The sequence below is a fragment of the Amborella trichopoda genome, chromosome 10, assembly GCF_054954075.1.
Source record: "Amborella trichopoda isolate Santa Cruz 75 chromosome 10, AtrichopodaSantaCruz75HAP2 v2.0, whole genome shotgun sequence".
NCBI classification, from domain to species: domain Eukaryota; kingdom Viridiplantae; phylum Streptophyta; class Magnoliopsida; order Amborellales; family Amborellaceae; genus Amborella; species Amborella trichopoda.
In genome coordinates, this window is record NC_142345.1 from 44,834,131 (window position 1) to 44,950,548 (window position 116,418).

Consider the following 116,418-nt stretch of genomic DNA (forward strand, 5'->3'; position numbering starts at 1 on the left):
ATACAAATTTAGTTACTTTATTTTTAAAAACTTTCCTCAATAAAACTGGGATTATACACAATTAGGCTAGTATCTTCCATGCACAAAGGTCACAAAAACCTCAAGTTGTCGTATGTAAAATCCAAGGGCTAGGGTGATTAGATGGCTTGGGTGTAGCATTTCTCCGCACAAAATCCGAGAAAAATTTTGATATTAAAGAATCCAATATCGGATTTTGAGTGTGATGAAGGCCAGCTACCTAATTTTGTGTATCTTTTTGTGGTGATTGTGATCTTTTTGTACTGCATATAAACAATTTCAAATAAACTTTCCCTAGATGATAACGGAAAAAAAAAAAAAATATTCTTCCAAAATGCTTTCCATATCAGCTAGAGAAAATTGCATATTTACCAATGGGGCACACCATGAAAGTTTTGTAACCCAAGGAAATTAGCATATGAAACCTCCTTAGGCTGTAGATATTATAGTAATTTTTTTGTATTGTTTCCCCGGCAAAGGGCATTATAGTTATTTCTCTTATTGTCAGGGGACTTTTCCTCCTCTGATCTCAACGGTCTGATGTCTAGGAAGAAGGGCGCCGCTCATTTCAAATCCAAGAGCCATTATAATATGAGACCCATTCCATCAGTAAAATACCATTATGTTTGGATTAATTTACAGAGATGTCCTTACCTTTCAGCTTGTCCATCGGATTCAGTACCGGCCTCAGCTGCGTAACTCGGCTAAATCTTATACAAGACTCAAAAAATGGTAAAAATTCAGAAAATAAGTAAAAAAATTTGTTAAAAATATTTAAAAATTAGCAAAAAGTAAATCAAGTAATAAAAATCCTATAAAAGTCCCAAGAAGTACGTAAAAGCTGATTATTGACAATTTGGTTTGTGCCTTAAATATTTTAAAAATAAAAAATAAAAAATTGGAACATGTAATAAAAAAGTTCCCAAATTATCATAAAAACCATATAAATTATATAAAAATGTATTTATAAATCATATCTGGAGATCAAAATTTGTGCTTAAATAAATTTTAACTGGATGATTTGGCCGTTGGAACTCGCATTGGCGGTAGACTGAGGCCGAGTATGAGTGGACTTGGCAGAGTCCTTGAACACTGCTTTTCACATTTCCTTGTACAACCAGATAAGCCACTGAATCAAGTATTTATTTTTTGGCTAAACAATAAACCAAGTATCTGAAAAGGTGGTTTCACTAATTTGGGCTGAGCATGCCAGGAAGATTAGATAAAAATGTTTGCCTGTTGCTCCTTGCATAGGTACATGGATCAATTTTACCATTTGCTACTTCATTTTGAACTTCCTAAAAAAAAGAGTAAGATATGGAAGATGGGGAATAGAAATTTCACCTGTATTATACAAAGGGTTGTTGAGGAAAGTGTATATAACATGGCTAATTATAGAAAGTCTCTTCAAAGAAACATAAGACTCTTCATAAAAGTGAAGTGTCCGCACAAACCCATGCTTGCAGAGTGGAAATGGAAAAAAAAATTGAACTCTAAGACCTTTAGATTTTCATCAGTTTGCGTTGGAACAGCTACCCCGAGATTTGAGAGACATGAGTCTTCTAAGGTACCTGCACATAGGACTTGTAGTTAAGGAAGAGAGCAATATGGAGATGAATCACCTTCATTTGTTAGTAATAACCAAAGCGACATTGACATAGAGCTTCTTAGTTCTAGTTCTCTATCAAGAAAGCCATAGGCATAGCCGAGCTGCATGCAGGTGACGCAGAGTTTGGGGAGTCTATTGCTTCTAAATGCAGCCGTTTCAGGCCCTCGAAACCGGGGCACTTGAAAAACTTCCAAATTCTGACAGGAATACAATCTGGTGATTGGATACAACAAGTCTCGGGCAAGTTGACACAACTCAAGATTTGGAAACAGTTCCAAGTGATAACTGATGAGTATATACATTTGTTCAGCCTACCTCAAATAGTTGAAAAAAAGCTCTGACGATGATGATATATTTGTTCAGTTTCATTTGCAAACTGAATTACCTCCATACCTTCTATTTCAAGTTCATTGCGATATGAGTTCGATGCATCAGAATGTCTAGACTGGGTATTTCTGGAATCTCCTCCAAAGCTCCTATAGAAATTGCAAATGAGTTATGCCTTTGGAAAAATTAATCCATATTGAATCTCCAAAACTTGGACAAGTCAATTTTATCAAGATGTCATCCCATTTCAAGTGCTTAAAAAACCACCAAAATCTACAGATTCTAGTGTCAGAATTTTATGGACAAGTGATGAAGGTAACAGGATATGTCCAAGGGTTTCCCAAGTTACAAATCTTGGGCCTTAATGATCTATGAGAAGCATTGTTCAAATGTTTCTAACATTGGATGGCATTTTGAACCTCTTTTTTTTTACAAGGTTTAAGGTGGTCCAATATTTCATACGTCGGACGAGTGTTTGATTGCTCAAGCGAGCCAAATCGGACTCGCCCTTAACTTGGATTCGCCAGTATCCCCAAATTGGGTAGTCCAACTCGAGGATCTTAAAAAGATTTAAAAAAAAAAAAAAACTAAAAAATAAAAAGTTTATTTGTAATATATCTTTTTTATGTTTCCTATCATTTAGGTAAATATTGGAATGTGTTTTAGCCATGAATATTTATTTTTATATTTTCCCTTCTTTTCAGATTATTTCTAAAATGCCTCCAACACAAATTGATTTTTTAAAATCCATACACTCCTTTTTTAACCTCATTTGGTTTTACTCTAAATGTACTTTTTCTTCTTCTGTTTTGTTCTAAATGCATTTTTCCATTTTTTGGGTTTTTTTATTTTTTAACATTTTTGGGTTTGCCAAAACTCACCACTCAAGCCAAGTACCCGGCCCAAGTTTATCTTTCTAACATTGCTTTGGATGGCCCCAAGATAGGCCCCAGCATAGTGGACACTCCTAAAACTCAAAAAATTAAAAATAAAATAAAAAACCGATTCGATGTTTGGAACATGGGACTGGGGTTGGAAAAAAAAAACGTGTGGTTTTACCTCAGCATAAAATTTACATAAAGTTTGGACCTTTGTGTAATAATTTTATATGTAGTAGGGGCATAATTTTTCCTTTTATCGTTTATGAAGTTATACACACAGAAAACTTTGGTGATTCATGTCCTTGTTTTTGGCTCCCAAGGATTGTTTTGAGAGAAATAGCCAAGCTTTAAAAATGAGCCCGTAGTGGTACTCCCACACGAGAGCACATTGTACAATTAATCTATAGGGTAAAAGAACTGCCTAAGAGTACTGTCTCAAGTCTCATCGTCCACTTTAGAATCACGAGATGGATATTTTTACAAAGAAAGAATAGATTTAGAGTTCATAGATACTTGGATCTGATTCAACAAAATTGGACCCTCTGTTCAGTATTAGGATGTTACTTTTTCAAGGCATGTACAGAGTGTGCATCACTTTATGAAAATCTTATTATCTAATATTGGTCCATAAGTAATAAGTTGTTGAGCTTATGTCCCCAAAATTTGTGGTTCTAAAAATAATTGTAAATAAGGTTTGGAGTAAATGAGTAATATGCTCCTACAAGAGCTCACAATATTTTGGCTTTAATTGAGACATTGAAAAAATAGTAAGTATTAGCATGAATTTCTATCCTAGTGTCAATACCTCATACTCAATTTTTTTTTAAATGGTTATAAATAAGAGATGGTTACAATTTATCTTTTGTATATAGAGGTCACCATCATTTTCACTCATTAGATGTAAAATTGGATGGCTTGGGGGGAATCACGAAGTCTGAGAACTTTTTTTTGGATCTTATTGTCTATTCGATGACACTCTCACAACTATGCATTTGAAACTTAAGGGAGAAGAATAATTGTGACCTCCATATACAAAACACATGGGTGCGGTTTGTATAGAGTTTAGGCTTTAAACAATCAAATTAGAGCATACATTCAAATAGTATCGAGAAATGTGGTTTCAATATTAGAAATCTTTGTGATGGTTTTAAAATATATTTTCATATTTATTTATGAAGTTTAAGGCTTAAAAAATGGTGTAGATCGACATATCTATGATATCTTGAAAATTTTGAAAATTGACGGTTACAAAATACACTATTTTCAAGACTTGCTATCCATTTTTTCTCACGTCCATGCATCTTGATGTCCAGATGATCAATTTGAAGATATTTGGGTATCCAAACAACCTCTTCTAATGAAATTTTTGAGGTAAGCTCAAATTTGATTGTTTAGAGACTCAGCTCTGTATGAACTTTTCACAAACATAAATGGTCTCTTTGTAGACAATCCCTATAAATAAACTAGTGCGGTATTTGTTGGTGTGTCCTCAAGTACACCAAAGAAGCATGTGGCCGCACCTGAAACTTCATTTTATTTATAGCCTGAGGAACAAAAAATACTTAAACATATCTAAGAAAATGGGCCTCCTAAAAAGGTTCAAATCTGAACAATCCTCCATTCATAAAAATATAGGCAATTAGATAAGGTTTTCAAATGGCAGTGATGATTACAGAATTTTTAGAGCTCCGAATCTTTCGTATTTTTCTGTCTTTTCTGTACATTGATCTTGGAGGGTGACAAAATGATTAGCAAGAGATAATTGATTTAGAAGGTTGAATGAAACATTTCATTTTTTTTGTTTCAAGAGCAAATTCATATCCAAATTTGTAATTATTTTCACATATTGATAAATAATCGAGAAAGTTCTGTTAGCTAGTGCCGCGTTTGGACGGACCTAATTCTAGGAACATGGTTGTTTCCTTTCCTTCACACAAAAAACAGACAACCTTGGTCTGCTTAAGTATTCATGGATAACACATTTATAATCCTGCTTATAAAGAAAAACACCTGCGAAAACATCTGTGACTCTTTAAAATTAATAGGAGAAAAGAAAATTTGTTTTTCCACATTATGAATAACTTCCTTATTGTGAGTTATTCTGCCATCCATTCAACTGGGCTGAAGTTTCGGTTCATAGAAGAAAAGTGCAAACCTAAATTTATACTCTTTCATTTAAGGTAAAATGTTCTTAAGACTATCTCAAAATCAATTTTTATATCTAATTATAAATATTTAAATTTAAAAAATGGTTAAAATCGAGTAGATCTATAAACATATGAAAATCTTGAAAATAGACGGTGTAGATAATATGTTGTAAAATGCACTATTTCTGAGACTTAAAATCTTTTTATGTTTCATGATCATACATCTCGATGTCGAGATGATTAATCAAAGAGTTTTTCAACATTAAAACTACCTTTTCTTATGGATTTTTTAGGTGCATCCGTAGTTCTACATAATAAGGTTGCATCCTTATACAAACGTTTTCCTTCATTTGAATGCCAAGGCTCTTTAAGGAAAGCCTAACCGCTTACCACACCTAGGGCATGTTAGAATAAACTTGTGTTATCAGGATCAGATGGGTTATTGGTTTGGTGATGGGTTTGGTCCAATTAAAACTGGTCCAACCACTGATTCAATTGGTTGGACAATCTTTAGACAAAAGAAAGAAAACAGATATACTAGTTAAAACATATAAAATGTATTAAAAAAATTTGCCCAACTTCATTTAGCGAGTTGAATCGGTAAAACAGACTAGTCTGACCAACTAAAACAAGTCAAATATTGGTTTTGAACGATTTTTAACAAAACTTGGTTTTTACCTTAGCCCAAATTGGCCAAAGCGTCGGTTGACGATCGGACCACTTGTTTGATTCATCTTATTAACTATGACCATAAATTGTAATAAAAGTATTTATTTTAGTATAATAGTTATTGGACAATTTTGTAAGATGTTCGTCCATTTCAGCCTATCCATGGTTAGGCCATGTTTATTAGCCCTTTCCATCGAGTAAATGCTGCAATTCGTTTATGAAAGCACTAAACAACACTTATTTTTACTTAGTTCTTGATTAGAAGTAATCAAGAAGATCAATTTATACAAGAATAAGTGATCCATCCAAACTTGCCCTTAGAAGCCTAACCTACAAGGCAACGAAGTTCCGCATTAAGATTTAGGGGTTTGGTGCAATTTATTAGAAAGGTTAGGATAATGTTTAGAAAATCGATTCGGCCAAGGTGCTCGGAGATGATGACAACAATTTATCCTAAAATTATAAGAAAAACTGCATGAATTTTGCCAAATTGGCTTTGACACACATCTCTCAAAACTCACCGAAATTTTAAACTATTTTTCTTACTCAAAGGAAAGGATAAAGTTAACCCCTTCTTGCCCATGGTGCCCCCATGGGGTTGCTCAATGGTTTATATTGGATAGTTTTTTTACCACGTATTAAGTACAAATAATTTAATATAAACTAAATATATATATACACAATAAAATTATTTATTTTTTGTTTTAAAAGTCACAATCACTTGTAGCTATCAAACATACAATCAGGTAATCTCTTTGCATCATCGACCACAACTAAAACATTTTTTTGTGCTCTATGCAAAGACATGACATGTCCCCAACCGTCTGATTTCACATTCATTGACTAAGCATAATTGTGATTTTTTTATACCGCACGGTTGTACAATATACAATCCCATAAATTATGCAATCCCATAAATTAGTGGGTAAAGTACCTGTTTTTGGTGGTTTATTATCTCTGTCATCATCGCTGATCATATAGTAATTGATCACAAAGACATGATTATTTTAGTTTGATATTGTTGTCTCTTTTATAGATTTGAAGGTGCCACCTAATTTATTCTCTCACTGAGGCTGTCCCAATAATTGGACCTCACATGCTAATTAAGCTTGAAAACACTCATTCACACATTCAAATTCAAATTTAAAGAGCCACATGGGTTAGTCATATAAAAATGGATACGGTTTCCATGAGTCCATGTAGGAATGAGCCCTCTCTTAAAAATCTATTTTTGAGATGGATTTTTGGACCCAATTTTTAAGGACATATGATTTCTAACATGGAGATCATGAATACAAAAAAATAAATAAATACTAAAAATTAAAGATGATAGTTTTATAAAGAGAATATTTGAACCGTTAGTTTCCACTGTCTTTAGATGGATTGGCCATTTACATCCGTCTTTAAAATGGTACTTTATACCTCTTGGGACGCAAGTGTAGAATGCGTTGTAGGAGATGTCATTTATCTAGAATTTAGAGAACCATGAATCAAAATAATTGTATCAAATTTATGGTCTTTAAGGAATCTAAGACATTAGTGCATTATCATGCTGATCATACTTAATGCAATGCCAAGCTGCCTATTGGGTACCATGGAGAGACCAATTCTTTGAACATCTGAGGTAAATTTGAAAAGAAAACAAAAAAATTCTAATTTGTTTCTGAAATATAAATTTATAACTAGAATAAATAAAATTAGGTGCTATAGATCATTTTTTAAATGCGAACACATCTTTATATTCAAGGGAATACTTATTGCAAAAAATAAATTAATAATCTGTAATAGGAAGTGCTAGTATTGGGAAAGTATTTTGTAGGGCAGCGGCTTTATAACACGACACCCGAAACTTTGACAGAAAAATACAATTTTTAGTGTCCAATAATTTATATATCAATTTTTCAACATTGTCATTCATAGATATTAGAAAAACGGATTTTAAGCCCTAAAATAGTTTATCTCACAGCACATTTTGTATTATGTCCATTCATTTCAAGTCTTCACAAATTTATCAAATCTGCTTCATTTCAAGTCTTTACAAATTTGTCAAATCTGCATCATTTCAAAGCTTCAAATTCTTAATATCATCAGCTTTACTTAATATATTTTGTGTATTGTCTATCCTTTTAAAATTTTTACTTATTTGTCAAATCCACATGATTTTGTTGAGAACTGCATTTCTTGTAGTGTTTCAATGTAGAGCTTCACTAAATAGTGTAAAGCCGCGGCTCCATAAAACCCACACTCTTAAGTATTTGGTAATATAAAAGGGGCAAATATAGGAAGAACTAGAAGAAAAAGTTCAAAGCTCTCTATTAGTTTATTGAGTTATTAATTCCTTAACCCCTTGTTTTTTTGGGTAAACAATGTTCCATTAAAACAAAAATGTGGGACATTACATCGTCACCCTTAGTAAGTACACCAACCCATCCATAATATTTATCCATAAAGCCAAAGAGAAGGGAAATCTGTAGGGTTAAAATTAGGGGTGGCAACGGGTGGGTACCGCCGGATCCGAATAAAGAATATGGGACTCGGACCTAACAAGACTTGAAGTTATGGGACTTGGACCCAAACCTGTTTAGATTTGGTTGGACCCGACCTAAAAATAAATAAATACATATATATTTAAAATATATTTAAATACTATATTAAATATATATATGTTTAAATATTATAATTAAAATAATAATTATATTTATTTAAATATTAATTAAATATATAAAAATATTAATTAAATAATAACACTATCCGAGTCGAGTCTATATTAGGTCTACAGGGATCCGAACCTAAATAGTATTCATGTCCAATATTTTGACCCAAACCCTAACCGTCAGGTCTGGTTGTGCGGTCCCAAGTCGGATATGAGTCCATTGCCACCCCTAGTTAAAATTGGTTAGGGCTTGAGAAATCTCATGGAGAATTGAAAAAGGGAAAGAATGAATTTTGTGAGTGAGGTGGCTCATGCACTTACCGCAGTTTTTCATGACTTCAGGACTGAAACGCATCTTAAATACTGTAAATTGACTTCGGCATTAGATCCATGAATTTGGAGTTCCAAAACCTAATGATCTTTGAATAATTAAATTGAACGATACCGAAAAATAAAATTAAATTTTTAATGCTCAAAGTTCTTTTTTTTTTTTTTTTTTTTTAAAAAAAAATCATGATTGATGGTACATTTGCAATCTTAAATCTAAAAATCGCATACGGGCCTTTGGGGAGTGGACTCAATGTAATATGTGTGTCCCGATGCACATAAACTATGCATCTAAAAAGATTGTTGTGGTTTCTAAGACTAAGGATTGTCATTAACTTTAGTTGACAGCATTACACTCTAGGAAATGTTGAAAATGAGGGTCGAGAGGGGAATAGAAAGATATTAGAAAAGGAAAATAATTTTCTAAAGCGACGGCCCAATACAACCGTATCTGAAATATCTTCGAAAAACACAGTTTTAATGCCATAAAACTTCCAAATTGATCATCTCCACTTTGACAATAGTGGACATGACAAAAGGATGGATTTAAAAACCACAAAAATGATCCATCTAGTAGCATTTTTTGTTAATTATGCCTCTCAAGTATTTACGGATCTGCCAAATTTACATCATTTTTGGAGTTTCAAATTCCATATTGAATGAAAAAATTTGATTTCTACGCCATTACAAAGTTTTCCAAAACATATTACTTTTTCTTGTGAGATTTTAAGATGGGAAAAAGTTTATATAAGGTTGCAACCTTAAAGTGTAGAAACAAAGATGCACATCAAAAATCCATTGCAAAATGTTGTTTTAATGTTGACAAACCCTCCAATCGATCATCTCGAAATCAAGATGTATGAATATGAAAAAAAAAAAAAAAAGATTTTGAATCCCAAAAATAGTATCTTGCAACACATTATCTAGATCGTCCATTTCCAAAGTTTTTATATGTTTATAGATCTACTTGATTTTAACCAATTTTAAAGTTTAAAATGTTCTAATGAGATATAAAAATAGATTTTCAGATAACCCTAATACTTTTTTTTTTACACCAAAATTACGATAAAATTTGGAGGTACGCCTTAATTCGATTGTTTAAAGTTGCAACCATACTGGCATTAATCTTTGGTGACCCACGTCCAACTTATTGATATCTTAGAAATTCGGCCTTATTAAAATACATCTAAGAGGTTGAATTGGTTTAAGAAGGGTGAAGACGTCAAACTTTTTCTTAACCTATCCATGCTAAGGTAAAAGAGTTGGGTTGTATTAAGTAGCCAACCAACGTAAAACTTTGTCAAAACTTATCATAAATATTGAACCTACAATAGTTATTTATGCTAGGGTATTTCTCTGAAGTGAACATAATTGAAAATAGCGAGAAACGATAATAGGAACTTATGACCTCACTGAAAGTTATGGCCTTCAATAGAGTAGAATGACGGATCAAGATTCATATAGCCAACCTCAACTAGTTGGAAAAAAGCTTTGACAATAATAATGATGACGGAGATAAAATATTTAGCTTTTTACCCATAAATTTTGAATAATTTCAAAATACCCATTAAAATTCACGTGATTTTGACTTGAAATAATAGGTAGAAGATAAAATGTTAAATAATTAAAATGTCAGGTGTATTTTGATAACTTTTTCAAGATAAAATGCAGTGTCAATTCTGAATTAGCCCACAAAGACCGAAGTTTCATAAAGTTGGCCTTAGTTCTACGTTGAATTTGGAGATATGATTAACACCATATTTGGCCTTAATTTGACCCGTTGTTCCCACCCCAAACCATAATTAAGCATCGAGGGTCCAATATTACAAAACCGATGGATGTGAGTTACTTTTGAAAAAGCAGTTCTTTCTCCTCGTTTGAACTCAGTTTTCCAACTTGATACAGAGGGTCATTGTTCCGATCGGTGTTCAAAAAGTCCAACCGCCCATCGTCGGTTCCAAGTAACCGATAATTCTACCGGTTCAATCAACCTAATTGGGCAAGTCTTGTCCGAACAAAAAAATATTAAAAAAAAAATTTATATGAAAATGATACTTAAAACATGATTAAACAAAGCACATCCAAATAAAATTGAAAATCTAAAAATAAGTATTCCTAGTCAAAAAAAAATTTCGAATCTTTGTCAAATTGACAAAAAAAATCTAAAAATGCTTTACAAACAAATCTTTTGTTTTCTAGGATTTTATATAAATTTTTTTAAAATAATCGATCGGATCACCAAAACTGGAATTGGCTAACCGGCCGATTCCGGCCGATATTGCAAACATTGGTTCCAGCTCCCTCCCCCCAATGCCATGTGAATTTATATTGGGTGTGCTTAGAATAAGACTGAGGCCTCACGATAAAAAGCAAAGCCGCAGCCAAAAATCTCTATATTGGTATGAGAATCTATTTTTTTCATTGATTGTAATTTTTTTTTTTTTTAACAATCATATGCCCAACGACATTTAAAGTATTGTACAACATTTATTAATACTAGATATAGCCATGCTTCTTAGTAATAATTGGAAAGTTTTTAGAAACAACATATTGGCAACATTTATGAATATCCACATATACCTATATTATTCAAGTTAGATCCGGTTGGACCCAAATATTCAGATCCAAGTTGTAGACCCGGACCTGACCTTCCGGATCCAAAATTTAGATCTACCGCACCCCTACTTGCCATGTCTTGATGAAACTTTGGGGCGTTTTGGTTGAGGGCATTATAGTAATTTTAGAAAATCCGGGCACGTCCTTTTAAGCAATGGGCTTCTTCTAGAAAGTGTGCGAGAACCAATCATAAAAAGGAAAAAGAAAAAGATAAAATTTTACTCAGAAAAGAGATATTGGAGGACCACACACTGCTCTCTGGTTGACTGCACCAGCCAAAAGGACCGACATTTGACCAATCATATTTGAAATTAGGCAAACTAATAAAGCCCTAGAAATCACCAAAATGACATGTACATCCTTATGCAAATTGCAATTGCAAGAAAGTTTTGTTTTCAAAGGATAACGAAATAAAAATATTTATTGTTATTACATAAATACTTTTTAGTTTCCGTTATTTTATATATATATATATCCATTTTTTCAACTTCATAACATTTTTTAAAATAAAGATCGAACTACCCATTTTCAGCTTTTCAAAAACTGAAATCTTTAAAAAAATTTATTTTTCAAAAACTTAAATTTTTATAATTTTCAGTTTTTCAAACACCAAAAATTAAAAATTTTTAAGTTTTTGAAAATCTAAATGTTTATGGCGCTTCCAAATAGTCCTTAAAAAATTTTCAGTTTTTGAAAATCTAAATGTTTATAGTGCTTCCAAATAATCCTTTTCCGAAAAATAGGACGTTGTTTACTTTAGTTATTCTCATATACGCTAAAATGTTTTTTTGGTTAACACGCTTACATTAAGTTTTGCCTTGTTAGGGGTTCAAATCCCACATTGGACAACTTTTTACATTATTAATTTTTAAATAGTCAATTTTTAGGGGTATTGTTTTTCGGAGAAACCCTACCACCACACCAACCCAAAACTTTTGAACAAAAGGTTTTTCTTGTATTATAAATATTTGGTTTATCAAAAATCAAAAAAAATTTATTTTTGGTTTTTAAAAAATTGAAAATTTTAAAAATTTTGGTTTTTTAAAAACCGAAAATTGGCAATTTCGTCTTTTTTTTAAAAAAAAAACTGTTATGAAGTTAAAAAAACGGATATATATGTAATAACGAAAACTTAAAAATATTTTTATAATAATGGTACCTCAAAAAGCTAATAAAAAGAGTGATATGAAGTGAGAAAGCTTTCCAATTCATCATCTCGACCTTGAGATGTATGGATATTAAAAAAAAAAAAGATTCAAATTCTAAACTAATGCATCTTGTTGAACATGGATTTTCAAGCCCTCATGAGGTTTCCCACACCCAAACTACATATTGGGCAAAATTTAGATGTACACCTTACTTGTACAATATAAAGTGGCCACCTTATATAAACCTTACCCATTTTTTTTTATATTTTACTTATTTTTAACTATTCCAACTCATCAAATGTATTTTTAATAGGATTTTTCAAAGATAATAAAAAGATGGTAAAATATTAAATAACTTATCTTAGCTCATTTTGATAAATCTCTAAAAAATTCATTTATGGATAAAAAATTTTGAGCCGTGCATCCTAGGAGATAGCATAGGCCCGACAGCCTAGATTGACAGCTAGGAGGTGATATGGATTTTATATATTTATTGAAAATGGGGGATATATTTTGCCCCGGACCTTTTGTGTATATCATTTCTCTTATTTTTATTCATTTTGAGGAGGAGGCATAGATATGTACAAATTTTGATATCCATTGAATTTCTATTTCATCAAAAGAAATCTTACATAGAATCCTAGCTATTGACTTGTGTGAAGTTGAATCTAATCCATCGGGCCTGTATAGCAATACAGGCCCGGCATATGTGATTCCAAAAAAAGTATATTCCTTGAGAAAGTATATTATGATCCATATGACCACATGAAATATGTGGTCACTTTCTCATCAATGGGTGGGAAGGTGGAGAGAGGACGGGACCCACCAACACACGAGATGGTTGTTCCTCCCCATTACCGTCCACCTCATTGATAGAAGGTGATGATACTCAGGACTTCACATGTCATGGGGTCATATGGAGCATAGTAAATTATTGGCAAATTGCCATTGAATTTCATCGAAAATGGAATGGTATTTTGTGCTTGCGTCCACTCATATGCTTTTTTCCTTTGTTTAAGAAGGCTCATGGCCCGCTAATAACATTGACTTGAGCCCCTATTTAAATGAAAATAAATCAATTCATTTTTCTGAGAAAAATAAATAATCTACATAGCTTGTAAAGTAAAATTTTCATTTGAAAACATTTAAAAAATATCCAAATTTTTTTGTTGTACCTTATACTCTCTCTCTATGTGTGTGTGTTTTTTTAGTATGTTAACATATATTTTAGATTACCTAGTATAATACACAAAATTTAAAGGGAAAATTATGTAAATATCCATTTTAGTTTCAATTATTACTAAAATATCGAATACTTTATATTATTACTGATATGTTCATTTTTTTGGACTTCATAACAATTTTTTGAAAATTATTAGGTATTTGCGTAATAACATAAAATAAAATGGATATTTACATAATTTTTCAAATTTAAATTTAATGCTTCTTTGTTAATTTTATTTAAATACGCCTAAAATTTGTAAACTTTTTCCCTTTTTAAATTTTGAAAATTAGCTTATGGTTCATCCTCTTTCTTTGCATAGCACCGTTCATGATACTTGAGTTTAATAGAAACAAAATTCAATAAGATAGAAAAGAGTATTAATGCAATTGTGTAATATACACTTTCCTATCTTGTTACATTCTCCTCTAAAAAAAAGAAGAATAATACACTTTCCTATCCTATTGACTTTTGCTTCTATTAGAGTCCAATTTGACTCGCCCATGGGTGAACCGAATAGGGGCAAGTTCAACTCCCCTAAGCATTATTTTGGACCAAAAATGTAAAAAAAGGGAACATAGAAAAAATAGAAAATGACGCCATATCACTTAGAAGTAAATTTTGGATTATTTTGATAGTTTTTAAGGTGATTTGGGAACTTTCCTATTTTCCCTTTTTTAAAAAGTTTTAAATCTAAGTCAAAATTTTCAATAAACATCTTTTATAGAGTTTTTTTTTTTATCTTTTTAGGCTTCTAATAATTTCTATTACCTCTTCTATGTTCTTTCTACAACTTCTTTTATGTTCCTTTTTATTTTATTTTATTTTTTATTTGGATTATATGTTATGATAATTTTTTTTTATACTTTGAGTCTAGTCAATAACACTCTTACGATCATACGATTTGCAATATTGTGACCTCTTTATATAAAAGATAAATGTTCTCTTATATACTTTTCCCCCTTTTTTTTTAATTGTACAAGACTCCAAAGTCACTCGACTCAGCCAAGGGAAAAGTCCCTTAGCCGAGCTTCTGAACACTACTGCCTATAAACAAGTCTCTCTCTCTCTCTCTCTCTCAAAACAACCTCAATATCTCCATCTATACTTTTCAAAAAGCACAAAAATGGCTTATCTTGCTTGCATTGGAAGAGAAACTACAACTTGCTTTTACTTTCTTTTAGTGGAGAACATGCAAGCCTCAAACTATTCTCCTTTTCTTTTCTATTTACTGAGAGATCTCCTTCAACCTTTTTACTATTTACTTTCAACGTCCTCTTCTTTGAAGATTATATACGAAAAGGTAAAATGCATAGTTGAGAATTTATTTCTATTTTTCATGCAAATTGATCTTCTTTATTTTGAGTGGCTAGATGAAACCTACATATGTGTAAATATTGTGATTTAATAGACTCTTGTAAAAAAAAATCAAATTTTATTAAGTAAAAGTATATAAAAAGACTATTTACTTTTGTATAAGGAGGTTAGAAACACTCAAGTCCATTAAATTTCAAATTGGAGAGTATTAAGAGCATCATTTATTAAATTCAAAAGTTAAAAAAAAAAATTTCTCGAACTCTGTGATATACCCCAAGCCCCTTAGTTCGATATCTAATGGCTAGGAGTGCCTGTAAGCTCTTTATAATTAGATAAATGGTCTCATGGTATACAATCCCTTTTGTTAATACACAGATTTGGATCGATGAAATTGAGTGTAAATAGATTTTGAGTTTTCAGCTATATGTTTTGTGCTGTAGTTGTATCTTAATGTCAAGTTCATCATCATCATCATCAAAGCCTTTTTAACAACTAATTGAGATCCGCTACATAATTTTTTGTCAGCCATTCTGCTATATGTCAAGTTATATTATATTATTTGATTAGTACCATGTTATGACCATTATCATCATCTGAGCCTTATCCAAGTTATTTGGAGTCGGCAACACAAATCACATTCTATCATTCTGCTATATCAAGAGCCATGCCTTAACCAGACCACAAAAAAAATAATTTTCCTTGATGTATTACCACACATACTTAAAACCCTTGTCCTAAGATTCTTTTTTGGAAATAAATATTTAATAAGCTAAAATAAGCTGATGAATAATTAGAATCACACTACTCAAACCTGGTGGTTTTAAAGTATAGATTTATAGGCAAGATAAAAATTAAAAATCCTCATCATCATTATCCAAGCCTTATCCCATCTATTTCGGATAAGACAAAAATTAAAAATAAAATAAATAAATAAATCGAAAGAGCCAAGTTTTTTGCTTTGGCATTTCGAAACACTTTCCAGATATCTGTTTTCCAAAAATCCGAACCATGCCTCAACTTGTCAAGGTTTGATTTGAATCGACCCATCCAACTCGAGCGCTTCCTGTGTAAGAGCAGGCACATTTAATGGAAAAATTTAAGAAAAAAAAGCTACAAAATAGGATCTTAGAGCGACTCTAGGGTGGCTAGAACGAGGTTGTTCCTGATCAAATTCAAGCAATTTTGATTCAGATTGGTAATTTTTAAATTATTACCATAAATTACGTGACAAAGACAAATAAAAAAAAAAGTTCATATAATAATCCGGGCATTTAACTAAGGGTGAGGTTTGTATAAAGTGTCAACCTTATACTATTGAAGTAAGGTGCACCTCAAAATTATGTCGAAAATGCGATTCCAGTGCCACAAAGCCTTGAGATGAAATGAAAAATTATTGTTTCCTTCAGTCTTGAAATTTATAATTTCAAAAATGGTGATGATCCAGCAGATCTATGCATACTTGAAAGTCTTAGAAATAGACGGTCTAGATAATGTGTTAGAAGATGAACTATTTTTAAGATTAGAAACAACTTTTTTTGTCATGTCTATGAATCTCAAGGTCGATTGATTTGAGGGTTTTCCAGCGAATGAACAATTTTCTCTAGTGGGTTTGTTAAGTGCACCTTACATGTACACATGGGGTTAGACACCTTATATAAACGTTTTTCTTTCACAAAAGAGTGACGTTTGTATAAGGTGATAACCTTATACTATTGAAGTATGACACTCCAAAATCATGCCGAATGATGTAGTTTCAATACTGGAAAACCTTGTGTTGATATGTAAATTTATTCTCACCCCTAATTATAAGAATTAAAGCTCTAAAACTTATGCAAATCAGAGTAAATTTATAAACAATTTAACTAATTATAAGAATTACAGCTCTAAAAATTATGCAAATCAAAGTAAATTTATAAACAATTTAAATATTTGAAAATGGATGGTTCAGATAATATGTTACATGATTCACTATTTCAATGGGTTGAAATCTTTTTTCTTTTTTCTCCTGTTCATGCATTTGAAGTTCTGATGATCAATTTGAGGGTCTTTCAAAATCGGAACAACCATTTCCAATGGTTTTTGAGGTGCATCTTACTTCAATAATATATAGTCGATACTAATGTCTAAAAAAGCATATTGGTGGTGCAGATCGTCCACCTTCAATTCCGTTTCAGATCGGCCAGATAAAAAATTTGGATTATTCTCGAATCATATGGATCGGTGATCAAAAAAAAATTTAAATATAAAAGAAATAAAATTAAAATTAAAATGGATATTTATATGGTGGGGATTTAGGGGAGGGACATAGAAAACATTAGATAAATTTAAAAAAAATAAAAAAAATAAAAAAAATAAAAATAAAAGTAGGGTGTTAGGGGGGAACTGGGCCTGACCCATACCATTACAGAACCAACTCGAGCCCGACCGATTCATCATCCAAATAGAGGACCCGATCGAAAGTTGCCGAGTTTTAAAACATTGGCTGACATCTTCTATAAATTTTTCCTTCCTTGCATAAAGTTCCCAAAATCAATTAAGCTTACCAACTAATTTATAAAAGGAAACAGTCCATATAAAGATGCAAACTTATAATGTAGAACTACGGATGCACCTAAAAAATCCATCGGAAAAAGTAGTTTTAATGTTGAAAAACCTTTCGATTGATCATCTCGACATCGAGATATATGACTATGAAAAATAAAAGATTTTAAATTTAAGAAATAGTACATTTTACAACATATTATCTACACCGTCTATTTTCAAGATTTTCCTATATTTATAGATCTACTAAATTTTAATTATTTTTTAAATTTAAAATTTTATAATTAGATATAAAAATAGATTTTGAGATAATCCTAAAAACATTTTACATCAAAATTATATACAATTTGAAGGTCCACCTTACCTCTACACCTACGGATGCATCCGTATGCGACCTGCACCTTGTACAAAATAATAATGAAAAAAAAGTTTATTTGCCTTATGAAAGGTTCCAGGGGCATTATGGGTAATTCAGGCCCGTTGAAACATCGGTGGTAAAGGGCAAAACAGGAATTTTAGTCAAACAAAATTTTTTGGAGGGTAATCTCCGAAAAAGATTGGGGTACTCTAGAAAATACTATAAAATATGAGAACATTTCAGTCATTGTTTCATAATTACCCCTGTGCACCTGTGTCTATAACGGATGAATGTGCCGACGAGAATAAAGTTGCAGAAGAGAGGGAAAACAGAGATTAGAGAGAGAGAGATAATATATATCGAGAGAGAGAAAATAAGAGAGGTGAAAGTTGAGGATCAGAGAGAAGAAGAAAATGGCCGGAATTTCGAAATTTAGAAAGGCAGCGAAGAAATTAGGCCTTCCTTGTACTTCTTTCACTGTTGAAAACACGCCGGAAAAGAGAAAATCGGGGGAAAAGGTGCGATTTTTTTGGTTTATTGTTTCTCTATCTACTTGTTCTTCCATTTCTTGAGAAACCCATTTTTGCTTCTTTTTTTTTTTTTGCATGTAAAATTGTGGGGTTTTTGTGGTTTGGACATGCAGATCTTGAGCTTGCATAACGAGGCAACAGATAATGGAGTGATTAAGGTAAATTTAAGAACAAAATTGGTTTCTTTGAATAAATTTTTTGAATGCATGTCGTTTTGATTCTCAGTGCTGGAAAAGGTGAAGCAATCAAAATTAGTTCTCATTTGCATTTTTCTGTTTTTTTTTTTTAATTTATTTATTTTTCTTCACTTCCTTCCTTCTGATAAAATGAGAAAAATGTTAAGATTTTCCCTTCTTTTGATAAAATAGTTATTTTCCTGCAATTTTTATTAGTTTTTAGTATTAATTTGACCAGACATGGGGAGCTACCATTTTCTTTAAAATTTGAAAGTGAATACTTATATTCAGTGAATATAAATACTAAGTTTTCACTTTTCCATGAAAAAATAGCGTTTTTCTGTAATTCTGGGAATTGGGTGCGAGTTTTTCTTACCACTAGAATGAGTACAATGACTATCTGTAATTCTGATAAATTTCCAGAAACGGCTGAACACTAATTTTGTATATGAGAAATTTTTATTCTCTCTCTACATTTTTTATGGGATTTTGCATATGAGAAAATTTACTCTCTCTCTCTACATTTTCAATGGGCAAAGTCCCAACTGACCCTTGTGTATCTAATCTGTACATGAGTTGCATGCCTTTTTGTTTGCTCTCTCTCTCTCTCTAATCTGCAAATGATTCGCATGGCTTTTTGTTCTCTCTCTCCAATTGGTTTGTTTTCTCAATGCATTTTCTCCCGTCTCCTGACTCCCATGGGTTATTCTTTTTTCATCTTTAGCAAACGTATGCTGTATTGATACTGTCCTGCAATTGCCCCCCCTCTCTCTCTCTACTCGAATGGTGTCAATATCTCTTTGATTAATTGCTTTTTGCCCTCTCTCTCTCTCTCTCTCCACCACGCACCCTCCTAAAATGGTGTCAATAGCTCTTTGCTTTATTAGCAGAGCCATCCTGTACCTAGTTCCTCACTGTTGGATTCCAGTGTGTGGTGGTCTGCTATTGACATCAGTGCTTTTTGCTCTCTCTCTCTCTCTCTCTCTCTCTCTCTCTCCCACACACACCACTGTGGGCCATTTCCCCTCTCTCTACAATGGACCATAGTCTCTCTGTCCAGTTTCTCTCTCTGTACTATGGGCCAGTCTCTCTGTCCAGTTTCTCTCTCTATACTCTGGGCCAATCTCTCTTTCGCTCTCTACAATGTGGCCTCTCTCTACAATGTGGCTATTTCCCATCTCTACAATGGGCCAATCTCTCAGTCCAGTTTCTCTCTCTATACAATGGGGCAAATCCCTCATTCTCTCTGTACAATGGTGCCTCTGTCTGCCTACAATGGGGCCATTTCCTCTCATACACCATGTAACCCATGCTCTCCTGCCCACTGGTTTCTGATTTGGCATTTTCCTCATCAATGCTTTTTCTTGTAAATAGGGGTGCCTTTATTCCTCCCTCACTAGTAATTTTCCAAGTTTTAGAGGCCTATACTTGAACGAAAAAACATTGTATTGCTCCATGCGGACTGGACAGCATTTCTACAGTAGACGGTCCAGAGGTATTAAGCATCCATCTTAAAGATGGGATGCAAATTAAAAACAATGGTAACTAAGGGTCCAAATGTTTTTTTAACATAATTATTATTTTTAATTTTCAAATTTTATTTTATTTTTCATATTCATGATCTCCATATTAAATATTATATATTTTCTAAAAATAAAGATCAAATTAAATTTTTAAAAATATATTTATTTCCAAGCCCGCATTTCTACAATATGCGGGCTGGCCGCATAGATACTGTGTCCAAACTCCAAAGTATCTACGTATGAGGCTCTAAACAATCAAATTAAGGCCGAGTGCAAAACTTTTACTAGAAGAATTTGTTTTGATACCCAAATATCCTCAAATTGATCATCTCGATCTGAAGATACATGGACATGAGCAAAAAAATAGATTTCAAGTTTTAGAAATAGTACCTCTTATAATGCATTTTTGGACCATCAATTTCAAGATTCTTAAGTTTCAATTCAATCTACACTATTTTTAAAGCTTTAAATTTTACCATTAGAGATGAAAATATATTTTAAGACTATCACAAGATATTTCTAATATTGAAACCACATTTTTTAACACCATTTGAAGGTGCGCTTTACTTTGATTGTTAGAACCTCGGTTTTATACAAACCGCACCAATGCTTGAATGAAGACCCTTCCTCTTCAAGGAATCCAAAGTTTTCACAAAAATATTTTTTTTCAAGAGCTACAATTTCGGCATTTATAGCCATCACTCACTGCATATTTCTATTTTTTGTGTAATGGCCGGCTTTTTCGTGAGCACGGGAAGAATTTTGGCCGAAATATTCAGTCTTTTCAAACACCGGAATTTCGGCTATATTTTCTGAAATTTGAAATTTAATGGTATATGGTTTCTATGAATTTTATAAGGAGCAAATAATTATATTCTTTTTAGTGATTTAAATGACGAAAATGCCCTTTTCCAAAAGGATAACTGTCACTCTCTCAACGACCAGTACCTCTTCTGGCAAAGTTCAGAATTGGGAGTACAATTATCAAAGAGAGTATACCAAAATTCGTATATGACCATAACAAATATGTGGTCATAGGGTTCATCACCATCTAATCAATAAGGTGGACGGTAATATATATGGAATTGGACCTAGAGATCAACTTAATATTTGCCCTCACTCTCCCTAAAAGTCCACTACAAATCCTTAGGATCATATAATGGCCCCCTTTTTTTTTTACATATCTTTGGTAAAATAAAAAAGTTCCACAATCACTCCTAGCCACTGAAATCAGGTCAGGTAGTTAGGAGTGTGTCAATGCTATGCACAAAAACTTCAAAAGAATTTTGTTAAATTTGAACTTGGTTGGCGGTATGGCCTCGGCCACCTGCTTTCACATTTGAAAGCTAGAGGTCCTATTGACCTTTAATACCAAAGATAAACAATTGCATTGTATACTTTCTGAATTCCATTTATCAAGAGAGAATTCCCCACCCAATTGGATCCTGAACAACATTTAGAGGCGATGGTACTGTACTAATTATACCTCACACACACATAAACGTATACATGGTTGGATAGGATCCAAAGTAAGTTTTCAGATGGGCAATGGAGATGAGCAGTTGTTACCACCTAAATGTCTATGTCCGTACAAGGGTTCATATCTACCATTCATCTTGAGAACATGAGGTGGATACCTCACCTATATACTGCATAGCATGCACATCACATGTATCCCCTTCCTTTCCTCAGAATAAGGGGAAGTAGGATTTTCAACCAAAGATGGTAGTGATGTCTTGCACCCCAACCACTGAACCAAGAGACCCGCCATAGATAATATGCCAATCAAAATGCTTTGATTAGTTCATGAATAATTGTTCACATAAAATATCTTGATAAACTATAGAATTTTGCAATAATTGTTCCTAATTCTGTCTTAGCAGATTCCCTGTCCCATCTGTCTAGAGCCACTAAATTCCGGCAACGATGACGATCCCAACATAGACACCAACTCGAGCCAAGCTGTCTTCACAGCAGAATGCTCGCATGCCTTCCATTTCCTCTGCATCTCATCTAATGTGCGCCATGGAAACACCACGTGTCCAATCTGTAGGGCCCAATGGGCAGAGCTCCCCCGCCGCCTCACCCGGCCCCAGCAAGGCCCAACCAGACAACCCCCCGATCCTGCCCTCGTCATCCTCGAGGACTCAATTGCCACCTCTAGGACCCACCGTAGGTCGATTCGACACAATGGCGATGACCCTGTGGATCCAACCCCCTCATCAGCAACCCATCCCCGACTCTGTTTTGCTCTGGTTCCAATTGCTCGAGGGCTTTATCCAAGAGGGTGTAGGCCTATGGCCTTACTTTTACAACCGCTAACTACTGTAGCGAGTGGACAGAAGCCATTTTCAGACAGACAGAATACTTCACATAGGGGGCCAAAACAGTATCCAGAAACACAAAGTACTTCCCCAAGAGGGCCAAGGCTCCATCCAAAAACACTGACTACTTCACCAAGAGGCCTTAAGATATGCTTAGAAACAGAAAATACTTCACCAAGTAGGCATGTGATCTATTCAGAGACACAAATTAGTGCCCAAAGTATGCTGAATATGTACCCAGAAAGCGTAAGTTCTTTGAGAAGCAAGCAAGAGCTCTGCCCACCGACCACAGCTTACCTCTACGTGAAACTCGAGGGACCCCCAGCAACAGACTTAGTAATGGTTGTTAACCCAACCGGTCAGAATCTCCGCCTCTTCAAGGAGTTGATGGCAGTTGTGGTTTTCTCTCTGAGGCCTGTTGATCGACTCGCTATAGTAGCCTCCTCGTCAGGCCCAAGCCGCACCTTCCCCTTACGGCGCATGTTCTCACAAGGGAAGAGAGCTGCCCTACAAGCCATCGATCGCCTCATATTCCCATCAGATGGGGACCCAACAGAGTCATTAAGCAGAGGGATTGTGATATTGGAAGAGCGAGCCCACCGAAACCCTAATGCTTGCATCTTGTTCCTCTCAGATGGCCAAATTGGAGGCTACCATCCCCTCCTAGATGAGCAACTCTCAATTCCAATCCATAGGTTTGATTTCGGGCCAAGTTTTAGAGTTCCTGATGAGTTTGTTAGGCATGGATTTGAGGAGTTCTTGGTTGGCTTGCTTGGGGGTGTTATTAGGGAGACAGAGTTGAGACTTAGGGTTGATGGGGCAAGGGGAGAGGTCCTTGTGGAATTAGGAGATATGGGTGTTGGAGAAGAGAGAATGATCTTGGTTGAAATAGGAGAGTCTAAGTTAGTAAGTGTTGGGTATAGTTATGAGGAGGGTGGGGTTGAAGGGGGCTCGAGAACAGGGGAGATGATCTTGGGTTTTAGAGAGACAAGAGGGAGATATAATGGTGGTCATGAGAGAGGGATGACAGATTCAAGGGAGAGATGCCATAATGGTGTAGAGAGAGGAGTAAGCGAGGCAAGTTCGGGTGGGAGAAGGAGCTGTGCAGAGAGATGGGAGTACTATGATCCTTGCATGGCCAGAAGGTGGGCCAAGCATTTGCATGGGCTGATATAGGTCATGCATATCTTATCTGTACTTTGCCCTCCATGGATATTCAGTTTTTGTTGGGATTTTCAGGTCCAGTAGGTCTTTTCCGATACATATTTCTAATAAAAAAGATACATATTTCTAATAAAAAAGAATTGATCAAAAGAAGAACAAAAACTTAAAAAAAGAAAAAAAGAAGAAGAAAAGAACGGGTAACATAGAGCACAAAAACTACAAACGAGGACAGATGCCACATTCTCCGTGGTTCAGAAAGAGCCAAGGTAATCAATTTAAAAATAAATAAGACTGTCGCAGCTTTGAAAATGTTGTATCATCCAAGAAATATTTAAAAGGTCACCTCTCTCTCTCTATCTCTCTCTCTCTCTCCAATTGAAGGTCGCCATTTCTTTGGCTTTTCTTCACTAAAATTCTGTCAACACAATACATACCATGGACATAATTTACCAAACTGGCACGCTTTTGGATCTCTAAATTTCTGCCATATAGAGGGGGAACAGCTCCTTATACCTTTCCTTTGAACTCAAGAATCTGAGAAAGATGATGACAATCAGGAAATAAGCCTCTGTTCCTTTTATTCCAATCATGTCAAGCACTCTCGAAACCAAATATTCTGAAGACACCTGCATTGAAAGAAAATATATTAAGAGTTGTATGAAAAATGAATTGATCAAGGAACTACAAGTCAGAAATCTATTGAAACTAACCTCTAATAAAAGTTACCTCAAAGAAAAAACCACATTCTCTCTCTCACACACACCCCCCGCTCCCCAAATTACAGCAGAAGGGAAAAAAGGCAAATGCCATTGTCTAGATATTTCAGGTTCTTCACTGAAGCCTCACGGTTTGCAGCAACTTGTCTAACACCCCCCCCTCTATCTCTCTCTCTCTCTCTCTCTCTCTCTCATACATGACAAAATTTGAAAGGAAAAAACAATAAGAAAAACAATTACCTTCATCTTGCTGGTATTTGTTCTTGTCATCACCAGCATATGCCAGGAGGTTGTACTTTGGGTTCCATTCTACACTGTTCATGGCGGCTCTGCAAGGAATTTGATGGACTGTTCTTCCACTGTGAACATCGGACTGTGACACACCAACACCTCAAGCATTAGTTAATGTTATGGAAAATTTTCAAAAAGACAGGTTGGGAAGACTACTTAAGTGCCATTGATTTCCAAAGAGTGCTCATAAGTCAAACTTAGTGACTGGCTCGGTCACTGCCAAAACCGTGGCAACTCGCCAAGTCAAACAGTAACCCAGAAAAACTCAGGTTCTCACAGTTGAGTGAAAAAAAAAGTGCCAGTTGTGTGAATCCAACCCAACTTGCCATTTCAATGGTTTGCAACAAAGTGCCAAGGAAACTCACAATGTCAATGAACAAATCTTCACTGGCTGAGGCAATGTATTGTCCCGTGTGATTGAAACTCACCGTTCTGACTGGCCATCTTGTAATATCACATATGGGTCAGTCATAAAATCACAAGCACAGTATACACTTTGTTTCTTTGATCAAAAGCAATTTAGTGAATAAAAATCAAATGTTGGGCTTAGTCACTATGAACTTACTCAAGTTTCGTAAACGTACGGACACAGAGCATCTCTGAGAGGTCCCAAAGGCTAACCAGTGCATCAGCACTTCCAACAGCAAAGAATCTGGCGAGGATAGAAAAATGGAAAAAGGATTTCAAGTTTACCGTGCACCAAAAAAAAAAGTTAAAAAAATAAAAAATAAGCCCTTCGGAGAATAAAAGGGAAAATTCTCGCCATGATGCAAATACAAAAATGGGTAAAGTATTCAGAAATTCAAACAACTGAGGCTGTGAAAACTAAAGATCCTTGGGATATTTGCATTGGAAAAATCACAAATTGGCAAATCACTTTGGATGTGATGTTCCAACAAACTGAAATAAGGCTTAAGGATGAGAAATTCAGTATCACCTTCCTGTGGGATCAATTGCGATGCAATAGCAACCTGCCGTATGAGCATTAAGTGTGTGAAGTGCTTTAAGAGATGGATATGCCAGTACCTCAAGAGTACCTAAATACCAATGGTTTAATCCATTAATGTCTCCAACTCAAAAACTTCTTATTTAACCACCCACTACCCGAAAATAAAAAGAAATCATTCACACATGATTACAATTATGTCTAACATCTACATGCATGCTAGAAAACACTCTAAAACCCAATTGGAGATCTTCAGAACATAAACCATCTTTTAGTGAACTACATTCTCTGGGGCGAACTTATGTAATATGATCTTTTCACATATCCATGTAAAAGCTGAAATTATGGAAACAACCCTTAATGTTGTCATGTTGCACTTATTGCACAGTTTTAGTTCTTCATGATCCCAGAATGACATTGGATAACAATATACAAAATGTTGTACTACTTCACTGCTAATTATGCCTACTGGGCCACCATTTAAAGTCAAGTTTGAACTAGATACTGAATCCACATCAACTATTCCATTGGCATTCCTTTGTAAGAGTGCAGAAGCTTAACATTAGAAATTCTGTATTAGGGGAATCCAAATTTGAAAATTGGAAAAAAAAAATTGAATTTGATAAAAGTTACCATTTCCAGTTGTAAGAAAGAATATCTCTCCAGTGGTGTTCCAAGCTATCTCATTCACCTGAACATCAGTTTCTATGTCAAAAGGAGCGAAAGCTTTTACAAAGGGGTAAAAAAAAGTGCTCTACTTTTGTCGTCCAGAACATTAAAAAGGAAAGAAAATACCCAATTTCTGCTCTGCAATAAAAATGTAGCTATAGCATGTAACAAGATAATACCATAAGAGGAGAAGATGTCACAGATGCTCGGCAGCTTAAATCAACCAATGCACCACACTTATAAACAACAGAGATGGCACTTATTACAAGTGACCAGCTACACATGCATTTTTTTCTTAGAAAATATCATTAAAATGGTCACACCACCCCAAAAAATCACTGCGGTGGTTACATCAACCAATTTGTCAACAAAGTGGTTGCTTTAAAAAGATCATTTTCGCTCAAATACCAGTCAACTATTTATTCATAAAAACCCAAAATTCCTCTTTATTGGGTTGGAATCGTGATCTAGCAGAGGTATTTTCAATTTTGGCAATTTGGCATGACACGAATGGGGTCAAATTACTAAATTTCCCCAGAACAAGAGATTTTAGTGAAAATGGGTTGGAATCGTGATCTAGAAGGGGTATTTTCAATTTTGGCAATTTGGCTATGACACGAATGGGGTCAAATTACTAAAATTTCCTCATAACAAGAGATTTTAGTGAAAAATCCACGTGTTCCAATTTTTAACCCAAGGTTAGTTTCATCACTTTGCTCAGGATGCTAATTGATGACATAAATAACACTGCCTGTTCCCGTGTCCAAATCCAAAGCAGATTTGGAACAAAGAACAAGCATGGCGCTTACATTGTTTGGCTCATGCCACTTGAGTAGGGTCAAACGCACCTGCATGTTCTGGATTCCAAACCCAAAATAGGGGCATCTTGGTCATTTTTAATAGAGAGGAACTTGAGTAAAATGACCTTTTTAAAATTATCACTTTGTTGTATATTGGTTCATCTAACCACCTTACTGATTTTTTTCGAGGTGGATTTGACCATTTTAATGTTGTCTTTGAAAGTCCATTCTAAGGATTTTTTTCTTTGTTTTTTTCCTTTTCCTTTATTACACCAAAATCTGCTATTATGGATGAAAAAGATGGGGGACAAGTGATAATATAGTTTAACTCCCAACTTGTTCAATGTGAAAGAAATTAATCAACCAAGGCAAATATTAGTTTTGCTTTGGCCAATTTGACAAATGCCACTATGGCCACAAACTGAGAGACAGAACCCATCGAATCAATTAAGTGAAGAAACCATCCAAGACAAGGGATGATAAACATCCCGGAGAATGGGAAACCTAATGAAATGACATACATGATGGCCATAAAGATCCAAGTAAACACCCACCTCATAATTAAACTTCCGCTTGAGAATTGGTTTAAACTTGCGAACGTCCAATATTGTCAATTCATCATCCTACAATCAAAACAAGCAACTTACATACAAACTCACTTCACTCATACCTTAATTCAGAAACAGTGCAGACACCTTTCACTATATTCTTCATCAGACAGAGAATCATGAAAAAATATATCATGCAAAATCCAGTTTTTGTAGAATTTAGAAAGCGGACATGTGTGGAGAGACCAAATAATTGGTTGATATGACGACTACAAATTGGCTATCCAAGACAGGCTTAAGTTTATGGGTGTCCTAAAAGTTGCAGGATCTCTCATATATTGAATAGTTGTACCATTTCCTACAACAATAATAGCTAATCATTGTCTATTTTGTATCAATTAAAGTTCAGGAATAAGAAGAGAAGACAGATTATCACAAGGAATGATATCATTAATCTCTCTATATTTTCTAAAATCTATTATTTCTAAAAATACCAGACTAAACATGTTGATATCTTAGTTAATGACATGAGGAAGCTGATAGTCTAGATATTCCAACTAATCCTTTGTTGTTTTTTTTGTTATAATTGTCTTTTTGTTCGAGGTTTGAGGTTCATGGTCCTTGATTTTAATCAAATGTATCAAATTAAAAATCACACTAATATACAAGGTAGAACTGGGAGGACAAATACACCCCAGTTATGAGCATCACATTTGAACCTTTATGTTTGAAAAGATTTCATGGAATCTAGTCAAAGTAGAACCACAAAAAAGTCAACCTTTCAATGAACACAAAATCCAAATAATGAGGTTGGAGAAATCCAGACCATTTCAAGGACCCCAAGGTTTGGAGTTCCTATACCACTTCAATTAGTGCTTCATTTTGCTCCACCATATCACATTATTATATGATGCAAGTGGAGCACAAAACACCTCATTAAAGGAATAAAAGTGTGTACCCTATTTCCCACAGCAATGTGAGTGCCATCAGGTTTATACGTGATATTGATGTTTTCACCACTAAGTTCTACTTGTTGAGAGCATTTTCCACCTGAAACAATCAGGTAATGAAATCATTAATAGCAACAACACATAAGTCAAGAGCTACAAAAGAGAGGGTCAAGTGCAAGTAAATAACATACAAGTGGAGACAATCTAGGAGTGGTATCAATCCAACAGAAATCCTTGGGAACACTTTTTCCTGAGCTGCACAACCCTTATACGTTTGGTACGTATGAAAACATTTCCTGGGAAATTTTGTCATGTGAAAAAAGTCCCTTATGTGATTGGGTGTGGGAGTATTTTCACACTAACTGGATGGTAATTGATGTAAAAAAATGCACCGGGACCAATTGGTTTGAAAAGACTCCCACACCTAATCATATGAGGGAGTTTTTTCACATGAAAATACCTCCCATGCATACCAAACGTGCCCAAGTGTACCATAGAAACAAGAAAAACAAGATGATACTTTTCATATGTTACCAGAGATAATTATTTATTTAGTTCTTACTTCAAAAATATATTTTTGATGGCTAGCTAAAACAAATATGCTCAGAAAAAACAAAGCATCAATGATCAGAAATTTTCTCAGAAGTGCCAAAAACTAAAGTCCTAAATTGATACAAGAAGCCCATTGAAATAAGTGTGCACATGGAACCACCATAACCAAATAATCTACTGGTACAACCACAAAGTATAAACAATGTGCATTCATATTATTATTACAGTATTTATGAACGTTTATCTACATTATTATTTTCCTTATTCCTTGACAGGTAACAAGCATGCATATCACTGAGTATGAAAAAAGTTATATCATGCAACATAAGATGGGCCCCACAAGGTCCAAGCAGAGCAAGTGGAGATCCTCTTCAGAGCACCAAAAAAAGATTGCAGCAAACTGGCAACCTCAACGGAACTATCTCTTCTATCGTATTACAAATTCGCCTAACCAGTTCTGTGAAAATGGTTTCCCTCCTTATGTCCTCGATAGATAAAAGACCTATAAACAAAATCACAGATATCCAACATTTGAAAGAAATGCCACCCATCATCACAGAGAATATCATTAAACCATCCCACTATGCAAGCATTCTCCATGACCATCCCAATATAAAATGAGATAGATAAAGCTTAGGACTATAAGACAGGCCATCATCCCAGTAGAGGATTATTAATCACCTACAATCTCTCAAAACCAAAAATGACCCATCACAATCACAAAGAACATGCTTAAACACAAAACTTGAGTTGCCTAATGCAACCATCAAAATCACGCTGGGCATATATTGATATTGGAAAAATCAATAGTCTTTACATCGTCCTGCACACAGGTTCTAAGTTCTAACCAGCAAACTACATCCTTTCCTTTCAGTCTCCAATCATAGCCAGAAACATAAATTCCAAAATCTACAACTTCTTACTCAATACAAAAGTAAACAGTTTCCAAAACAAAAAAATCCAATCATTGTACTCTACTGATCAAGTACCCCTCCAGCCAGCATTACTCCCCATAAGTAGCCAGCACCCAAGAAATTTTACACCTCAATATCAAATCTGAAAAGTATGAGAAAATCATCCCTCCTTGATTCACACTCCACTCACTCAAAAACTGAAATCCCTGATTCGTTGAATGCTTTCCAAGAGCTTGATCAGAACAGGTAAACATTGAAAACACCGAATGATGAAACTGTTTTCAGATGTATTGTACTCGAAGCAAAGTCTTATGGCTAAGGTGAAGGCACAACCATTTCACCTCTAAGTAATCCATGCAAGAAAGACATTCATGTTGTTCTAACTCCTATACATCAACAAGATTCTGAGCATTGACATAAATTTCCCATATCAACTACAGTACAATGTAAGGAAAGAAAAATATTATATGAACTGTGAGAATTAAAGCAAGAAACTGTAACAAATGGAGACATGAGAAGATTACTCCATATCTAACATATTGAAACTGTAATAAATTGAGACATGAGAAGATTAATTCATAATTTAAAATGTTATGGTTCACTAGATGGGACAACCAAAATAGGAAAATACAAGATATTCACATTAACTTCACTTACTACGAGCATCCCAAAGGCGAACAGTCTTATCTCCTGATGCAGTTGCGACTAAATCAGCATGCTTTGGATCCCAGCATAGCTGATCAACACTATCAGTATGCCCTTTCAGTTCCAGATCCTTGACTTTTCCCTGGGAAGAAATACCAAAACCTAAAATGAATAATTTTCAAAGAATCTCAAAATTAATCAACATAAAAAGAAGCAAAATGGAAATAGATTTGGGTGCCCATATGTATGTTGCAGGAAAATTAGCAGAGATAGATCCAACTACAGTAAAACAGTAATTGGTTGTAGTATGACATGGTAGAACAAGAACATTGCCAAGGGGAAGAACTGCATGTTTTTCATTAAATATATTCGGACGTTACTCAATCTGTGCTCAACAACCTTAGAACCTTATATAAGAACAAGAGATGTATCCAATGGAAACCAAATACTTATGAACCATCAATGCTAGAAACATGATTTTACGCATCAAAGAAGCAATAGGAAAACAATAAATAAGAAAAGTGAGAAACACGAAAATATTCTTTTGTTAATTGCTTTTAGGTTTTATAAGTACATTGAGTCAAATAAACATTCCCACTCTAACTTTCCGTGATCAGCATCATTCCACCCGAGAATATCAAATGCAGTTGGACTTCATAATAAAAAAATTCAACAACTATCTGATCAATAATCAGCAATGCAAATCCAACTACATCAAACACATACCAGTCATTGCTGCTAACTCTGAACTCGAATCTTAAAAGCTGGGGATAAAATTACCAGTTCGTGGGGATCATCATCGTCAAAACCTTTTCCCAACTAATTGGAGTCGGCTACACGAATCCTAGTCCGCCATTCTACTCTATTAAGGGTCATACCCTCAGCGAGGCCATAAATCCCCATATCTTTTCTCATTACTTCCAACCATATCCTTTTGGGCCTACCCCTTGCCCTTTTTGAGCCTTCCACTTGAACTAACTGGCATCTCCTAACAACTGTTGTACTAGATCTGCGCCACAATGGCCAGCCCATCTGAGTCTACTCTCTCTCATCTTATCGCCTATTGATGCCACCTAAATTTTCCCAAATGTACTGATTTCAAATCTATCTCTTCTTGTTTCGCCACTTATCCATCTCACATTCCTCACCTCCGCTACACTTATTCTATTGATATATTGTTTTTTAACCGTCCAACATATCGTCCCATGAGCAAAGCTAGTCTCACAACTTTCCTATAGAACTTGCCCTTCAACTTCATTGGTATGCGGCGATCACATAAAAATCTGGTTGCACATCTCCACTTTGTAATTTTATGTGCGACAACTTCCTCAATCTCTCCATTTTCCTAGATAATCGATCCAAGATATCGAAAGTGCAATCTTTTTGGTATTTCCTGGCCATCTATCTTAACTACTTTCTCATCTCTACTCTTATTATTACTAAATTGCATTCTAGATACTATGTATTAGTCATGCTAATTTTAAAACCTTTAGATTCTAGAGCATCCCTCCAAAGTTCTAACTTTTTATTGACACCATTTCGAGTCTCATTGATTAGTTCGTGGAGATATTAAGCTAAATAATTTTGCCTCTAAAAAACTCAATATTTTAAACAAGCAATAATATATTTCAATGAATTGAAATAATGTTTGTAAAACATGTAATATGATATCCGACAAAGGAATTAAACATGCCTCTACAAGTAGGGGTGGCAATGGACCCAGACTCGGACCCGACCCATACCCGCCAGGTATACCTGACACAGGTCCGGGTATGGGACCAATAAAGGATACCCGAACCCGAGACCATCTGGGTACTGGTCCTGCTCTACCTGTCCCAATGAGTATCCAGACCTGAATTTTTAGTTTACCCAAGGCCAAAGCCCCAACTCTAAAATTGTTTCAATACTTTTGGTCTTCCCTTGGTTCCCCAAATGGCCAAACCCCATAGCCATCTGCCCTATCAGCAATTCTCCCTCTCACAATTTCTTGGAGACATAGCTCTCTTTGGATCTCGAATATCTCTCTCTCACTCTCTCTCTAATTGCCCACCCCTCAAAAATCAGTTCTCTGTTTTCACCATTTGTAGGCTACCAAAAAGGAAGCTCATAGTGAGGGCGACGATGGACCTAAACAGACCAGGGACATGAGGGGATAGACCCAAGACCCGACAAGTACGGGTATGGGTCCAACTTTTGGACCTGACAAGTCGGGTCTGGGTCCAAAACCTGAATCCGAATATATTCGGGTCCGGGTCCGGGTCCAGCAAGACCCAATCCATACCCGACCCCTTGCCACCCCTATCTACAAGTACATTTTTTATTATGTGCTCAATCACACATGATTCTGAAATAATTTCAAGATTGCTTAAATAATGGCAAAAAGTTTAAGCCCTTACATTTAAAAGTCTGAGACATGAATTCACACAAAATATGCATAAATATAGTCTTCCCAATAATCTTGATAAAATCATTTTCTAATGATATTGTGTTAATGGCAATGGTTATTGAATCTCTTATCACTTCAAACTTCTCCAATTGATCTATTCACATGCCAAAGGTTCTTATCCCATTGCTTACCAACTCCCACCCCCCCAACCCAAAAATGTTTGAAAGGTGGTTTGTAATTTTCTATTTGATGGAGGTGAAGATAAATTAAAGAGAGATCTTCCTGTTTTCAAGCACGTCAATGAGCTAAGTCAAGACAATATTTACCCCCTACTGAAATTAATCAGTGTGCATAAGATTCACCGGGCAAATTTGCCATTAGGATTTCTGAAAACAGGAAATCGAATACTTATCTTACTTGTTCAATGCACAGTAACAACAAGTCAGAAATACCTTTCAGTTAGAGAGAAAATAATTCTGAAAGGAGGAGATATTATATAAAAAGGCTGCATCTTGGGCGTAAACCGAGTCCCATTTATAGAGAGAGAAAAATCGTTTTTTCAAGTAATTGGTTCTGACTTTCAATGCCTAGTGACTAGTCATTTTGAAAAGCTAAATTCATCCCTCTTCACAGATTAAAGGGTTGTTGGCCATTCATTTGTTACAACTGTCAATCTAAAATAGTTTCTTAACAGTTACAATAGTTCAAATTGAACCATCACGCAACCAACACTAGTGCCGTCCACCACACGTGTGCCTCTCCGGACATCGCCAAGTGACATGATGCTCAATAAATATCCAACCGTCAATAAAATGAACACCAAAATTTCAATGATCATAAACTCGCAAACCAATACATAAAAAAAATCCCATAAATTTTGGGCGAAACTTACATGGCCGTGAGGCTCGATATGCCAAACACGGGCAGTTTGATCCACTGAACCTGAAGCAAGCTTAGTTCCTGTAAAATTCCAGGCAACTGAATGAACCTGTGAACGAAATGGAGAAAATTAGGGCAAATTACAGCAAAAATGGGGCGAAATCCACGATTCTGAAAAACAAAAGGGAAACAATTCACCTTCTTTTTGTGGCCCTGGTACTCTCTACTATGAAGATTCTTGAAAGAAATAGACTGCGTTTCTTCCATGAAGAAAGCCCTAGAATCTCCCTTCCTGCGAATTTTTTTGGGTTTATTGAGTTGCAGATAGGGAGTGAAGAAATGGCGGGATGCCCTCCGTCGTTAAATGAAAGGTGGTCTTTATACTCCCGCAGGATTAACTGTCCATTTAATTTTCGTATCTTAGATTTTAGAATTTAACCCCTTCAATCATACATTAACTTACCTCAATAAAAACAGGTTTATGAACTCGACTCTCTATGTACTCAAAATTGAATAGAGACCGCCCAATTTTTAATGGCTAAATTTAAGGGTTGAAAACTTAAAATTTAAATATTTTTATGAAAATAATTATATGGTGATTTTTAAGTGCTTTTTGAAATTTTAGATGACCTTTTGACAGTGGGGAGTACGTATACAATAATGCTCCCATGAGAACATGGTATACACACCCTTTTTAGAATCTGTTAAATACTTGAAGTAACGCGACTTTGAGATCTAGAAATGTGAAAAAGATCAAAGATAAATAAAAATTAAAAAATTCAAGCTCTAAATATAGTGCATTTGGACAAAGTTTACGATAGGGGGAAAATAAATTTTCAGATAGTACTAAGTTTACAATAGGGGGAAAATAAATTTTCAGATAGTAGTATGGTTCTTTTTTTTTTTTTGTTGAGGATTGATATCTTCTATTATGAAGAAATAGACATGTTCAGGTAGCGTCCAAAAGTGGACCCGTTAAAAGCATATAGGAAAATTTCAAATATCCGTATATAGGATTCGATATATCTGATATTCGATATATCTGGGATTCGATATATATCTATATTTGGAGTATTTCGGTAATTTATACCATCTATATGGGATAGATATATATTGTTATGACTCGATATACATTGTTGCCATTCAATATATATTGTTGCGATGGGGTTCATTTAGGGTTAAGAAAAAAAGCATATCTCTTTCTAATCAGATAGAACTATTTCGGTAATTTGTACCATCCAATGGTTTAAAAAACGGATCGGTGACCCGGATCGGGCTTTCAAAAAACCGATCCGGATCGGCGAATCGGCGATCCTGATCAGGAATCGGGTGAATCGGTCAGAATAAAGCTTCAAAAAAATCCGAAAAATTTATTAAAATTCATTATAAATATTATTTTTTAGGAATTCAATAAGAAATGAGGTTACTCCATTAAGAATTTTCATGTTTTTGAATGAATATGCGAATATTGATATGTTCTTTCCCTGCATGAACCGCCATTCAACATTTAATTTACATCACACAAAAGGATAAACATAGAATTATCATGGAATAAGTATATCAACATATATGAACTACAATAAAACATAAAATTAGTAACATACGATCTAAAAATAAAATGATAGACGACGTTATTGTTAAAAAAGAAAAATAATCACCATATGTAAAAAGTTTAAATTAACCTGACAGTTCAAAAAGAAAAATAATCGCCATATGTAGTGATAATATGTTGCGGTAGTTCATGTAGTCATATTCGTTGTTATTTGTTATTGCAAAATACCTTTTTTGACAATAATATTTTCGTATATATCAATTACAAACATTTAGAATAATACAAAATGCAAGCTCCAAACATGGCTACAACTCAATTATCAAGAACATACATTTTTTGCATTAAAAAATTAATAATAAAAACAATTCTTCAAAGAGCCGGCTAACATCAGTCATTCCAACTAAAAAATCCATGAACAACAGATAAAAAAAATACAGTTTTGTATTAAAAATATAATAACATGCATTTTTTTGCATAAATAATCCATCAACATACAATTTATCACGATTTTCACATCTTTTCGGAAAATCATCATTTTTCAAAAAACTCGATCATGGATAAAAAGAAATAAAAAAAAAAAAGTACAGCAAATTTTCAAAAAATTCGATCATGGATTAAAAAAAAAAATTAACAAATTTTCAAAAAGTTCAATCATGGATTAAAAAAAAAAATTCACAAATTTCTAAAAATTCGATCATGGATTACAAAAAAAAATTCGATCATGGATTAAAAAAAAAAATTACAAATTTTCAAAAAATTCAATCATGGATTACAAAAAATTCGATCATGGATTACAAAAAATTCGATCATGGATTACAAAAAATTCGATCATGGATTACATAAAATTCGATCATGGATTACAAAAAAAAAAAAAACATAAAAAAACATAAAATTCGATCGTGGATTACAAGAACAGAAAAAAACAATTCGATCATGGATTACAAAAAATTCAATCATGGGTTACAAAAAAAAAAAAAAAAACAAAAAATTCGATCATGGATTACAAGTAAAAAAAACAAACATTTCGATCATGGATTACAAAAAAGTCGATCATGGATTACAGAAAATTCTATCATGGATTACAAAAAATTCGATCATGGATTACATAAAATTCGATCATGGATTACAAAAAATAAAACAAAAAAAACCAAAAAATTCGATCGTGGATTACAAAAAAAGAAAAAAACAATTACATCATGGATAACAAAAAATTCAATCATGGATTACAAAAAACTCTATCATGGGTTACATAAAAAACAAAAAACAAAAAATTCGATCATGGATTACAAAAAAAAACAAACATTTCGATCATGGATTACAAAACATTCGATCATGGATTACAAAAAATTCTATCATGGGTTACAAAAATAAAAAATAAAAAATAAAATTCGATCATGGATTACAAGAAAAAAAAACAAACATTTCGATCATGGATTACAAAAAATTCGATCATGGATTACAAAAAATTCTATCATGGGTTACAAAAAAAAAATTCTGTTCTCCACAGAGTCGTTTTACATAAGCGATTTTAACTCAAAAATTCACCTCTAAGTGAATAAATTACATCCAATTGAGTATATTTTCTGATAAACAACAATATAAGGAATCAAAACCCTAAATTTTTAACACATTATTTCTAATATATCATGAAAACAAAATCAAAAGGCGGAAAAAAAAAAAAAAAAACAGCGGAATTTGGTTCTGCAGACATCTCAGTGTTCATATCAATTTTCTTGCTGTAATTGACCAGATTACGTAAAATTGAAAATTTTAAATCATACTAGACACAATAAAGATTAAAAACCCTAATTATTGAACTCATTATGTTCAAAATATGCCGTAAAATAAATCAAATGGCGGAAAAAAAAAAAAAACCCAAAGTTCTTACCTGATTTTGTGAACCGAAGCCTTCCATCTCCAAAAAACTCTGTTTTTCTCAACGATTATCACAAATTAGTAACAAAAGGTTTTGATTCACAGATTTAAGATCACAATGCCTACAAATTTTGAAAGATTCATGCCCTATTTGGCATGAAACTTTCAGAAAAGGCGGAAACCCTAAACACCGAATTTTTCGTGATCCAAAAACAACAAATTTTTCCACCATTTAATCCTTGAAAAAGCTGAATAAAGCTGTTTACAGCCTGCAAATCAGATCACATGCCAAAAAAAACAAGAAAAATGATCAAAAAATGACAAATTTCAAAGAATCCCGTGAAGAACACTGTGCAACCCGTGTTCTTCACGGACTCGCCGATTCCGCAAAGTGAATCGGCGAGTCACTGTGCGGAATCGTCCGGTTCTCTCTAGAACCGGACGATTTTCGATTTTTTAACCGATCCGGTCCCTTTTCGCGATTTCCGAGTCGAACCGGGCGAGTCCGGTTCGACTCGACGTTTTTTAAAACGCTGGTACCATCTATATGTGACTCGATATATATTATTGCGACTCGATATATATTGTTGCGACTCGATATATATTGTTGCGATGGGTTCATTTAGAGTTAAGGAAAAAACACATATCTCTTTGTAATCAAAGAGAACATATAGGGGTGAGAGAAAAAAAGTTATTGTAACCTTATTCTTCAAAGAAGCTCTCGTCTATTGTGGATGTAAGCACGTTGCCGCACATGTATATCTTTACGTTGTGGTTGATTGTCTTTTTCTTTCTGTTATGTTGTTTCTTCTTTTTTGTTTTCATTAATTGTTTTTCGTTTGTACACCCTTACCATAATTGCATCTTCAAGTAGAGTTTAGGTGCATGTTTACTTCAAAGTTTATGCCTTGTATAAACTACACTCATTTGATAATGGTGATTTCTTTCATGAAAACGTATATAACCATCATGTTTATGGTCATTTCTTAATTGGTCACTCTCTCACTCCAATTGCATAGCAAGCCACCAACTAATGGCACTATGAAAGTCGATTTATCTTATTCTTTTATGTCTTAATTGTGAATTTTTTCATTTCATATTTCGCTTGGGATTTCATGATGAAGTAATTTGACTTTTATTATTTTAAAAAATAATTACTCTTGAGGAGGCACAGTAAATTGCATACATATTCTATCGAAGTTGAAGGAGACTAACTAGAGCTACGAAAGAAGTAAGAAATATTTATTGTGAAGATATTTAAAAAAAAAATTGATAAAATTCAAAATGAGTGGATTAAAATAAATTTAAGGGTGGCAGCGGTAGGTGATAAAATGAGAGAGAATAGACTTAAGTGGGTTGGCTATGAGTAACGCAGATCCAGTACAACACCTATTAGGATGAGAGAGTTAGTTCAAGTATAAAGCTAAAAAAGACACAGAATAAACCCGAAAGAACATCGTTAAAAGCAGTGATAAAATATATGATGACTTACAACCTCACTGAGGGTATGACCTTTAATAGAGCATAATAGCTTACCAGGATTCATGTAGGTGACCCCAATTAGTTAAAAAAAAGTTTTGACGATGATGATATTTCTTTAAAGAAAATTATACAATGTTGCAACCTTATAAGTTAAAAGTAATGTGCACTTTCAAAATCTAGTAGAAACTAGTGGTTCAAAGTTAAAAATATTCCAATTTATCATCTCAACATCGAGATTTATGAATATAAAGGCAAAAAAGAATTTTAATGCCTACAAATAATCCATCTTGTTATAAGTTACCTTTACCGTCCATTTTTTAGTTTTTCAAGTGTTTATATATTTGCTCGATCTGCATTATCTTTTGAAATTCTGAATTTCATAACTAGGGTTGAACATTGTTTTTCAAATGGTCACAAGGCTTTCGAAACTAAAACTACATTTGGGGGCAAAATTTAGAGGTGTGTCTTACTTGTAAAGTATAACGTGGGTACCTTATATAAATCTCGCCCTTCTTTTAAATTAATCTAAGCAACTACCTTTCTTTTCCTTAACCTTTTAAGTATATTATGAGCAAAGAACATTCCCAACTTACGTTACTATAAATTCTCACAGTCAGTTGGATCTAGGTAAGCTTTTATTTCTTATAAGTTATTTGTCATTCTTTTGATGCCATGTGCGGCTTTTCTTATGAGTTCTTTCTCACATTTAGCAAAGTGGCAGAAACTACATGACACTAGGGCTCCCCACCTTGAACAATGTTCAACCGACTTGTTTAGATCAGTGTGTGTGTTTGTGTGTGCGTGTCTATATCTAAAGTTGGAGAAGATTCTATGGATGCACACCCCAATGCGGAAAAAGTTAGCCAATCCTAGGCTTCATATGTTTTTTTGGGTAATTCTACTAGGCTTCAAAAGTTGCTTTGCATCGAATATAGTCAGAAACATCCAAAAGCCAGTTGAAGAGGAAGTCTGCAAACTATGACTCAATCAACTTGGAACTGGCTTGAGCATCAATGGAAGTTGAGGAGCCACTTCTTAATAGCATTGCATTGGAAGAAAGAGAGGCTCAACAAGCGACCAGGAAGAAAAAGAAAGTGGGTATTGGGGAATTTTTGAACCATTTTTAAATTGGATTGTCTATAAAGAGATTTTTTGTATAAGGAGGTCACAATCATTATTGTCCCTTAAATTTTAAAATCATTATTGTCTTTTAAATTTTAAAATGGTTAGTTGTAAGAGTATCACTAAATAGATATAAAGAATCTAGATTTTGTGACTCACCCTAAGCCATTCAATTTGACATTTAATGAGTGAGAATGATTATGACATCCATGTAGAAAAATTAAATCGTCTCTTTACATACAACCTTTTTTAAATTTTTTTTTTTTTAAAGTAGATCCATATGTTAATTTCCCTAAAAATTAAATGGTTATTCCTTTAACTTCTCTCTTCCTTGCTGATTACCCCTACATATGGGTCTGCCCCCTGTCATATTTTGCCATTTTAAGGGGTTTTACAAGAAGGTCCTATTTTTGGAAAAACAGGTGCAACTAGGGCACTATCATAAGTGGTTTGTGTTTTTATTGAAAAGAGGGGCCACTCGGTTATGCTTTTCTAAAAAGGGTAGAAGAGAAAGAAAGGCTAAAAGCAATTGATTAAAAAGTTCAGGAAACCGAGTCAGTGAGTAAGAGAGTATAAGACTTGGGGAGTTTGTTCAAATGTATTTACGATATTAATTATTCAACTGTTATCTATATGTTTTGATTTTATTTAAAAAACTCATTAAAGTATGTATGATTTTGAGTTTGAATTCTAGAAAAACGTATAATTTTTAATAGTTGAGAGCTATGGTGTATTTTGATAGATTTCTTTATTACAAAAAGGTAACGTTTGTATCAGGTGCCCAACTTATTATAGTATTCAAGTAAGGCGTACCTCAAAAATTAAGAAAACTAAACTTAAATCTTGAAGATCCATAAATACTTGAACATCTTGAAAGTCCAAATACTTGTTACAAGATGCATTTTTTTAGGACTTTAATTATTTATTTTCTTTATATACATAAATCTCGAGGTTGAGATGATCAGTTGCGAGGTTTTTCAATTTTGTATCACTCTTTTTTACTGAATTTTTTTGGTGCACCATACTTCGAATATATAAGGTTGCAACCTTACATAAACCTTTTAGTTGTAACAGGAGAGAGAAATCATATCAATGGTATTGCAACTTGGGGAGTGATACATTTGGTAGAGAGAGTGGAGAGTAGCAAAATTCCACTATTGCTAGAGATTCATGAAATAGTCCAGGGAGAGATTAACTTATTATTTTTTGTTTGAAAATGTTGTTTTGGTGTTGAAAAATCGTATAGCTGATGGTTCCAACCGTAATTATGGAATGAAATCCAAGTTAAAAAAAAATCATATTATGTAACATAAAAAAATCTGCGGGACTTTCACCATCTCTGGAGTTTCAATTTTCACGATCGCGAGCCAAAATAAATTTTCAAGTCATCACAAGAATCTCAAACGTCAGAACTACAAGCTATATTTTTTGGTCAAATCTTGGTGTGTGCGTTGTACCATTTTTCTTTTCTATGGCCTTGGGTTTTGTCTCACCCAAAAGTTAAATAGTCACTTTGGAAGGAAAGGTGGGGAGGTGCTATGGCATTGGTTAAAGAGCGACGACAATAAGAGATATTACAAGAGGAAAATAATCATGTAGGTTTGTTGAACAATAGAATAGTATAAGTCTAATAGCTCATATTGAATGATATAGAAATAAAAGGTAGTATTGTACATTGATTTTTTATTATATTTAAAAATATAAGAGTTTGACATATCCTAAATTTTACAGATTCACGTGCCTCCTCCAAGTGCTCAAAATAAAATTGAAGAAATAAACGCACTCGAAAAATATCGAGCAAATGTGTCCACCATTCTCATATAGTCCCCTCTCTTTAGTCTGGGGTGTTTGGTTTATGCTACAATATAAACTGACACTTGTAAAATCTTACTCTTATTTATTTATTTTTTGAAGGTAAATAAGAAGTTGGCCAGAGAGTTAAATAAAAATAAAAAACACAACTATTTTAAACGTAATATGAAATATCTTTTTAATTTTAAAACTTATCACCAGGTCACTTAAATTTTCCATATTTTATAGAGAGGGAGGGAAAGAAATGGTGAATGCCTTATTGCACATTGACAATATAGTTAGGAGATATAATTTTAGTGTGAAAATATGATTAGAAATAGAAGAAAAGAATATTTTGAAAGCAGTATTGCATTGGTTAGAGAGCGACGATTAGAGAGAGAAAGAGAGAGGCAAAAGGTGAGGAGGCACTATTGCGTTGGTTGGGTCCAGACGGGATTGTTAAAGAAAAACACCAGAGAGAGAGAGAGGGAAAATGCTAATATTCGATGGATGTGGCATCGGACCCGACCCGGACCTGACGGAAAGACCCGATCTAAGTCCGGGTATGGGGTTCAAAATTTTGATCCAGCAGGTTAAGCCGGGGTTCATATTTTACACCTGAATATTAGTCATGGTTAAGTTCGACTCTGAGTCTCACATTACATTTTTAGGTCTTAATTCATAAAATATATTTAAATACATAGATTTTTTAATTTTTGGGTCAAGTTCGGTCGGGTCAGGGTCTGAGTCCCACTTTATTTTTTTGGGTTTAAGTCCGAGTCTAGTGACTTTGGGTCGGGTCAACACCGAATCCCATAATATTTTTTCGGTTCTGGATCTGGGACTTGACCCGATCCATCGTAACCCCTAAAATTGACCCGACCCGAGAGTTGCCACATCTAATATTAGAGAGTAAAAAAGGCAATTTATTTTTATGAATTGAGGGAGAGAGAGAGGGAGAGCTTTTAGAAGACGCAAAAGTGAAACCACTCCATTGCGTTGGTTGGGACTTGAGAGAGGAAGTTAGAGAGAGAGAGAGAGTGAGCGACGTTGCGTGGGCACGACGAACCTGGACGTACGGATAGAGAGAGAAAGTGTAATAAAGTCTATGTTTGTACGTAGGGATAGAGAGAGAAAAGTATAAACCCGTGGGTTTTACGTAGAGAGAGAAAGTGGAAAACCCGTGGGTTTTCGAACACGGTGCTCCGATACGTGTACTACGTAAGCAGTAGAGTTGCAGTAAATAGTAGAGAGAGAGAGAGAGAGAGAGCAGCAGGTCTATTCCTCTTTCTTTAACTTACCGGCATCACATGCTAGAGAGAGAGAGAGAGAGAGAGAGTGTTTTATTACACAGGCCTTGCTGTGAGTAATTATTAAATACCTTTCTCGCCTTCCCCGTCCTCACATCCACCGCCATCAGCGCAGAGATAGAGAGGGAGGTGAGTTTTAGAGAGAGAGAGAGAGAGAGAAAGATTGAGAGATGTCTTCAGGCAGATACATGGCGTATTCTCCATCACCATCAACCGCCCCTCACTCTCCCTTTCGCTCTGCTGCCACTGCTCTCGTGGAGCAGGACAAGTGAGATAATCACTTTCTCTCTCTGAATCCTCATATTCTCTCTCTTCACCACTCTTTTGTGCATTTTTTCGCACTATGTTTCGAGTTTTTTTGTTTTTTGTTTTCCTTCATCTGTTTTCTTATTGTAAAGTAAAACGAAGAAACCCTACCCTATAATTTTTCTATATGTTAACCATTGATTTTCCATTATTTTTGTATTTTCTCCCCAAATATTCTGTGTTTTATGCACTTCTTACGAGAGGATTCTGGAAAGTACAATTCAAACGAATGCTATTTATGGTGTATTTGTGAATTTTTGGGTAATTATGGGAAAACTTGGATCAATACCATGGGCAGAGAATGATCTAAAGAGGTATTAGGCATAAGATTGTTGTTGAATATTCATAGAGGCTAGGGTCTAACGCTTTCCATTGAGTCTGGGTAGGTGCAAAAAAATGCACTTTTTTTTTTTTTTCTTATTTTTGTTTTACCTATCTGTTTTTACATTTTTATTAATGTATATAGGTCCTGTATAATCTTTTAAAAAGAGGGTTGATTGGATATGCTTGAGGAAAAATGTTATTGTGGATGTGCTTATTTCCAATTCATAAACAAGCTTGCATGTTGTGCTTGCAATATTGGGTGGGTAATCGGGGTTATCAATTTTCATTATTTTGCCATTTCTGAATTTTCTATTACTTTTTTTGAATATTTTTTGAGATGGTTTTTATTCTTAGCTCAGAGGAGCTCATTGCTCCAGGTGATTACAACATCAACTTTTAGAAACATTTTTGTTGATCTGTGCAGTTCAACATATAAGCATTTCATTGCTTAGAAAGTCTCTCTTTTATTGATAGTTGAAATGGCTCTGCAAACTCTTAAGAGTCATACAAACAAATGAAAAGTGTTAAGAACTTAGAAATCTCCAGAGTTTGTTATTTAAAATTTAGTTTGCTTTATGCCATCTGTTACGATGCCCATGAGATGCAATCAGCTAGACTGTGCTTTGAGAACAACAGAATTGTATGGAGATTGGAGAATAAATAGATAAATGATCACTCCGTGATGTAGTTGTGTGGACAATGCATGCAGTTTTATTTCTGAAATTTGTAATGCACAGTTATTATATTGTCAAATAGATAGTTTTAGTGATTTATTTCTCTCTATGTGGACTAATTGACACTACGTGCCTCAAATCTACAAATATTTATTGTTGGAAATCTTGGTTGATCTGCCACTTTGCCGTTATTGACTTACCTTTGGAAAACTATGCATGTTACATGGTTGGATTCTTAGAAACTCTACAAATGGGTGTTGTCTCTGAGGTACCCATGTGCTGATTTGTCTAGGTTTCCTTGGTTATAACCATGGAGATAGCAATTAATTAAAAAACAATAATAATTGTGGAAATAGCATGTAGTTTTCCTTTTGAAACCTGCAGGGTGTATTAATAATTTAATACATAAAATCCAGAGTTACAAAACCTGGAAATATTGAAATGGTCTCTTAACCAAAAACATAAAATAGAAAATAGGAAATCATTATGGTTATAATGAAATGAAAGATTTGGGATTTATTCATACTTCATTCGTAGATTTAATCGCCATTAACTTGCAGTGGTCATTTTCCCAAAGTTCACTGTGATCTGAAACTATGCTCATATAGTGCACTCATTTTTTGGCAGGTATCTTTCTGAGCTATTGGCTGAACGGCAAAAGCTTGGTCCTTTTATGCAAGTGCTTCCACATAGCTATCGGGTTCTGAACCAGGGTGAGTCCCAGGATGGAGAATAAATATGGATCAGAATAATCAGACATAAAAGTTCATAAGCTAACCCAAAATCTCCTTTTTTGGTGCTCTGAAACAACCTTCTCCCATTCACATGCTTTTGTGACAAATGTTTTAGATGTAGGCTTTCCTACATGGGCATAATCAGATCTATTATATATCCATTAGGTGTAATTTGTAATGCATTCTGAAGGATTTTAATAAAATGAATATCTACGAATCAGTTTTTGTCAGCTGTTCTTTATCTAAGGATCCATTTGTTTCTAATTTGGGATTGTTTTCTTCAACGGGTAACCACTTGAGTTTCAATGCTATCAGATCGTTTGTCCACATGGGTAGGAGAGATGCTCATTGATGCTGACGAATTGTTCTCAAACTTAAGTTTTAGAGTCACATCCTCATGGAAGAAGACCTGTGAGGCAAGAATCTTCAAAATGATAACCTTCAGCTACATTTTAGGAAGATTAAGAAGTCCTGATAATTGCACTCAACCACCAATTAGCCGATTGAAATTCTCAATTTGTAGCCTTTATCAGGTGCTACGAGTTTTCCTCCTACTTGTTGTTGTCTAGCCCATTTATTCTTTAGTCATAAACTAAAGAACTTATAATTTATTTATCTCTGATCAAAGAATTTTGAGAAGTTTGTAGTGACTACTTGGAGATTTCTGTGCTACTGTTGAATTTAAGCCTTTGGGTCAATGCTCTTTTAATTACTGACTACTGAGAATGTGCTACAGAAAATTTTACTGATGAATTATCAACACAGCACCTAAAGGAGTACTGATGAGTATCTTTTACCTGGTTATGAGTGGGAGACATTAGTAAGACCATGAAAAAATCTTAATACTTAATTTTCAATTAACATGGAAAGACGATTTCATCACTGGTGATGTTTTCTAGAGGAGATCTTATAATAGAGACAGACAAAGGGCATCTTGCAGCCATTTGAACTTCAACTGAATGACAGTGGTCTCCTTGAACTGCAACTGACATGACTGATGACTAGTTTATGAAATACATGTTTTTATTTAGTGTAGGTTAGCTCATGTTTTCGTCTTTGGAGGGAGTAGAATTCGTGAAATATTTGAAAAATCCATGCTACAAAGTTCTTATGTGAATTTATAGATTCAGTTGAGGCGCATAGCCTTCTAAGGATTAGCTGTTTGCTTTGATGTCAACTCCAAGAATTTCTCATGTGAATTCAATTCTTGGATAAAAAAAATCTCTTCATTTAATCAGATCATTGGAAGACTATTCTACATTTGATTTTCTTGGCCCAAGAAGGGCATGAGGATGCTTTTGGTACTCATGGAATATTCATGCACTGGTGCCTGCTGCTGTTGTATTTTTGTTCCTCACAGGGGATTCCTTGAGGGTTTTGTCTTTAATTCAGGCCTGCTTGCCTCTTGTGAACATTGGAGGCATTTGGTGACATTAGAGTCAGCTTTTATTGAACCGTAGGGAAATGGTAAAGGAGTAATGACTGACTACTAGATATCCAATGCCATTGATTTTTGTTGAAACTCATTTATAAAAAGGTATTTATCACATATTGTTATCTATAATGAACTGTAGTGTTCGTTCTGTGACATAAAAATCAATGTCGGCATGGATTAATTTTTCAATTTACTTAATTTGAAGAAATATAGATAAGCATGTAGTATATTTATGCTTCACCTGTGTGTGTTCAAGATCAGCTAGCGAATCAAATCAACATTAACAGTTAATTTGCTTGATTTTATCAATAATTGAGACTGTCTAAATTGGCATTGGTAATTGGGGAAGGCCTTTTGGATTTACAGGTAGAAAATAAAGAGCTTTCACTGGGAAGGCTGGCATGTTCTTCGAGTAATGTAAAGGGTTGGTTTCAACTACTCATGTAAGCATTATGCAAGAAGTCTGTCATAAGAAAAAGGCATTTGTGACTGTGTTTACATTTCGTTTTTTATTTTCCACCCAAATTATCTGGGAGGCTCAAATTTTGCTTCAAAGCATGCAAGTTAGGAACAAATGAATAAATATAGGAAGGTGTTAGGGAATACTAGTAGGTGGCTGTTGTGGGGTATATTCCATATACAAAGTTGGAGAGATGCTTGGAAGTGATGGGCTTGGTTGTTTTTAAACATATTATGTGTGAAAGGTTTTAGTTTCTAGAGCAAAAAGAGAGAGAACGTATGAAATCTTAAAGGGGGCATAAAATTTGATGATCAGGCCCACTCGCCAATTTTAGTTAGAAAACCTTAGGGTATACACTTGATGGATGAGGGTTACCATGTGTATCCGTGGCATCGCAAATGATTAGAGGGCGATCTTGGTTGTTGTGACCTACTGAAGTCCACACTCTAGATTTTGATCACCATTTCCTTGTTTGAGGTTTAGGACCCCTGTAGTGATTGCTGCTTAAGCACAGCATATAGCTCTTACGTTTTTGGTACTTGGTCTAGATAAGCATGGGATTCTTGTTCTAGATAAGTACAGGATTATTATTCAAAAAAGCAAAGAATTGTCCACAGAATGTAATAGATAATATACGCTTGCATGTTTCTAGCTTCTTGCAAGCAGCAACTATTTAGTCCACTATAAGGAAATTTAACAAAACAATTTAATGGAACAAAACACTAAGACAAGCATTTTCTGGTGTTCCTATCATCTGCAATAATTTATAATATATTCAATCAAATTTTTTTTTCCTTCATTCTTTTCAAAGTGCCTCCTTACTAAGGCTTACAGGGGACAATACTAGTGTAAATTCCTATTGATTTCCTTAGAACCATCAATGTAGTGGCCATTTCTAATCCATGCAGAACCATGGTGCTTTCTTTCTCTTTCCTTTTCTTTCTTTCTTTCTTTTTTCTTTTTAAAAATCTTCAACTGGAGAAAACACTTGGAGAGAAAACAGGCCTGCATCAAATGACAGAACCAAACAACTCTCAAGACTTCATGGAAAATATTTTGACAATTCCTATGGTGAAATATTAGGATTGATTCCTACAAATCTGAGCAGCCGCTTAACTTGCCTCCTTTTGTCTGGGAACAAATAGTTGCGAAAGGTCTAGTTTATGTAATCCAAAGTGTTGGTAGGGAATTTTATGGGAACAAGAGGTCCTGTCATCTATATTATCAAAAAAAAGAAAAAGAAAAAGAAGAAGAAAGAGTTCACATCATCTTCAATCAGATGTGGTTACATAATGCCACGCATACCATCTCAGACTTGTCTTTAAACTTTTAACACAAAGGATTCCTGAGCACTGTTTACTTGATCATTCTCCAAGGGTCTGCGAAGCCAAGAATGGTAATGAGTCACTCGCACATGGAAATACCAAGTTTCCATTATGGCATGGATTGCCTTCTGTACAATCATGAAAGTACCTTTCATGTAACCCTTAGGTGGGGGAATTCTCGCTCATTACTCAGACATTTTGCATGATAACTAGTTCTGAGAGATCCTCAATATGTTCACTGGTCCCTAGCACCATCTTTATAGAACTGGCCACCTTCTTCTTCTTCCACATCTATCCTGTATGTCTTATGTCTGCATAGGCTTGGAGGAAAGCAAAAGGTCCACATGACCTTTTTTTTATTGTAGTCCAAATAACCTTCTTCGTATTGTTCGTGATCGCTTAGTCCTGCTATATATAGCATTGACATGGTTGCCTGGTTGACGGTGTATTATAAGTAAGGATGCAAACTATTTTTTATATGAATTTTTTAATAATGCAGTTCCTAGACGGTGGTAATAATTAGTCTTTTGCACTTGTTAGTTTTATTCTTGTGCTTATATGTTTTACCCTTTTTATAGAAGTATTTGACTTTTGTTTTCCTTTAAATCTAACCTGACACCCAGAAATTTTAGGTAAGTTAAGAAATGCCTGGTATGTGAACTAATTGTCCTCATATTGTTGCTAATTTTTAACAACTCCGGGGGGTGCTAGTTTTGATTAAGCATATGCAGTTAATCCATTTTATCTGTCCATTTTCTACTAACTAATTTCTTGTGCTTGATGGGACATCTGATTTAAGTAGCCCTCTTCTTATTCTTGCAATTCAAATTGTGAAGCAGAAATAGTGCGTGTAACTACTCTGTTGGGGAATGCATCACTTTTAGATCAGAGTGGGCTTGAACATGCTAGCCCGTTGAATTCTGGAGGATTATATTCAAATGGAGGAGCTGATATGAATGGATGGGCGACACCTTTCCAATCTGAAGTACGGATACTAACCATTAACATAACTCCTCTTTTAATCTAATTTTACTTCTATTCACAAATTGCTGACTTAGTTTGCAGATTCTAACTTCAGGTAAGAAAAACTCTTATGGGAGTGCTGGCATGTTAATTCTCCTTTTGTTGGATTTGATGGCTATGATAAATCTCTATGGAAACACTATAGAATATGCTTGCGCATTGTCATTTCTAGCTTCATATAGTAATTCATACAGGAATTACTGTATTCTACAGATGTTGATGACAGTTCATAGAACCCCATCGAGAGGATTGTGGAGAACACTCTAAAAAGAAATGGAAAATTGAGGCATTGGGATTGCTTATGACTAGTTTCAAGGTTGGCAAAGGGATCTGCGGCAACTGATTCTGTCTTCATGCTCACTCCTATATCAAGGGTGGTGTAATTTATTGGGAGTCCCAATGAACATGGTTAGGAGCCACCTGAACGTTTTGTATAGTGGCATTTGGCAGTTCATGGAGTAACTGTGCTTGAATTTTTGGGATTGATTTTAGTAGTGGCAGACGTAATCTGAATTTAGTCCTGCATCTTGTAGCCTATCATAACTGAACTATCACCAGGTGGTGCATGCGTAATTTCTAAGATTGCCAAGCCATGGGTCTTTGGCTATTGCCCAATTGGCATTGCAAATTACCACGTTATGGTGCTCTTGTAGTTTTGTGGTCAATTTACCTTTTCAATACTGGATAAGCTTCAGAGTGAATCTTGACTTCATTTTTGGAGTCTATGTAAATCTCGGCATATTGTGGTTGACATTTTCCGATGCCCTTGTTGCCATATGTCATTATTCAAATTTAGAGAGATTTTCATAAAATTTAATGAGGTTTTCTGCTAATTGGAGTGGTTGGAGAGGTTTGGTTGCCATGGCCGAAGGCAATGACATTTGAAAATTCAAGGGGAATAGGGACCGATGATGAGGCTTCACAATCATGAAGCCTAGTGGTTTTGGAGACCTGGATATGAAAATTCAAGGTGAAATATTATATTGGTTATACACATAGTGGATGGATGGATTATGGTAATGAGCAAGATTGGGGCATGTGAGGGATGATGCCATGATCAGTACGGATAGTGGAGAGAGTTATTTTGTATTGCCAAGGTATGACATTGAGTCATTGACATGGGGCATCTCCATAGTGAAGACTCAAAATCAAATAAGACAGAGACAAATATCAATAGAGGCTATTTGCTTCTTATTTCTTCAAAATCCAGCATTTATGCTACAGTCTACGTTTTGGATGCTCAGAAATAGACTGGAAAGGTGTAAGAGATATAGCACCTATGCCATACTATGTATAGCTAGAACAGTGTCTGGGATCCATTATAAGATGAGCTGTTCTTAAAATCTTGATTGCGTTAAGTGCTTCAATGATGTGGATGCTTATTTGGGTTAGCAAAATTCTTAAATGTCAAGGAATTTGATCTACGTTGACTAAATAATGAGTAGAAGTTGTTCTACCCAAATAGGACTGCTTTAACCTTCACTGTGGGAGTGCTGCACAAAGTAATCCCCTTGTCCTGGATGCCAAGGACTTTATTATTAGAAATGAAACAGTTTTCTTTGATGAATGATGCATATAAAAGTGTTGGCCATTTGTAGAGTTGAATTGTAGTTTAATTTTATAGATTTGAGTAATTTGATTTACTTGTGTGGAACTGTGCTATCTTATTGACTTTCATTTCAATATATAGATTTGAGTCTTTGAAATTGATTTCATGCAATTATTTAACTGGTGGAATCTGCACAAACCCAGCTTGCTTAGCACGGAAATCATTCATGAATTGAAGTGTTAAGAACCGGCAAATTGGTTCTATGGAGAGTTGGGTTGGATTCCTCTGCAGAGGAGTTTATCCCAGATATTATCATGAAACTATGGGATTGTCAGTCTTAGAGCATTAGAGTGCGGTTTGTGAGAAATTTATCGTTGGCAATGAGCAAGGGTTCTTCTAGTTCTGGAAAGTTGTGGGATGGTAACATCTAGTTGGTGGGATTGCAAAGACTATTTCCTGAAGACGCTTTTGAATTAGAAAAAGGTGGCAAATTGGGTGTTTTGAAGTTGGTAGATGCATGATTGGGGATCTCTTTGCTTGTTCATGTCTTAGGAACTTGTGGAATGTCCGAATGGACCAGTTGAAGGTGAGGATCCCTGGATAAAACATAATGCAAGCTTACAGAGGACTAAAAGTCCTCAGTTGTAAGGATTAGACTGAGTAGTCATTGTAGCAGCCGGTGGACAACAAGGTGCCTAACATTATCAAGAGACGGAAGGTCTTTGGAAGCAGGCACTTTAACTTAGAAAAGGTCTTTGGCAAGCAAGGTCTCTTGGAACTATAGGACATTAGGATACAGGACAATGGCTGCTTCAACTTCATTTGGTTCTTAGGATGAACATGTGTGGTTCCCTTTTATGGGCATTCGTTCTAATGGCTAATAAACACATTTCTTTAAGCAAACCGTTAAAAACGAAAATTATTTAATAGTGAAGCTTGAGCTACCCAAGTGCCAGTCTTTTTCTTTCATTGGAGAAAGTGGATCCTCTAAACCCAAGAAGCACAAAACTTAGTGTTTATGTCTGATTTAACTGGATAAGATTGGTAGATGTGGGGACTCGGCACACTCCTAGGTTTTGGGACACTCCGGTTTGATGCAATCATGTTGATTGCTGGCACTGCTATTCCATCATGCAGTTTTGGTATGTGCTTGAAACTGTCAGTGTGGGTGAGATACTTGGTAAGATGAATTCTAATATCGGTGTCTGTATGGTATACAGAGAAGCTCCAATGTTGAAGATAGGCTTGTTTCTCCAGGTTGTTTGATTCGGAACCTTGTTAAATCTCTCTCTCTCTCTCTCTCTCTCTCTCTCTCACGCACACACACATACACACATGTGCACGCATGCTCTCACACTTGCAAGAAAAACAATTTATTGCCTAATAGAATTCAGAAATGGATATTAAAACAAAGGAGGTTTTGTTTGATCATGTCTGCTCGAGGCATTTGCAACTGTTATATGCCCAATTTTCTACCTCCTATATATTTTCTCCTTTGATAATGTAGCTGCATAACATATTTGTGCAATATTGTGTTGTACTTTTGTGTTTCACCTGTTTCTCATTGTTTCCCATGAAGTATCATTTTTACTGAATTGAGTCTTGAGTCTTATAGCAATCAATTTTCCATGTCATTGTTCTGTCTCACATCCTGAGCTTTTGATCTGGCAGCGTCTTGGTATATTGCAGCAAACAGGCCATGGCTGGCTTGGATCACAAGGTGGCTCTTCTGGTCTCATAGTCAAAAGAACAATCAGGGTGGATATTCCTGTAGATAAGTACCCCAATGTATGTAAATGAGCCCCCTCTCTCTCATTACTAATTTGACCATGAATCTCTCATTTATGTAAATGAAACTCTCTCATTTGGGTGCCCTCCCATGTATATGTATCTCTGAACATCTCATATAACTCTTTTGGCTCCTTCTGGTAAATTGCATCATAATTAATTTGTTTGGTTCAATGGGCATATGCCGTGTTTTAATGCAGTATAATTTTGTTGGGCGCCTCCTTGGCCCAAGAGGAAACTCTTTGAAGCGAGTGGAGGCAAATACCGAGTGTCGTGTGTTGATCCGAGGGCGTGGCAGCATTAAAGATCCTGCTCGGGTAATTCTTTTCTCCAGTTTATGTAATTGTTCTTGTAATTGCACAAAGTTACTCATGCATGGGGTTGGAACTGAGTAGGAGGGTAATCTCCTATTCTCCATCATCCGTAATCATGACCAGATGGTGGATGCCCCCATACACAATTGGTGTATGGTTTCATCATCATCATCATCCGAGCCTTATCCCAACTATTTAGGGTCTGCTACATGAATTTTTTTCCACCATTCCGCTCTATCAAGGGTCATACCCTCAGTCAGATCATAAGCCATTACATCTTTTCTCACTACTTCCATCGATGTCCTTTAAGGTCTTCCCTTTGCCTTTTTAGAGACTTCCACTTGAACCAAATCACCTCTCCTAATTGGTGTTGTTCTAGGTCTATGCTGCACATGACCAAATCACCTAAGTCTACTTCCCTCATTTTATCCCCTATTAGAGCTAACCCCGAAGGTCACAATTGGTGTATGGTTTGCTGTCCCAAAATCTTTTACTTCAATGCCATAGCCTCCTTGTGTGAGGCTCTTCTATCATCCTTGGTGTTAAAATTTTGGTGGAAATTTGCTGTGAATCATAATATCAAGTCTGTGATGAAATAAGCCCATCTCTTTTTTTATTTTTTTATTTAAATTTTACTTGACAGATTGTATATTATTTTCTTTATTTAAAAACCCCTCTATTTTTAATCTTTATTCTTATTTCTGAAAGTATTTGCTTTTTTCTAACATAAAGTATATGTTTCTCAAGAAAATCTGGCACCTTTTGCATGGGCCCAACACTTCTCATGCCCTTTTGGTATTGAATTTAATTTTCTTTTTGGTTGCAGGAAGAACTGATGAGGGGAAAGCCAGGTTACGAGCATCTCAATGAACCCCTTCACATACTTGTGGAGGCAGAGTTGCCTATGGAAATTATAGATGCTCGCCTGATGCAAGCTCGCGAGATTCTTGACGACTTGTTAAAGCCTGTGGTAAGTCTTCCTATGGCTCCATTTTTCCCTTATTAAATTTTTGGTATGAAAATCATACTGTCATTGATCAAGAAGAGGAAAATCCTTTTATATGCTTTCAATTATTGATGAACGTTACTGGCTGAGTGATGAAGCTGGAATGTTACTGGGCACTTGAAAATATAGAGATGTGTTTAAAGAAATTCTGTTGACACTTGTTTTGGGCAGATCTCACGTCCAGTGAGCCACGCAAACATACATGTGTGTGCAACTCGAGTGAGAGAGATTTGGGAAGTGCCATTTTGGGGGTGCACCATGAGAGAGTGAGAGTTGGGGCACACTATTTGGGAGAGAGAGAGAGGAGGAAGGAGAAAAAGGGGGGGAGGGGCTGGGTTGAGAATCAATGGCATTTTCATATGTAACTTTTTCAGCAAGCTATCATAGTATTACCTTGGTAGTTTAGCCCTTGAGTTTTCTTCTTGCAATTTGTTCGGCAACTTACCCCTCTGCCATTCTCATGCAGGATGAGTCGCAGGACTTCTTCAAGAAGCACCAGCTCCGAGAGCTTGCAATTCTGAATGGTACACTCAGAGACGAAGGCTCTCACATGTCTGGTTCTGTTTCTCCCTTCCAAAATAACAGCCTTGGAATGAAAAGAGCCAAAACACGGGGGTAAAGAAAGGCTACTACTGCATGTGGCGACCAACCTCACAATACATATTCCCCACTTAATACCTTATGTTATGCACGTGCCCGTGAATGTGGAGGAGCCAACTGCTCGGTTCTGTCGCAAAGTGATGATGCCATTTTGGGTTTTGTTGGGTGTGCCTTGTTTTTGGATCAGGTAAGTTGGGAACATGAAATCAAGTGTCCTATATTATTTCTTTCTTTGGTGAATATTCTCATTGTTGGTGAGAGTGGGGGGTGCTTTTGATCAGATATACGTACTTGTGGAGAGAGAGAGAGGGAGAGAGAAAGGCCCCCCATGCGACCCGGTTGAGTTGTTATATTATTAAGTCCCCAAATAGCCAAAGGGACCCTGTTGTTTATGTAGTTTGATTTGTTATATGATATGAATGTAGGTCTAGTTGGGGTTGATAATCTTACAAAAATATGTATCTTCTAATGTTAATGGGTTGATTGAGCTTCATGAAAATGGACAATGGCTTCTTTTACCTTTCTTTTTCTCGATGGGATTGGATCTGAAAAACATTCGAGTCACCAAAAATGGTGCTCCTGCTAGATGCGAAGCCACATCGCGAGTGTGGAAGGGACCTGAAATTTTTTTCAGAATATGTTCTCACACTGAGTTCATGAAAAGTAAATGATGGACATGGGACACGTAGAAATTCATATTTTTGATGGATCGAGGACACGAGCCTGTTGTAAATCTTTCCAAATCCATTTTCGCCGTATAAAACTAGCTTTGAAACTTCTAAAGTAATGCAAATCTGACTGATCTAATGTCCATGAAAATCAGTGATACAGATTGCATAATGGGATGTCGTTGCATGCATTTCCATGGCTCCAAATTCTTGGTTTTTTAGAGCTTTAGAAGATAAGCTCTTCTCTTCTTATTCTGTCTTCCTTTTATGTTTATTCTACTGCAGTCTCATATTTCAAGCAATTAAGTAGGTTTTTATGAAATGGAAGGTTATCCATTTTCCTACGTGGCCCAAATGCAAAAATATTGAATGTTGGTTCACAAATACATGATTATTGGTCAAGTACCTCTTTTTTCTTCTTTTTTTTGATATGCTAATAACCAAAGTTCAAATCGTCCCAAAAAAGAAGGGAAAATTATGGATAAAAATATGCTGACCCCAAATGGACAAGGCTAGGATAATGATGATTGAAAAAATATATTCAACAGGATCACGCTATTAAACTCGCTCAATCCTCAAGTTCTAGTATACCTATTCTTGTCGATCAAGTTTTTACCCAATGAAATTAAAATTAATGATTAGAAAACAAAAAAGGTTGAAGTATCTTGTTTGCACGGGGTCTTTTATCCTCCCTCTTACCAGGGTTGCTTTCACGTTATTGTGGAAACCTTTTTATGGGTATAGATAAACATAGATTGTGTTCTGGCAAGTATGAATTAGCTGATAACAATGTTACATTTGTTAATAAAATATGTTATGAGAATCATCAATAAGCTACCCAAAACCAACAAAACCAACAATAATGACATTTGTTAATAAAGAAAAGGGCTAAAATTCATTAAAATCACAAATTAAACTAGAGGATATGTTTTTAAATTTCTATATCAGTCCCCAAAAAAATATTTATGTTTTTTTCAAATTGCTCCTATTCAGTGTTAAGAAGCCCGAACAATTAGGCATGTTTTGACAATCTTACCCCACAAAAAAGCCTTAACTCAATAATTAGGGTAAAATTGTTAAATTATGCCTAACTATCGTGGCTTCATAACACCAAATAAGGGCAATTTAAAAAATTTTAACAATTTTTGTTTGAGGATATTATAAAAATTTAAAAGTATATACCAAGCATAATTTGTAATCTTTTTTACTCTTTCAATGATTTTTAAAAGATTTCAACTCATTTTTTGATATATTTCCTTGTTAATAAAATGTGTTTTAGCAACCATTTATAAGTTCTCAACAAATGGACAACAATATCATATTTATTAATGAACTGACAATAACGTCAAATTCTAAAAAGCTCACCAAATAATTATCAAATACAAAATGGCATGTAGAACCCGCTAAAAGCAAATTATTTCTTAAATTTCATGGTATGTTTGGTTTTTGAGAAAGCTATTTTACTGGAAATTCTGTTAAAAACCATAAGCCTGAAAAAAAGATACGAGCAAAATACTTCGGCTAGAAACCGAGTGTAACATGCTTGTAACAATCGAAGAAAGCTTGGATAAAGAGATGGAGAGGATAGAGATTGCGAGGTTAGAGAAATAAAAAAGGAATGACGGCATCTTTCGTTTCCCCATTTTCCTGAGAATTAGCAGCGCACCTTGGGGGTGCACATTAGTTTTCCCCAATAATGGAGAAAAACATAGAACCATAGAAATGTCATCCTTTTCCCTGTTCTCAAACATGGGAAAATATGGTAATTGAGAAAATATGTTTTTTTTCCTACTTTCACAGTTACCAAATAGGCCTTTAACGTGTTTTTTTTTTTCTTTTTTTCTTTTAATGTTTTAATGGTGTGCACTCCTTTCACTGTTCGATTTGACTCTCCACCATCAAATTTAGTTTCTCAGATCGTGTTTTGCTATCCTCTAAGCTCTCTAGCGTTAAACCACACACCCGTGAAAAAGAACACAAAATAGCCATAGAATAAATAAAAGAAATTAAGCATACCATAATTCAGATAACAACATCCTCAAGGAAAATCAAAATTATTATTCTCACTTCAATTTTTAATAAACAAACGATTATTACAGCATAGAACACACTGAAACCATTTTCTTCACTACATGCTGGGAGTATAAATCCTCCCCCTTCTCTCTCTCTCTCTCTCTCTCTCTCTCTCTCTCTCTCTCTCTCTCCATATTCAACAATAGCTGCAATCATAAACAGTAAAATCATTATACAATAGAGACCCATCCTTTGAGTAGTGGAGTAGGTAGTAGCAATTCTCGCAGAAATATGAAGGATTCGTCGGGGCCCACTTGTCATCATATGTAACCTTCACCGCTCGAAAGATGCCACAAATGGAGCATTTGTGATCAAATGTTTGGTGCTCAAATACGAGGAGCGGGTATGCTGCCTTGTTCTGCACATCCTCCGGATGAAACAATCTCATGTCCCTTATCACCATAGTATGCTTGCAATCCCCCTGCCAAAGAAACTAATCAACCAATCAATTAAATGGTCGTAATAGTAAAAGAAAGCATCGAGGCCCATCAAAGGCTTCACTGAAAGAGACAATAATTGAGAGGATTTAGGGCAAGGAAACATGAACTACTTGAAGTACGAGCCGCAATTGTTCAAAGGTTCGGTTTCTATAAAGTTTGCAACCTTAAAAAAATCCAATTAAAGCACACCTCCAAATTTTTATCGTAACATGCAATTTTGGTATAAAAATTTCTTAGGATTATCTGAAAATCTATTTTCATATCTAATTATAAAATTTTAAACTCTAAAAATATTTAAAATCAAATAGATCCATAAAAATGTGAAAATCTTAAAAATGGATGATCTAGATAATGTGTTGCAAGATGCATCATTTATGGGTCTCAAAATTATTATTTCTTCCATATTCATACATCTCGATGTCAAGATGATCAATTATAAGGCTTTTCAACATTAAAACAACCTTTTCCGATAGATTTTTGAGGTGCATCTTTAATTCTACATTTTAAGGTTGCAACCTTATATAAACTTTTTCCATTGTTAAGGGTAAACCCAATAATTTATCTCATTGGAAAGTATGCTACAATGCAATGCATTATCTAAACCATAGTACACGGGGGTGATCAGCTGTACAATGGAATCATGGATGGTCATGGGTAGAGGGATAGCTGTCATTACAGCCATCCCAAACTGGAGGCTCGCACTCTCTCCATCACCATCCATCATTTCATTGGATGGTGACAATCCTGATGATCTACTGTTCTACCCAGTCCATTAGATAATATCATCATAGTATATTCTTCCTTATTTCGTATATCTATTAATAAAATGATGAAAAAAGGCGAGAGATGCATAACTTGGTGGCAATACAAATATCCTGCCCCCAACCGAAATTTCAAGTCACAGAAGAGCGTATTATGCATGTCAACAGCTTTGAAAGATGGCAAACTTGTGGCTAGAGTGGAGTCTGGAAGAAATGCTTTAAACTTCTTCAATCCTTTGGAGAGAATAGAGCTCCACTTTTGTAATGCATCATCTTTATTATTCCTCATCCAATCAAATATAGGTTCACTGTAATCTATAGCTGATGGATCCCTCATATCTTTGCAGAAAACATCCTGCAGGAGTACATAAATGACAATAGATCTTAGCAAAACCGCTCATCAATTCACATAGGGAGAGGAGAGTATACCACAGACCATTCAGTCATCATCGTCCAAGAACATCTTGTGCATTTGCATACAATTCGGAGAGAGACAATCCACCATTGGACCTCACTCTCGATCAACATTAATTGTTTCATAAAACAGTGATGACCTGATGATTTGAAGTAAATAATAATGCATTGAATCAAAGTTTACTTTCCCATTTGCATATTTAGAAACTATAAGGGCCTGTTTGGAGAATAAACTCTAGGGCTTTTCAAGAAAAGAAACATTTAAGATATATTTTTTAGGAGAATATACCTTCAAACTTCTTATTTTTTAGTTTAGCCCTCCCTTCTCCATGTGCCCCTCTTTAGATTAGAAAATGATGAAATTACCCTCAACAGCTCCCACTTGATTTTGGCCAGGATTTGAATTTCCAGTGACACGAACACTGCTTTCAGGAGATCCAAGGGGGAAAGAGGAGTATGAAGTCGTTCTCTCTAGATTTGTTCCAAAAGGGATTTCTGAGATATTTGCTCCTAAAAGAGATTCATCTGGTCTTATCTCTCTCTAGATTCATTTGAGACATGCCATCTTTCTTTTTTGGAGAGAAACACAATGACAACCATCTCCTCTCAAGTTTCAACTAATACAATATTGCTATGTTCTGCCTCATCTTTATCAGCCGCCGTTCAATATGTCATCTACTCTCACTAGAAACATCTCCATTCCATACCATGTATGTCCCAGCCATACGAAATCAATTATCCTAATTGAAAGAAGACAATAGTTTGGGAAGGCTACCATCTGCAATTGCTGTCCATATTTGATGGAGAACTTTTGCATAAAAAGCTCTAATTTTTGTACCTTAATTCTCTGAAAATATTTTTGAACTTCAGTATTTCGAGATCTTCAATCCCATGAAATTTGGGAGCTTTTGCTCTCATTCCAGTGATCATACAGCTTGACTGTACGATTATTTCATTGGACATTACAGAAATTGGTGGTCAAGAGGTCATGAGGTTCGTCATTGCCATTAATAAAAGAGAAGAAACAGAGATTATTCTGAATGTGTCACAGACTAACAAGTCGCAAAGAGATTCAATAGAAAAGTTTAGCTTCAGAGTTCAAGCCAATGAGCTCTTTGGTAAATTTAGCTAAAGCTTTCACCATTGGGGACGCATTTTCCTGCAGGTCCCTGTTTTCTCCAGCCACTTTTTCCCTAACTTGCAATTTTGGGATTTGTTTTTTTCTCAGGCACCAGAAAACTTTATTGCCACATTTTTCAAACAACCCATATTGCAAAACAAAAAAAATTGATTCACACGCCCTGAGAAATTGATGTAAAAACGATTCACATGTTTTGGGACTATTGATCATGTTCTGGAACAAGTGCTCCTTGGATTTATCTAGTTAGCTCTCATAAGAAATTTTGAAGGTCCAATCTCTTGAAAAGAACATCTCTGACGCCCATTTACTTAAAAATAATTTTCATTTGGAATATATTGTCTTATCTAAAATTAATATACTATGGATAATTTTATTGTTAGTTGTTTGGTATGTATCTTCTATTATTTATAATGTTATCTAAATATTTAACAGCCAAGAGAACATGTGATTTTCAGCAAATTATTTTGAATAAAGTGAAATCAACTTTTCAAAGAGAAACTTATATATAAAACCGCATTTATAAGTTTATCTCAAATAACTTTATAATTGACACAGCCAAACAACAGATAACTCATTATCAAGATTAACTTTATTGCAACAGGAATTATCAGTGATAATGAGTGCATCCAAACACAGGCCCTAAGGAACTTTCTAGTTCAACAAAAGAAAATGAGAAACACAACTTCCTGTTTACCTCAATGAGAAAATATCCAGAGGGATCATGTAATTCCTCTTTACACATCAACTCATCCATGAAACAGTGGATTTTATCCCGCAGCTCAGTGACGCGTTGCCTTCCCAAGACCAGGTATTCATGAGTCTTCCATTCACATTGAGCAATGAAAAAACAAATATAAACTCAGTTTGCAAGTTCAAAGTAACTAAACCATAGCAATAAGTTAAGCCATTTTAGAAAGTCTTTTCTCCACTGGATAAATAAGTCTGTCTATCCTAAAATGAATTGCATAATGATGATTTTCTTAAGATATAAATAAAACCATACTCAATATTCAAAAGCCACTGAAGGCTTTTCCTGTGATACATACAAACCAACTTTCCTAACCAAAAAACACGACATTTTTGGATTTAACGATTGCTTCTCCATTTTAGGAATTACTCGTGCACTCAAGAGAGGCTGACAAAATGGTAGTTGACATAACCATTGTGAATGTAACAAGGGTTATTAGGCTTTTGGGATTTGTTACCACTTACAGCCTCAATGGCAAGCCTAGTTGTGTTAACTGTCTAAAATTTTGCTTCTTTTTTATTGAAATCTAACAATCATAAAATAAATTTATTAGAACTTTATCATTCTTATCGATTACAAAAAAACCAGCGCAGTTTCATAGCTTCCCCCTGAACAAATTCAGGTGGTTGTCAGGACCCTAAAGAGACTCGCAGAAACAGAAACCATCGTGAACGGCATCTTCTAAAATAGTATACACTCCATTTCTACAGAAGAGCATATCAAATTGACCAAGGTACAGTGTTTCACAATAAGCAAGATTCTTAAGTGTCATTCTGTCTTTGGTTCTCCTGAAAGTGAAACAATTCAAAATACAGCAACATGCAAATAAATGGTTTCCTTTTACTAAGACATACATGCCACATTTACCAGAAATTTACACGTAAAGTTCACATGCACTTGTGCTGCCACTGAAGGAATATTTAGCAAATTTACTACAAAAATCAATACAAATAGTAGTCTCATCAACTCAAAGGAAGAGATCAAACAATGGTACATGCAGTTCAAAAACCAGGTGACTAAAAATAGAAAACTTGATGCTTTATTTTGCTTAAGAAATCTGGTATAAGAAACCTGCAGCTGCATGATGCTAATTTGGGGATAAATCTACAGTGTATCCTACATCAAGTACGTGAGGTACAAACAGGAATATTTAGATTTTTCATAAGTATGATATGATCTTAATGTTAACAAATAGGTCACAATACCTTCAGTTTCTTCCGTATACAATGGTATATCTCAACACAGAGAACCACTTCTGGGTGACGGACTGGTACAAAAGCAAGGGAACTCAATGCCTTCACCTGTTAAAGGCATAAAAAAAGTGAACCAATTTAGAAAACCTAATGCCTAAATTTTACAGTGAGATGATATGGTCCAAAGACACAAAAAGCTACCAATGCCTACCATGGCATTACGATAAATAAGCCATGACTTCAATTCCCTTCCTCAGGCCTATAAGCAATTACCAGAGGACATCAAGACCCAAATATTCAGGGAAACCATTCTTCCACATTTGTATCGTAGAAGATCTAATCAAATCAGAATATAAAAAGCTTACCTTCTTCCCTGAGGTGATAAACCTAAGAGACCTCATGCGTTCAACATTATCTGAGGGTGGCATTGCTCCTTCCTTAGCTTGAGTTCTACATATAATAAAAAATAAATTATCATGCAGTGTCAAGACCTCTCGGAATGGAATCTAAAAGCATAGCATTTAATTCCTAATTATAAAGCAGGAAACTGAAACCAAAACATCTTGGCAAAAAGAAGTTCTCAACGCAATAGGATCATAGGATCACAGTGGATGACTCAAAAAAAGCTCAATTAGTTTTCAAAATTATTCTAGTGTTTTCAACAAATTTCTTAATCAAGAAAGATAAAATTGAGAATTAAACATAAGAGCAAAAATCTGTTCTTTTACTAAATTTAATATTAAGACTTTTTAGTTAAAAAAGGCATCATTTTTAGAAAATTCTTATAAACTAAGTCCATGTTTTGATGAATAAAGGCGAAGGTACGGATATCAGCATAATAAACATTTCTTTCTTTCTTTTTTCTCCAAGTAGCATAAAGCCATTTCAATGCCGGTCCTGGGCCAAAAATCAAAATAAGGATAGAGCATACTTGAGAGCATGCAGTTTCACCGCTGCTTTGTCTTCCTCTTGTTTCTGCTTTATCTTTGCTAGTTCTTCTACTTTTGCAATGACATCACTCTGAAACAATGAGTTGAGAATAAGAGAACAAGTGAAAACGATAAGATATACAGATGCTTGTGCTTTTACTCAGTAAAAATTAGCAGCTGAAATAATAGCCATTTCAATAGGCATATTCATCATGCCACATAATAATCAGATATAAACTAAAGAAAAGAGTATAGTTTTCTTTTATCAATAAATATTAACTCTCAATGAAGTTTCTAACGACAAAACTCTAAACTTCAGTTCCCATCAACAGGGGAGACAAAACTTCTGCTATGAAACTGCAATGAAGGAATAAGGATATGTTCTTCAATGCTAGAACTCTGTCTGTAACCTAGTGGTCTGGAATCCATCTCAACCCTAATTTGTAGGCCTGTATCTCTTGCTTATCAGCAAAGGAAATAATTAAACAAGAAAGAAAATGCATCTGATTCCATATAAGTAAAAGACACTGCATATTGAATCCATACGTGACCAAAAACAAATTAATTCAAGTGATGTGGAAAATTTTGTTATGATATCAGCAGTAAGCCCAATTTTGGTATGGAATAGATATGTTTGCCCCTCTCACTGTACGTGTATAGGACCAATAATGGTTATGTGAAATTTCCAGAAAATTGCCATGATTTTGTTTACAATACCATAGTGTAGCAGTCATTGTTAACAAAGCAACATTCCACCTTTAATACTAGAAAGCATATTTGCAAATCTTGTAACTAGTACCTACACCTAAGATCTCCCCTAAAAGTATTGATTAAGTTGACTAGTATATAATCATGAATCTTATCAACGTTTTTGCACATTTTGTTATATGATTAAAACAGGCTGTAGTGTTTCATAAAAATACACTTCTAGAAGAATCACCATACTTGTCCCTGCTCCCCTAAGAGCTTTGGCTTTTGGATGACCAGCAAGTATTGCAAAACCTCTTCGGGCTGATCTTCATCATCAATAGATTTATTTTCCCAACATATGCAGCCCATGATGATAACCTAAAGAATCAGTTAACCATTTCATTTTTTACGATTCCTTTTATGGGACTTGTGGAGCTACATCCTCAATCTTCTAGCATGTTCTAGGTTATGCTCTACTCAGTTGACCAAGTAATCACAAGTAGTAGAAACCATCTCCTGTGGAATATTAGCTTCTTGGCCATCCTACGAGACAAAGGAAGTAGTGAACAACTTGAGAGGGTTGAATGGCCACAATGGAATGAGGAAAAGCAAGACACTTTTATTTTTGGGCCCTGATGGAGGATTTTCAAGAAATTAGGACACAAGACATCATTAATGAATGAAGAATGGTGGCACATAGAGCACAGCGGAATAGTAGGTTTGGCAGGTGGCTCTAGATGATGAGGATGGTGCCTTGAAGCTTAACTTTGATGGATGCACTTTTAAGGTATGTGGTGTGTTTACAGATAGCCTGTGGGTTGTGTGAGATACTTCAGATCTGCTGGGTGTATCAATTGATGACTATGGTAGCAATATACTGGTTGGTAAGTGTCATTCCAGCATGTTTACAAGCCCATTGATAGTGAAGAGGGATTCATTTAATGTTATTAGATGAGTACAGTAGGATCATCCATGTCCCTAGAGGCTAGCCAACGACATGGAAGATCAAATCTAACTTTAAGTCATTGCAAATCCTCTAATGAATTCACTAATTAATCAGCTAGAGGAAGTGTAGGGTTGGATACCTAGGAGATTCTATAAAGGCTCTCCAATCGTCCCTTCTCCCATTTTTGGTTGATCCATTTTTGGTTTATCTTTTTCTTTTCTGTCGTTCTTGAATTAATCTCCATATACATCTCTATTTATCAATACTCTCATGGAAAACTCTAACGGCATGTTTGTTTGCAGGAACGTTTGGGTTCAAAAAGATAACGATCCTAACACTGTACACTTAAAAAAAAAAAAAAAGTTCCTAACACTGTAGTAGCTCCCCGTTTGGCTGCACAAAAACTGCTACAGTAATGGGAACCTAAACTTTACCCAAACTCTCTTAACTTTTTTGTCGATTACTGCTATTGGTGATCACTATTCACTATTTACGATATAGTATATATTATATTATATTACATTAGGTTATATATATCATATATTTATATTTATATTGTTAATATATATTTGTTATCAAACACAGGTACCCAAACTTTTTTAACATTCCAATAAGTTATCAAACACAAGTACTTAGAACTTCCTAAACTTTCCACAAGATAGCATTCCACTTCCCAAGAAAGAATAACTTCTTTTTTCCAAGGAATGTTTATCTTCCTAAAACCAACGTGCCCTAAGAGTCTAAGTATACATCATACATTTTTTTGGGCAATTTGTGACTCTTTCATTCGATGAAAAAATGTGATGTATCAAAAAGATAAACACATACTAAATATAAATACACACGTCATGCACCCAATCTTTTTTTGGGGAAACAATATATAAATAAATAAATAATTACCTTTATTTAAGTTGCTTTCCATGCACATCTCGTTAGAGGTGGTATAAGAGGGATCCACATCTATAAGCTGCAGTCCCTTACTTCAACGCTTGATACTACGTTGTCGGTATTCCTGGTGAGAATGTGCCCCCGCTCCAGAGAACATGCCTCTGGATGCTTTTGATATGAACCTTTCATGCTAATCATTTGTGATCCCACTTACACACACACATTTGTTCTAGTGAAAGATAACTATGGGATGGACCTCTGACATCTTCCTCTTCCTATCTCTACTATGGAGTTACAGTGCATTACATGCATGTCATCTTTCTACATAGAACGAATTTTAGTCCAATATTTATCCAATCCCAAACTACTGCATAAAACAAGTAACCAAAGGAAACACACATGGGATACATAAATGCATACCAAATAGCACTCCATACACACATCCAATACCATCCCATGCTGGTAGTTCAACGAGTAACATTAACTAGCACTTCATCTACAGATGCAAAAGAGCAGCAAGCATTGATTCCATATGTTCACAACTTCACAAGTCTTGCATAAATATACGAACTGGGGAACAATTAACAGTTTACATACACTTAACAGAGCATCACGGGCATATCTGTCAAAGCGTCTCCCCCTTTTCTTCTTTTTTGGAGCCTGATAAACCACCAGTGCAGAAGCACCATCATTGGAAGACTCAGAAGCTTCACGATCAATATTTTCTTGTCCCGAACTTTCAGCACAAGTTGACTCATTGTTTGAATTCCTGTGACCATTTTCCAGCCTACAATGCAGCATCACATTATAAACATGAATGCACTCAAATTATATAAAACCAATGGCATATGATGACAATTCTGCGTCACAATTAAGAGGAGTGAAACCAAACTCAGTTAAAGCTCCAGTTGCTTACATATCATGTGCTTTCCCTTCTGAAAGCTCCGATGTATTCTGAGACTGCACATGATCCTATATTAAACAAAAAGAGATAAATCCAGAGGATATGCGCATGAATATTAAAGCACGTAGAATCTACATAGCCATGTAGAATCTAGATAGCAACTCAAAGTTAAACACTTGGAGAGACAAACATTGGGTAGCATTTACCTTAAATGCTTCTTTTAGTGCTCTTTCAGCCAATTCTTCATCAGTGAAAACTTTTAGTTCATCGATCCTGTTTGGCAAATCAACAGCAGATTCCAATTTAAGAAAGCAAAACCAGATAGAAAAGAGAAGACTACTTAAAGTTCATCTCCATCTTCCTAAAAGATATGCCAACAAATAACCCCCCCCCCTCTTTTGGTAAGGACAGTCACCCCCTCACCTTTATGTTTTCAATCCAAGCACCCCTTCAATATATTTGAAAAGAGACTGGACTGATTGTTTTTCCAGTTTTTCCCTATATAATGATTTCAAGAAAAAAAAATTTGATCTGTCCTTTTCTCTCCCTAACCACCCATAACTTTCCCTCTCTCTGTCCCTTTCGTCTCTCACACTAGCCATCAACCCCTCTCTCTCTCTCTCTCTCTCTCTCTCTCTCTCGATATATATATAGGGAGTGGATTCTGTACACCCACTCGCTAATCACTACAGTAAACGCCAATGGCCCAGATGGAATCTAGGCCGATCTGTAGTGTTTGAATTTTAATTTTTTTCTACAAATCCAAATCACTTGAAATTTTAGAAGTGCGTTCTTCTCATCAAAGTGCACCTAATAAACATATAAAAAAATAATAATTCACGAAAAAAACATTGACCAACATACCCCCGAAACTTTTGGGACGTATTTTTGTCAATTTATTTCATGTAAAATATTTTTTTAATATTTTTCGTAGATTTGCCTATTTTTGAAAAACACACGCCTAAAATTTCAAGTGATTTGAATTTGTAAAAAATAAAAAATTAAAATTAAAATACTACCAAACATCCGTGATCGTCAGATCCACTCTCACCGTCGCCTCCAATTCCTCCACTACAATTAAGGGTGACTGCAATTTCGTAGCTTCTCTGAAAAGTGGAGGTGCTGCTAACAGGCACTTGGCAGCATGCAAGGACAAACGGGACGCAGTTGTAGAATGCTTCACACAAATTAGCAGCACGGAAAGGTAGGTTCCTGTCATTCTGGCAGGATCCCTCTAATTAAGGCAACTGTTTCCAATGTCCTATATTCTATACATTGCTGTTCCAGATGCGAGTTGCCATGGTCAATCGGCTAGAATGCTTGATGAGAGAGTTCCTGTGGACCGGAGCAGGTGGGACTAAGAGGTTTCACCTAATAAGGTGGATATGGTTTATAAACCAAAAGTTCCAGCAATCTGGGAATGAGAAATCTTAGAGAATGCCAATTGAGGTAACACGTCAGATAACTGACTCCCCAGAGGCACAGCCAATGCTCACGCCTAAGGTACATTGAAAGGGATACAAGTCTTACCCTGTGTTTTCGAGTTGGTTTGGGTTAAATCCAGTGAGAGGATTAGGCTGTGGAAGGACCTTTGGATGGGTGAGTTACCTCGGATTCTATTTCAAGTTTATACTCCCTTGTCATGGACCGAGACATTATGGTGGCTCGGTCTTACGGAGTAATGGAGGACCAGCTAGATTGGTTCCCTAGATCGAGGACAAATCTATTGGACTCTGAAATACCAGCTCTGGCCGGTATATTGGAACTTTCAATGTCTCAATTTGTCCCTCATTCTGGCAGGGACAAGATGTTGCGGGCCCCTGCATGCTCCAGCCTGGTTTAGGTCTCCTCGTTTTACCAGACTATCAACCAAAGTTCTAATCTACCAACCATAGCATATAAAGACAGGTTCATATCAGTCCCACCCAAAATCCAGGAATTCGAGTGGTTGGTCTTATCCAAGAAGCCTTCATGGTTGATCGGTTAACAAAGAGAGGAGTTCACCCTACTAATCAATGAGCCATGTGCAAAGAGGAGGAAACCATCAATAACCTTTTTATACACTGTCTGGTGGTGGGCCACTAATGGTACTCTTATCTACAGCTCTTTGACTGCGAGCAGGCCACACCTCACATAGTCAACAGTTTTTTGCACTTCTGGCTCCCACACCGTTACTCGGGTCTCTTACTCTGGTATACCTCCTTCACGGCAATAACTTAGGCTGTTTGGCTGGAGCGCGATCGCAGGGTATTTGGCTGAGAGACCAGTAAGTGGGGGTCGAGGATCAAATCTTATCTGTGGTGATTTCCTGGGCCAGGTTCCAAAAGGAGTTCCGAGCCCTCACTTCAGTGGATTTTATGCGCAGTTAGGAGTGTAATCCTAAAGATCAGAATGATAATTATCCTAAGCAAATCTCTGGCTTCCACCTGAGATAGGGGTAATCAGATTAAAGTTCGAAGTAGCTCCTTTGGCAACGCTGGACAATCAGGAACGACGCAAAGGGGCCCTTCACAAACAGCTCGGCTCAGTTCATTTTGTCCCATTTGGGCCCCATTGACATCTCCAACTCCATGTTGGCCACGGCACAAGTTTTATGGGAAGGTTTATAGATACAAGGTCAGATCATTTATAATCAAAGGGGATATCCAGAATGTTATTTAATAGGTAAGCAGAGTTTTCACATCCTCATAGCTATTGAACCCTATATTTGACCAAATTTTTTAGATCAACAAGGCTGTTCAAATAATCCTCAAGCACTCTTGGATAGAGGCTAATGCATCCCGGGACGCTGTAGCTAAAATAGTTGCATCCTCCCAACATTTTGTCATAAATTCAACCCACACTTGACTTCCCAGTCGTGTGCTAAAAACTGGTTTGCACTTTGATCCCTTTTTGTATTGGAAATGAATACATGTTTCTTGAACAGAAAAAGTTTATATAAGGATGCAACCTTATAATGTAGAACTACGGATTCACCTCAAAAATCCATCGGAAAAGGTAGTTTTAATGTTGAAAAACCCTTCGATTGATCATCTCGACATCGAATTGTATGACGATGAAAAATAAAGAGATTTTAAGTCTTAGAAATAGTGCATTTTACAACATATTATCTATACCGTCAATTTTCAAGATTTTCATATGCTTATCGATCTACTTGATTTTAACCATTTTTGAAATTTAAAATTTTATAATTAGATATAAAAATAGATTTTGAGATAATCCTAAGAACATTTTACATCAAAATTATATACCATGATAACATTTGAAGGTGCACCTTACCTCTACAGCTACGGATGCATCCGTATGCCACCTGCACCCTTCTTAAATATCTTTATACTTTAATACAATAAAATTGATTTTTTCTGCTCCTTTCCCCCTGCTTCTTTCCTCTTCCTCTTTTTCTTTTCTTGGCCCCCAATATGCACCCTCTATGCTATCTCACTACCATACATTTCACACTTTGTTTGTTGGTGCGCCTCAAACGAAGCACTCCTCTATATGCCTTAAACTCTCTTCTCACTTTTGGCCACAATGTTTTAAAAAACAGTCCACATGACGCCTAGGCTGCCTAGACCAAAAATCCGCACGCCTAGACCCAAGCGGGTCTACACTGGCGGATGTGCCTGGGTGCTTGGGTCTACACGGGCGGATGTGCCTAGGTGCATGGGTCTACACGGACGGATGTACCTGAGCGGGCACCCAGGCGAACTAGATGGACTTCCAAGGCTGCAAGGCCTTTTTCGTGTTTTTAAAACGCCCAAAAGGGCAAAAATGGTCATTTTGACCCCCAAGGTTGTATAACAACATTATGGGGTTTATTTTTAACCCCATAAGTCAAACAAAAAACTCTCAATATATGAAAACCCCCAAAGTGAAAAACTACAGGGCACCCGAGGGTCTAGGCGCCCGCTTAGGCGCTGGGCGCCAGGCAGGCCGCCTAGCGTTTTTTGAAACCTTGTCTGGCCACCTCTTTCTCTCCCTTCAAATCATAACCTGACTTCTAATTCGAACCCTCCTCTCCTTTCTCTGCCATCCCTCCCTATTACCACTACTTTAGGCATTTCTTCTTTACTCTCTCTCTCTCTCTCTCTCTCTCTAGTCTCAACCCCTTCCCCTCTCCTCAAACCTCCCCTCACGCTCCTTACTCTCCTTTCTATGACTACGAAGTTTTTGAGCACCTGTTTTGTGAGATTCCATCATTTACTCCTCTGTGATAGAACATGTGAGCACCCAGCTTGTGGGCTACCCCTCCCTTCTTTTTGTCTTCTAAGGTTTGAGCACCGGACTTGTGGCTTACCCCCTTTTCTTTTTTGGTCTCATGAGTTTCAGCACCTGTCATATGGGCTGCCGTATACCCATTTTTACCACATTCATTTTTGTACAGAGCACCAGGCTTGTGGGATGCCCAAGACTCACTTCTCATGAGATAATTGTAAACTCTATCTCAGTAACTTATCATTCAGTCACCCCACCCCCCACCCCCCCCAAAAAAAAAATAAAAATAAAAATTGGGGGCACTGCTTGTTTCTCCATCATTTTTACTCTCTTTTCCAGGCAATTCACCATTTTTGTGGCAACCCATTTGTGGATGATCCACTATTTTCTATAACACTGTCACTGTCAATTGAGGTGACCCTGATTTCTCCTCCATTTCTGTAGTCAAAAGGCCCCCCTTCTAGTACCAATTATCCTTTCAATTGACCATATGGGCTGCTTCTTAAAGCAGTGTTGGTAAAAACCCGGACCCGCTCTGGAAATCACATAGAGCATGGAGTTAGTCAGCCTGGCAAGTTCCACATAGACTCACTGAGCTTTCCTCAAGTGGGCCAGAAAAATCCCAAAGAAATGAGGTAAAATTCATAAAGAATTAAAAGAAGGAAAAATAAGAAATCATAGAACATGCATACAAATTGAATTATTACCAGATCAAGTGGTCAGTTCAAAATGAAATCAATCAAATATGGAATTAAATTGACAAAAAAGAAAATTACCCAAAATTTCAAAGCTTATCTTCCAATCTTTAACCTCTGTGCTAGTTGATCCTTCCAAACATTGTCAAAGGGTCCTCAAACACTCCAAATCCAAACCCCTAAACCAGATTTGGGGTTTGAAAGCAGATTTAGTCAATCCAAATGATTGAAACTTTCAGGCGAATAGCATTTTCGAAATACAATTCCGCAAATTCAATAATTTTGTGGCTTTTTGTGAAAAACGTGCCTATGATTCAATAAAGAACCCAAAAAAACAGGCTTACATAACAATTTTAATCCAAGAATCGAGAAATGGCCGCGAACAAAGGGATTGTAAACTATGAGACTTGTTACAAGGAGGTCACAATTACTCCTAGCCCTAAGATGTCAAATTGGACAGCTTGAGGTATGTCACAAAATTTGAATTGTTTTTTTGGAAATTTGCGTCTAGTCAATGACCCTCTTGTAACCAACTGATTTGAAATCTAATGGACAAACGTGGTTGTGACCTTGTGCCAAAAGTAAATGGTCTCTTTGTAAACATTTCCGCGAACGAATCACAACTTTTTGAAATATATTTCCTTCTTTCCCCCATACTTTGCAAAAACAAAAAATAAAAAAAAAAGATTGAAAGCTCAAACCTATTTGAATGTAGTGGACAACAGCGAGGCTCGATGTGTACAAATTAAAAATCTAATTAAAATTTAAATTAAATTTCGAAATATAGAAGCAAAATTCTATTCTACTAATATACCAAATTCTATTAGACTAATTACAATAGTAATATTTTAAATAATAATAATAATTACAATAGATAGATATGGGACAAAAAACAAATCCACTTGGTTTCAGACTTGGTGCTACCCAAAGTCATCGTTCCCTTTGGTTTGCACAACCGGAGGATTATTCGAGGAATATACAAGAAGACGAAAAATACGGGACCCGACACCTTACGGCACGAGCTGACGACAACCATGCACCACCTGTGTCCACATTCCCGAATGCACCCCTCTCTTTCAAGAGGATTAGCGGCACGTCAAGCCCTAGTAAGGTTCTTCACTTTGCATTAAATTAAACCACATGCTCCACTGCTTGTGCAGGCCCATGTCAATTCCTTTTGGCTAGAACCTTGGCCTGAAATTCGATTTCCATAGCATACAAGACTGGAGCAAAACCAATATTTTTGCAATTAATTACTAACTCCAAGCAGATATAGTTGGCCACTAATGCAGAACACTCCTCAAAATGGTCAGGTGCTTTCCAGTATAAACTCAAGTTTGCTAAACTATTGAACACCAAGTCGCTTCCATAGGAACAACACCAATGTCAGTTTCATTCTGTGCTCTCAAAATTAAAATGGTGCAAGAGAAGAACCCAGTAGCCTTCCATGCCAACAAATTCCATGAGGGATTCACAGCTTCATAAAGCTCAGTTAGGTTGGCTATTTCATAGATATGAATTTCAACAGGCATGACCTACGGTTGTGCCCAAACACCCAATCAATCCAAGCCACATCTCGCCCTTAGCATCCAGGACATAATTCTCAACATTTGAAAGAACAAAGTTAGTAGCAGGAACGTTGCAATCGCACTCGGGAAACAGTTTACCTCCCAACACTAATATTCTCAAGTGGAATCATAGGCATTCCCACAGAGAAGTATCTCTTGACATGCTCACACACAGATTCTATATGTACGCACTTTCACAAATGAAAAAAAAATCCAGGCCTTTCTTGAATGAAGTTCACACCTTCTTCCTGTGCTTTATTGTATCTCACTCTCAATCAATGAATTTTCCGTGCGGAGATTTCCATAATCATCATCAGTATACTCTGGTACCCCCAAGTTCAACAGATGCAACTTACACAACCACCTTAATAACCTACCCCATCATCATGAACTTTGTTACACAAGTATCTGCACAAGGGACCTTCTCAAAATGATATTTTCATCCTCTACTTTCTTGAGAACAAAAAAACAAATTGTCAAAGAATTATGCTTTTAATTTACAGTCCCTAATTTCAGGTACAAATGAGAGAAGCATGCACAGGATCTGAAAAGCAAAGTATGCAACACAAATCACAAAACACGACAACACAAAGTCACAAACCAAATGAATGAACAGTCAACAAACCCAACGGACTTACAAAAGCTCATCATCGTATGACTGACTTATATCTGAACATAATTCTGCCTGCAAGGCCTGCATCATTAAAAAATAATATGAGCCAGACCTTAAGTTGCATATGTAACAATGCACAATGCAGTTGGGAATGAGGAAGTCAACAATATAGAACACAGCAGCACACTATATGAAGCTTCAAGACCCTCATGCACAAGGCCAAAATGGCATAAGAAAACTGCATAAGATCACTTAATATAATAGTACAAAATGTCATACTCGATTACAGTATAAAAACAGACTCTATTAGGAACTATTTAAACGGTCTCTTGGTTCCAAGACTTCATCCATGAAGTGAGACAAGTGGAAGCATTGCATGAACATAAACAAGAAATCGGCATGTGCAAACTAGATCTTCGCCCCTCCTCATAAACTACGTCAAAATCTTATATAAACAAATAACCAATCATAGGTGTATTGGATAACCCCTTAATAATCATGAATTAAAAAATAATAATAATGCAAAAATGTGGTTGAAGTGCAGTTATTTCTATGACTGGTGAGCGTCGAACCAAATCCAAACAATAATTTTGTGACAACCGAATGGTTATCAATACACATTAGTAAAATGAAATGTGGTTAGAAACTACAAAGAACATATGCACAAAGCAAAAGAGACAAGTCATTGTTCCCCATTTCATTTCCATCCAAATGGCCAAAAGATTCCTGTTCGAGTTCTGCAAACTTCCAATATTTCTAAACATCATCTCAAACATAGAAACTTGTCTCATGGTAACTAAGTATTCACTATAGCGAATTTTTAACTGTTGCTTCTCCAGGTAACAATGTGAGTAGTTATCTTAGATTTTTCAGCCTGATGAATAATCCTCACTTAAATATATTTTTCTTTTCCTTTTGAGAGGTATGAAATGAACAGCACTTCATTTTCTTTCTTTCGAGAGGTAACAAATGAACCCCATTTCCTTAATTCCCAATCAGTTTCACAAATAGCGAACGTGTAAAAAACAAAAAAATAGTACATTAATCATCACTTTTTGCCAACAAAAAACTGATAAAGAGGAATTTTCACTAAAAGTTGAAACCACCAACAACATACAACCATGCAAAGATTATCCAAATTCTTCCATGGCAAAAGCTCAAAGAATTGGCAACCAAATACTCACATAATTAGGTTTGGATAGGATGCATACTAAATAATCCAATGAAATCATTCAACAAGGACACAGGAGTAAGAGAAATAAAAGACGAGAAATAGATATAACAAAAGATGTGCAAAATTAAAGCTCTGATAAAAGGGAAACTTACATCAAAATCCTCAGTTACAGAGAGCTCAAATACAGGCACACTAGTGAGAGGGCCAACAAAACCAGCAATGAATATTGGCCCCCCTCTAGGATACGACAACAATACATCTTCTGAGTTAAAATTTGGCACCACCTCCAACTCTAAACCCATTATCTTCTTCTGCGATAAACTATTCCTTTAGAGAAAGAAAAAGGGCATAGACCAAAATTTCACCTTTTCAAGAGAGAAACTATTATTCTGGAGAAGGCATTACGGCATGGCACTGACAATTTCATGTCCAAACCTCAATTCTTCACTGATTTAATTTTAGAGAGAGAGTGCATAGACCAGAATTACCTTCCCCTGGGAAAGAAGTTGTTCATCTAGAGAGAGAATTAGGGCATGAGTGGTGCAAAGACCGTGCTTTTCTTCTCCCCATTGAAAGCCTCAATAGCTCTCGTTTTAGAGAGAGCAAATTTTCTTCGTCATTTTTGTTGCGAAGTATACTCTCTAGAAAGAGAAATTAGGGCACGAATTTTTATTTAAGAAGGCGCGACAGGAATTGCCGCCAATGTTAACAACGACCCTTGATTATTTCTCCAATTACAAGTACATTCCTCTCATCTCTTAGCAATTAACCCTTCATCTTATCTCAAAAAAACGTATAAAAATGGAAGGGATTGCATACAATGAGGCCGTTTATTATTTTTTAAGGCAAAGATGTCACAATCGATATTACTATTAGATTTTAAATTTAGTGTTTGATGATGTATGGTTGTTTAAGTAAAACGTTTAAAATAAATTTTTTTGTATTGTGTGACATATTTTTATCTATTAGGTTTCATATCTAATGGTTAAAAGTGATTGTGACTTTTTTGTACAAAAAATAAATGGTCTCATAGTATACAATTTTTATAAAAATACACTTTATTTTACAACTACTTGACATTCTAATTGTTTTTTAATTATTCCAAGTCAAAATCATGTCTATTTTATGGGTATTTTAAAACTAAAGTAAAATATATAAAAAAAATATTAATTATTTCATATTGTTGAGAGATATTTTAAAACTAAAGTAAAATATATAAAAGAAAAAGTTTATATAAGGATGGAACCTTATAATATAGAACTACGAATGCACCTCACAAGTCCATCGGAAAAGGTTGTTTTAATGTTGAAAAACCCTTTGATTGATCATCTCGACATCGAGATGTATGACCATGAAAAATAAAAAGATTTTAAGTCTTGGAAATAGTGCATTTTACAACATATTATCTACACCGTCCATTTTCAAGATTTTCATATGTTTATAGATCTATTTGATTTTAACCATTTTTAAAATTTAATATTTTATAATTAGATATAAAAATATATTTTGAGATAATCCTAATAACATTTTACATCAAAATTATATAACATGATAAAATTTGAAGGTGCACTTTACCTCTATAGCTACAGACGCATCCGTATGTCAACTGCACCAATATATAAAACATGAATATGTGAAAATGAATAGTGTTTTTGACTACAGGCTCAGTGCCATCCAATTTTTTCGAACAACGTGGATTAAAAGACCGTCATGGACATAACATGTGGGGTAAAACACTATTCAATTTCTCCTGTAAGTGTTTTTAAGAGTTTTTTTATAAAAAAATATTAAATAGTTAATATCTTAGTTATACTAAGATAATTTTTCTTTATTTATCATAGGACAAACACATCCTACACTCATCTCTCAACACTATTTGTATGTAGTACTTTTAAAAACCTAGCTCGAGCACTGGAGAGGTCCATGTCTACTATCGTAGAAAATAATATATGTAAAAATATTGTTTGCTTTTATTAATACTAAAATATAATATAACAACACTACATCACAAATTCGATTCCTATTGCTAAACTACATGAAAGGAAGTAAATAATAATAAAGACATACATGAGGAACAAATGGGAATTTGATTTATGTCATACATGGATTTAGGGACAGCGTCCTCATCATTTTCCCTAATTTTAACAATAATTAATTCACATAAATTTTCATTTCACTCAAATACCTACAAAAAAAAAAGTATCTAAAAATATCCAATTTACCCTTGTTTAGGGTTGCACGCCTTGAGTAAACATAAGCATTTCATTAATTTGACCCCCTAAGAGAACCAGCCAAATGACACGAGTTAGGGGGCATCAACAATACTCGTGTTTCTTCTAAATTTCCAACTAAAACAATGCCGATTATATTATTTAAGGAGGCATATGAGTGAGAGAAAAATTAAAAAGTGAACCCTCTAACATCAATTGACATCTTTTAAACCTCTTAACAATATTAAAGGGATTTTAAGTGCTTAAATAATATTGCCCTTGAAGAAAGACACTCCCTTAATTGTTTCATTGTTGAATTTTATTATTTAGAATATCATAGTCTAAAATAATTGTTATAAAAACAACTCTTCCTCTCGTCCTAATAAATAAGGTCCAATACATTCTGAAAATCATTATAAAGGGTTTTATATTAGGGTGCTCACACTATGAAGTAATTTAGCATTATACACAATAAATTTGGAAACCTATATACCCTTGTTTTGTATATAGAACTTGTTTTTAGTACAGATATTTTTTGTCATTAGGAGGGGTATGACATCATCTTCATGAGGTGGGACATCACCCTCATAAAGCATTAAATGCCACTAGTGTGCTCTCTGTGAGTATTGTCACACCTTATATGGATGACATCATACCTCTATTAATGACCAAAAATATCCCTATTAATATATACAAAACAAATGTATATCAGTGTCCAAAATTTATTAACTACAATGCTAAATTAGTGTAAGCATCTTAACATAAAATATATTTCTATACAATAAAAATTTACAAAAAATTATTTATAATTTGGATGGTTGAGCCTGCACAAACGGTGGACTAATTATGTGCAAGCCTATAATACATATTCCAAACTTGCAGCCACATGTTCAGTGACAAACTCACAGTTTATAAAATGTCAATTTGTGTTTTGCCTTGAAAATGAATATTTTGTCTCTTTGCCCTCAATTTGCATGGGACAAGTTGCAAGAAATCATTAATGGTATAAAAGAAGGGAAAGCTTTTTATGTGAGCCCACCCAATTATATATGTGAACCCTAGTCCCAACCATCAGATCTGACTAGATGGCTGAAATGGCTTGAGTTAGAATGTCACCAGCTAGCTCTTAACCATCAGATCTTGATCAGACGGCTCATAATTTTTATTTTTATTTTTACAAATAATTTTGAAGCAAAATTTGGGTCATGCATAGATTTGATAGAGGGCCACATGATAAAAAGAATAATAATAAAAATTCTGATGGTGCAAAATTACCAAAATACCCCTAAAAAATGTAGGGTATTTTGGTCATTGAGTTTTATAAAAATATTTGTTTTTATTGTTTTTAGGCTTGCCCTAATTTTATCATGGGACACCAAAATTTTATCCAAAAATTCTTTGTAGAAACAAATGAAAAATAAAATAGTATTTGGCATAACATTGTGAACAATCTTAGCCATTCGATTCAGATCAAATGATTAAGAAGTGGGGCTATATGTTGTTGAGGTCATAGAAACATTTCCCATAAAGAATATTTGTTTTTTATCTTTAATGGGCTCAAACTAACCTCAAATGAATGATAACAATTGGGGTTCAACAGATTAAAATGGGGTAAAATAGTAATAATGATTCCCATGGCATCAGTTGTCTGTCTTTTTTCTCTACAAGCATTGATTCACATATTATACATATTCATTCTTAGAGCACCATTTGTTGAAATGTGGGAACATGAATGTTGAGGTATGTAGATGTAAATTTATTACCCCATTACATCTGCATAAATGGCCATTCCAAGTACATCAAGAGGGAGTGGTTTCTGGTGTTATGTTTTTCAAAATTCCATGAAAAAAAAGAAAGTGAGGTAGTTATTGTCATAGTTATTAGGATTTAACCGACTTTAAATTGATGAGAGGTTTGGTCTAATCAAAACAAGTTTGACTACCAGCAGAATATGTTGTATAATATTTTTAAAACAATGAGGAAAATAAAAATCATAGTTTATAATACAAAATATAGTTAAAAAATATTTCTCAACTTTGTTTAGTAGGTCAAACCGGTCGAAATCATATGGTTCGATAGGCCAAAATTAGTCAGACATTAATTTTGACTATTTTTCAATTAAATAAATTTTTTTAAATCAAATCAGTCAAGGCACAAGTCGATGATCCGACCAATTAGACCAGGTGGTCCGATCCTCGTATGACTATGGTAATTATAGCTCTTATGTTATATCAATTACTTGCAAATCTATTTTTGCCATTGATTATAGCATTTGAAGATTAAAAGTGATGTAGAATACTTAAAAGGGATGGTCTAAGAACATATGAGAAATACACATTTTTAGAAATCAAAATTCTTTTTTTTTTTCTTTTTTCTAAGATTGTCGAATATTTTCTGACACCACTGTTACATTCTCCATCGATATTTGAGATACAACTTTACAATGTTGCAGCCCTACAAAATACCTTCCTATATTCATTTTTCCCGCATTTGGGTAGTTGGCTAATTTTCTAGTTTGTGAGGTTCTGTTTCTTAAGGAAAAGCCTTTGGTGCTTCAGGGCCCACACTTAATACCATGCAGGCCCTAGTATATCCACCATCCAAAAATTGCATTCACACATCAAGAGAGGGGAAACGATGACAACAATAGTCTCTGTCCCATCTCTCACCCAAAAGCTCTTTTTTTTTTTTTTTTAGAACAATAATGTACGACATATCATTAATTTATATGTAAAATACAAGATGTTCAAACAAAGACACAATATTACAGAAATGAAGTAACCAACAGAGATGGAGTAATGACTCCTCCTTTGGCAATAACATTGGCATTTTCATTTGTCTCTCTATAACAATATTGGACCGTTGCCATAGAGGTTGACAAAATATCCTAATTTTGATGAAAAATAGTCCTTAATCTCCAATGAACATGAGCGTTTTTCTTACTCCAGGCAATAACATTTGTCGAGTTTCCTTCGATAATCTTGCCCCCTTCTAAAGTATATAGCAATTTCAAACCTTCTAATAAACCTTGTGCTTCCACCTCATCTGATGTTGTGATACCACAAGGACCTGAGTAAGAAAATATAGTGTGACCCAAATTATTTCTGATGAGTCCACCATAGCCAGCTGGCTCTAGATTGCCAGGTGAACTTTTATCAAAATTAAGTTTGAAGGAATTCACTGGTGGTAGTATCCGAACAACCTCACTACGAGTATTGGTGGTAACGCCCATAGTCGTCACCGCCAAAGGATTGTTAATGATAACACTTTTATGAATAAATCCACTATCTTTATGTGCAAGGAACCAATCAGCTGCAACTATCAAAATATTCGATTTTAATATAGGCAGATCTGTACTTATACTATCAAAGACTCTTCCATTTCTTTCCTTTCACATATTCCAAAAAAGGTTAACCTAAATAGATCTCCAAATAATAGTTCTCATCTTTGAAATATCACGTGTGTTCCATTGGTTAAGAAGAGCTCTGACATTTTGGGGCAAAGGTAATGATAGATTGAAGCACTGTCGAGCCCAATCATAAATATATGTAACAAAAGGGCATTAAAGGAAAAGATGTTGCGGGGTTTCATCATTGTTTTAGCATAGGATACATATATTGGTGATAATAGACCCCCTCTTTCTCAAGTTGGAAACAATTGCTAATTTATCTTAACACAAGATCCATAAGAATAGCTGCACTTTAAGAGGCATATGCAATTTCTTAATCTTGAATAAACCAGCATCTAAGTCTCTTCAATGATCAGAAAACAATAGATTGTAAGTTGACTTAACCGAAAAATCTCCCGAAGGGGTAAGATCCCAAATAAAGTTATCATCTATATTTGGAGTCAAATATGTGTCATTCAATAATTCCAACAATGTCTGATATTCCTCAATGAATCAGTCTGTACTTCTCCTGTACCTGCAACGAATGAACCAAATAATATTAGTATAAATACCCTCACTAGCCTCCTTGACAGATGCAAGTGGCTTTAAACTTAAGGGAAAATGTATCTCAAATGGGCATCTGCAATCCATTTGTCAAACCAAAAGGTATTAGATTATCCATTTCCCACTATTTTTTGAAATTGTCGTAGATACACAGAGCTCTCATAGTCAATACATCTCCAAACATGAAATAAATTTGTCTTGTTTCTTGGACTTTTAATGAAGCTAATGTTCAAATCAATTCTATATTTATCTCTCAGAACAAGCACCTAAAAAGACTCAGGTTGTGTATGGATCCTCCATCACCATTTTACTAAAAGTGTCGAGTTCATATATTTCAATATCCTAACACTTAATCCCCCCCATTTCATTAGTCTACAAACTTTTCCCAACTCATTAGATGAAATATTTTCCTTATTATATCATATCCCCACAATAAATTTATCATAATTCTCTCTAGTTGTTTTTCAACTTATTTTGGCATCTTAAATAAAGACATAAAATATATTGGAAGGTTAGACAAAGTGGATTTAATCAACGTATATCTTTGCAATTATGAAAACACAATTCTATTGCTCATATTAGTCCATTCGAACAGACAATAGAACTGTGTTTTTCTCCAAGATATTTATAATTCTTTTCAAATAAATGGTGTGTTCATCAACACTCTTATATTACAATGCCCCAACAAAATGGCATTGCTGAACGTAAACCCTGTCAAGTCTTTGAAGTTGCACACGCCTTACGTTTTCAAGCTAATTTACCTCTTTCTTTTTTAAGAGATTACATTTTTACAACAACATATTTTATCAATCGCTTACTTATCCTTATTTTAAATGGCAAAAGCCCACATGAAGCTCTTTTCAATTCTCCTCCATCATATAAACAATTAAGGGTGTTTGGCTGGCTTTGCTATGCCTATAACATACATCATCAACACAAAGTTTACACCAGGTCACACTAATGTGTATTCATTGGTTATCATCATGGTAAAAAAATATATCGTTTATATGATGTTGATAACCACAATGCTTTTATCAATAGGGATATCGTTTTTCATGAGCATTGCTTCGCATCTTTTGAGTTTTCATCATCTCCAAACCCATTAAACATTGTTCTCCCACATCCATTACCTGGCATTCCTACCAACATAACATTGCCATACTCAACTTATTCACCCCACATTGTTGAGCAGTCACATTCATCTTTAACCTATGTCATGCTTTCCTCACCATCTTCATCACCATCTACACCTCTAAATACCCCCCGACATTCTGACCGGTCTCGTCAACCTCCAAAATGTTTACAAGATCATCATTGTTTCATTGTTGTGTATTGTCAACCCGCTACAACTTATTCTCAACCAGTTCAATATGTGCACTTAAATTTTGTCACCTCCTATGACAGACTTTCAGCCGCTTGCAAAACTTGTGTTGCTAATATTTCCACTACAACTGAACTCACTTCTTTCAAACAAGCATCAACTGATCCTAATTGGAGAGAAGCCATGAGCAAAGAGAGAACTGCTTTAGAAGGCAATAACACATGGTCCTTGGTTGAACTACCCCTCCACAAAAGACCTATTGGTTGCAAATGGGACTATAAGATAAAATACAAAGCCGATGGGTTATCGAGCATTACAAGGCTCAATTGGTAGCCAAAGGATATAACCATCAAGCTGGGCTCGATTGTCATGAAACCTTTGCTCTCGTAACAAATTTACAACTGTTCGTGTCTTCTTGCGATTGTTGCTATTAAAGATTAGTCTTTGCACGAATTGGATGTTCAAAATGTTTTTTTAGATAGTGATTTACATGAAGAGGTATTCATGAAGATACCATCGGTTTTTTCAAACAAGGGAGGGCATTGAGTTTGTTGTTTGAATAAGTCTCTTTATTGACTTAAGTATGCTTCTAGGCAATGGTTTGCCACATTTTCAAATGCATTATTAGCAGCAAGATATGTTCAGTCAAATGTGGATTATTCTTTATTTACCAATTTTTTTGGCAATTCATGCACATGTCTTGTTTATGTAGATGTTATCGTGATCATCAACAACGATATTTAAGTCATTAATATTATCAAGACCTTTCTCAGTGATTGATTTCATACAAAGATTAGGTCCTTTGACATACTTTCTTGGCATTGAATTTCTTCATTCTAAAATATGAATTATTCTCACTCAAAGGAAATACATTATTGAGATTCTTCAATATATGGGTCTTTTGGCAGCAAAATCTATCATTTTCCCTATGGAACAAAATTTAAAATTAAATACCAAAGATGAACCTCTTTTAGATGATTTCATTCATTCGACGGTTGATTGGCAAGGCCAGATATTATCTACCCTGTCCACATCCTCAATCAATTCATGAATCAACCTCGAAAACCACACTTAAATGATGCTACTCGAATGGCCAAAGAATTCTGCTCTCTGCTAATAGTAGTCTACAACTCTATGCCTATTGTGACTCTGATTGGGCTAGTTGCCCAATGAGCAGACAATCGACTATCGGTTACTTCACTATGTTAGGAGAAAACTTCATATCTTGGAAAACTAAGAAACAACAGACAGTTTCACGGCCATCTGCATAATTGGAGTATTGTTTCATGGTAGTTGCATCTTGTGAACTTACTTGCATCTTGTGAACTTACTTGGCTAAAATACCTCTTATCTAATCTTGGCATTTTTCATAACAGCCCTATGATGCTTTATTGTGACAACAAATCAACCATATATATTGATGGCAATTCAGTTTCCCATGAGCGAACAACACATATTGAACTTGATTGTTATCTAGCTCGCAAAGAAAATCAATAGGATCTCATTCATACTACTCATGTCCCAACTGTTTCTCAACGAGCTAATATATTCAAAAAAGATATTGGAAAAGAGTAATTTCAGTTTCTCACAGGCAAGTTGGGCATCCAACTTAAGTGGGAGTGTTAGGAGTTACCAAAATTTTCGAATTGAATTTCATATTTTGTATTGTTGTACACTTTCTAATTTATTAGAAAAAATAGTACACTTTCTATTTGTGTTAGATAGATCCCTACAATCAAGGGACTGCAGCCTCTTATATTATCTACATGAACCCATGTTTAGGTAATACAATACAGTCAAAATTGTTCAATTCAAATTGCTCCAAAACTTAACATTTACCCTGGTGATTTCAGAGAAAGAGCAAGAACTAGCAATCAAGTTACAATGAAAATCTTCATTTAGTTTTAAGGGCTTCCTCTTGATTGTACAAAATCTATAAGAATCCTTAAAATCCCCAATTTGTCGCTACACAAAACAAGATTGTAAAATCTTGGCATCCTCTAAAATTTTAAAGATGGGAAGAAGAGGGAATGAAAGAGTGGGCATATGAAGTCTTTTCAATGATTTGCAAAAGGGGGTTAGAAAGGGAAAATACGAGGTTAGAGAAAGGGGGAGAGAGAGAGAGAGAAAGAAAGGGTGGCTATGTAGATAGGGGGGAGCACCGGTGTTAGAAAGTGTGACTTGAACTGAGTAATCAGTGTCTACCCGAGCCGATTACTGGGGTTGAGTCTAAGGAACTCAACTGATTAGTGTCGAGTAATATAGTAGTAAAAAGGGTTAAAAATTATAAAAAATATAAAAATCTAAAACAAATAGAAAATATATGTCTAGAGTAAGATTAAGCAACACATTACAAAATGATGTTGAAGACGTAGTAGAAAAAATAGATTTTTAAAAATCAACTTGTGATTGGGGGTATTTTCTAAATAATCTAAAAAAGATAGAAAAATGTAAAAACAAGTATTTATAGCCAAAACACTTTACAATCTTTGCCAAAATGATAGAAAACATAAAAAATATATTCCAAATAAATTTTTTGTTTTTTTAGAAAATTTTAATATCCCCGAGTTAGACACCCAACTCGAAACAACTCAGGCTCGGCAAGGGCCCAAGCCCGAGTAGCTCGGTTGAGTAGAAACTACTTGGCCGATTTTGCTAACACTGGGGGGGCCTCCGTTGGGTGAAATGGCGCAACCCATGATACCAGTTCCAGGTTTTCCTTTCTAAAAATTTTTATGCAATTTATACCATTTAATTTAATGGATGGTACAGATCTTCAAGCTTAGACTTGCTGTTGAGTAGGCTGCGACGTACCAAAACTGTATGTTTTCCTCTATTGAAAAAGTTTATATAAGGTTGCAACCTCAAAATGTAGAAGTAAGGTGCACCTAAAAAATCGTTTTGATGTTGGAAAAACCTCAAACTAATAATCTTGACATCAAGATGTATGAATATGAAAAGAAAAAAAGATTTAAAGTCTTTAAAATAGTGTAGCTTGTAACAAATTACCTGGACCATCCATTTTCAAAATTTTCAAGTGTTTATAGATCTACTTGATTTGATCTGAACTATTTTTTAAGTTTAAAGTTTTATAATTAGAGATAAAAATAGATTCTCAAGCCATCCTACAAGAAACTTTACACTAAAATTATGTTTATGATAAAATTTGGATGTACGCCTTAATTTAATTGTTTTAGGTTGCAACCTTATACAAACTACACTCGATCTTAAAAGGGGAAACTTTATATGTGACCCCACCTACATAGAAAAAATATGTGGTTATATTTCGCATCCAGATTGAAAGAACGACTGGGATAACACTAGTCCAAATGTTCAAAATTTGAGATAAACTTGGGAACCAGCTCTCTCAGTTGGTTGCCCTTCCCCTTCCCCTTGCCCTTGCCCTTCCCATACCCAACCAGGAAATCTCAGAGTCTATATACTCTCCCTTTTTCTCACTAATCTCATTATCTCACTTTAACCTTTTTCATTCCTCACCCGCAATGAAAACATTGCTATGAGTAATGAGACTACCATCGTTCTTAAAGAAAGTGAGATTATTGTTGCGGTTACAGCTTTTCTCCTTTCCTCTAATTCTTTTTTTTTTTTTTTTTTTTGTTAGAGAGAGAAAGGAAAGGTGGGGAATATGAGCCATATATTTTGTTATGTCGGTGGGAGGACATAGAAGTCTTTTTCGTCTTGTTGCTTGCACGACAATTGCGAGGGCATGTGCTCTTACCACATATGAAAAGTTTTGAATACGTGAGAAAGCTTAGCACACATGAATATGTCAATTTATAGAAGTATTTTTCGTCTTGTTGCTCTAACCACATATGAAAAGTTTTGAATACGCGAGACAGCTTAGCACACATGAATATGTCAATTTAGGGCCCCACAATTTGGGCAAGTGAGGGAGAGAGAGAATGAGATGCGAGATAGGTCGGATTCCTGATTGGACAAGGGAATGGCAATGAGCTGAGAGTCGGTACCCAAGTTTGTTTTTCAATTTTGCGACATTTTGATTGGTATTATCCTAGTCTTCTTTTTAGATCTGATTAGACGGTTGGGAAATACTTGTCATATATTTTTTTTATATGTGGGTGCGGTCACATGGAAATATTTCCCTTAGTACCTCAATTTTTTGAAGGGCTAGATCTAAGTGTTACACGACTTAAATATATATATTTTTTTTAAAAAAAAATATTATATATTTTCAAAATTTTAGACTAAAAAAATTATCCTAAGTAAGTGCTTTGAGCTAGGGAAGATAGATATACACATTTAAAGCATGGTGTATGCATTTAAATAAAAAGTGTTTGTGATTGTTGTGCGCCTCGGTCCCATTCTCATCTATGCCGATCACTTTTGAAATGTTCACTAATTGTTCAATCGATGCGAGATTGGCAAAAAATTTCTCAAAAGTTGTTCATCAATAATTTTGAGAACAACTAGTGAATAATTTTCATACAAATTATATTATTTTTTTATTAATTTATTTGTATGATAAATTATATAATGTATTATTTTTTGTTATAGTTGTAAATAATATTTTTAAAATTATAAGATAAATTTCCTTATATAATATTATGCTTGTGATAATTTTGGATGAGTAAATAGAATTGATAAATGTTTAAAGTGATACTAATTTCACTTTATAAACGATATTAGTTTTTTAATCTTATAATATGGAAGTTTTTTTCAATATTTAATCATTTTAATAGAAAATAACAATATTATATTATGAATAATAATTATATAGACATCCAAACATAGAAACAACTTTTTAATATTTAATCATTTTTATAAAGGGAATACTTCATCCAGTCTAATGACATGTACCACAATTTAGACCACAAAGGTTTCACTAGATACCAAGGATTTAAAAAAAAAATGGACCGGCGACCTAGATCAACACCCAAAAAATTGTGTTAGATTGGTGGATCGGCGATTCGGATTGGAGAAACTATCGGATCGGCCAGTTTGACTTAAAAAAATACGCAAAATAGTGTTTATTGAGTTTCAAAAAAAAATTGAGGTTGTATTTTTATTATTTTGCAAAAAAGTATGTCAATATTGAGACGTTGTTTTTCTGTCTGGATGTTTCTATAATTATTATTTATAATAGATAATGTAATGATATTGCATTAAGCATGATTCAAAAATACTAAAAAAACACCTTCATATTGTAAGATAAATAACAATAATATCACTTATAAAGTGAAATTAGTATCACATCAAATATTTGTAAACTCTCTCTACTCATTTAAAATTATCACAACCTAACAAACTATAATATTATATACTAAAATTGAAATTATTACTTTATATTTTATAATTATTTTACTATACATACAAATAAGAATAAATTTAAATTGTCTTATAATAACATCTAATTTAAAAAACACTCCTAAATTATAATGAAAGAGTTTGCGTCCTTAAAATTTGGGGCCCCAAAAATACTCCCAAATCTGATCTTTTTTGAGGCAATAAATAAACAATATACTCATTCAAGAGAATAAAATCATTTGGGACTTTTATAATACCACTTTTTAAACTTTCTAAATCAACTTTTCAGTGTTCACAGTTCCGGAACTGTTCTCAGGTGCTTCATACGTTTTCCCAATCTCATGGAATCAATAAATTTCTCTCTCTTTCTCTAATTTTTAGAGTCCCTAGGGTTTTGCATTTTCTGTCAATGTCATGGCCATGACGTACCCCTCTTGACGTCATTGAAACATGTTACACGTTCGATGTAGTACGGGGGATAATGCCACAATCTTCTTTCAACTTTTGGTTTCCATAGGATAATGCCACAATTTTTTTTTAAACTTTTTATTGCATCTCAAGTCGTCATATTTTACATATAATGGTTTGGATGATTTTGACTATAAATAGTATTGTAATAATGTAAGGGAAAAGTTTATATAGAGCTTAGGCTCTAAACAATCAAATTAGAAATTATCTCAAAAGTTTCACTAGAAGAGGTTGTTTTGATGCTTAAATATCCTCAAATTGATCATCTTTACATCAAGATGCACGAACTTGAAAAAAAAATGGATTTCAAGTTTTGAAAATAGTGTATCTTGTGATGCATTTTTGAACTGTCAATTTTTAAGTTATTCAAGTTTTCATAGATATGCTCGATCTACGCTATCTTTTAAGCTTTAAATTTTATAATTAAAAATGAAAATAAATTTTAAGGCTAGTCGAAGATTTCTAGTATTGAAACCACATTTCTCGATACTATTTTTAAGGTGGATCTAATTTGATTGTTTAGAGCCTCGGATCTAATACAAACCGCACCCTATTATTGCTCTTAGTTTGATAAGACTAAGGATGTAATCATTTACTATTAATCTATTGAGGGAAACTGGTTTTATTGTTTTTTTAGCTTCAAAATTATGTCCTCAGTGGCATTAAACTTAGGGGCAATGGTCAGAAATTTTTTAGAAAAAATTACAATTTCATCCTCTAAAAATTACATGAACTTTCTCAAATACTTTAGTCATCTAAATTTTGGGATCCACTTTAGAATCATTATATTATATTATAGGGGTATTCTCGGAGAAAGAAATCATATATTTTATTTCTTTTTTGAACACTTATACCCAACACATCCAAAAATTGACAAAAATTAAATACTAGAATATTGAACACGAAATCTTCTCTTCCTCTGAGGTTGGTGGCTGCAACAAGGTCACATCCCCAAAATCTGGGGTCCTAAAAATAATATTAAATAGAGCTTTACCGAGGAAGTGAATTAACGATCCTGCAGGAGCACATAATCTTCTGGCAAACAATATCAATGACTTCTACATTTCGACGCCCCCTGCTTTAATGCTTATGTGACCATCCATCACTACCAGGACTGCTGCTGAACATATAATGTTGCTAATATTGATTTTGGATCAACAATAATTTTACTTGTCGATAACCTCGGCCACCACAGTCATGATTTTAAAAAAAAAATTAAAAATTAAAAATGGTCCATGCTGAGGACTTTTTTTTGCCATGGATTTTACTTCTTCAAAAAAATTCAATATTTTCATGACCCCAAAGTAAAAATATACTTTTAAAGGCCATTTGGATACCTGAAAATTTATTATAGACAAGTACCGGTAAAATGTTGGTAATGTATTTTCTATATTATTCTATACATAGCCAAACAGTAAGGATGTATTTCTCAAATTGCATCTAAATATTACCAAAACAATAACAATTATGCGTTCCCCACCAATTAGTGTGTCCTTTGTGACGCCCTTGAGGATCACGTTTCGGCCAGTGCTATAAATGTGGCAGACTTCAAGCAGAGGCAAAAATAACTTTAGATCTTTGTAGAGAGAGAAATAAGTTAGGGCATTGAGAGAGAGAACTTGATTTTAAGCAATGGATGTGAAAAACGTGCTTCACATGAATGAAGGGGGAGGGAAGACGAGCTACGCTGCAAATTCTTCGCTCCAGGTTTCATCATCATTATTTGAATTTTGTTATGCTCTTCCTCACCACCACACACTCTCTGTTACCCTGTTTTAGTGTTCGAATCGGTGTAGAAAAAATCGGGCGGTTCAAATCCTAAATGTATGGGTAAATCGTAACCGGCTAACTGGTTTTGGTGAATTGACTAGGTGTTTTCAATCATTTTGACAAAAATTGGAAATTGTTTTGACAATTAATACTTATTTTTATATTTTTCAATTTTTTGAAAAATTTCAAAAACACCTTTAGGCACAAATCTATATTTTTTTCATTAATTTTGGATTTTTTTTTTATATTTTTTGTTTAGTCATGCTTTAAATCTATATTTTATTAAATTTTTTCAAATTTTTTTTTATTTTTTAACACTTTTTGACCACCCGGGAATTGCCCAATTATTATTGAGTAACCGCCTCTGCCCCATGTCCTGTTAACCGTTTTGATTCTTTTCCTACACTAGGTCGAAACCACGATTAGGGCTGCGTGCTCGGCCCATACCTGAGCTGAGTACTAGGCTCGAGTCGAGTATCTCGGTTCAAGCAGAGCTGAGTACTGTAACAACAAAAAATATTTAAAAAAAAAAAATTCAAAATTTAAGAAAATATGTTTAAAATAAAACTAAATAAAACACATCTAAATGTGATTAAATAAGTAGGGAAAAAATAGATTTTTAAAAATCAATTTATGGCAGGGGTATTTTCAAAATATTTCAAAAAAATATAAAATTAAGTTTTCATGGTCAAGGTACTCTTTAGTCTTTGTTAAAATAATAGAAAACATATAAAAAAATGGAGAGGGAGATAAGAGGGGGGGGGGGGATAGTGAAATCCTTCGGGGTTTTCTTATGCCGCTTGAAATAAAAACGGAAGGAGGGTTCACCATGAAAGAATACGAGAAATTAAGGTTCTATAAAAAATTTTCCCAAAAAGTGTTGTTTTTTTTAAATATTATTTTAAGGTGGGCTCTATTTTGATTGTTTAGAGCCTCGGCTCTACATAAACTTTTCCTAAAAAATGAAGGGTGCAATTTGTATAGAGCCCAGGCTCTAAACAATCAAAGTAAAAGCGCACCTCTAAATAATGTCGAGAAATGTGGTTTCAATACTAAAAATCTTCGTAATAACCTTAATATATATATATATATATATATATATATATATATATATATATATATATTTATTTATTTATTATAAAATTTAAAGCTTAAAAAAAAATGTAAACTGAGCAGATCTATGAAAATCTTGAAAATTGACTGTCCAAAATATGTGTTACAAGATGCACTATAGGTAAACCATGAAATCCATTGTTTCTCATGTCCATGCATCTTGATGTCGGGATGATCAATTTGAAGATATTTGGGTATCAAAATAACATCTTCTAGTGAAATTTTTGAGGTGGGCTCTAATTTGATTATTTAGAGCCTCGGCTCTATATAAACTTTTTCCAAAAAAGAATATGCTTTTTTTAAAAAAACAGATTTCTTATGTTTTTTGAATTATTTTTTTTATGAAGTTTCTTATTTTTCTTATGAAGGACTGGCCCCTCCCCCTCTCTTCCCCGCCCTTGTGTCTCTGCCCATTAACGATTGTTGATGGTTTTGTTTGCAGAAACATGGATTGGAGGTGGTTAAGCCTATAACGGAAGATGCAGCAAGGGACATGCTTTCTGCCCATTTGCCCGACAGCTTGGGGATCGCCGATCTCGGCTGCTCTTCCGGCCCCAACACTTTCTATGCTCTCATCACCATCATCCGAGCAGCGTGTTTGGAATACCAGCGATACAAGAAACCGCTGCCGGAGTTCCGAGTCTACCTTAATGACTTGCCAGGGAATGACTTCAACTCAATTTTCCGGGCACTGCCTGCATTTTACGAGTCGGTGAGGGAGAAAGATGGTGTTTTGGGGTCGTGTTTCGTTGCCGGTGTGGCTGGCTCTTTCTATGCTAGAATCTTTCCGGCAAACAGTTTGCACTTCGTTCATGCGTCTTACAGTCTCAATTGGCGCTCACAAGTAGGCCCTCTCTCCCCCTCTCACTCAAATTAGTCCCCTGGGCAGTGCACCCTGTGGCTCTAACTAGTTCTCTCTCTCAATTGAGTCCCTTTGCAGTGCTCCCTGTAGTTCTCTCTTGCTAAATTCAGTCCCCGGAGTAGTGCACCTTGTAGCTCTGTTTGCAAACTCGGCCGAACCGGCGGGTCAAACCGGAACTGGGCACTACTCCTTAGAGCTCTCGCTAGGTATTTTAAAAAAATAATTTTTTTTTATAAAATCTCAAAAATTAAAATATTTATTTGTAATATTTTTTTTAATATATATATATATTTTTTATCATTTTAACGATTGGAAAGCGTTTTGGTGGTAATACTATTTTTTTTATATTCTTCTATTTTTTTAAAAAAAATTCAAAAATACCTCTTGAGTACGAATCAAATTTTAAAATCTATTCTTAACATACTGCTTATATTTTTTATATTATTTTTGTAATTTTTTGTTTTTTAACATTTTTTTGACCGACTGGGACTTTCCCCAGTAAGGCCGATTGAACTAATCGATTTACCGGTGACTCGGCCGTTTTCTAAGGCCTGTCAATCTTTTGAAGTTTGAACACTAAGCTCTAGCTACTTGTTTTTGTTTAGAAAAATGGTTTTATAGGGCTGCAGCCCTATCAAACTAAGTAAATCCTCATTTCATAACTCATCTAAAATTGCAAGTTAAGTAGTGAAAACCCCTTGTATCGATCATCTCGACTTAAACATAAAAAATAGTGTATATTGTAACAAATTACCTAAACCGTCCATTTTGCTTTTAAAATAAGTGTTCACATATCTGTAAAATTGGTACTATTTTTTGAGCTTTAAATTGTATTGTCAGAAATTAGTTTTAGAGCCATAATAGGGATTTACGTCTTGCAAGTACTATCCAAACCAGGATTTAAGGTGTGAGGCTTCGTTTTGTTTTCATAAAGCCTAGGTCTTATAGAAACCATCCTTTTGTTTATAACCAGTGTTAGAAAGAGAAAATTAACTGAGGAATGATTTTACAAGTTTGATGCTACTCTTTAATGGTGTTTAGATGCGGTAGATACATAAGCATGCGAGAATAAGCCATGGATTTCTCTTAGTAAGTTACAAATAAATATATAAGGAAGATAAATTTATACAAAAATGCAATTATACCTTTGTGCTAAAATTTTTTTGAAGGTTTATGAACCCTTTTCCTATTCCTATGCATATATATTTATTATTATAATCTTGTCTAACAATAACAGATCGCAATATTAAGGATAAAGATCGAATGATGTAAATTTTTTATAAGAATCAATATATAGAAATTATGTATACAATTTGGATTTTTTTTACAATGATCACTGGGTTTTACTTGTCATATCCCACCATTTTATAGTTTCTCATTTTTTAGTTTTTTCTAAAATATCTCCAATCTGCAATCAATTATCTCTAAACCTATCATTTATATTTTTTTAGTTTTTTTTTTAACTTTTTATGTTGTCTTGGGTTTTGCCTTACTTTTAACTTTTTTTTATTTTTAAACAAAATCTTTATTTTTTTTATTTTTTTATTTTAAAGCCATCTAAGATGGTTATTGAACTTGGGATTTGAGTTAGGAGCTCCAACATTAGATTTGGAGAGGTGGCCAAAAGGAGGTCAGAGCATTTGGTGGCAGAGCTCATCATGGAGTGATCCAAGTGTGGTTGAATTTGTTGTGTTATTTGATGTCGATTTTATTTTTGCTTTTGTTTGATGTTTGTTTGTTGTTGTTGAAGATGACCATTGATTGATGTTTGTTTGTTGTTGTTGAAGATGAGCATATATACTGGAATCTCTTGGGAGTGTAGTTTACTTGGGTTCTAACCAAAGAAAACTTATAAAATAGGGGCTTATGGCCGGGAATTTAATTGGAACTAAGAAAGTTTATGACTAGCTTAAAAAAAATAAAAAGTAAAGAGGGGGATTTTAGGGGGCAACTGGGCCGGGACCCATACCATCTCAAAGTTGTTCCCGATCGATTTCCATCAGCATCAACGATCAAAATCGGAGATCGCAGTACTTTTGGAGTTTGAAATTTTATAATATAGGTTGAACATAGATTTTCAAGTCATCCTAAGGTTTCTAACAACTAATCTATATCATCCAATAAGACTTAGAGGTGTGCCTTATTTGTATGATATAAAATGGGTATCCGCTACAAACCTCACCCTAAATAAATATTAAAATTTAGAGAAAGGCATTTGGCTAATAATATGGTCTCTTGCAGGTTCCTTTGGGGCTATACAATGAGGAGGGCATGCCCCTTAACAAGGGTCACATATACATAGATGAGGCTAGCCCGCCAGAGGTGGCACAAGCCTATCTTCAACAATTTCAAAAGGATTTCTCTTCATTTTTAGGGTTTCGCTCACGAGAAATAGTAAGAGGTGGATACATGGTGCTAATATTTTTTGGTCGCACTGCAAGACAAGAAGCTGATAAGGAATTTTTCTCTCTATGGAAAGTATTAAATCAAGCCATATTGAGTTTGTTTTTCAAGGTATCTCCTCGAATTTCACTCTCAGTTAATGATTGAAAACTCGTTGAGTTGATTTGGAATCGTTCTAGTTGACCTGAAATCATCAGGTTATAGGTTTCAGAGGCCTTTGAACTGGGGAATTGAGTTTGATTGGAACTAGTGAGATTCAGTACAGGACTCTGGTGATTCTTGAGTACAAGGGAATCACTCAAGTTCTACTGATGACCCCATTTTTGGGGTTTCTTTTGCCGACCTGTCAAAAATGGTTTTTCCTTTGGTTGGAAGTATTTAATGATTGTTTACAAAGAGACTATTTATTTTTCGTACATGGAGATAACAATCATTTTTGTCCCTTAAATTTCAAAATGGGTGGTTGTAAGAGTATGATTGAATAGACAAAGTTCCAAAAAAGGAATTTCAGGTTTCATAACTCACTCCAAGCCAACCAATTTGACATCTAATGAGTGGGTTGTGAGTCTTGTGACCTCCATGTACAAAAGATAAATGGTCTCTTTGAAAGCAATCCCTAAAGTCTAAAGTAAAATATAAAAGCCATTCAAGTTGAACCCTTGACTGCCCTCACACAAACCGAGATGCCTACCACTAGGCTAGATCCTAGGTACAAGCTTAGATTGTTTAGCATATCCTTGAAAATCTAATTGAAGTTGAGAAGGAAGAAAGAGCCTAAGCCATTATTCATGGACTTCATCTTCTTTCTAGATTTATTTTTTGAGGTTGCAACATTACTTATAAAAGCAAGGTTATAACCATCTATTTTATTTGAAATGTATAGATTTAACTCTATCTTAAAAGATGCAATACTTTTTGTCTTTATATAAACTGCACCTCTTTCTTTATTTACCTGGAAACAAATCCAAACCCCTTCAAACTTTCAAAACCCTTGAACTACAGTACTAAAATATTGCACTTACCCAATTAATTGGAAAAAAGCTATGATGATGACTCAAATATCATACTTCCATATAGTGAATTGCTTCGATCTTTGTTTTTAGCCAAAGAAATGAGGAGGATAATCTCAATAGAAACACTTCTTATATCTAGGTCTTTGAAGACTCCTTTTTCTATTTAATTACTCTCTCTTTCTCTCATGTAACACAGGGACTTATAGACAAGGAGAAGTTGGATTCATTTGATTTACCCTTTTATAGTCCATCTGTAAAAGAAGTTGAAGAAGAGGTAAAGAGAGAAGGGTCATTCACACTTAAGCGTTTTGAGCAGCTACCAATAGCTCCTTGGGGTGCTAATGACAATGGGAAAGACTTGGCTTTTATCCTGAGAGCTGTGATGGAGCCCTTGACCAAATATCATTTTGGAGAGGAGCTCATGGACTTACTGTTTGAAGAATATGCTAGGCTACTCCAGTTGGAAATAAATGAAGGAAAGAAGAAACTGATTCACTTTGTTCTTGTGTTGAAAAGAACAAATTGAATCACTTTGATGCTCCAACCACTATTCCTTATAGTTTTCGTGTTTCTGTGTTGAAGCTTGGTCCATAATTGAAGTGTCTGATATTGGGGTTTCTATTTCTTGGTTTTCCCTTTCGGGTCGGTGAGTGGTGAAATTGTAATCCTCTGTTATATTCTGGTTTTGGCATCCCAACTACCAAACCAGGAGTCCGCTTTCTTAGAAAAGTCTATGTCATCATATCTGGGCTTTTGAGAAGAACTTCGAGGGTTACAGTCCTCAAACCTTCTTCATCCAAACATATATATCTACCATTAAGCCAATGCCTAAGGGACTATTGCGGCTATCTTTGTTCGCAGATTATGTACTAGTAATTTCTTGCTAAATTTGTGGGGAGCTTGATTTGGAGTTTATGTATGCCGATATATGATCACTATTGCAAGATAAGTCTTTCCTCAGGTTACTTATATTTGTTGTTTATCTTCTAAGAAATCCTTTATTTACACAAATAGTCTATCTCCTGTTCAGACCATTTCCTAATATTTAATGAATAAATAAAACTGAAAATTGTTGTAGAACAGCCAATCCTAGATCAACATGATAAAGAGGTTCAAATAGATGCTACCACTTAACAGCAATAAAATGCTTGGAAACAAAGGTTTGTTGCATTTCCTCCATATGTGACAGTTACTGTCGGTGTTTATTTTCAAAACAACTTTGGTCATTGCAATTTGTTTTTATGCAAATCTATTTAAAAATAATAACATTGGTTTTTTTGCGCAATTTCTTTTTATGACCTTAGAGCTCGGACTTCTTCGAAATATATCAAATTGTTTCCTTGCTATTTTCATCTGTAAATGAGGGGCTTATGGTTTACAAACCTGTTACTGGTTAACCAAAATAAGGTGAAGGTGAACAAAGGGAGTAGTCTCCTCAAGAACTACCCCGTCACCTTACGTGAAAGGTTTTTTAAGCAACCTCAATCATACAAAAGGTTTCCAACCAAAAACACCTTGTTCTACTCAAAGTTTATATAAGGATGCTACCTTATAATGTAGAACTACATATTGAAAGAAAGATCTATAGAATCTTTTGTCAGAGAAATACAATTTATTTATTTTTTAATAATCACCCCTTGTAATTTTGGCAATAAGATCACTCACATATGGTCTTATTACAAACAATATAAATTCCAAAAATAAATAACACATCAAATAAATCTCAACTACTTGATGACATTCATACAACCTAATATTGTGCTTGAGAATATAAAATAAAAGAACTAACAAATAAAATAAAAGATACCTCAATCGGGTTTTTTACACCCCATACCGAGTCACCACATCCAATGGCACGAGATCTGTGGTCTAGCTTCAATCTCGAACTGGAAAACTAATTTCGACCAAACTAGATAACCACCCTTAAATCTCTACAAACCCTAACTCCAAAATAATTAGGCTCAAACCTTAATTTTCCCAACCCTTAGATTAGATCATGAGAAAGAGTGAGCCTAATTTTCCCAACCCTTAGATTAGATCATGAGAGAGAGACTCTATGTTGAGGCGTGCCGCCTAAGGTCTTTTTAGGAGAGAGAGAGAGAGAATAGAGAGAGAAAATAAGAGTCTTTTTAGGAGAGAGAAAGAGTAGAGAGAGAATATCAGAGAGTATAGAGAGGGGTGTGACCCCTACGGAGGAGAGAGAGAGAGAGAGTTTATGGGAGAGAGAGGTGTGTAGAGATGGGGAAAGCACCCCTATTTATACTGAAATTTAGGTTTAGGTTTCTTTAGGGTTCCCATAGTTTATGTCTTTCTTGAGATTGAATATGGACCGTTGATTAAAGTGACTTGTGGGGTGAGAAATCTGAGTCATCTATTCCATAGATGGTTCATCAATATTATGGAAGGTGCTTGAACCATTATCCCCATTTCCTTAAACCATTTTCTCATCAATATATTTAAATAAAATAAATATCATGTATTCCATATAATTGCATGATCCATATCACATATTCCATAAGGATATGTCAAATATTATTCAGTAAATAAATACTACCAAATATAAATAATATAAGATCGATATTTACTATCTATTCAAACTAACCATATCTCTTTAAAACAAACTTGCTATAAAACAAATAAAGCCATGATCAATATTTCCCTTCCAATATTTGACCACATGCCACAAATCAAACTTACCTTAACTTAAAAACTTGAACATAAAGCAAACAAGAGAATCCAAACAGGGTGGGGCATGCCACCCTTTTGTGGCACATGTGGGCCCCCACCCACATGCCACATGGTGGGCCCATGTGCACTTTGGGCCCCTCATGGAATTTTATAAAAAGGATGAAAATTAAATTAAAACAAATTAATATATATTTGAATTTTTTTTATAACTTTGTAAAATCAATAACTGTATTTTTATAAAACCAAAAATTGTAAATAAAATATTGAGAGGTTCATAAAAATTTAAATAATAAAAATAAATTCATTTTAATAATAAAATGAACACAATTAAATTAATATGATGGGAAAATGATCAATCTGTAAATATGGGGTACTCCACCTCCAACTGTGGACTACAGACCACACTAGCTTTATCGAACCGACCCAGTGTTTCTCATGACCCACAGTCCAAGCAGGGGCTTATTAGCGGGTCACCAAAGTCAGGTCGATGAATCAAGGGGTCGCAATCCCAGTATGTAGATTATAGGTCCTCTCCTAGAGACGAGTCAAAGTCATCATGACCTGATGCGATCACAACTCTATGACGCATAGGGGTATCTCTCGCACATGCATACTCTTTACCCAAAGGTGGATATCTGACTTTCCTGAACGATCTATCAATATGCATGCCGTGTGATGGAACATGGATGAGGTTTGGGTCCCCATCTCAGTAGGCCTACCATCACACACAAGCGTCACACAGTTCCTCGGCTCACTCATCTAGGTATAAACTCCGACCTCATCAAGGGCTAACCCAAAACCCTCATCGGTTAATTTTTTATGCCCAGGTACCTTATGTTTTCCAACCGACTAGCCTAGAACGATAAGCATAGTCCGGTATAAGTAAACATCATTCGCTTAGTATGGTCCTCGAGCGACCACACTCTCACTGAGTTTATGTATCACTATAATAAAAGTATTTCAATACACACTCATAAGGCCTTTAAAGGTCACATAAACCCAACACAGATGCCCCTAAAAAATCCATCAAAAAAGGTAATTTTAATGTTGAAAAACCCTTTGATTTATCATCTCGACATCAAGATGTATGACATGAAAAATAAAAAGATTTTCAGTCTAAAAAATAGTGCATTTTACAACATATTATCTACACCGTCCATTTTCAAGATTTTTATATGTTTATATATCTACTTGGTTTTAAACATTTTTTAAATTTAAAATTTTATAATTAGATATAAAAATAGATTTTGAGATAGTCCTAAGAACATTTTACATCAAAATTATATACCATGATAAAATTTGAAGGTACACCATACCTGTACACCTACGGATGCATCTGTATGCAAACTACACCCTTGGATGAAAGTTATGTAAAAGGAAATGGATTCCTTGCATAAGATACACGCCTATAAATGTGTTTAGATACAAAAGGGTAGAAAGATTAAATCGTACTGAAGATGAGAATAAAGTGAGATATAAGGCAATGCTAGTAGCAACAAGTTAGGTGTAAGGCAATCTACTGGTAAATGTATTTTGTATATGTATGATCTTGGGATTCGCAGCAAGTTAGAATCTTGAAATAGAGCAGTGTGATGTTAAAGTTTTCTCTACGAAACAAAATAAGTCAGAATACAAACTATAATATGAGAAATAAAATATAAAATACACATGCTACAAGAACACAAAGATTTATGTGGTTCATCTCAAAAGGGCTACATTCACAGACGTGACAAATTTAAATCCACTATATCAATTAAATTTAGGGAAAATTTCGTATAAAACCCTAATTCCTCGTATTATTTCATGGTAAATCTTCTTTTCGTTTTTTTTTTAAGCGGCATAAGTAAACCCCTAAAGATTTCACCGTACCTTCTCATCTCTTATCTCTCTCCTTTATTGACTTTTGACCATAAAAATTTGCCCCAACAAATTTTTTTATACTATTTCATCCCAAAAATATTTTAACCATCTTTTTCCCTTTCCACCCATTAAAAACGTTTTTAAGCTGAAATGGTATAAAAAGATTTGTTGAGACTAATTTTTATGATCAAAAGTCAATAAATGAGGGAGATAAGAGATGAAGGGGTATGGTGAAATCGTTAGGGGTTCACTTATGCCGGATGAAAAAAAAACGGAACGAGGGTCTACCATAAAATAATACGAGAAATTAGGGTTCTATATGAAATTTTCCCTTAAATTTGTTTTGAGAGATAGAGTTAAAGAGTTAACTTTCGACAAAAACCAGTCGAGCAAATCCTTTTAGACCCACTCTCCTAACCTCTACCATTCGCTAATTTCTAATCTCTATTCCACAGCTGAACCGCGGTTTAGGAAGAGTCCTTCTATTCCACAACTAAACTGTTGTCTAGTAAGATAACCTTGAGAGCAACTAAGACTTCTCTAAAAAAAACCACAAAAAATATCAATAAGAACCGCTTCTTTACATGACACTGGCTTTCAATCTACTCGGTCTATAACCATCCAAACCTATAGTAAGAGAATTATTTGGAACTTCATTCCGAAGTAGCTGTGACTTTGAACCTTAAAGATTATTTTTGGAAGTAACACGAGATTTTTTCGATTTTCAATTTTAGGATCTAATTCAAAATCACAAGGGGTGAATATTATAAAGAAGATAAAAAATAAGAATTTGATTTCTTACATGTATAAATCTGACAATTTAAAACTTGAACAATATCCGACCTTAAAAGTTATTTTCTGATATGGAATTGGTCAATTGCTCTTCAAATTCTAACAAAAAAGTACTTCTAAATGTAGTTCTAACTAATAAAGTGAAAGCACTCTATACTCCCCACAAGATCATTTTGCCTTTTGGCAACTTATAATGATTGACAACGCCTTCTCTCAAGAACTCAGAATGTTAGTCATGGCCAAATGGCATAAACCAGTTTTTCAATGAGAGCCACGCGTCCATTTCTAAGGGATCTCTTTCTCTCGTCCTTCGTCTTTTCATTAAAGAGTGATACGTTTAGGGGTCAACCTTTGAATGATTAAACTTCTGTGGGAGTATATTGTATATTTGGTCCCTCAAGCAAAATGATTTTTAAAATTTTAAACTTTACTGTAAAATTATTCTAAAAAGATCATGGGTTTCCAAGTAAAATTATTCTAAAAAGATCATGGGTTTCCAAGTTCAACAGTAATATCCTACTCGTCAGAAATTGAAAAGGAAAATTTAGGTGAGGCACTGATAGGCTATAAGATGAGACAGAGTAGATTTAGGTGGGTTAGTCATATGTGGCGCAGACTACGAAGCTTTGGGAGAGAGTGATTGAGCAACGACTATTACATAAAGCGAGTGTATCTGAAAATCAATTTGGTTTTATGTCAAGAAGGTCGAAATTTTTTTCTACTTTGGCAATTGATTGAGAAGTTTAGGGCAAAGGGAAAAGACCTCCAAATTGTTTTTATTGATCTAAAGAAAACTTTTTATAGAGTACCGCAATATTTGATTTGACGGGTTTTGGAAAAGAAAAGAATCTCCAGACACTACATCGACTTGGTGAGAGACATGTACGATGGAGCGCTAACTAGTATACAAACAAATAATAGAGAGGCGAGTGAGTTTTCAATGACAATAAGTCTACATCAAGGGTGAGCATTGAGGCCGTACCTCTTTGTCTTAGTTATGGACTACTTAACTAGGTACCTACAAGATAAGGTACCGTAGTGTATGTTGTTCACAAATAACATAGTTTTGATCGATGAGACCTATAACAATGTCAACACAAAGCTAGAACTTTGGAGAGATGCCCTAGAATCCAAAGTTTCTAAAATTAGCCGGACTAAGACTGAGTTTATGAAATACAATTTAGTAATAATAGGAGTAGAGACAAGAAAGTTGTTGAACTTAATAGCTAGGAAGTACAAAAAAGATTATATTTTCGATTTCCTGGGTGATAATCTTGGAAAATGGAGAGATTGAGGAAGATGTCGTACATAAAATTAGAGCTGGATGGACGAAGTGAAGATGTACAATTGGAATTTTATGTGATTGCCGCATACCAATGAAGTTGAACGGCAAGTTCATTTTGGCAAAGATTGGAAAGTGTTTTGGCAATAAATACTTGTTTTTATATTTTTTCATATTTTTTGAAAATTTTAAAAAAATACCTTCAGGCACAAATTGATTTTCACTGATTTTCAACTTCATTTGGATGTGCTTTGTTAATCATACTTTAAATATACTTTTTATAATTTTTTAGATTTATTTTATATCTTTTTAATATTGTTTTGACTGTCAGGACTTGCCCGCTTTGGCCAGTTGGACTAGCCGATTTATCGATTACTCGGTACCAGCCCTTGGCCAGTTTTCGTGGTCGGTTTGATTTTTTGAACACTGGTTTGCACAGATTTTTGCATCACATGATCTAGTGAATCATGAAATGAAAATTTGCCTTGAAAGGCCCATTTGAAGTTGGAGGGCAGATGTCGAGGCTTTGTCATACCCCGAAACAGATGTGGGGTGATTGTGCTTCCTTGTCTAGAATGGCTACCAGATTGCATATGCACAAGGCCATTATCTCCGACGGAATTTCGGTACTGTATCCACCGAAAAACTGCCGGAAACACAAGAAATGGCAGTCGGCCTCCAAAAGAAGGCATTTTAGGCCCAAACCAAGAAAATTCTCATTTTCGGTGAGGGAGAACCTAACAAATAAATCCTATAGCTTATAGTTGAGAGGTATTCTTTCTCTCCCTACTATAAATTTATTAGAAGTATTTTAATTAATATTCTAAATTCACTGAATTGGATAGAGAATTGCCAAAGACTGAGCCGATTCTTGGTCGGGAATCAACCCAAACATTCAAGTTTGAGTGCTATGAGATTCGTATGTTATTACATATACCATATTTTCTTTATTTTTTAGAAATTTTGATAATTGCTGACTTGGCTATCTCGGATCATCCATCCAAATTGCGACCAATGGGTGAACAATCCACCCGCCGATCTATTATTTAAGGTACTGATTTCAACTATTGTAATACACTTTAATAGGATTGGTCATAACATTCACACAAACATAACCCTAATATTTAGCCAGAACCATAAGCCTCCATAGAGAATAAATTTGCCATCTATTTCACCTTTATCTCACTCTTCTGCAAAATTTCTCAAAATAAAAGAGATCCATGGCAAAAGAAACTTATTGCTTTGCAAAACTTATCAAAGCAAAAGAGATGCCTGGCAAGATATCAAGAGAAATTGAAAAATCGATAGTGGATAAATAGATCTATCTCCTCCGATCCATAAGTTTGGTTAGATCCTTTACTAGAGAATTCATAATATGCTCTCAGCTAGACTCTGGGTAAACACCCACAATCAAAACCAGGATTCTCTCCTCTCAAATGCAATAACAATGGCCTAACATCCTTAAGAGATCAACCACTTGTCCAAGTTATCAATAAAGGTTTTAAAAATTGGCGGTCTGACTAGGAACTGCCTGAGTCGAAGGACCGGCGGATGCCCAGTTCGATTTTCCCCCCCAAATTGGAACTCAGCCTTTTACATTCATAAGTCATAGTTAAAAAAAACAAAGTTAATGTCACAAAGTCTATCATTTCTAGAATAATTTGAAGTTCCTTAAACTGTTTTTAGTGGGATCCTTTTCATGATTCCTTCTTAGGATTCCAACTAGACCGTTCGTGTTCGATTCATAGTTGGAAGTTTCCGCGACATGACGTAATAGATCAGTATCTTGGTTTGTGAATAACAACATAATGGGTTGGTAAGTCAACATTTGGAGGAAAAGTGTGAGACTTTTCGATGTTGTTTGATCTCATCAGCCTTTTTTGATCTCAAAAAAAAGAAATAAAAAAAAAGGTAAATCATGGAAAAGAAATCAAACAAATAGAAACAAGCCAACTATCATAATTGAACTATTATACTTTATATTTTTATTTTTATTTTTTATTTTTATTTTTTTATTGTGTATGGTTATTCCAACTCTAGGGCTTGACACATAATCACTATGTAGCTGGATCAACCCAACGGCCCAGTTTTTTGAACATTGTATGCAAGTAACTCCTATGAATTAAGCTAAAAGATCAGCTAAATTTAGCAGAACCCAATGGGAGGGCAATTGTGATTTCGCTCCATGATCCTAGTTACGTAAATAGGAGAGCATATTTTGATGAAAAACCTTGTTAGAAGGGAGTCAAATGGCTAGAACCGAAGAAATTGGGATTTAAGGGGAATTTCTAGTAAATCTAGAAGGGGGATCAGGTTTCTTATCTCTACGAGTAAGACTATGACGGAATAGGGGCTGGGGTCGTGGTAGTAGCAACCCCACACCCAAGTCACTACGTTGTAGTGTCTGTTCCCACGCATACCACCGTACTAACACTTCCAAAATGCTAATTCTTAAACTAACCATTCCTACCGATACCATCGTACTAGCACTTTCAAAATGCTAATTCCTAAACTAATTGAAAAAACCGGTCGGGGCCAGTCTTCCCCACTGAATAACCCTAAAAAAAGAGAAAAAAATGAAGTAAAACTACAATAACAAAAAAAGGAGAGACCCCTTGGTGCCAATGTTTGAAAAATCGGGTTTATAGGTTGAATCAAACACCTATTTTACTATTTGGGTTTAAAAAGTTCAAAGAAGGTCCAGGAACTTCAAATCTTTTTAAAAACAACAATTATAGTAATAACATACAATTTTTTTAATATGATTTATGCACCTTTAGGTTTCAATCCTGATTTACAGAGGGACTTAGACTATGTGGCTGCTAATCTAAGTCCGACTTGGGCTGTTTCAAGTCTAATTACCGATTTTTGAGACACTGCTTCGAGTAAAAGAATGAAAAACTAAAAAACAAAAAGTTTCATGGATTAAAGGAACTATAAAATAAATTTTAAAAAATGTATTAATGACCAAAAATCCATAATATTGGTAACCGTCTTCTGCAAGGATTATTAGCAAAAAGCCAAATGCAACCTTGAAATGGGTTTTGAATGAGTCATAAATTTTATTAAAGTAACCATGTATTTAGAATAGATACAATATTAGGAGTTGAGCTTGAGTGGTTAGCATTTGACATTTATTGTTGTTATGATTGAAAAAATCATTGATAGGAATTGGGATCCTTAGCTCCGGAAGTTTGGTTCCTAGAATCTCAGATGTGCCCCCATTGAGCTAAGTTTGGTTCCCATAATCCTAGATGTGCCCCAATTGTCCATTTTTTTTTATTTTTTTTTTTCTTTTAGTGAATCTGGAACAGGGTTTATCAGGAACTAATGATCTGAACCTGATGGATCACCTGATTCCCACACATTATATATTTTAATGTACTTATATCTTTTACTTTTTATAGAGCAATTGCACGCCGAAGAGTCGATCTAATTAACAAATCCGGGCTGACAATTTGGCTACCCGGATTGGCTTTCTTGACATGCGAGCCAATTCCGGTTTTGCAAATGTAGATTTATTTGTCTATCAAATGAAGCTTGAAATCGGAAATGAACGAAACGTACAATGCATTTCGAGTTTCAAAATTTCATTGAAATTTTGGGTGGATGATTGCCGCGTCACAGGGCGTTGCTGGAATGGGCCCACCTTTCTGACTTTTAGTAGCCGCTGAGACGTCGACGTGTAAGTGGACGTCACAATATGATTACATTTGTTACTTTAGAGAGAGAAGGAGATTGATTTAGAGAGAGAGAGTTTGTATTTGGCATTTTATCATCACCGCACCGCCAATTGAGATACGGTTGAGGGCGCATTTTGCGAAAGAGATATCTTTAGAGAGAGAAAGAGGGATGGATTAATTTTAAAGATAGAGAGAGAGAGAGAGAATTGACATGACATTCAAGAAGAGAGAGAGTGTGGAGACCTATGGACGAGAGAGAGAAGATAAATGATGTGTACTTCTTAGAGAGAGTCAACTCATGATGCAAAAGGTTTTCGCCTCGCTCAACTCTAAGAGAGAGAAAGTCATTAATGAACAAATAGACCTAGAGAGAGAGAGAGAGAGAGGTATTTGTGGCATGAATGAATGAGAGAGAGAAGTCACGCGGTAATCAATGAAGAAGAGACGTATTTGTGGTAGGAGTGAATAAATGAGAGAGGCCACAATCACATTTTAGAGAGGGTGAGGTTTGTATAAGGTGTCGACCTTATACTATTGAAGTTAGGTGCACCTCAAATCTATGCCAAAAATAAAGTTTTTCGATTATGAAATTTGAAGTTTCAAAATTGATGATGATTTATAAATAATTGAAAATTTTGAAAATAGACTGTCTAAATAATATGTCAAAAAATAAATTATTTTTAAAACTAAAAATCTTATTTTTTCATGTCTATGAATCTTGAGATTGAGATGATCGATTCGAAGATTTTCCATCTTAAGAAAAATCTTTTTTTAGTGGTTTTTTAAGTGCACCTTACTTGTATAGTATAAAGTTGACACCTTATATACACTTTTTATTCCCTTTGAGAGTGGTGTATTTGTGTAGAAGTTTGTAGTTTTGTGGATAAGAGAGAGAGTTGTTTCCCACCTGCCAATTGTTAAAGAGACCTTTTTCGGTTACAAAATGATACGATTTCCCACTTGGCAATCGTAAACAGACAAGTTTTTGTTATAAGGTGGTGTAATTTCCCACCTGACCATGCATGGTTAAGAAATATATTTTGGGTATAAAAGACTACGTCTTTATAGGGAGAGCTGGGTTATCGCTAAGGGGTGGGAATTGGCTCGAGTGGACTCGTGGACACATCGGGTTGACCCAACCGAGTTTGGGGTCTGGAGTCACTCTGAACCAAACAAGGGACTCGACACGTGGGGTTTGGGTTTGGGTTTGGGTTTGCTTGACCTTGACCTGAGTCTAATCTATCAAGGATCTTATCGTGTTGGGTTAGTTTCAGGTCTAAGCAAACCCGATCCAATCCAAGTAGAATATATTAATCTTAATTGTATATAAATAATACAATGGCATAAAAAGCATAAAATAATAATATATATATATATATATTTATTTATTTATTTATAGACCCGTACCCGAGCTAACCTAATAGGTCGGATCCAGGTCCAATTGACTTGGATCCAAATTAGTTCTGAGTATAACCTAAACTGAGTCAAGTTTGAGTCTTGGTTAGCCCTGGCCCAACCTGACCCATTCCCACCCGTTTTTCTCATACATTTTATGGGAAAGTGGTAACTGCTATAACAGTTGAGACTTGAGAAAGTACCTTCCCAACCTTTTTCTGTGCATTATGCCTATGTGAAAAAAATCGCTTTCTTTTATGGCTCCCAGAAAGTGCTTCCTAACGAAAGAAATTCCCTCTTTAGGAAAGTATCTTTCTCGGAAATGGATGGGAGAAGCATAGCTTCATCATTACGTGGACGAGGAAGAGTGCACAAGCACCCTCACAATGTTTTGAAATAAAAGAAAAAGAAAAGAAACGTTGAAGATTGTTAATGATATTTTGTTTTTAATTTTTTTACAATTTAAATTAATTTGAAATTTTTGGCATTCACATGTGAATTGTGAATTCCTAATTTGGTACTCCATTATATACTTTCAAGCTTATTTAAAGTGGTTATACAATCAATTAATAAAGACAGGAATAGTATTCATCCCGCTTTTTAAATGTGTTATTAAACTCAACTTTGATGGTAGCTCTTGACGCACAAGAGATATGGGCTTCATTAGATATTGCAATACCTAGGCTCTTAGATATTACTTTGTTCTCCTTCCTGTCTATAACTCTATCGACAGGAAAGTTAAGTTTTTGTTGGGAATTTGGTTGCTAGAAGGTACCCATTAGCATGTTATTTTAAAAAAAAATTCTTGGAATCTCACTCGATCAACTGCTATAAATTGTATTCTTGTAAGGAGACTAATACTCATGGGGGTCATTAGCCCAAAAAAAGTGCTACGAATTCTAGTATTAAAAACTTTTGATGCTATATAGACTCTTTTGATTGAAGGTATGACTATTGATAAAGTAGAATGGTGGAACAAGATTAATGTAGCTTACCCCAAATAGTTGGGATACAACTCGAATGATGACGACGATGATGATGCTATTTATAGCCTAGTATAAATACATTCAATTTTGTGAAGCATGTGGTCTTTGTATGCCTAGGGCAATAGGCTGTACAACAAAAAGTAAAGCCTCACTTGAAAACATTGTCCGGATAATACTTCGGGCATGAAAAACCCCTATAATAGCTCTAAAATCTGTTTTTCTCATTGATTATAAAATTTGTAGCCTAAAAATTGGTACATATCACCCAGATTCATGAACTCTTAAAAATGGACGGTATAGATGATATGTTGCAATATACCATTATTTTTAGGGCTTAGCATCTTTATTTTCTTTCACATCCATAATTGTCAAGGTCAAGATGATACTTGAAGGTTTTTTGACATCAAAACTATAATCTTTAGTGAGATTTGAACGCAGCTTTACTTTTTTTAAATAGAGTTGGCCTTGTTTTAACATTTTCCTTTTGTAAATTATTAGACATTCACTTTTTGACATTATTTCTAATACATAAAGGTATACAAAAATACCATTTACTTTTGGTACAAGGAGGTTATAATCACTCTTGTCCCTCATATTTCAGATGGGTGGTTATAAGAGTGTCATTAACTAGATTCAAAGTTCAAAAAGAATTTCTCAAACTTCATTGCACATCTCAAACTATTCAATTTGACATCTAATGGCTAGGAGTAACTATGACCTCATTGTAACAAAAATAAAATGGTTTTGATGTATACTTCCTTTCTGATAAAGAGTAAAATATTAGCAAAATGGTGATCTCTCGATACTATTGGCTTGATTTCAAGACCAAACAAAATTTAGTGTTAAGAAAATTTCCAAAATGAAACATCGCTCATCTCGATCTTCAGATCACAGATCTAAGAAACCAAACGGTCCCAAAAAATCAAATAAAGCGCGAATATTATCCTCCCGGCAGAGTAAAGTATACATTTGCTCCTTCGGGCAAAATAATCACTTATGAGGATTTTATTGATATGATATTTTTGGATCCACTTTAATATCACTAGAAGAGTAATTTCGGAAATAGGAAAACAAAAAATAACTTTTACTTCTTACATACTCAGATCTAATTGTCCAGAAATTAAACCAGTTGTTTTTTAATTTTGGAGTGTGAAGGTCTCTAGGTTGAATGGGTCACATCCCCAAAATTTGAGAGGCTCATTAATACTATCAGCCAGTGTGTTCCCTGAGGGAGGGAGACTCTTTCTCTCTCTAGATCTCTAGAGATCTCTCTCTCTCTAGAGAGGGAGGGTCTCCTAACACATACATTCTCTTAATATATAGTTAAGGCATAATAGCTTTGTGGAGACCCAGCTTTAAAAACTCTACCCTTTCCCTTTAAAAATGCCCACATGCTGAACAATATTATTGTTGTTATTATTGTTATATATTAAAGGAAGATGTTGGAACGACCCACCTCTTTATTTTATCCCCACCATAACTCACCCACTTTCTTTCTCTCTCTCTCTCAATTTCTCTAAACGATGTTTAATAAACCCTCGTTAGCGTTTGAAAAATCGAACCAGCCGTAGAAATTGCCCAAGGGCCGGTTTCGATTAACCGGTAATCCGGCCGGTTCAATTGGCCTAATTGGGTAGGCCCGACTGGTCTAAAAAGTTTTAAAAATAAAAAATATAAAAATACAAAAAATAGGAAAATTATAATTAAAGTATGATTAACAAATAAAGTCGTAAAGTAGTGAAAAAAAAATAGATTTTAAAATTCAATTTGTGTCTAAGGTATTTTTGAAATTTTCTAAAAAAAATGATGGAAAACGTAAAAATAAGCATTCAGTGCCAAAATAATAAGAAAAATATGCAAAAACACATTACAAAAAAATCCCTTATTTTTTGAGATCTTATGTACTTTTTATTGAATTTATTTCCAAATACCTAGCTAGACCACCAAAACTAGATCGGCCAATGCCCGGTTTCACCGGATTCAGAGTTGAACAGGCTGAATTTGCAAACACTGACCCCCAACGTTGTTAGCACGATATTAATATTGTTACCCTACAGAGAAAATATTGTATAGGTACTTTTTCCCTCCAACATAACGACCCTACTCTCTCTCATGCCCCAGGACGGTCCTCAAACTCCACAATCAATTTATTAGGGAGATTTTTGGGATCTCCCCAAAAATTCGTGTTTGCTTTAATAAAATACACACCTCTATGATGCCTATGCCTTCAAATTAAAACAAAATTCTCCTATAGCCAATCAAGAAGCATATGTGCTTTGAGTTGAAAAACTTGAATTTGTTCCATTTCCATGCTATTTATCATAAAATCTGCTCCAGTTCCCTAATCTTATGGTTGGTCCAATCAATAATGCCCTAGTTCCTTAGTATTATGCTTGGTCTAGTCCATAAGAGCTACCAAGAATGAGGCCTTTCTTTTCTAAAAGGGATTGTATTTTTCATGGCCTTGTCTTTTAGAGTTGCATCTCAAATCTCCCCAAAAAATGTAGCTCAAGTGTAAAAAAAAAATTGTAAATCGAACATACCGACCTCGACAATCATGAATTCAAGTATTTTTTTTTTTTTTTTTTTCAAACCCTAAAAATAATTCATCTTGTAACATACTTTTTGGATCATCTATTCAAATGTTCACACATGCGAAATCTGCACTATTTTTAGATTTTTCTAATTCCATATTTAAGGATAGAAATAGTTTTGCCCCTTCCCAAAATTGCCCCCTTTTTCCAAAATTACTCCTTGAATTGGAAAGATGGCCACTTTGCCCACCGCCCCCCCATCCACCACCACAAAAATGCTTGTGTATGGTTAGATCCACACACTTGCATATCAGTTTTGTTTTGTTTTTCTCTATGTATGTCACATGGTTAATAATGCTCATGTAAAGACTTATGTATGTCACATGGGTTAATAATGCTTATGTCAAGGCTTATATGTGCAAGTCCTTGTCCTCACCAACCAACCTTAGGATCCACAAATTTTTTTTAGCATTGTTTATTGGGTTGCAAAGGCTATTGTTTCCATTTTTCTAGAATAATAACAATAAAAAGTGAAGCAAGGCACCTCAAAAGTCAAAAGGTTGGATTGGTGGTCCTTTTCATTAATCCTATCATGTCATTATCCTAAATTTTGTGAGTATTTAGAAGCAAACAAAATGGTCTTCCACCTCATTCATGCGAATAATATTAAATTACATGGAAATAAATGAAAAATTAATTAAAATAAAGAAAAACAAAGAAAGTAAACCATGGATTTGACAAGGAAAAAGTTCATATAGCGCCGAGGCTCTAAACAATCAAATTGGATCCCTGCTCAAAAATTTCACTACAAGAAGTTGTTTTGATGCTTAAATTGATCATCCCGACATCAAGATGCAAGAGCAAAAGAAAAAAATGGATTTCAAATTTTAGAAATAGTGCATCTAGTAATGTATTTTGGACCATCAATTTTCAAGATTTTCATTGACTTGCTCGATCGACAATATTTTTTTTAAGCTTTAAATTTTATAATTAAATATCAAAATATATTTTAGGCTATCATAAAGATTTTCAGTATTGAAACCACATTTCTCGATATTATTTGAAGGTGTGTTTTACTTTGATTGTTTAGAGCCTCGGCTCTATACTACAACACCGTTGAAATAAAGCAAAATATTTCCGAGTGCAGCGTTATGTTGTATTGGCGTTAGGCTTCCCATTAAAATAAATGAAGGTTTCTCTATTATGCTCCTGCAAGATCACATTGTAAGATTGCTCTTTAGGGCAGAATACCTACTTAAGAGGATTTTTTTATGTGAGATTTTGGGTTCCACTTTATTATTATAAGTATATATAAAATATATGTCAAACATAAATTAAAAAATAAAAACACAAAAATAAGAAGAGTTTTTGAACACCTTGATATGAGTACTAAAAATATGCAATTTACACACTTCTTTAATGCCTATTCAAATATTTCTTCCTGCTGCATTAAGTAGGTTCCACTCCCCAAATTTTGAGGTCCTGAAAGTACTCCAAGCCAAAGTTTTTCCTGAGAGAGCAATACACAGTGTACTCCCAAGGGAACATATAATCTTAGCCTCATGAGTCTGTCTCCATGCATTTTAGTGACCAGATGATTGTCAATCACATAATCCAACAACAATAATCCAACTTGACAACTGATTTCAGATAATAATGTAAGGATCATATATAAAAAAATGTTCTAGAGGTGGGAATTGGTTCGGGTCAACCCGTGCACCCAACTGGTTGACCCGACCAGGTTTGGGTTTGGACCCAGATTTTGGACCATTTGGTCGGCTCTAGGTCCATTTAACCTTGACCCAACCCGGGTTGAATCCATGCCCTAGTCCAGCTTAGATCTCGTGGGGTTGGTTCAGGCGGAGGTCAACTCGACCTTTTATTCATAGACACGAACCCGATCCAACCCATTTCCACCCCTAAAATGTTCATTATACCTAACATCATGCAACATCTTTTGGTTCACAAAGACTCTCTCTAAAACCCCACTTTATAAAGGAGTGTTTAAAAGTCAGATCCAGGTTTTGGCTCACAATGGCCCTGAGCTCCGCCCCAGGTTGGCGGTTTGGTTAATCTGAATTAGACGAGACAATTTTTAAGATGAAAAATCTAATAAATACGAAAAATCCAGAAGATTGGGACAATCCTTTTTTTTATTTTTTATTTTTTCTTGACGCTTGTAATCCCATGGCTCTTGATCCGAGCTAACCCGAACATTTTCGAGTCGGACCGGCAATTTTTAAAAATTGTTCTAAAGCATGAAAATTCCATCTCTTACTTTACAGTTACACTATATTTTATATTAAAGAAACAAGCAACAAGTTTGTTGATAGTAATGGCACCAATAGACAATACATTCATAACACATAAATGAATCTTCATGTTTATTTGGAAGCCTCATTCTCGTACAAACGAAGCTTGTCTTTTCTATTTAAAAAACATGGCATCTATAATCAATGTTTCATTAAAGTATACAATAATGTGGGATCATCTTTGGAACTGTCAATCAAATGAAAATGTCCCTAATTATCTCAACAAATCTAAGTAAAACTTTTTAGAAAGTTACCCCATGGAAAAAAATGGCACTTTATTGGAAGTCACCAAAAGTTCATGACTCATTTTACACTCAGGATTTCAATAAGATCATTAAAATCTCTCTCTCTCTCTCTCTCTCTCTCTCTCTCTCTCTCTCTCTCTCTGCATATGCACTTGAGCAATGTGATACATGTGTAGGGAAACTACGTGCTATGACCTCTTTGCTTCTTTTTTTTTCTTTTTTTTTTTTTACAATTATCATTACTGGGAAGTCATTGGTGGAGATGCTTATTGGAAATTATCATGTTGTTTATAGATAATTACTCAAGTCATTAATTATTGGGCTAATACTTTACTAGACGAACATATCACTTGTTATGGAATAATTTGATTAAATTACTATTAAAATTTAAATAAATATAAATAAATTAAATGATAGTTGAAAACAATTTTTTGTTTGTAACAAAATTAAAATACCAAAAATCAATATGCAACTTCCAATATATTTTGCTTTGAGAGACATTGTGTTATTTCAAGATAATATCTTTTTTGTACTATAGTGCTAAAAAAGTATGATGTTTTGGAAAGTACGTTTTATCTTATTTATAGATAGAGTAATTTATCACATTAAGTAATTAAATGTGGGATGTCTACCTTAAATACTATAATATTTTCTTCACTTAGTGTTTTAAAAACCAAAGAAAGATAAGGCCTATATGAAGCACGCGATGCATGCAAACACTCCTGAGTATGTGTTAGGGTGCAAAGGCACTTGAGCCAGCTTTTTGTAGGAAGTTTTCTTACTTTCTAACATGTTTTGGAAGAACTTTATCTTTCTAGAAAGAGACCACTATAGTGTTTTGGATCTCGCAGTATCTGTGCATTAGTATTGTTGAAATAGTTTATGTAGTCCTCTATTCATATGAATCATGAAGACTAATTTGCTCGGGTGAAACTTTACGCACACTGATTATTATTATTATTATTAAGAGGCAAATATTATCTTGAGAGAGCAAGCTTTCGTTCTTTAGATCAGAGAGACTAAAACTTCTTTTGTTTCTTTTGTTTTTTTGTTTTTTGCCCTATTTCAACCAATTTTCCAACAACTTCATAGACACCATTGCATCATTGAGACGTTTGAGCCATTTCTAGGTAAGTGACAAGTTCGCAAGTTAACACCAAAAACAAAAAATTTGACACGATCTTTTTGAAATCCAATAAAGCAATTTTACTTCTAGAATTAATATATGTTATTATTGAAAAAAAATTTATCGCGATGAAAATGAAAAGCCTTTAATGCCTTGATAAATTGATTTTATCAAGATACTATTGAAGTTATTTACCTAAAGAAAAAAAAAGATGTTGAAGTTCTTGTCGGCATTGAAATTTATCAAGACCATATACTTTTAGTACAAAAAGGTCACAATTGCACTTAATCGTAGACGTAAAATCAGCAGAAGAAGTGTGCTACTTTTTGCTCTTAAAGTCCAAAATTATTCTTTTTGAACATTATAATACACCCCTAATACCCAATTTCATTAAAAATAACTGTGACCTTCTCATACAAAAATACTAATACAACATAGTCTTATTGAAAAAACAAATTAAAGTAGAAATGATTTTCATTTCTCACTGAGAATATAGCTGTTGATAAGGCAGAATGACGGACTACAATTTGAGTAGTCAACCCCAATAGATGATGATGAATTTTCTGTTGAGGATTAATGTCTTGTATTCTGATGAAATATATCTGCCAGGGTGGAGTAAAAAAGAAGACTCCGGATGGCCGTTAAAAGCTCGAAAGGCCAAAAGCCCATAGGGCTTGAGGCTCGGAGGAGTTGTCCTGACATATTGATTCACCGACTTGGCTCATGTGGGGGTTTGGGGGCGGCAGCTTCGGAGGAAAAGTTCTGATATATCCGTATATGTGATTCGATATATCTAGGACTTAATATATATTCGTACAAGGGTATTTCAGTAATTTGTATCATATATCTGAGACTCAATATATATTATTGCGAGTGAGGGTTCATCAAGGGTTAAGGAAAAAACGCATATTGTTTTCTAATCATAAAGGCGTGAGGAAGAGAGCTTTTGTAACCCTATTCTTTATTGTCAGTAAAGAAGTTTTCATCTCCCGTGGACGTAGCTACATTGCCGATCCATGTATATTATTGCGTTGTGGTTGGTTGTCTATTTCTTTTGTGTTTATTTCTTTTTTCTAGTTTTTATATATTGCTTTTCATTTCAACATTTTCATTAAAATTTATACCTCGTACTCTCTTTCCCCTCTCTCTTATCACCAATTTAGACTTTAGAGAGCCTGTGAATAGCACCTTGCATAGAATTATTATTTTTCACCTGACAACATGGCTTATGGGCCAGAAGAGGCCAAGCGATAAAGTGGATGAAGTTTCTATAAGGCTTAGGTTTTATGAAAACAAAATAAATCTTCAACTCAAATTCCCATTTGGAAAGCACTTTAACCAACATCTGTGATAGCTCTAAAACCAATTTCGAACACTAGTAATACATTTTGAAATTCAAAAAGTTGTACAAATCTTGCGGATCTATGAACACTTATTTTTAGGGCAAAATAGACAGTCTAGATAATTTTTTACAATAGATACTATTTTTAGAGCTTGAAATCTTAACTTTTTTTCACAATCATAATGTTCAAGCTGAGATGATCGATATAAAGGTCTTTCAATACTTGATATGCAATTTTCGATGAGTTATAAGATGAGGCTTTATTTACTTTAATAGGGCTGCAGCCTTATCAAATTATTTTCCGAATTATAATAAGGCCCTTCCAAGGGTAGCATTGCTATTTGTGAAAATTATGAGGGTAATTCAAGGAAAAAGAGAATAGGTGTTGTAAAATCATTTCCCCCTAATAAGCTACACGCAACGAGACAAGCAACACCGACCAAACCAAAGCCTCTTAAAATTATTAGTTATAGAAAACTCTCTTTCTCTCTCTCTCTAAAAATTTCAAAACACAATGCAATCAAAATGCATGAACCTTTTAATTTTTATGTCCAATTTGTTATTTGGTATGGTATGACTGATGTCATTGTCTATGCCCTAAAATCAATTGATTAATAGATAGATATCTGAAGAGAGAGAAAGAGAGGAGAGAGAGTATAATGGGTGTCATTGTCTTAATCTCAAATATAAATTTAATATTGAGATAGATGAGAGAGAGAGAGAGAAGGCAAATCATTACTTGTAACCAGGCCTTATAATCTAATGGAACTCGGAGTAGGTTTCCTGGAGTTTAGTAGTGGCTCATTCTATTAAAAAAAGCACATACATGTGCATGTCGGGTCCAGAGAGAGAGAGAGAGATTTTAATATAAAAAAAGGTGCGGTTTGTATATAGTTTGGGCTCTAAACAATCAAATTAGAGCTTACTTTTAAATAGTAATTGTTTCAATACTGGTAATTTTTGTTTTCAGCTATTTTGTAAAGTTTAAAGGAGATTTCAATATCCCATCACCTTCTAGAGAGAGAGGAGTTGGAGTTTTTAATACTTAACCACTTTATAATCTTCTACAGACATGTCAATATCTCATGAGCTTATGATATGAAAGAGAGAGAGAGGGAATTAACATTCAAACAAAAAAAAAGACAGAGAGATGATATCTAATATCAGAGTCTCATAATTTTTTAATGTAAACGCATACA

The 116,418-nt window shown here is 34.7% G+C and overlaps 5 protein-coding genes across 24 annotated transcripts; 3 read left to right on the forward strand and 2 right to left on the reverse strand.

The window, feature by feature from the left end:
• Nucleotides 1-18,098: 18,098 nt before the first annotated feature.
• Nucleotides 18,099-23,687, forward strand: LOC18447444 (E3 ubiquitin-protein ligase WAV3). The gene is made up of 3 exons (XM_006857541.4): nucleotides 18,099-18,351; nucleotides 18,477-18,521; nucleotides 21,946-23,687. The coding sequence occupies exons 1-3, from the start codon at nucleotides 18,247-18,249 to the stop codon at nucleotides 23,560-23,562; spliced, it is 1,767 nt and encodes a 588-aa protein (XP_006857603.1). The 5' UTR covers nucleotides 18,099-18,246; the 3' UTR covers nucleotides 23,563-23,687.
• Nucleotides 23,688-23,800: 113 nt separating this feature from the next.
• On the reverse strand, nucleotides 23,801-34,373 carry TEX1 (Transducin/WD40 repeat-like superfamily protein). Its single transcript, XM_006857540.4, has 11 exons — nucleotides 34,045-34,373; nucleotides 33,860-33,955; nucleotides 30,594-30,723; nucleotides 28,479-28,570; nucleotides 27,527-27,595; nucleotides 26,137-26,194; nucleotides 25,495-25,594; nucleotides 25,123-25,209; nucleotides 24,923-25,001; nucleotides 24,507-24,639; nucleotides 23,801-24,176 (listed from the first exon to the last, which is right to left on the reverse strand). The coding sequence occupies exons 1-11, from the start codon at nucleotides 34,111-34,113 to the stop codon at nucleotides 24,142-24,144; spliced, it is 948 nt and encodes a 315-aa protein (XP_006857602.1). The 5' UTR covers nucleotides 34,114-34,373; the 3' UTR covers nucleotides 23,801-24,141.
• An 8,698-nt stretch (nucleotides 34,374-43,071) lies between these two features.
• Nucleotides 43,072-55,015, forward strand: LOC18447442 (KH domain-containing protein At5g56140). Of its 3 annotated transcripts, none has more exons than XM_088849297.1 (7): nucleotides 43,072-43,246; nucleotides 44,910-44,995; nucleotides 45,332-45,549; nucleotides 52,480-52,596; nucleotides 52,797-52,913; nucleotides 53,737-53,880; nucleotides 54,383-55,015. In XM_088849297.1, exons 1-7 carry the CDS (start codon nucleotides 43,149-43,151, stop codon nucleotides 54,533-54,535), a joined length of 933 nt encoding a protein of 310 aa, XP_088705423.1. In that variant the 5' UTR covers nucleotides 43,072-43,148; the 3' UTR covers nucleotides 54,536-55,015. The 3 variants fall into 3 exon arrangements, with proteins under 3 accessions (XP_088705423.1, XP_006857601.1, XP_011628223.1); XM_006857539.4 differs by lacking the exon at nucleotides 45,332-45,549 and adding an exon at nucleotides 49,076-49,221; XM_011629921.3 differs by lacking the exon at nucleotides 45,332-45,549 and adding an exon at nucleotides 49,076-49,221 and having other exon boundaries at nucleotides 52,498-52,596.
• Nucleotides 55,016-57,222: 2,207 nt separating this feature from the next.
• Nucleotides 57,223-75,221, reverse strand: SRD2 (snRNA activating complex family protein). 18 transcript variants are annotated; one of them, XM_088849302.1, is made up of 12 exons: nucleotides 75,065-75,221; nucleotides 74,729-74,887; nucleotides 73,428-73,483; nucleotides 66,518-66,584; nucleotides 66,324-66,379; nucleotides 66,005-66,194; nucleotides 62,886-62,974; nucleotides 62,320-62,404; nucleotides 61,967-62,062; nucleotides 60,708-60,833; nucleotides 58,553-58,813; nucleotides 57,223-57,678 (listed from the first exon to the last, which is right to left on the reverse strand). In XM_088849302.1, the coding sequence occupies exons 2-12, from the start codon at nucleotides 74,876-74,878 to the stop codon at nucleotides 57,394-57,396; spliced, it is 1,461 nt and encodes a 486-aa protein (XP_088705428.1). In that variant the 5' UTR covers nucleotides 74,879-74,887; nucleotides 75,065-75,221; the 3' UTR covers nucleotides 57,223-57,393. The 18 variants fall into 18 exon arrangements, with proteins under 18 accessions (XP_088705428.1, XP_088705426.1, XP_088705435.1 ...); XM_088849300.1 differs by having other exon boundaries at nucleotides 57,223-57,690; XM_088849309.1 differs by having other exon boundaries at nucleotides 65,420-66,194.
• A 14,158-nt stretch (nucleotides 75,222-89,379) lies between these two features.
• LOC18447439 (putative jasmonic acid carboxyl methyltransferase 2) lies at nucleotides 89,380-95,943 on the forward strand. The gene is made up of 4 exons (XM_006857536.4): nucleotides 89,380-89,520; nucleotides 91,139-91,540; nucleotides 93,800-94,072; nucleotides 95,171-95,943. The coding sequence occupies exons 1-4, from the start codon at nucleotides 89,446-89,448 to the stop codon at nucleotides 95,498-95,500; spliced, it is 1,080 nt and encodes a 359-aa protein (XP_006857598.1). The 5' UTR covers nucleotides 89,380-89,445; the 3' UTR covers nucleotides 95,501-95,943.
• The last annotated feature ends 20,475 nt before the right edge of the window (nucleotides 95,944-116,418 follow it).

What these genes read in the sequence shown, in the direction of transcription:
- LOC18447444 (XM_006857541.4), top strand. Translation starts at nt 18,247, where the DNA reads ATGGCCGGAATTTCGAAATTTAGAAAGGCAGCGAAGAAATTAGGCCTT. An exon ending in AGAGAAAATCGGGGGAAAAG is followed by an intron (nt 18,352 to 18,476) that starts GTGCGATTTTTT and finishes TTGGACATGCAG; the next exon opens with ATCTTGAGCTTGCATAACGA. An exon ending in CAGATAATGGAGTGATTAAG is followed by an intron (nt 18,522 to 21,945) that starts GTAAATTTAAGA and finishes CTGTCTTAGCAG; the next exon opens with ATTCCCTGTCCCATCTGTCT.
- TEX1 (XM_006857540.4), bottom strand. Translation starts at nt 34,113, where the DNA reads ATGGAAGAAACGCAGTCTATTTCTTTCAAGAATCTTCATAGTAGAGAG. An exon ending in CGTACGTTTACGAAACTTGA is followed by an intron (nt 25,002 to 25,122) that starts GTAAGTTCATAG and finishes TGATATTACAAG; the next exon opens with ATGGCCAGTCAGAACGGTGA. An exon ending in CAAATACCAGCAAGATGAAG is followed by an intron (nt 24,177 to 24,506) that starts GTAATTGTTTTT and finishes CTTTCAATGCAG; the next exon opens with GTGTCTTCAGAATATTTGGT.
- LOC18447442 (XM_088849297.1), top strand. Translation starts at nt 43,149, where the DNA reads ATGTCTTCAGGCAGATACATGGCGTATTCTCCATCACCATCAACCGCC. An exon ending in CTATCGGGTTCTGAACCAGG is followed by an intron (nt 44,996 to 45,331) that starts GTGAGTCCCAGG and finishes CAATGCTATCAG; the next exon opens with ATCGTTTGTCCACATGGGTA. An exon ending in GCATTAAAGATCCTGCTCGG is followed by an intron (nt 52,914 to 53,736) that starts GTAATTCTTTTC and finishes TTTTGGTTGCAG; the next exon opens with GAAGAACTGATGAGGGGAAA.
- SRD2 (XM_088849298.1), bottom strand. Translation starts at nt 70,734, where the DNA reads ATGAGAAGTGAGTCTTGGGCATCCCACAAGCCTGGTGCTCTGTACAAA. An exon ending in GATGGAATCTCACAAAACAG is followed by an intron (nt 66,585 to 70,489) that starts GTGCTCAAAAAC and finishes TTTGCCAAACAG; the next exon opens with GATCGATGAACTAAAAGTTT. An exon ending in GTGAAACTGCATGCTCTCAA is followed by an intron (nt 62,405 to 62,885) that starts GTATGCTCTATC and finishes TATTATATGTAG; the next exon opens with AACTCAAGCTAAGGAAGGAG.
- LOC18447439 (XM_006857536.4), top strand. Translation starts at nt 89,446, where the DNA reads ATGGATGTGAAAAACGTGCTTCACATGAATGAAGGGGGAGGGAAGACG. An exon ending in CTGCAAATTCTTCGCTCCAG is followed by an intron (nt 89,521 to 91,138) that starts GTTTCATCATCA and finishes TTTTGTTTGCAG; the next exon opens with AAACATGGATTGGAGGTGGT. An exon ending in GTCTCAATTGGCGCTCACAA is followed by an intron (nt 91,541 to 93,799) that starts GTAGGCCCTCTC and finishes GGTCTCTTGCAG; the next exon opens with GTTCCTTTGGGGCTATACAA.